The following is a 123,174-nucleotide window of genomic DNA, read 5'->3' as shown; positions in this document are numbered from 1 at the left end:
GGCTCCAACAGAAAGAGGCTTCCGAGGTACAACAACTCTTTGGTGAGTCACTATCCTAATAGCTTCATCTGTGTCACTGTGGGTCAATTTATGAAAGGGAAGCAAATCACATACTGTCCAAGTTTGGCAGAGACAGTCCTGGTTAATCCTCTGTCACCCCATTATTTCGGGGGCTTTTTAAATGTACTGGTTTCTCTCTATTCCTCCCACTTTCCCCTTTCTTCAGCTCATTTCAATTTCTGCATAAGGAGTGCCAAGGAGTTTGCACCCCATCAACTCAAAAGTGGAGAGAGAAGAAGAAAGAAAGGGGCAGAGACTTTCCTTTGCTAGGAGCCTGAGCCAAAAGCAAACTGCTGTGCCCTTTCCTGCTTGTATAATCTTCCTCATAAACAACTTTGCCCATGTGTCTTGTTTTTTTCCCATCTGTGAAATGTTGGGTGATATGGGATAATGTCTCTGGATATAAATTGGGGGTGGCCCCGTGGCCCCCTGAAACCCACAGTGTTCCCCAGAACAGCTTTTTAAAAATGACATTTACCTCTGAAATTTGGCAACAAATGGCTAAATGTACTATACATGTCAGGATAGTCAGTATCCTAATCTATTATCAGTATCCCAGTCATAGCCTAAATATATTGTTGATTATATTGTGAATAATAATAATAATAATAATAATAATAATTTATTTATAGCCCGCCCAATCACAAGGAATCCAGGCGGGTTACAACAGTAAAAATAAAGATAATAAAATAAAATACAATAAATAAATAAAATACAATAAAATTACAGAGAGCGAAGTGAGTACATTCACAGTTAGGCCTGATGGAAGTTGGGCCTCTCTTTTTCACTCCCTCCCAGGTCTGATGATGATGTCATGGAGGGAGGGCTCTTCTTCTTGAGGCAAGGATTTTATTTTAATTAATTTTAATTTAATTCTCCTCATTAAATTTAAGAGAAGAATTGGTGGACAGAGTGACATAAGTCACAGTAAATGGGGAGTAGAACTAGGTAGGGAAGGCCTGCCGGAAGAGATCCGTCTTAAGAGCCTTCTTAAAGGCTGTAAGAGTAGAAATGTCGCGGATCTCCTTCGGCAGGTCATTTCATTATATTGAAAGAATTTGAAACAAACTGGATCTCAAAGGCAGTAGCTTTTTTCTTGCTAACAGAATTTAAAGTTTATTTCTGAGGGTCTAAATTCTGAGGTTACCAAATAATTTTGGGATGCATCATGTTCTCCCCCCCCCTTTTTTTTTTTTTTTTTAAGTCATTCTCTGAATGAGGGCTATTTTCTATTGCGGGTGACCTTTGCGGATGTGGCAGTACATTTCACTGATGAAGAATGGAAACTGTTGACAAAGAAGCAAAGACTTATGTACAATTATGTGATGATGGAGAATTACAAGAATGTGGCCTATGTGGGTAAGGAAGCTGAATTCATTGCCCTTCCTATGAAGACTGAGGGCCCTTTCATACTACATTATCATGGCACTATGATTCCACTTTAGAATCATAGGCCTGTTACAGGTCGCCCAAAATGGGTGGTCTCGGGCCGCTGCCGGTTGCAGCATGGAGGAGTCGCAGCAGCCAAACCGCACGACTCCTCCACGCTGCAAAGAAGGAGCGTGAAAATCGTGCTCCTTTCGGCAACCTGGAAGAGACGCCGCAAGTGCCAAAGCGTGCACTCGTGCCATCTCTTTCGGGGTGCAACGTGCGGATGCAGAGCGTCCGCTACATCAAGATGGCGGCGGCCGTGTGGAATGGCCGTCGCCATCTTGTACGGACTTGGTCCGTAATAGGGGTAAGTGCGTGTGTAAGCCACGCACTTACCCTAAAGCTAGTACGTCCCCAGGACATACTAGCTGCCCGTGTGTAATGAGCCATAGAATCATAGAGGTGGAATAGACCACAAGAACCATCTGGTTCAGCCCCTTGCCATTCAGGAATACACACTGAAACAATCCCCGGCAGATGGCCACCAGCCTTTGTTTAAAAACCTTCAAAGACCATTAAAGCCTTTCAAAGAATGAACGCTTTAGAAATTAATAATAATAATAATAATGAGACGCTACTATGCTCTGTGGGAGTATATTCCACAGTTGAATAGTCCTTACTTTCAGGAAGTTCCTCCTAATGTTTAGGTGGAACCTCTTTTCCTGTGCCTTCCTTCCAATGTTCCGTGTCCTTTGCTCTAGAGCAGCAGAAAGCAAGCTTGCTCCATCCTCAGTATCTCTTCAAATATTTGAACAGGGCTATCATATCCAATTTTAACCTTCTCTTCTCCAGGCTAAACATTCCCAGCTCCCTAAACCACTCCTCATAGGGCTTCATGGTTTCCAGACCCTTCACCATTTTCATTGATCTCCTTTGGATACACTCCAGCGTCTCAACATCCATTTTGAATTGTGGTGACCAGAAGTAGACACAGTATTCTAAGTGAGGGACTGACCAAAGCAGAATAGAGTTATTCCCTTAATCTATAACAGAATAGAGTACGTCCCTTAATCTATAAAATGGAATCATAGAGTTGAAAGAAACTAGAAGAGCGATCCAGTCCAACCCCCTGCCATAACACTATACTCGCATTGATGTAGACTAGGATCACATTGGCCTTTTTAGCTGCCGCATCACACGGTTGGCCCATGTTCAACTTGTGGTCTACTAGGGGTCCTAGATCCTTTTCAAGCGTAGTTTAATTGCGATAGCAACATCCAGTAGAATATTTGAATTTGTAGTTTAGTGAGGCACTATTGCTCTCCACTTTCTAAGGATTTTAAATACCATATCTTAAAACTGTCTATTCTAGGATTTTGTGGGAAGGAACCATGGAGAAAAATGTTTTTGACTCCAAATGGTCCTCAGCCCATCCCTGACCAAGTTTGCTGCTTTTTTGGCCCTCCTTCATCGTTTTGATACTGTTGTGTAAAATGGCTCCCTTGTCCCTGCAATGTATCAGAAAACAGGGGCAAAAGGGATGCTGTCAGATATTGAGGGGCAAAATATTATTTATCCATCCTCAAGGGAATACAATGTGGAGGTGCCCTTGAGATCCCCGGGGGGGGCAATGTGACCCCTTCCCCACATCAACAACAGGCCACTCCTGTCTTAGAGACGTCTTAAGGCTCTTTTGAGGCTGCTCTCTGGCACTTGACCCTCACCAAAATTGGAGTCCAGGTCCCAATCCCCCTTGCTCTACCATTCCAAATGACTTATTTGTATATTGATTATCCTGCCTTTCTCAAGAAATGGGCCTCAAAGTGTCTCTTTTATGCATACACACACTCTGTGAGTGTGTTTCTGTCTGTGATAGAGAGATGGAAGGAATGTGAAAAATAGAAAGGGAGGGAAGAGATGCTGAAGGTGAAATGGTAAAGCAGTCCAGATGGGCAAGAGGGAAGGTTGGAGAGCGGAGGGAGAAAGGGAAGGGGACCAGGCCTGTGGGAGCCAGGAGGGGAAGGCAGGAGCAAAGCCAGGATCGCCTAGCTCTGTGCGGAGAGGAAGGGACCTCTGGGAAGGGCCAGGAGAAAGGCCTTGGGGATTGGGAGGCAGCCACCAACCTCACAGATTTTAAGAACTGGATTGAGTGAACTTCTGAGAACCAGCTCAAATTCTTGTTTTCAGACATATTTAGGGGTTCTATTTAGAAATTATGAGTAATATCTGTGAAGGTAGAAAAGGGAGACACAAAACCTGCTTGTTCTCTAATGTTTCTTTTCCTACCTGAGCTTGCTTAGTTCCATAGTTGATTCCAGAGGCCCTTTGTTATCCAAAATGCTGGCGTCTGGGGAGGACGCAAGTGCGATGCTTTTAGGGGAATTTAGTACTTAGCTGAAAAGACAGATATAGTTTGGTTGGGGCAAGAGCGACCTCGGGATTCAGCTCAACTATACCAGGCCCAGAAGCACACAGAACTCCAAAGGCATTTGAAATAGGTTTTATCTTTTATTTAGGGGAAAAGCAAAACACACACACAGACACATGTAAGGGTTCACACACATGCACAAGAACTAGATAAGAGGTGGGAGTGGTCAAGAGATGTAAGATTTTCATAATGGTAATACTTTACCTAGGCGGATCTTGATTCCAATTGCTGATGGTTCAAAAGGGGAAGAGAAGTCAGGAGCTCATGCAACAAGTGGGGTTGGCGAGTGCATTGAGGTGCTTAGCCATGTAAACCGACAGACTGTCTGTCTGTAATTGGACTGAAGTCAAAGAACAGCCAGTCAGGGCAGATATTTATACTGTAATTGTTGCTTGGAGGCACAAATCGAGTGTTCAAAAAGGTTTAAATCGCTTTAGAATGCTTCCTGGGGGGAAGAATTGTTTGAAACCCAACTGAATGCAATGGGTGCTTGGTGCAAATATCTCAGACAAAAAGGATTAGCATACGGGCTCTCAGGTCCTTGTTGGCTCTGAATTCCAATCGCGTTCACTATCTCAAGTTGTAAAATAATACAAATATTTGCAAGCTCTCCTCTCCAACTTCCATCAACTTCACCATCCCTTGTACACACAACTCCAATCCAACCCACATCAGTCTGCATGTGAGCTGTATATTGTATTGGTTGTGAGTCATCTCCTGGTGCCAAACAGCATGAAGTGACCTCTGCAGTTAGCTTCCATCATGCCTTGGGTTCTGACTCAGGACTCTATGGCAGTCTCACAGGATATGATGCCGCCTGTCAATCAAAGTTTTTTTGCACATGGTTAATGGAATATTTTTTTCAACAGTCCTTTGACTATCTGCTTCCACTGATTCCCTCAAGGCAGTCCCCATTCTTTGCAAGCTCCTATAAGTAAGGATACAATCGTTCCATGGACTTAGGGGCATAAGCAGCAGGGTCATGCTTGGGTTACTCACAGAATCTTTCTTAATTTAATAACTAATAAGGAGGAATGAATGAGGGCTAAATCATGGGATAACACCCTCCTCTCTTAACTCTGATTTTCAGTTTTATCTGTCATTGTCTTTCTTTACAGAAAACCATTTGAGTCATGAGAGAGTCCACACAGGAAAGAAGTCACATAAATGCCAGCATTGTGGGAAAGATTTTTCTCAGAGGTCACACCTAGTGAAACATCAGAGAGTCCACACAGGAGAGAAGCCATACAAATGCCAGCATTGTGGGAAAGGTTTTTCTTCTAAGTCAGCCCAAGTGAAACATGAGAGAGGCCACACAGGAGAGAAGCTACAGAAATCCCAGTAATGAACTAACATTATATCTGTCAAAAAGGAGTACAAAGAATATATTTTTAATCCTGTGGTAATAAGAAAAGGCCCTTATGATTTTATTTGTTTTGTCTGTCCATATGTCTGTTTATGTTTGAAAGTCATATTTTGTTAAGTTTAGGTTTTAATTGCTAATAGTATAGGTAATTGCTTTGGGTTGTATATTTGTCGTGGATTGTGGATTGTGGTATAGGTTAGGTAGATGAGGGGTGGGATTTGTTGCAGCTGGATAGAATAGTTATGGGAATGATATCTTTTGCAAAGTGTGAGATGTTGTCTGAAGAAAATTTTTGGGTATTAACAGAAAGGGCTAGTTTCTGGGAATGGCCAAGGGGGCCTTGTTACCTGTGGGGCATAGACTGTGGGAATTGGGGGTGAGGTTAGGTTTGGAAAAGGGTGATGTTGAACGTTTGTGGTTTTAATGTATTGTTTGGATTGGAGTGGGCAGTTCTGGCTTAAACACTGAATTTCTATGTGTTCTCAATAAAGTTCTTTGCTCTTTCAATACACTGGACTCTTTGATGCACAGAAGTTCTGCATTTGCGCAAACTGACCCTTTTTTCGCTCCTCAGTCCTCAGCTCCATTCCCAGCCATAAGAACAGAAGGGGCACACACACACATATGTGCACAGAAACACACACACACACAGAATGCACAAAGACAGCTATATTTCAAAACTAGAGCCTTCCTTTCCTGTCTTTCCCTCCTGAGTCCAGCTCTGCACCTTGGCCTCCATTGTGATCTCCTCAAAGGAAGAAATGAGGGAAGGAAGGGGAGGCTGCTGAACCCCTGGCGCATACCTTCCTTTCCTGCAAAGGCCGCCAGCAGAATAAGCAGCAGCAGCTAGGCCCTGGCAATCCCTGCGAATGCTGAGGAGGGGCCTTTGGGGGCATCTATGCATGCACAGTCTCAGCCCCTGAAGCCATGGCTTTCCTCACAGTCTGTTCTGAGGAGGGAGGAAAGTGGGGAGAGCCCTTGTTCATTCAGAGGAATGGCTGGAGGGTCTTCTGGGGGGCCTTTGGGGGGTTATAAGAAGGAAGGAAACCCCTCTTCTCCCAAAGAAAGGCAGGGGGCCTGCCAGGTCTTCTCTCCCTCTTTCGTTCCCTGCCCCCTACTAGGAGGATTCCTTGGGTCCCAGGTACTTGGGGGGTTATTATGAGAATAGACGCCGTGGGGACCATTGGAGAGAGGCATGGCCATGGAGGGGAGGGGGTTTTGGAATTCATCTCCCAGAAGCCTCAGCCAATCACCATCCACATGCAAATTTCCTTCCTACCTCAGTAGTCTACAGTCAATCTGAATAAACTTACAGAGCCCTACAAAGGCTCCTCCTTCCTCTTTGTCCCTCAGCCAATCACCATCCACATGCAAATTTCCTTCCTACCTCATAATGCCCTCCCTGACAGCTTGGCCAATGATCTGAGATTCTGGGAGCTGAAGTCCAAAACATCTGGAGGCCGGAGTTTGAGGACCCCTGCTTTAAATAAGACCTGACTTGGATGCCAGCATTATTGCAGAGGCCATGGGTCAGGTGCCCAGTGATTCTGTGAATGAGATCATACCGGAACAATTTGAATCTGTGAGTACTAAGGAGGTGGTCACGCTCCCTGGAAATGAGAAGAAGACAACTTTCCCTCTGGATCCTTGCCCTTCATGGCTGGTCATCCAAGGAGGAGATGCACTTAGGACTCACCTGAGATATATCATAGATGCATCTCTTAGGGAGGGCTATTTTCCATCTTGCTTAAAAGAAGCGGTGTTACGGCTGTTTATGGAAAAGTCCTCCCTAGATCCCTTGGAGATGAACAATTACAGACCGGTCTCCCATCTTATATTTCTAAACAAGGTGATTGAGAGGGCAGTTGCTCTTCATCTCCAAGTAGTCTTGGAAGAAACACATTATCTGGACCTGTTTCAAACTGGCTTCAGGGTGAGATACGGAGTCAAAACTGTTATGGTCGCCTTAGTAGATGATCTTTGCTTGAGCATCGACATGTGAAGTGTGACCCTGTTGATGCTTTTGGATCTCTCAGCAGCCTTCGATACCATCAACCATGGCATCTTTCTGGAAAGCCTCAGGGAATTGGGGATCGGGGGCAATGCGTTGCGGTGGTTCTGGTCCTATCTCTCAGGCAGATTCCAGATGGAGATGCTTGGGGACAGTTGCTCCTCTAAAAGGGGGCTTAAATCTGGCATTCCTCGGGGTGTTGTCCTGTCACTAATGCTGTTTTTTCTTAAACCTTAAAAACCAGCTTCAAAAATTCAAGGTCACATGGGATGTAAAAGGGCAATATTACATAAAAACAGGGATGGACTCAGAAGACAGAGATACCTTCTTTGCACCAGTTCAGTCATCGAAAGGGAATCCTATTACAAAGGAAGGCCCACTTTTGCTCCAATGTGGTTGAGATCAGATATAAGTGGGGTCATCGTTCTTCAAAAGGCAGAGGAAGAGTCCACCCCGCAACCTTCTAGATTGATCAGTGAGCTTTCCCATAAACCAAAAATCCCAAAATCGAGACCACCAATCAGTCATATTGACCTTTCCAGTTTTCCCAGCCCTGGCAATTTCAATCCTGGCCAATGCCAACAAAAATGCAACAATATCTTTATTGTGTAATGTCTTGTTTTCATTAATAAACACTGAAAGCAATAAAAGTTCTGGAGAAGGGACAATCTTTTGATCATTGATTTCTGAAACTAAGTTAACTACTGAATGCCAAAATGCAAATACACTTAGACAATCGTACCACCTGTGCAGGAAGGTACCTCTAGTATTACATCCTCTCCAACAGCATAGGTGGGACTCTTAGTAATGTGTGCAAGTTGTATGGTGTGAGGTACCATCTATGCACAACTTTAAGAATGCTTTCTTTCAATGCTGTTTAATATCTACATGAAACCGCTGAGAGATCATCCAGAGGCATGGGGCAGGGTGCTATCAGTATCCTCATGACACCCAGAGATATCTCAGCGTCAAATAAGGAAGGCATCTCCCCTCTGAATGAATGTCTTGGGGCAGTAATGGGCTGGATGAGGAAAAACAGACTGAAACTGAATCCAGATAAAACAGAGGAGCTGATTGTTGGAGGTTCTAATCCAGGTATGGAGGTTTGACAACCGGTCCTGGAAGCGGTCGCACTTCCCCTAAAGGACTATGTTTGCAGTTTGGGGGTGCTCCTGAATCTGTCACTCCAGATGTCATCTCAGATAGATGCGACAGCAAGGAGTGCCTGTTGTTAGCTTTGGTTGATACGCCAACTGCGCCTCTTCCTGGAACCTGAGGACATGAAAACTATGATGCATGTGCTGGTAACCTCATGTCTTGACTTCTGCAATGAGCTCTACATAGGGCTACCCTTGCACTTAGTCCGGAAACTTCAACTAATCCAAAATATAGCAGCCAGAGTGGTCAATGGAATATCTAGAGGTGTCCATATCACACCTATAATGGCTGCCCATTAATTTCCGGGGACAGTACAAGGTCTTGGTTATAACATTTAAAGCCTTTCATGGATTGGGTCTAGCTTACTTACGGGATCTCCTTCTCCCATGTAATCTGCTCCACACATTGAGGTCCTCTAGTAAAAACTTACTGCAGTCAGCAATAACAAGGCTCTCTGCAGTTACACAGAGGACCTTCTCCCAAGTTATGGAACAACATCCAGAAGAGTTCCGATATATCACCAGTTTTTAAGGCTTTAAAAAGGCCTTTAAGACATATCTCTTTCCAGATTAGCATTCCAGCAATCTCTTATTAATTGAATTGCTCAGCAACTGCTCTAACTGCTTCTGCTTTATTTTTAATAATTGTTTTAATAATTGTTTAAGAATTTAATTATATTTTATTGTGGATGGGAGGAATTGGGAGGGTTTGGGACACAACAATGACAAGTTGTTATTGTGTTTTACCAGTGCTTTTACTCTTAGTCGCTTTGATCTGTTTTTAGAAGCCTTTAGAAGCCTTTGAGGCACCCTCGTCATGTGTGAGGGTTGCCTGGTAGGCGGAGTGCCCACACAGCTGGCAACCCTCGCAAGTGACGAGGGCGCCGCAGCTGCAGCACACCCACCATACGTGGCGCATAATGGTGACATTGCAGGTGTGCCACCTCCAAACAGGGAGGTGCAACTGCAATGTACCCTCGCCATCGCTGGCGCTTCGAGGCGGCAGAAGTGCAGCACAAAAAGGAGCCACTTCCACGTGCTCCTTTTTTGCTCCGCAACAGCACTGCTCAATTTGTTTGTTGCGGCGCTTCTGCGGAGAAAAGAGTAGGGCCAGGGACGCGCCTCTTTCTGGCGGCCTGTACCCCACCTTAGTATGTTTCACAAGTTTTGTTGCTTGTGAATATTTGTATTTTGTCAGGTCTCTTAATTGTATCTGTGTTATTGTTGTTGGTCCTATATGTTTTTTTTCCTTTTAGCACCAAAGTTAAAAAAAATGTAGTATCCTAGAATCTAGAAAGCATATCCAGGAGAAGGTGTTTTGGCCACACTGTAAACAATAACATCCAAAATGCACAAAACAGTGGTGCCTTTCTTCTGTTTGATTTTTAACACTTTTGATCATAGAATTGTAGAGTTGGAAGAGACCGCAGGGGCCATCCAGTCCAACGCCATTCTGCCATGCAGGAACTTTCAATCAAAGCATCCCTGACAGATGGCCATCCAACCTCTGTTTAAAGACCTCCAAGGAGGAAAACTCCACCAAAATCTCTGAGGGGATTTGTTCCACTGTCGAACAGCCCTTACTGTCAGGAAGTCCCTCCTAATGTTGAACTGGAATCTCTTTTCCTTTGCATTCCTCCATTGCTCTGGGTCCTAGTCTCTGGAGCAGTAGAAAACAAGCTTGCTTTCTCCTCAATATGAGATCCCTTCAAGTATTTAAACAGGGCTGTCATATCACCTCTTAACTTTCTCTTCCCCAGGCTAAACATCCCCAGCTCCCTAAGGCGTTCCTCATAGGGTTTCATGGTTTCCAGACCCTTGACCATTTTAGTCGCCCTCCTGATAAAAATCTGATAAAGAAGACCCTCTATTTTTTCAGGATGATGATGATCAGGATGATGATGGACCTCTCTATCTACAGATTTCTTTACCCATGGATTGAACCATCCAAAGCTTGAAAACATAGAAACACAATGTAAATTCCAAGAGCAACTCTTGTTTTTGCCATTTTATATAATAGACATTGCTTTTGTTGCTGTTATTGCGTGTCTCCAAGTTGTTTTGAATTTATGGTGACCCTAAGGCAGACCTATCACAGGGTTTCCTTGGCAAATGTCTCCAGAATAGTTTTCCCATTGCCTTTCCCTGAGGCTGAGAGAGTGTGACTTGCCCAAAGTCCCCCAATGGGCTTCTGAACTCCAGAGTCGTAGTTCCACTATGCTCAAACCACTAGGCCACACTGGCTCCTACAACATGGACATGGTTTCACTGGGCCATTGTATGTCATGGACTTGGCCCAGCTTCTTCATTCATGGTATAGGGTTGCCATAATTGTCCACTTTTACCAGGGACAAAATGTGGAACAAATTCAAGACCAAACTGTAGGACAACTGCAGGACAAAACTCAGCCCAAAATGTAGGACATTGAAGAAAAATGGTGGACCTTAAATGTCCTACATTTTGAGCTGAGTTTTGTCCTGCAGTTGCCCTACAGTTTGGTCTTGAATTTGTCCTACATTTTGTCCCTGGTAAAAGTGGACAATTATGGCAGCCCTATTCATGGAGGCCATTTTATAAGCCCCCTTCTCCTCCTCCATTTCTAAGCCCAGCTCCTTCTGCATACCCTCCAACTCTCCCAGTTAGGCAGGGACCCTCCCCTGGTTCATCCTCTACCCTCCCACCTTTTCAGCTGCTCTTCAAAGGCCACAGTTTCCTCCTCCTGCTGCCATTTCTCCCCTTCTCTTCAGCTCACTGCCATTGTTGCAAACTGAGTCTAAAGGGAAAAAGGAGTCTGCCCTCCATGAAGACAGCCAAGGAGAAAGGAGAAGAGGGGACTTCCCAGAGGCTCAGGCAAAAGCAAACAGCTGCAGCCTCTCCTAGTTTGCCTCTCCTTCCTCAGAAAGAACCTTGTAATCTTGATCATATTCTGAGGTTCCATGGTTTCTCTGGGATTACCCCCCCCCCAAAAAAATCTCATGGCCCCACAGAGACTCCCAAGAGAGGAGAGGACTAGACACACAAAGAGACACACTTCCTTCCTTTTGGCCCAAGGAGCCTGGCCTCCTTCTCTCTCTGCAGCCTCAGGAGAGAAAGAGATACTTCTGTTCAACTGGGGCCTCGGAGAAGGTTCTGGAACATTCTCCATAGTCACAAACAGCACAAAATGGCCCCCAGAACACAAAATGGCCCCCAGAACACAAAATGGCTGCCTCTGTCTGAGCTCTTGGCAGTTGGCAGTTGGAGGCCTTCAGAGGAGAGAGAGAGACTGAGAGGAAGAGTGGAAGGGGGTCCTGGAGGGAGGGGGCCTTGGGAGATATTGTCAGAACCTGTTATTGAGATCAGTTATAATGCTGTATATATTCAGTTCATATATAATCACTTCATGTATGTTTTGAGATATCTGATCTATATTGTTCGGTTAGCTAAGATGTTGGGGGGGGGGTGTGTGGAGAGTATATGGGGAGAATATTAAAGTTGGTGTTAGTTTCTAAGTGGGGCTCCATAAACTGCTTTGGAGTGTTGTTTTAGACAATTAGCTGGCAATGTTGCAAATGTCTTGAGTGAGGCTGGGTTGTGATGGGGACCTGGCTAAGTGTGTGTGGGGTGGGAACTAGCAGGGGGCGTTTTTGTATGTACAACGCTGTGTAAATTTACAGCGCTTTATAAATAAAGGTTAATAATAATAATAATAATAATAATTTTAAAAGGGTACATTTTTCTCTGAAGCCTCAGACTCTGCAAAAAAGTGTTACAGATCACTACTGCAATGCTCTTACAATAGACTTTCTACTTTTGGTATACGTTTGGTTGTGGGCCATTGATCAGAGGATTCCAACCCTCACAGATATAGAGCCTTCCTGAGATATTCGGTGTTCGCTTCCTAACAAAGGGGTTTTTGGCCTCATAAAGGATTTGGGTCAAAGAGGAGGGGTCTCTAATAGGAGGGCCAGTAAGACAATGATTGTCTCCCAAACTACGCCAAAAGTAGCTCCTTTGGGAGGTTTTAAAATCAAGTGAATGTACATGAACTGAAAAGATATAACCATATAACTGATCTTAATAACACGTTCTGACACCTAGTGAGACATCAGAGAGTAGTAGTAGCCTTTCCTCTTGCCAATGGGATTTACAGTGCATTCCCTGGACTGGATCTCCCAGCATCCACAGGGCCAGAGAGAGGAGGGTCCTGCCCTGCATAGGGCTGCCATCTCATGGGTCTTAGGCTCTGGGAATGTGTGCCTTTGGCCAGTGTCCCTGTGGCTGGGGCTCCAGGGTCCCTCAGTCCCTGCTGCCTTGTTCCATATTAACTGCAGGAGGAGCCTGTGAGGGTGGGGCAGGGGGCGGGGCCTTCCAGCTCCTCTGTCCCCATTGGCCAGACTGAAGAAGGGGAGGAGCTTCTGCCTCTCTATTTAGCTCTGTGTGGGGGAAGAGAGAGTGAGGAGCAGAGAGTGAGAAAGGGACAGAGAGAGGAGAGAGAGAAAGAAAGAAAGGAAGAAAGGAAAGAGAGATAGACAGAAACAAGGAAGGAGGGAGAGAGAGAGAGAGAGAGGAGTGGAGAGGGATCAGAGGGACAAGGCCTGGAAGCCTTGGAAGAAGGAAGGAGCTTCTGCCTCTCTGTTTAGCTCTGCGCAAGGAAGAGTGAGCAATGAGCAGAGAGTGAGAAGGGGACAGAGAGAGATAAGGAGGAAGGAGAGACAAAGACAAGGAGGGAAGGAAGGAGGGGAGAGGAACAAGGCCTGGAAGAGGTAGGCTTCACTGCTGTGCTGAGGCCTCCAACTGCCAAGCGCTGAGGTGGTGGCCATTTTGTGTTCTGGCGGCCATTTTGTTCTGCTTGTGACTGTGGGGAATACTGTTCCAGAACCTTCTCTGAGGCTTCAGTTGAACAGAGGCCTCTCTTTCTCTCCTGAGGCTCCAGAGTTAGAAGGAGGCCAGGCTCCTTGGGCCAAAAGGGAGGAAGTCTGTCTCTTTGTGGGTCTTTTCTGAGAGGGTTTTCGTAATACACAGCTCTGCTCCTTCTGGGGAACAAGGGTTTTAAAAGGGATCAGAAATGGGAAGATAGTTTTCATACAAGCCTTATTCTTCTTCTTCACAAACATCGATCTTTGGCTTCTAAGAGGAGGCTAGTCTCACAAAAAGGCCAAAAGTGGCTCCTTTGGGAGGTTTTTAAAATCTCCCCAGTTTTCTTTTTAAGAGATTTTCAGGCAAGAAGTAAGGAGACAGACCAGAATAACCCATATTACCAAGAATGAAACAAACAAAGATACAAACAAACAACAAGAACAACAAAGATAAGGATTAGAAACTAAAACAAACTACTTATTTTTTAAAAGGAAATCCATTATTAGGAGGGTAAAAACAAGAATTGGATGCTTCTACCATTATAAAACCAGCTCACGCTGTATCTGCACTGCAGAAATAATCCAATTCGAAACCGCATTAACTCTTCTGGCTCCATCCTGTGGATTCCTGGGATTTGTAGTCCGTTGTGGCATAAGAGTTCTTTGGCAGAGAAGGCTAAGTGTCCCAAAGGTAAAATCCCAGGATTCCATAGCACTGAGTATTTAAAGCGGTTTGAGAGTGCCTTGTTTCTATAGCGCGGATGCAGCCTTCTTGGGAAAGGGGCTGATGCTGGAGAAAATCACTGGGCACCTCTGGAGGTTTCAGCAGATGATTTATTTGTTTGTTTGTTTGTTTATGATGCACTCATTTCACATCTATCTACAGGGGCATAACAAGGGCCCTCTCCAAGTCCTCATCCCCTATTCCCCCTTTACTCTAAGAAGGCATGGAGTATCTGGTGTGTTGGGGAGCTGCAGTGAATCTATGCTAGGTCCAGGGGGCTTTGGTTGGTACAGAGGGAGGAAGGGGATACACACCTCTGCATCAGCCCAAAGGAGGCATATGTCACCTGCGTGTGTCACCAGCAGGATGCTGTTCTCTGTGTCTTTGAGTGCTGCAGGGTTTCTTGCCAAGCCAATCCTAACCCTGGTCTCTTTTCTCAGGACCTACATCTTGGCCTCCTTGTACAAGGCTTTGGGGCCTCTCTTGCTGGAATTGACCCAGTGCAGGGCCACCAGGACCCCCTGCGCACCTGATGGCCGACACAGAGGCCAAGCTGAGGGAGTTGGGCTCCAACAGAAAGAGGCTGCTGAGATACAACAGCTCTTTGGTAAGTTGCCATCCTGACTATTCGTTTCATCTGTGTCACTGCTGGGCTGGCTCATGAAAGCAAGCGGAGAACCTACTGTCCCAGTTTAGCAGAGAGAGTCCGGGTCAATCCTCTGTCACCTTATTTTTTCAGGGGCTTTGAAAATGTCCTATTTCTCTCTCCTCCTCCCACTTTCCCCCTTGTCCTCAGGTCAAGTTCAAAAGATATGTGCACCCCATCAACTCAAAAGAGGGGAGAGGGGAGGAGAGAAGGGAGCAGGGTCTTGCCCTTGCCAGGAGTCGGAGGCACAAGCAAACTGCTGGACACACACCTTCCTCGCTTATGTGATCTGTATCATTAAGAGCTTTGGCCATCTTGATCCCCTTCTGGTGTTGCTTGTCCACATGTGTCTTCCTTTCCCAATCTGTGAAATGCTGGGGGATATGGAAAAATATCTCTGGACCTAAATTGAGTGTGGGCCCAGTGGCCCTGAAGCCCAGAGTACTCCCCAGAACTTCTTTTAAAAAATGAAATTTGCCTCTGAAATTAGGTGAGATATGGCTAAATGATTCATTGGTGACTAAATGTACTATACAATATTGGGATAGTCAATATCTTAATCAAACAATAATATTCCAGAAATGGCCTAAATTATATTGTTTATCATATTAAATATTATATTGAAAGGATTTGAGACAAACTGGATCTCAAAGGCTTTTTGCTTGTTTGCAGAATGTAAAGTTTATTTCCTGGACTGAATTCTAAAGTGTTGAAATAATATTTGCAATGCACCATGTGCTTTCCTCCCCTTTTGTTTAGTCATTTTCTGGATGAGGGCTATTTTCTGTTTCAGGTGACCTTTGCAGATGTGGCAGTATATTTCACTGAAGAGGAATGGAAACTGTTGACGAAGAAGCAGAAACTTATGTACAGTTCTGTAATGATGGAGAATTATGACAATGTGGCATCTGTGGGTAAGGAACCTGAATCCATTGCCCTTCCTGTGAAGAGTGAAGGCCCTTTCATAATTCACTGTCAGAGCCCTATGATTCCACTTTAGAACTGTAGAATCAAAGAGTTGAAACAAATCACAAGGACCATCTGGTTCAATCTTCTGCCATGCAGGAATAGACATTCAAAGCACCCCCGAGAGATGGCTATCCAGCCTCTGTTTAAAGACCTCCAAAGAAAGAGACTCCACCAAACTCTGAGGGAGTATATTCCACTTTTGAAGAGCTCTTACTATCAGGACGTTCCTCCTACAGTTTAAGTGGAATCTCTTGTCCCTGTGGCTTGCATCCATTGTTCCATGTCCTTTTCTCTGGAGTAGCAGAAAGCAAGCCTGATCCATCCAGAATATGACATCTTTTCAAATATTTGAACAGGGCTGTCATATCCACGCTTAACCTTCTCTTCTCCAAGCTAAACATATCCAGCTCCCTAAGTCATTCCTCAGAGAGCATGGTTTCCAGACCATTGACCATTTTGGTTTCCTTCCTCTGGACATGCTCCAGCTTCCCGACATCTGTTTGAATTGTGGTGCCTAGAACTGGGCACAGGATTATTGCAAGTGAGCCCTGAACAAAATAGAATAGAGTGGCACTATTACTTCCTTTGATCTTGACACTATACTCCTATTGATACAGGCTAGGATCAAATTGGCCTTTTTAGCTGCTGCATCACACTGTTGACACATGTTGAACTTGTGCTGTACTACGATTCCTAGTTCCCTTTCACACGTAATTTAATTGTCATAAGAACTTCCTGCGGAATCTTGGAATTTCTAGTTTTAGTGAGGCATTATTGTTCTCCACTTTGTTTTTTTTTTTTTTTTTTTTTTTTTTTTTTTTTATTATTAAAAAAAAAATTTATTACATATATACAGCATAGATGGGCCGGAATAGCCCTCTTACATTATTAACATACTTAATCAACTTTCGACTTCCTTGATCTTCCATTCTGGTCTTAGGTGCTCTTATATATCTGTTTTCACTTCTTCATCTTATACAGCAGTAACATTAATTTTTCCTCTATACCTGTATGTATAAATAAGTTCACCCATCTCACTATACCATCTAATTCTTTCCTTATTTAAATATACAGTCTGCGTTCCCATATTTTTCCTTATATCTTGCTTGTCTTTGTCATATATAAATAAAAGAAAAGAAATCGCCTTATAATCATCCTCCTATCTCTTAAATTGTCGTTACCCCCACTTCTATAATTACATTATGGGATATCTTTGGATTTACTCCGACCACCTTCTTTCACAGAACAACACTAATAACTTCCACAATTCCTCATTTGTATTTTCTTCATTCCCTCCCTCTTTTAACCACATAGTTAGTGTGTCCATTTCCATGGCCTCTAGTGCCTTCAATAACCACTCATCTATATCTATATCGCCCCCTTTTTTCCAATTCTTTGCCACAATAATCCTAGCTGTTGTTATTAAATATAATAGTAATTTTTTATATTTTCTTAATGCATCATCCTCAATCATGTTCAATAGTATCATTTCCGGTTCTAATCTTATATGTATTTGATATACCTCTTTTATTATTTCCTGGACCTTTTCCCAAAATTTCTTCACTACCGGGCATGTCCACCACATATGGTAATAAGAGCCATAATGGCTATTACATCTCCAACATACATCCGAGCTACCTTTTACCATCTTTGCCCATCTTGCGGGAGGGATATGCCATCTATGCATCATTTTTAAGAAGTTTTCTTTTAAATCAACACAACACGTAAAACTCAGATCCCTTCCCCACGCTCTCTCCCATCTTTCTAATTGGATATTTCTGTTTACATTCTTTGCCCATTCCACCATACAACCTTTTATCGTTTCTTCTGCACACTCTAATTTTATACACATTTTGTACAACCTTGATATTATCCCTTTGTTCCCCTTTTCCATAATCACGTCCATTTCATTTTTCTCCATGGCTATCCCTTCCTGGCTTCTGTCTTTTTGATATCTTGATTTTAATTGTAGGTATTGAAACCAACTTAACTTTATTCCCTGTTTAATTAACTCTTCTCGGCTTTTAATTTCCAATTCTCTATTCTCTATTTTAAGTAAATCCTTATATCTGAGCCAGTCCTTACCAATTAACTTTCCTTTATCCATAAAAGCTTCATGGGGAGATGTCCATAGGGGTAACCTGCTATATAGCTTATTCTTATATTTCTTCCATATTCTGAATAATGATCTTCGTAAAATGTGGTCATTAAATTGTTTATTCTGTTCTATCTTCCCATACCACATATATGCATGCCAGCCATATCTATTATTAAAGCCCTCCAGATTCAATAAATTTTCGTTTTCTAAATTCATCCATTCTCTCAGCCAATCTAAACAGTTGGCCTCATAATATATCTTAAAATCTGGTAGTGCAAAGCCTCCTCTCTCCTTTAAATCAATTAATACCTTCCATTTTATCCTAGGTTTCCGACCTGCCCATATAAATTTTACAATATCTTTCTTCCACTGATTAAAAATTTGATCCTTCAAAATTATAGGAAGGTTTTGGAAAAGGTACATTATTTTAGGTAAGATATTCATTTTTATTATAGATATTTTTCCCAGTAATGATACATGTAAGTCTTGCCATTTTGTTAGTTTAGTTTTAATTTCATTCCATGTCTTTTTATAATTGTTATCAAATAACTCTGAGGTTTTTTTGGTTAGGTATATTCCAAGATACTTTATTTTCTTTTGTATTTCAATTTTTGTTTCCTCCCTTAATGACTGTTTCCTTCTTTCTGTCATGTTTAGAACTAGCATAGATGATTTATCTCTATTTATTTTCATCCCAGCTAAGGAGCCGTATTCTTCAATAATTTTTAACACTCTAGGTACGCTAGTCGCTGGATTTTCCACAATAATCAATAAGTCATCCGCGTATGCACATAATTTTGTTTCCTTCCCTTTTATCTTATTTCCTCTAACCTGTGGGTCTTCTCTTATTCTTTTACATAGTACTTCCAAACAAAGTATAAATAGCAACGGAGATAGGGGACACCCCTGTCTTGTGCCTTTATTTATTTTCACACTGTTAGTTCTAGATCCGTTAATTACAATTCTGGCTTTTTGTTCTTGATATAGTTGTTTTATCCAATTTAAGTAATTTTTGCCTATCTCCAACTTATCTAATAATCCAAATATAAATTCCCATTTCAAATTATCGAAGGCTTTTTCAGCGTCTAAACTTACCATTGCTACTTCCTTTCCTGGATTTTTATCATAGTACTCAATTAAATTTACCACCTTTCTAATATGTTGTTTCACATGCCTTTTCGGGAGGAAGCCACATTGATCTTTGTTGATCCAATTAACCAGAAATTTCTTCAACCTTTCTGCCAAGATACTTGTAAAAATTTTATAATCACTATTTAGGAGTGAGATTGGCCTGTAATTCTGTGGGAGAAGTTTATCTTTACCTTCTTTTCCTATCAGAATGATATTTGCCTCCCTCCACGTTGGAGGTGCCCCTTCTTTTAGAATTGCATTGAATGTTTGTGCTAATGGGTCTAATAGAATATCCTGAAAAGTTTTGTAATATCCTATCGTGAACCCGTCAGGCCCTGGAGCCTTCCCACTTTTCCCTCTGGCTATTGCCTGTTGAATTTCTGTTTTTGTAATCACCCCGTTTAGTTTCTCTTTCTCTTCCTTCGTTAAATCCCATTTTTGGATTTTCTCTAAGTATTTATTTATTTCTTCTCTATGTTCTTTTGAATTCGTTATGTCTCTATATAATGAACTAAAAAATTTATGAAATACATCTTGAATTTTGTGATTTTCCATATATCTCTTTTCTCCCTCTTGGATTTCCATGATTACCTTTCTTTCTTTCTTCTTCCTGACTTTATACGCCAACATTTTCCCCACTTTGTTTCCCCCTTCAAAGAATTTCTGTTTAGTATATTTCATTTTTTTACTTACTTCCTCAGTTAATTTGCTATCTAATTCTTTTCTTAACAGGGCCAGTTCCTTAACTATTTTCTTTCTTTCTTTATAGTTATTTGCCATCAATTCTGTCTCTTTCTTCTGTATTTTATCAGATATCTCTTGCAATTCCTTCCTTTGTTTGTTTTTCCTCTCAAATCCTATCTTCATTAAGAGTCCTCGCAATACTGCCTTTGAGGCCTCCCATATCGTTATCATTTTTAAATCCGGATTCATGTTTTCTTTAAAATAATGTTTCATATGTTCTTTTACTCGTTCTTTTACTTGTATATTTTTAAACATGTTTTCATTCATTCTCCAATTAAATTCTTTCCTTATTGTTTTTATCTCAAGATAGATTGGATTATGATCTGATGCTTTAATTGTTTTTATCTTAACATCTTTTATATCTTTAATCATATCCTTTGATATAAAAAACATATCTATTCTAGATGCTGAGATATGTGGCATCGAAAAAAAGGTATAATCCTTTTTTTGAGGGAATTTATGTCTCCATGGGTCTATAATCGACAATGTATCCTGCATCTCAAAAAATTTTTGTGGGAGTTTCCCCTGTCTCTCTTGGATTTTTTTCTTCGATTGTCTATCCATCTGTGGGTTTAATACCCCATTCCAGTCTCCCATTAATATGAAATGTTCATAACTCAACATTTGTATTAGTTTAGACATTTTCTTATAAAACAAACTCTTTCCTTGTAAAGGGCCATATACTCCAAGCACTAAAGTTTTATTATTATTCACCATCATCTCAATTCCCACAAATCTTCCCTCTGGATCATTTATTATTTCCTTTGCAGGGATTTGACTTTTTACATAAATTGCTACTCCGTTTTTCTTTTTTTTCCCTGCACTAATGAAGAATTGTCCTAGTTTCGGATTTTTTAGATATTTTTCCTCATGTTTCCGGATTCTTGTTTCTTGAATACTAATTACTTCCGCCTTTTCTTTTTCTAGTATGTGGAATATTCTTCTTCTCTTATAAGCCGTGTTCATGCCCTTGATGTTCCATGAGAAGAATTTCATTTTGTTTGTTTTGGTTTTTTATTTTATTTACTCTAGTCTTCTTTCGTTCGGTCCTCGTCTTCTTCCTCTCCGTCACTCAATTCTTCTCGTTCTGTGTTTAGCTCAATTCCTCCCACAGCACCAAGGTCCGATTCCTCCTCATTTCTTCTACTTACTACTTCCTCTGTTTCCGTCCTTATTTCCTCTTTTCTTGTCTGCTTTTCCTCTCTTTTCCCTTGTGTTCCTTTCATCTCTTCCTCTTGTTCTCTTTTCTTTTCCTCTTCCTCCTTAAACCATCTGTTATAAAATCTTCTGGCCTTATCAATTGTGTCGATCTTATATTGTTTTTGTCTCCAGTTGAAGGACACCCCTTCAATTGGTTCCCACCGATATCTCACCTGCTTCATCTGTAACATTTTCGTCAATGTACCATATTCTCTTCTCCTTCTTAATATATCTGACGGTACATCTTTGAAGATTTTTAGCTCCTCCCCATCCACGCATATTTTCTTTTCATAACTTGCCTGTATTATATTGTCTTTTATTCTTTCCCTCGATAAATAGACCACTATGTCTCTTGGTAGGCTCCTGTTTCTGGCTATGCTTGAATTAATTCGAAATATTTTATCGATTTCCATGTCCATATAATCTTGTGACGTTTCAACCAACTCTGCTAGCACTGGAATGATTCTTCCATATAAGTCTTCCCCTACTTGTTCCTTTAGTCCTCTTATTTTAATACATTTTTTCCTTTCCCTTGCCTCTTTCAACCTATTCATTTCTCTTTCTTGTTCCTGGGCTTGTATTATTTTTTTCGTTGTCTTCTCCATCTCTGTTGTCCTAGTCTCCAATTCTTTAATTTTCCCTTTAGCTTCCTTCACTTCTTCACTAATTCCTCTCATTGTGCCTTTCAGTTCATCCATTTCCTTTTTAAAGTCCTTCCGTAATTCATTTCGGGATTCTTTAATTTCCTGCTTAATATTTCTTTCACTTTTCATCATATTTTCTTCCATTCTCTGTAACATCTCCATCACTTTAGCATTAGGGTCCATTTTTAATTCTATTGATGGTCTTCTTGATATACCTTGTTTTGACTCCGACATTTGCACCATCTTTCTTGTAGTCATTGTGGTAGTAGAGTACATAATTTTTTTTTCCTTTAATCTTATATGTCTAAAATGTTAAATCTCCTACAGTATTCTGTTTTTCACTTCTAATCCCTCCTTCTGTCTAATATTCCAACACTATGCAGGCTTTATCTTATTTTGCTTATACTCTTTAACACCTTCTATTTCCACTTCTCTTATTTTTCGGCTTCTCTATCTAATAGCTTCCCCCTGTCTTTTACTCTCTTTACTCCACTTACATAAACAAGGAAAAGTATAAAGAATTAAAGCACTGAAACAGTTAATTCACTTATTTGTAAATGCATTAACACCTCCTGCCACTGGGTGTCTCTCTAACACTCTAACACTCCTTTTCTCCACCCTTGTTCTTCTTGCTGCCTCTTGTCTACTTTTTACCCTTGCGTCATTTCCCTTTACTCATTCCCTATATTCTCTAGAGCATTTCCGCCCTGCCATGTGCGAGTTGGCCTTGAAAACGCCAAGGGGCTTCACTCTCAGTAAGTAAATATCTCAGCAGCCCTTTTAACTTTTTAGGCCTTACTTATTTACTGCTTCTCTCCCAAAGTGCCTTTTTCCCCAAAACGCTTCTCCTCTCCCTCTCTTCCGTATTCTTCCTCTCGGACGTCTTCTTCTTCTTTCTTTTCACTCCGCTGACTCTTGGTCCTTCCCGTCTCTTCTCTAGTCGCCCTCCTCTCTTTCCGGACTTTAATCTGCTTTCCGTCTGCTTCTCCTCCTGGATCACCGCCTTCTTTCCGTCTGCTTCTCTTCCTGGTCCGTAGCCCTCCTCCCGTCTGCTTCTCCTCCTGGTCCGCAGCCCTTTTGTCGTCTACTTCTCCTCCTGGTCCGCCGCCTCCCTCCGTTTATTTTTCCTCCTGATCCGCGATCCTCTTTCTTAAGCTTCGCCCGTCACGGTTCCTTCGTACTCCTCCTGCTAACCCTCCATCAGCTTTCCGTCTCCCCTTCTCTTTACAGCAGTCTATTTTCTCCTTCCCTCTTCACTCTTGGGGGGGGTGCTTTTCTATCGTCTCCTCACTCCTTCCTTTTTATTTCCCCTTTAACATGCAATTTCTCACTTGACTGCTGCTTCTCCTCGCAGCTCTGCCTCCGTTTTAACTCCTTCTTCCTTTCCCTTTTCTCCTCCCTATTTACTCTCTTCCTCCGATGGGTTATTCAAGTAAGGAACTTTCTTCTTCTCCCCTTTCCCAATCTCTTCAGTCACAATTCTGAGAGCAAATTTGGCTGTCCGGCGGGGTTTACTACCTTGGTAGCCCTTTATCTTGCAGCCGCGGTCGTCCTCGTCCCCAGGGTTTCCACACCGCCCTTCTCCTGTAAGAGGGAATCGGTTGGAATCTCCTCTTCGGGGGACCCCTTTGGACCCGTCCGGATTCCCGTACCTCGGGTTGATCTCTAGCTCCCCTTATCTTCTGTTATTTTTCGTTTTTGGAGCTAATCAGCTTGCAAGTGGGGTCGTTTGTAACCCGCTACTTGTGGTGCCTAGAACTGGGCACAGGATTATTGCAAGTGAGCCCTGAACAAAATAGAATAGAGTGGCACTATTACTTCCTTTGATCTTGACACTATACTCCTATTGATACAGGCTAGGATCAAATTGGCCTTTTTAGCTGCTGCATCACACTGTTGACACATGTTGAACTTGTGCTGTACTACGATTCCTAGTTCCCTTTCACACGTAATTTAATTGTCATAAGAACTTCCTGCGGAATCTTGGAATTTCTAGTTTTAGTGAGGCATTATTGTTCTCCACTTTGTAAGGTTTCAAAATATCAAATCCTAAACTGCCAATTCTGGAATGTTGTGGGACGCAAGCTTTTAGGGGAGTTTGGTACTTAGCTCAATAGAGTGAAATAGTTTTACTGGGGCAATAGTGACCTCTGGACTCAGCCAATCTATAGCAGTTCCTGAATCAAACAGATCTTCAGTGGGATTTGAAATAGGTTTTTGTGTTTTATTTAGGGGGAAAGCAAAACACACAGACACATACATATAAGTGTTCATGCACACACACAAGAACTAGGTAACAAAGGTGGGTGTGGTGAATAGATGTAAGGCTTTGATAATGGTGATACGTTATCTATCCAGATCTTTATTCCAATTGTTGAGGATTTGAAATAAGGAGAGGTCAGTAGTTCCTGCGACAATTGGGGTTGGTGAGTGCATTGAGGTGTTTAGCCATGAAAACAAACAAGAGTGTCTATCTGTAACTGGACTGACACCGAAGAACAGCAAGTCGGGGCTGATATTTATACTGAAATTGAAGGGACCTCTGCATTTAGCTTCCATCATGCCTTGGGCTCTGACTCAGGACTCTATGGCAGTCTCACAGGATATGATGCCACCTGTCAATCAAAGTATTTTTGTACATGTTTAATTGAATTTTTTTTTCAATAGTCCTTTGACTATCTTTTTCTACTGATTCCCTCAAGGCAGTTCCCATATGGTCTCTTCTTTGCTAGCTCCTAGGAGTAAGAATGCAACTGTTCAATGGATTTAGGGGCATAAGCAGCAGGGTCAGGCTTGGCTTACTCACAGCAACTTTATTAATTTAATCTCTAAGAAGGAGGGGTTAATGAGGGCTAAATCATGTGGTAACACCCTCCTCTGTTAAGTCTGATTTTCAGTCTCATCTGTAATTGTCCTTCTTTACAGAAAAACATTTGAGTCATGAGAGAGTCCACACAGGAAAGAGGTCACAAAAATGCCAGCATTGTGGGAAAATTTTTGCTTACAAGTCAATCCTAGTCATGCATCAGAGGGTCCACACCAGGCAGAAGCCATACAAATGCCAGCATTGTGGGAAACGTTTTTCTTGGAAGTCAAACCTATTGATGCATCACAGATTCCACACTGGAGAGAAGCCATACAAATGCCAGCATTGTGGGAAACGTTTTTCTTGGAAGTCAAACCTAGTGATGCATCACAGATTCCACACTGGAGAGAAGCCATACAAATGCCAGCATTGTGGGAAATGTTTTTTTACGAAGTCATACCTAGTGACACATCTGAGAATCCACACAGGAGAGAAGCCATACAAATGCCAGCATTGTGAGAAAGGTTTTTCTCAGAAGTCAATCCTAATGATACATCAGAGAGTCCACACAGGAGAGAAGCCATACAAATGCCAGCGTTGTGGGAAAGGTTTTTCTTGGAAGTCAAACCTAGTGATACATCAGAGAGTCCACACAGGAGAGAAGCCATACAAATGCCAGCATTGTGGGAAAAGTTATGCCTACAAATCAGTCCTTGTCATGCATCTGAGAATCCACACAGGAGAGAAGCCATACAAATGCCAGCATTGTGGGAAAGGTTTTTCTCAGAAGTCAGACCTAGTGAAACATCAGAGAGTCCACACAGGAGAGAAGCCATACAAATGCCAGCATTGTGGACAGTGTTTTGCTCAGAAGTCAAGCCTAGTGACACATCAGAGAGTCCACACTGGAGACAAGCTATACAAATGCCAGCGTTGTGGGAAAGGTTTTTCTCAGAAGTCAAGCCTAGTGACACATCAGAGAGTCCACACTGGAGACAAGCCATACAAATGCCAGCGTTGTGGGAAATGTTTTTCTCAGAGGTCAGTCCTAGTGAAACATCAGAGAGTCCACAGAGGAGAGAGGCCACACAAATCCTAACATTATATTTGTCAATAACGAATACAAAAAATATATTTTCAATCCAGCAGTGCAAAGAAAAGGCCTTTGTGATCTTATTTGTAAAAGTTGTCTGTCAATATGTCTCTATGTTTTCAAGTTGGATTTTGTTAAGTTTAGGTTTTAATTGCCAATAGTATAAATAATTGCTTTTGGTTGTCAATTTGGCTGGGGATTGTGGGTTGTGGTATAGGTTAGGTAGATGGGAAGTTGGGATTTATTGCAGCTGGTTAGAATAGTTATGGGAATTATAGCTTTTGCAATGTGTGGGATTTTGGCTTAAGAAAGTTGGGGGCAGGTATTAACAGAAAGGGCTAGTTTCTGGGAATGGCAAAAGGGGGCCTTGTTACCTGTGGGGCATAGACTGTGGAAATTGAAGGTGGGGGTTAAGTTTGGAAGAGGGTCATGTTTTAGGTTTTAGGGGTTTTAATGTATTGTTTGGATTGGAGTGGTCAGTTCTGGCTTAAACACTGAATTTCTATGTGTTCTCAATAAAGTTCTTTACTGTTTCAACACACTGGACTTTGATGCACAGAATTTCTGAATTTGCCCAAAACTGACCCTTTCTTCTCTCCTCAGTTCTCATCTCCATTCCCAGCCATAAGAACAGCACAGACACACAGACACAAACATACAGGATACACAGAGATAGCTATATTTCCAAAGCAGAGCCTTCCTTTCCTGCCTTTCCCTCCTGAGTCCAGCACTGCACCTTGGCCTCCATCACGGTCTCCTCAAAGGAATAAAGGAGCGAAGGAAGGGGAGGCCACTGAACCCCGGCGCATACCTTCCTTTCCTGCAAAGGCCACCAGCGAAATAAGCAGCAGCATCTAGGCCCTGGCAATCCCTGTGCATGCAGAGGAGGGGCCTTTGGGACTATATGCACCTGCACAGTCTCAGCCCCAGAAGCCATTTTTGCCCTCACAGTCTCTTCTTAGGGAGGGAGGGAAGTGGGGAGAGCCCTTTTCATTCAGAGGAATGGCTGGAGGGGAGAGGCCCCTCTTCTCCCCCCAAAGAAAGGCAGGGGTCCTGCAAGGCCTCCTATCCCTCTTTCCTTCCCTGCCCCCTCCTTGGGGGATTCCTTGGGTCCCGGGTACTTGGGGAGTTATTATGAGAAATGAAGGCCGGTGGGACCCTTGGAGAGAGGCATGGCCATGGAGGGGAGGGGGATCCAAGGGTAAAAAGGTCTTTGAGGAGCCCCCTCCCTCGTGGAAAGTGGGGCCGAGGAGAACCCCTCTCTTCTGATGACTCATTTATGGAAGAGTTTTGTGCCAAATAGAAAGCACCGCACAGGATAGGATTCAATGACATTTTTCTTGGGGGGGGGGGAGTTTTCTCTGGAGTCCTGGGGGAGGGGGCTCTGGGGGGGGAGAGAAGAGTTTTGAGGGACCTCAAAACTCTGGCAATCCCCTGTCAACCTGGGAACTAGGCTTAGAGACCCACAGGATCCAGATTGGGTACCCTCCCTCACATACTTATCTTTTCCTTCACAACAACCCTGCAGAGGAGGACCAACAGAGAGACCCACAGCTCCAGAAACATCCCCCCCAGTTCTGGGAGCATACTGAAAGGGCTTTTGACCCCCTTGAAGAGATGTTGTTATTCTTATTCTTCTTATTATTTATATTCCACCTTTTTTCAATGGAATCAAAGAGGATTACAGTAATAAAATAACATACAATTTAAGAAATACAATTAAAATTCCAAACCCCCAACCCTTCTCCCAATTATAAAAACATTAATCAACCCTTAAAAATCCTATTAAACAGCAAGAAAATTTAAAACTTTCATAACACAATACAGTAAAAAAGTTTTTTGGGGCAAGAAATGGGTCGTTTTCTGAAGGAGAGGTGGGAGGGCAGGAACGATATACATCAATATCAATTTCCATCACACTAACGATGGCAAGGGTAAGGGTCAGGAGGAGGGGGAGGCAAGTCAATAGATCTAATCTAGTCTGGAAAGAGGTCCGTCTTAATAGCTTTCCTAAAGGCTTCCAAGGTGTTAATAGGACAGATCTCATCCAGAGGTCGTTCCAGAGTGAACCAACACCTTGTATCTTGCCCAGAAACTAATGGGCATCCAGTGGAGGGATTTAAGAACCGGTGTAATGTGGGCAGTTCTAGAAGAGCCCGTAACCAACCTGGCTGCCATATTCTGTACCAATTGAAGTTTCTGAACTTGGCACAAGGGTAGCCCCATGTAGAGTGCGTTACAGAAGTCGAGCCGAGAGGTGACCAGCGCATGTACTACTGTTTCAAGGTCTCCCTGCTCCCCGCCCCATGTCTCCGAATGATCTCACCCAGCAGCTTCATGTAAATGTTGAATAGCATTGGGGACAGAATCACGCTTTGAGGGACGCCCGACTTGAGCTCCCTCTTGGACGAAGAACTGCCTCAAGTGACAGGAATCTGCCCGAGATGTAGGACCTGAACCACTGGAAAGCAGTGCCCCAATTCCCAACTCTCCCATATGTTCCAGAAGGATACTGTGGTCAATGGTATTGAAGGCCGCTGAGAGGCCTTCAATAGCACCAGCAGGGTCACACTTCCCCTTTTCAAAGAGCTGTCGATGCTCAGACAGAGGTCATCGACTAATGTGACCATGGCTGTCTCAACTCTGTAACCCGTCCTAAATTCAGTTTGAAATGGATGTAGAAAAATCCATTTCTTCCAAGACTGCTTGGAGTTGAATGGCGACTGCCCTCTCAATTGCCTTGCCTAAGAATATTAAGATCCAAACTGGCCTGTAATTGTTTCTGTCCAGAGGGTCAAGGGAAGGCTTTTTGTAGAAGTGGTTTAACCACCGCCTCTTTGAAGCAAGATGGAAGACAGCCTTCCCTGAAAGATGCATTAGTTATATGTTTAGCAGCATCTTGATGGTATCTCCCCCTGGACAGCCAGCCAAGACGCACAAGGATCAAGAGAGCAAGTCCTCTTTTCATACTCCCAAGGAGCTTCTCCACATCCTCTGTACTAACTGACTCAAATTGATCCAGAATAACAGTATGGGCAGAGGCTCTGGATACCTCTCCTGTCACTTCTGTCGTAAGGCCAGCATCCAATTCGGCTCTTATCTGAGAGATTTTGTCTGCGAACTAGTTATTAAAAGCATCACAACAGGCTTTTGTAGGTTCTAATAAAGAGTTCAGGGTTCTGGAAGCTATATATTAAATGGACAGTGTTGAAAAATATGTAGTTTGGCAAATGGGTGATATAACCCAAGAAAAGGGTTTAGTTCACAGAGACTGGAAGAATCTTAAAGTAAAAATTGAAAGAATAGATGTGTATATGCAGAACATGTTCACATCTATAAACTTCGCTGTCAAACATACTGGTGGCGACCAGATGACAGACAAGCGTCGGTGGGACCCCAAAAGCCATCCACCAACTGGAAAAGGAGATTCAACAGAGGGAAAAAGCCCAAAGATTGTGATGAACTATCTAGAGAACGGGATGATTTTGATAAGGGACACTTTACGGTCTCCAGAAGAAGATGTAAAGATTGCTCAGCGCACTCAAGGAATGTGGTCCAGTGAAACAGGAGGAAGCAAAGACTTTTTACTAGATGAGGTGTTAAGTCCACAGCCGGTAAAAAGAAACACGTGGTCAGTTACAAGGACTGATCCAGAGAAGACTCCTAAATAGGACAAGGATATAATTGAGTTGATAGACTAGAAAACCAATATATTGTAGTTTGCCATTAGTATAATGGAAGATGAAGTGTTTTCAAAACCATACTGGGAACGGGACAAAGTGGTTGGAGATGATGCTCCATCAATAAGAGAAAAGGGTTAAAGATTAAATATGTTTGATAAAAACATTTAAATGGAACATATAAAGATCTAAAGTTGGGGAAAAGGTTATTTAAGTGTTATTAAAATATCAAAACCCAACAAGTGATAAGGGATATGGTTATAATATGCTAAACTTACAAGAAAATGATGGTAAGTTGTTATAACAGGTAGAACTGATATTAGACATATGTTTAAAAGGGGAACATACAGGAAAATACCAAAGATATTTAAGTTGGAAATGGTTTTTGATAAGTATATGAAATATATCACATGTGTCACCTGATGTGTGTATAATGTTATATATAATGGGTAAGTATAATTGATAACTGGGAGTTCCTTGGACCATAGAACTGTTTGGTTCTGTGTCTCAATGAACCTATTAAAGGGGGGAGGCGTGTGACGGACTGACTTCCAAACCAGCCAATCAGAAGCCAGAGACTCTAAGCCAATCAGGTGCTGGCTGAGGAGTTTGAAGATTCCGCTTGGCAGTTGGGTGGAGTCAGTTAGGGTTTGCAATCCTGAGGGATGAAGCGGGAGTTCAGTGGGAGATAGTGATAGAGAGGATGGGAACAGTAGAGTCCAAGAGAGGACTGGGTTCCCATAGTTCCTGAGGGATGGTTACTTAAGGAACTGCTTTGTCCAGAGAGGGACAGGATTAGTTCTGGAGAGTCTGGAGAAGAGAGACTCAGTGGAACCAGACTCAGGAAGAGGGCTTTGGCTTACATCATTTCTTGAGTGATAGTATAGCCTGTGTGGCGGAGTTGTTGTTGTTGTTGTTGTTGTTGTTGTTGTTGTTATTGTTGTTGTTATTATTATTGAGTTAAAACCAGCCCTGTATATATGTAACAAAAGGAAGACATAGTAACAACTCCATCTCAAAGATACCTTTGCCTATTCTGTTTTTAAAAGTAAACTTATATCCTTGTTTAACCAGCCGCTTGGTCTGTGTTTTAAAATCCATCCACACGACTGTCCTTCAAACACCCAAAGAGGTGTCAGGTCAAAATAGAAGAGAGGATTGTGAATCGTTACTTCATCTATTAGAGATTTAAATCTGGATCTAGATCTTTTCCTGCCCAGATGAACTTTTGCAGGTCCTTCTGCCGTTCTAAAAATGGTTTGTCATTAAGAAGGATAGTATAGTCTGAAATGAAAATAGTAATTTAAGCCCTACATTAATTTTAACTGCCGCGATCCTTCCCAAGAGGGACAGGTTGAGTTTAGCCCATCTATTGAGACCTTGTTTGATATCACCCCATATTTTCTCGTAGTTGTTTTTAAAGAGGTCTCGGTTTTTAGAGGTGAACTCAACACCTAGATATTTGACCTTTTTTCTACTTTAAAGCCAGTCACTTCTTGTAGATTTTCCTGATCATTCTTTTGTTAAATTCATTGGTAAAATGTTTGTCTTATCCCTGTTAATCCGGAAACTTGAGTGCTGTCCATATTCCTTTAATTTATAAAGCAGGGGATTAACACTTTCTATTGGGTCAGATAAGTATATCACCACATCATCCGTGTATAGTTTAAGTCTGTACTCTTCCTGTTTTATTTTCAGGCCTTTGGTCTTCTTATCTTCTTTAATGCTAGGACTCAGAGTATCTAAAGTGGCTATAAATAACAAAGGTGAGAGGGGTATCTCTCATTACAGGTAACGCCTTCGCTTTTCCCCCATCAATAATAAGCCTCGCTGTTTGTTTTCTATAGATTGCATCTATCCAGCTGATAAAGTTATTTCCTAGAACCATTTTTCTTAAGGTTTCCAGCATGAAGGTCCAATTAATTTCATCAAATGCCTTTTTGGCATTAAGAAAAATTGTAGCTGCTTTTTAATCTATTTTCTACTCATAGATTTCTCTAATATCTAGTAAATTCCTCGTGTTGTTTCTAAGGTGCCTTTTTTGGAGGAAGCCCATTTGGTCTCCGTTTAAGATATTTTGTAGGGTTTTAAAAAATCTTTCTGCTAAGACCATTGCAAAGATTTTATAATCGTTGTTAAGGAGAGAAATCCTTAACAGCTCCTTACTTTCTTTAGGAATCAGTGCAATATCAGCTCTCTTCCAAGAGTCAGGCGTTCTTCTTTGTGAGAGTCTATCCGTGATTTCTACTAGGGGTTTAAGTAGCTCTTTCTGTAAGCTCTTCTAATACATTGCGCTTAGGCCATCTGGCCCTGGCGCTTTGGGTGCCTTGGTTTTACTGATTGCTTCTAGCACCTCAGGAGCCATTATTGGATTATTAAGTTCGATTCTCTGTTCTTCATCAATATTTACTATGTCTTCTCTGTCCAAAGATTCTTGTATCCTCTCCTGGGAAATATATTCTTCTTTGTATAGATTTGTGAAATATTTATATAAACATTCTTTCATATGTTTTTGGTTGGAATAAATCTTGTCCTCTTCTTTAACATTTGAAAAGATCCGTTTCTCCTTTTCCTTTTTCAGTTTCCTTGCTAACCATTTGCCAGGTTTATTAGCATTCTCAAAGTGTTTCTCTTTGATGTATCTTGATTATTTCTCCTGGTCTTCAATTAGCCACATGGATATTTCCTTTTGAATCTTCTTAATCTGTTGTTGAATCATTTTGTTTTGGGGTTTTTCTTTAAGTAATCGTTCCTTATCCTTTAACTTTTCCCGTAGTTCTTTCCAATTCTTTTCTCTATTTGTTTTCCTTGCGTAAGATTGCTTCAAAGAGAAACCCCTCATTACCGCTTTCCTTGTGTCCCAGACGATCTCTGGGCTGACTTCCTCATTCAGATTTTATTCAAAGAAGGATTTAAGTGGGGTTTTTTCTTTATCTAGAATTTTTCCGTCTTTGAACAAAGTCTCATCTAGTCTCCATATCAGTTCCTTAGGTTTATTCTTCAAAGACAATAAAATTGGATTGTGACCCGATAGGATTTTTGGTAGGGTTTCTACTGCTTCCACCATTGTGCTAATAGTCGGGGGAAGTAAAGAACATATCTATTCTCAGCCAGGATTGATGGGTGTTTGAAAAGAACGTGAATCCTTAGACAGACCATACTTGATTCTCCAGTATCTTCTAATATGAAGGCTTATTTTAATTCAAAGAAAGATTTTGGCAGTTTCCCTTGCTTTGAGTATATTTTGTTGTCTGCTTTTCTATCTATCTGGGGACCTATCACTCCTTTCCAATCTCCCATCATTAAGGGCCTATCGCTCATACGGTCTGGCATTTGTCTTTTCCATTTTCCAAACAACGGGCCTTTATTGTCTAAGAGTACATAAATTCCCACCATTAGGATCCTTTTGTCTTGTAAAGTAACTTCTCCACCAACCAAGTATCCATTGGGGTCTGAGAATACCTCTTTAGATTCTCATTTATCCTTTACATAAATCACTACACCTTTTTTCCTCTTTTTTGAGGCTGCTATGTATTATTTCCCCAATTTGGTGTTTTTCTGCAATCTTATATCCTCTTTCTTTATATGGGTTTCCTGAAGGCAAATTACATCAAGTCTCTGTTTCCCTTAATAATGGAAAAGTTTACCTCGTTCTTGGGGTCTGTTAATTCCTTTAACATTCAATGATAGGATGTCTGCCTTTTCCCGTTTCATCGTCACATTCTCCATCTATATCGTCCTCTCTTGTGTTTGGATCTGGTTTCCCAAGCAATTCTCCTTCTTCTGTTTCTTCTTCTAAGCTCTCTTCCTCCTTATCCTCTTCTCCTTTCCCCGGGTTTTTTCTTTCTTCTTTCTGACTGCCCCCTTTATTAAGTTCTTTTTCATTCTCATGTAGAACATTTCTTTCTTTTTGTACCATTGATTTGGTATCTTTTTTGCTTGAATTAAAAGATAGGCCCTGAGTTAGTTCCCATTTGTAGTAGATCCCATTGCTGCGCAAAACCTTAGTCAGTGGTCCATATTCCTTCCTCTTCCTTAACACTTTCCCAGAGATACCTTTAAACAATAAAATTTCATTTTCTTCCTTTCTGAATCTTGTATGAAAGTGTTGTTGGTGAATTGCTTCTTTCATTTGAGTCCTAACAAAATAAATCACGATATCTCTGGGCAGTCTCTTCTGTTTTACAACCCAGGAGCTTACTCTAAACATCTTGTCCACCTCAAGGAGAAAGGTTTCATTATCTAGGTCCATAAATTCAGCCAAGGCCGGTATTATCCTTTTATATAGATCTTCTTCTATTTGGGAAGACCTCTTATTCTAAGACATTGCTTCCTAAATCTTTGCTCTAATTTATTTTTTTCTGCTGTATCTTCAGTATGTTCTTCTGTTAATCTCTCTATCTATTTTCCCAATTTTTAATATTCTTCCTCCAGGAATGTCACTCTTTCCCTGGTTTGTGTTAATTCTGATGTTATCTTTTCCAGAGAGTATTTATGTTAAGCAACAGGGTGGATGGACATTAAACCAACAGAATCCCCAGACTTTCCCTAGTCTTTAAGCTGAGGCAAATACATTCGATGTGGTCCATCTTATGGATAGGTATCCTGGCCAAAGCAAGATTGTATGCATGGACCAAAGGGACGTCCCCTTACCTGCTCACTGACAGAGAACCCGACTGGTAAGGCCTGAGCCCAGGAGGCTGAGCTATCATCACCCAGCCAGGTCTCTGTGAAACAAGACAGGTCAGCCTCTTTGTCCAGTAGGCGATCTTGGACCATTTGCATTGTATTTTTGACTGACCTGGCATTACACAAGAGCAGGGAAAGGTTCTGTGGTTGGTTTGGTATGCTCTCCAGCCCTTTTGGGACAGCAGGGTGAATGGAAGGGGAGAGAGATATCTGTCAGGGTCCTAATTGCAGCCCCTCTTGCAACACAAAAGGCAGTACTTTGAAAAAGGAACAGCTTGTAATGAAGAAGATACATGCAACAGAAGTGACTTTTATGTCAGGAATGAAAGAGAGTATAAACTTATCACTTTTATATCCATATCAATTAACTCCACTCCATTAACCAATAAAGCTGATTAATTGGATAGCCCTTTCCCGCACAGCGTTCTCCCACCCTTTTCTGCTCAGTGTCCTCCCATCTGGGATTCTGGCAGCTTTTCTAAAAACAATTAAGCTCTCATGTGCCTTATCTCAACCACTGCATCTGTGGCCTTGGACCACAGAACTCAGCCACACAACAGTTTTAATTAACATTATGGCTTAACGATGTGTGTGTGTGTGTGTGTGTGTGTGTGTGTGTGTATAATGAAATCTCATCCATCCCAATCTAATATGATACCATATGAAAATATAATAAGGATAAATCCATAACAACATAATACAATATAAAAATACCAATAATTCTCTATGTTCCCCCTCCTTTTACAGAGACCAGTCTTTTAAACTCAAGCCTCTGTTGGGATGATTCCCACACATTCCAATCCCAGCAAACAATCACATTCTTTAGTCATGATCTCCTTACCTCTTTCTAGTATCTTTTATTAAAGCACATATTAAGTCATATTATTTTAACCCACTATAAATCCTGTCTATCTTGACTCTAATTTAAACCTAAACCTATAACACTTATGGCATGAATCCCTAAATGCATGAATGAAGGGATTCATGACATATTGTGACTTCAGGCTGGTGCTCCATACCTGAATGGGACTGGCCCATTGTGATCTCAGACCAATGCTCCTTGTCTGCTGCCATGAGATGGAACCATTGTGAATTTAGGCTAATGCTGATTACCTGAAGGATTGAGATGTGACCATTTTGACTTCAGTCTGATGCTCCTTGGATGAAGGATTGAGACAGTACTATTGTGACTTCAGGGTGGTGCTCTTTACCTGAAGGATTGAGACTGGCCCTTTGCAACCTCAGGCTCATGCTTCTTGCCTGAAAGATTGAGATGGGAGAATTGTGACTTCAGACTGGTGCTGTATACCTGAAGGATTGGGACTGGCCCATTGTGTGTCAGAAACAGGGTATAAGGGTTCTGTCATAAAGGGTAAAATATTAGAGTTTGATTATTAGAGTTAAAGTAGGAGTTATAGTTGTAGTTCATAGTAGGTAATGTAGAGTGATGGGTCATAGAAAGCATATAGTGGGAAATGTTACAAAGACAGATGGAGTGGCTTTTAGATGAAGGAGGGCGTTTGGAGAGGGGCTGGGGCTGCAGTTGGAGAATGGTTATCAAGGAGGAGTGAAGCTGGCTTGGGAACACTGCTCTTCAAGCTAAGGCTGTCTGGGAAAAGGGAAGGGAAGTAAGAGAACCTTGGTATCTATGTAACCTCCCCTTGTGTTGCTTTAGCTTGGGAACTGGGGGCTGGCTTAGGGAAGGGTTGAGCAAGTTTCTTTGGACCCCAGACTTGTCTTGGGAACACCGCTCTTCAAGGTGAGGCTGTCTGGGAGAAGGAAGGAATCTCAGGAAGAGTTAAAAGTTGAAGGAATTGGTTTCAATTGTTTTGAATATTGACAAATTTAAGAGAGAACATGATGTGATTTAAAAGAATGGGGACGGATTAAAAAAATCTGAATGAGAAGAAATATTAGAAATTAGAGAAAACAAAAAGGTATGATGGGCAAAATTTATAAAGTATTATTATTGTGGGACACAAGGCAAGAAACAGTTAAAGAGGTAATGCTCAGTTGGGCAAAGGACACAGGAGACGCGATTGATTACAATAAATGGGAAAGCATATGGAAGAAAGATATCAAATTTACATTGGCACAAAGCTTGAGAGAAAACTGGTTGAAAATGTACTTGAGATGGAATCTAACCCCAATAAAAATAGCCAAAATGTATAAGAAAAGGAAGAATTTATGTTGGAAATGTGAAAAAACATCAGGCTCCTATTTTCATTGTTGGTGGAAATGTGGAAAAGTGAAAGAATACTGGAGGCAGATAATAGATGCAATAAATACGATACTAGAAATTACACCAGAAGAAACCCCAGGATGAATGTTATTAAGGATGTTGGAGGAGAATACAGATAAGAAGCATGGGAGGATATGGATGTCTATGTGAGCTAGCGCCAGGGTTTATACGCCAGGAAATGGGAGACAAAAGGAATACCAAAAACAGAAGGATGGATTAACTATCTCTATGATTTATTGCAGATGGACAAACTATCACTCATATTGAGAGAAAATTCGGGAGAAAGTATATCAGAAGAGTGGGGGAAAGTATTAGGTTTCATTAGGAAGGAATGGGGAAATGATTTGATTATCTATTGACGATCCTTCTTGTTGCACTTTAATTTACTAACTATGTTATTCTACTGTGTATTTTTAATTTCATGATATAGGAAAATAATGTGTATTTTTGTTAGAGGGAGAAAGAGATAAACTAAGGAAGCAGTATAGAAACAAACAAACAAATAACAAAAAAGCGATATAGCTTATTATAGAATCTCGACGATGATGATTATAGAGAAAGAAAAAGAAGACTGGAAAACCTAGTGGTTATTATCTGTGTCAAAGATATCCGTATCAGATACAATATAGTAGTTGGAACATTTGGAAAGTATAGTATTGTTAAGACATTGAAGGAGGAGGGTATAAGCGAGAGAACAAGGTATAAGAGAGTATTTAATTGGTTCATTCTCATAAAGCGGAGGAAGTCACAGATAAGTAGTAATGTGTGTGTTATGAATGTAAGAGTAGAGAGAAAGTGTTAGTGTTTAAGAAGAAAGGGGCAAAAGGCAAAGTAAGTGACTGAGTTACAAACAAGAATACGACAAGAAGAATCAAGGAAAGCAAAGGTTCAGGTTAAAGAATGAGAGATTACAGAAGAAAGAAAGAGAAAGAAGAGGATCAAGATAGAGTGAGAGAAATTTATAAAAACCAGTCAGCTTGTCTAAAAATTAATAGAGAACTAACAAAAGAATTTAATATAAGAAGAGGAAGGAGACAAGGATGTCCGCTCTCGCCATTATTATTCATAACTGTATTGGAATTTTTGTTAAATAAGATTAGAAATAATTCAAGGATAAAATGACTTAAAATAAAGGGAGAAGAAACAAAGGTGAGAGCCTTTGCGGACGACCTAGTTGTGATTCTTGAAGACCCAATAAATAATACCGAACATTTAATGTGTGAAATAAATTGGTTCGGAAGATTTAAGATCAACAAGGGAAAATCTATGATAATACCAAAAAAATTGAATTAAGCAAGAAAAAGAATTATTGAAACAAAAAACGGGATTTCAAGTCACAAATAAAGTAAAATATTTAGGAGTCTGGTTATCCAATAACAACATGAATCTTTTTGATAATAATTATAAAACAATGTGGAATAAGATATGTAAATAATTGTATAGATGGTCAAACCTAAATTTATCTTTCCTTGGCAGAATAAATGCAATAGAAATGGCCACACTCCCTAAGTTTCTATTCCTTTTTATGAATTTACCAATCAGTATAACCCCAAGAATCATAGATCAATGGAATAAAGAACTTAAACAAATTATTTGGAAAGGGGGTAAAGCAAGAATTAAGTGGAACAATTTAAAAGAGAAGAAAGAGGATGTGCCATGCCAGATATAAACATCTTTAGATGGGCATTTAACATGATATGGCTACAGGAGTGGATTAAATTAAATGATATAACAACATTAAATGTGGAAAGACCAGACATACGATTTGGGTGGCACGCGTTCCTATGGTACAATAAAGCTTTGGTGAATAAAGACTTCAATAACAACCCAATTCGAAGAGCACTGTCGGAAACATGGAAATTTGTAAAAGAAAATTTTTATTACAAAATACTGGGTTGGGGATCAAGACAGGAGGCTTTCGCTAATAGATGGGACTCAAAAAAAAGATTGGTTAAGATATAATGATATAATTAAAATAAATAAAAAACAAGAAATTTGTATGAAATCTAGGGAGGAATTGATTCTGGATAAAAAGAAATAAATTGGTATAGTTACTATCGAATGAAATATAGATTTAATGAGGACATAAAGACGGTGGGAATTGAGATACAACAGAATTTGACGAATTAATAATAAAAGAAGAAGATAAAAAATAGCTAAATATTATAAATTATTCAGAGATAGAGAGTGAGAAAAAGAAGCAATAAAGCAATACATGATAGACTGGGCAAAGGATATTGGACATGAAATCCCGTTAGAAGCATGGGAGAAAGCTTGGGAAAAACAAACTCTTTCACCAAATGTCAGGAATTAAGGGAAACATTTTAATAATCAGCAATAGGTGATATTATACCCCAGCCAGAATGAAAAAGATGTTTAAAATAGAAACAGATAGTTGTTGGAACTGCCAAAAAGAAAAAGGAACGATGATCCACATCTGGTGGAAATGTGAAAAGGTAAAAGGGTTTTGGGAAGATATACACAGAATAATACAGCAAATTTATGGTATAAAATACAAGAAAAGACCGGAATTGTACCTTCTGAATATGACACATTTCATGAAGGCAGAGATGAGAACAAGCGATGGTGAATTATACTATATATGATAACACTGGCCAGGATATTGATAGCAAAATACTGGAAATCAAAAGAAAAGTTACAGGTAGATGAGTGGCTGTTAAAACTTAATGAGATTAGAGAGTTGTATAGACTTTCATGTACTCTGGAGGATAAGAAGAGAGACAGAATAGAAAAGGATTGGATGCAGATAGTGACGTATTGGGAGAAAAGATGGGCTGTGAATAAAAATTTGATCTGATATTATGCATAAATATCAGCAAAATAAAATATGTGAAGAGAGCAGGAGAAGAAATATTTTTCAAGGAAATCAAAGTTATAAGGATTATTGGATAAAATTAGGAGAATACGTATGGACATACAACCCTTTGTATATGAAAACAAAGGGGGAAATGTGATAATTCAATGGGGGGATTGTATAACTTCATTGCAAGAAACAAAAAGAAGTGTGATAGGCAACACAGATAAGCTCTTTTAAAGCAAGAAGTGAAGAAAAAGAAGAGAAAGAAGATCAAATGTCTTCTGTGTTATTGAAGTTTGCATTTATGTGACTTGCATTGATGAACATATTATTGGAAAATTTAATAAAGATATAATGTAAAAAACAACAACAACAAAACCCAGCCCTTTCTGTCAGGAAGTTCCTCCTAATGTTCAGCTGGAATCTCATTTCCTGGAGCTTGTATCCATTGCTCCAGGTTCAAGTCTCTGGAGCAGCAGAAAACAAGCTTGCTCCCTCCTTAATATGACACCCCTCTAAGTATTTAAACAGGGCTATCATATCACCTCTTAACCTTCTTTTCTCCAGGCTAAACATCCCCAGCTCCCTGAGTCGTTCCTCGTAGGGCAGGGTTTCCAGATCCTTCACCATTTTAGTCACCCTCCTTTGGACACACTCCAATTTCTCAATGTCTTTTTTGAATTGTAGGGCCCAGAACTGGACACAATATTCCAGGTGGGGCCTGACCAGAGCAGAATAGAGTGGCACTATTACTTCCCTTGTTCTAGACACTATACTTCTATTGATGCAGCTAAAATCGCATTGGCCTTGTTAGCTGACGCATCACATTGTGGACTCATGTTCAACTTGTGTTCTACCTGGACTCCTAGATCCCATTCAGCCATTTGTCACCCATCCTATATCTGTGCACTTCATTTTTCCGCCCTAAGTGCAGTACCTTACATTTCTCTGTGTCGAATTTCTTTTTGTTCGCTTGGACCCAGCTTTCTTGTCTGTTCAGGTCATTTTGAATTTTGATCCTGTCCTCTGGGGTATTATCTACTCCTCCTAATTAGGTGCCATCTGCAAATTTGATAAGTATTCCTCCATTTCTGTCATCCAAGTCATTGATAAAGATGTTGAATAGCACTGGGCCCAGGACAGAGCCCCACTGGACACTCCACTGGTCACTTCTCTCCAGGATGAAAAGGAGCCATTACTGAGCATCCTTTGGGTTCGTCCGGTCAACCAATTACAAATCCATGTAACAGTTTCCTTGTCCAGCTTGTTTTCATGTTTTTGTTTTATATACTGTTTAATTCTGTTAACTGCTATTAAGGGACATAGCTATGACATTCTATGATATGGGGTGCACTATAAACCTTTTAATAAAAGAACAGGTATTTCAATCCTATATATACATATTATCAGACATAACTCCAGGGAATGTTAGCCTTTTGGATGCCATAAGGTTCCTCTCATTCTTCAAGAAGCAACCCCTCAGCTTCCTTCTAGAAGATAAAGCAAAAAGGCTTCCAAAAGAACTGAAGCCTTGGACAAGTCTCACTCTCTCAGCCTCAGAGGATGGCCATGGGAAACCCACTCTGAAGGAACCTGCCAAGAAAACCCCTTCAGAGACTCCCATAAGGTCACCATAAGACCTGGAAACAACTGGAAGGCAGACACCAAGAACAACATTGGGAAATAGGTGCAAGCCTTGCCTTGGGAAAGTGCAATGACTGGGCTCCAGTCAATGGAGGTCTTCTTCAGGCAGAAAAGGGAGGTTTATGCAAATGCAGAATGACATCACTGCTATGGAAGGCTCTCTTGACCAATCAGAGAGCAAGATAAAGGTTCTTCTGGAAGCTTCCGTGAGAAGGAGATATAAGGCCAAAGAGACCAAGAGACAGTTGGGGGAATTGTGTCGGTTGGAGATCCAGAGAGAGAGTTAAAGAGCGGATCTTGGAAGTTAGTCTCAGAATTGGACGCTTAGGTTTATTTATTATTTAATAGCTTATATGAATTGAATATTATATACTTACAAATTTTGTACCTGCAAGATTCTTATTCTTATTCTTATTCTTATTAACCTTTATTTATATAGCACTGTAAATTTAATATCTTGTATGACTTATATTTCAGTTATATTTTGTTATTTATAGTAAATATCTCCTTGGAGTATCTACTACTCGACGCTCCTTTTACACGTGTCTTGGATTGGTTGATGCTTGGGAAGATCAGTAAAGAAGTAGAAATAAGGTTCCTTAACTGATCCCAGTGTAGGTTAAGGGAAACCCTTTTATAATTCACTGGATGATGGCAGCGAGATTTAAGGAAGTTAAGGGTCTGCTGGGCTAAGAGCCATAATGTCTAAATATCTAATTAACAATTTGTAATCCACTCTGATTGCCTTTTGGCTGAAGAGAGGCGTATAAAAACATTATTATTATTATTATTATTATTATTATTATTATTATTACAGGGCCGCGGTTTGGCTGCTTGGGCCACCGGAGATCATCACAGTGAGTCAGTTGGAAAAGCACATCTCACTCCAGAAAACAAAGGTACTTGAGGAGTTTGCACTCTACGTCTTTCTGTAATAATAGCTACAAAACTGATAATAGCATTTGGGACATTTAGTCTTTTAAAAACAAATATGGCAGATTTAAATGCTGCTTTAAAACCTCTTTCCATCTGCCAGCTTTGTGCTGGTTTTGGGGGGAAATGAGAAAGTGTTGGGAGGGAGGGACTGCCAACAGAATTAGGAGATGCATTGCAGGCTATGGACAGTTTGCGGCCAAGTAAGGTCCAAAACACATGGCAGCAATAGTCCAGTTTGAGAACGTTTTAACTGCCCTTGCCCAGTGCTAGGGAATCCTGGGAACTGAAGTTTATTGTGGCACCAGAGCTCTCTGACAGAGAAGGCTCGATGTCTCACAAAACTACATTTCCCAGAATTCCTTAGCACTGAGCCAGCGCAGTTAAAGCGGTCTCAGATTGGTTTATTACTGCAGTGTGTTTTGGACTTGGCAAGTCACACTCTCTCAGCCTCAAAGGATGGCAATGGCAACCCATCTCTGAAGAAACCTGCCAAGGAAACCCCATGATAAAGTTGCCTTAGTGTTGCCATAAGTTGGAAACGACTTGAAGTCACACATGAAGAACAGAAAAAAGTGTGCACTTATTTCTCAGGTTGTACATGGGAATGGGAGGCAGTCTGGTGCAGTGGTTTGAGTGTTGGGTTACAACTCTGGAGGCCAGGGTCCAGTGCCCCACTCCTCCATGAAACCAGCTGGGTCCCTTGGACAAGAGGTCACACTCTCTCAGCCTCTCTCAGCCTCAGGGAAGGCAATGCCAAACCTCCTCTGAACAACTATTGCCAAGAAAACCCCAGGAGAGGCCCCCCAGAAGTCGGCAATGACTTGGAGCACTCCACAAAACACTACAAAGCCTCAAGAAAGAGCCAGCGTGGTTCAGTGGCTGGAGCACTGGACTATGACCCTGGAGACCAGGGTTCGAATGCCCTCTTGGCCACGGAAACCCACTGAGTGACCTTAGGCAAGAAGTAGCACTCTCTCAGCCTCAGAGGGAGGCACTTGCAGAACCTCTTCTGGACAAATCTTGCCAAGAAAAGCCTGAGAAGGGCTTCCCTTAGGGTCGCCATACGTTAGAAACAACTTGGAGGCACACAATGACAACAAGAGCAGTAACACCACTAACACAAGGCAGCTAGGGAGAAAAGAAGGAAGGAAGAAGGAAAATAACAAAGAAAGAAAGAAAGAAGATGTGGGAGTTGTAGTCCTTGGTTCAGAGGGATTGGAGGGGCCTTACTGCAGGGCAGGACTAGTGTTGCTAACAATCCTCGAAAATATTTCCCGGCATGTTTTACCAAAATCCACGGAATCCCCCCCCCCCCAAATATTACACGGAATATTCAGTCAAAATCCCTGTAACGTTCCCGTAATGTTAATAATAATAATCATAATAATAATAGGATGTATTTATATATTTATTAATATGGCGGATCTTTTGCAAATAAACGTAACCCTAATTGAATAAAAATAATTGTAACTTATTTCAACTCTCAAAATTACCATTGGACCAAACAAAGAATCTTTCAGTCCTTCTAATACCTTTAAGTTATTTATTTTGACATGAAGGGGGTCCAGGAAGCTTTGTGCCAAATAGAAACGTGTTCGGCTGCAACCACACTGCATAAATAATCCAGTTTGACACCCCTTTAGCTGCCCTGGCTCAGTGCTAGGGAGCCCTGGGAATTGTAGTTTTGTGAGACATTGAGCCTTCTCTATCAGAAAGAGCTCTGGTGCCACAATAAACTACATTTCCCAGAATTCCTTAGCACGGAGCCAGGGCAGTTAAAGCGGTCTCAAACTGGATTATTTCTGCAGTGTGTTTTGGACCTTTGTTATTATAAATGCTCAAGATCCAATCCATACTGCAGAAATAATCCAGTTTGAGACTGCTTTAACTGCCCTGGCTCAGTGCTAGGGAACCCTGGGAATTGTAGTTTTCTGAGAAAGAGCTCTGGTGCCACAATAAACTACAATTCCCATGCATCTGAGGAAGTACGCTTAAGTCTAGGAAAGCTCATGCTGCCAACTTTTCTACAAGATCTATCTCTCTATCATCATCACCATTATTATTATCATTATTAAATCCTAATGCAGCTGAAGAAGTGGACTTAAATTGGCAACACTGATGTACTGTAGACTCTTTCTCTGGGGCTGTGATCTGTAAGCGTGGAGGCAATTCCCTTGTCAAACCAGGGGATCCTGGGAATTGTAGTTTGTTGTGACATATATGTGTATATATATGTGTGTGTGTGTTGTGTATATATATTTGTGTGTGTATATAAGAGCCTTGTCTCCCGCACGTCTGCCCTGGCTGAGCTTTTCCTGAGGGCGGGGGGGGGGGGGCGGACGACCACTCTCCTCTCTCTGATTGCCTGAAAACTCTCCGTGTGACTCCCAACAGGACTGGTTGCTCTGTAGCCTCGCTCTCAGAGTCAGGGCCACTGGTGCCAATTTCGGGGGTTTGTCCCGGAAATTGGGTTGTTTTTTTTCAGGGCTGGAGCTGAAATGTGCAAAAGTCCCTGAATCTCCACAGAATAGAGCCAGGCACAGAAATCACACGGAAAGCACTCAAAAATCCCAATTTCCGTGTGAAAGTCACAAAATTGGCAACAGTGTACCTCTGTTCAACTGAGGCTTCAGAGAAGGTTTTGGAACATTCTCCACACTCACAAACAGCACACAAAATGGCCTCCAGAACAAAAAATGGCCACCGGAAAACAAAATGGCTGCCAGAAAACAAAATGGCCACTGGAACACAAAATGGCTTCCAAAACACAAAATGTGCCACCGGAAAACAAAATGGCTGCCAGAACACAAAATGGCTGTCTCTGCCTGAGTGCTTGGCAGTTGACATTTGAGGCCTTCAGGGGAGAGAGAGAGACTCAGGGAAAGAGAGGAAGGAGGCCCTGGAGGGAGGGGGCCTTGGGAGATATAGGGCCTTCCTGAGATATTCGAGGTTCGCTTCCTAACAAAGAGGTTTCTGGCCCCATAAAGAATTTGGGGCAAACTGGATCTGAAAGGCAGTAGTAACCTTTTATCTTTCCAATGGGATTTACAGTGTATTTGCTTGACTGGATCTCCCAGCATCCACATGCCCAGAAAGAGGAGGGTCCTGCCCTGCATAGGGCTGCCATTTCATGGGTCTTAGGCTCTGGGAATGTGTGCCTTTGGCCAGTGTCTGTGTGGCTGGGGCTCCAGGGTCCCTCAGTCCCTCCTGCCTTCTTCCATATTAACTGCAGGAGGAGCCTGTGAGGGTGGGGCAGGGGGCGGGGTCTTCCACCTCCTCCGCCCCCATTGGCCAGACTGAAGAAGGGGAGGAGCTTCTGCCTCTCTATTTAGCTCTGTGTGCGGACGAGTGAGCGAGAAGCAGAGAGTGAGAAAGGGACAGAGAGAGACAAGGAGGAAGGAGAGGGACAAGGCTTGGAAGTGGTAGGCTTTACTGCTGTGCTGAGGCCTCCAACTGCCAAGCGCTGAGGTGGAGGTGGCCATTCTGTGTTCCAGCAGCCATTTTGTGCCTCTTGTGACTGTGGGGAATAATGTTCTGGAACCTTCTCTGAGGCCTCAGTTGAACAGAGTCCTCTCTTTCTCTCCTGAGGCTCCAGAGTCAGAAGGAGGCCAGGCTCCTTGGGCCAAAAGGAAGGAAGTGTGTCTCTTTGTGGGTCTTTTCTTATACACAGCTCTGCTCCTTCTGGGGAACATTGGTTTTAAAAGGGATCAGAAATGGGAAGATAGTTTTAATACAAGCTTTATCCTTCTTCTTCACAAACATTTGGCTTTGGCTTCTAAGAGGAGGCTAGTCCCCCAAAAAAGGCCAAAAGTAGCTCCTTTGGGAGGTTTTAAAAGTCTCCCCAGTTTCCTTATTAAGAGACTTTCAGACAAGAAGGAAGGAGGCAGACCAGAATAACTCATATTACCAAGAATGAAACAAACAAACATACAAACAACAACAAGAAGAATATGGATTAGACTGAAATACAAACTACTTTTTTAAAAAAAGGAAAACTATTATTAGGAGGGTAAAAACAAGACATGGGTGCTTCTCCCCTTTTAAAACCGACTCAGGTTGTATCTGCACTGCAGAAATAATCTAGTTCTAAAGTGTGTTAACTCTCCTGGTTCGTTCCTATGGAATCCTGGGATTTGTAGTTTGTTGTGGCATGAGAGCTCTCTGGCAGAGAAGGCTAAGTGTCCAAATGTAAAATCCCAATATTCCATAGTGGTTAAAGCAGTGTCAAAGTGACTTATTTCTATAGTGCGGATGCAACCTTCTTGGGAAAGGGCCTGATGCTGGGGAAAAGCACTGGTGAACACTGGGATGCCCACCTCTGCATCGGCCCAAAAGAGGCTTATGTCACCTGTGTATGTCACCAGCAGGATGCTGTTCTCTGTGTCTTTGAGTGCTGCAAGGCTTCTTGCCAAGCGGATCCTAACCCTGGTCCCTTTTCTCAGGAACTTCATCTCGGCCTCCTTGTACACGGCTGTGGGGCCTCTCTTTCTGGAAGTGACCCAAGTGCAGGACTACTAGGAACCCCCTGCCCACCTGATGGCCGACACAGAGGCCAAGCGGAGGGAGTTGCGCTCCAACAGAAAGGGGCCACAGAGGTACAACAACTCTTCGGTGAGTCCCCATCCTGGTTATTAGTGTCATGTGTTTCACTGCTGGGCCAGTTCATGAAAGCAAGTGGAGAACATACTCTCCCAATTTGGCAGAGACAGTCCTGGTAAATCCTCTGCCACCCCACTTTTTCAGGGGCTTTCAAAAATGTCCCGGTTTTGTTCTCCTCCTCCCACTTTCCCCTTTGTCCTCAGCTCACTTCAGTTCCTACAAAATGAGTGCCAAGGATTTTGAACCCCATCAACTCAAAAGTGGGGAGAGAAGAGGAAAGAAGGGAGCAGGGAGTCCTTGCTAGGAGTCTGAGGCAAAAGCAAACTGCTGTGTCCTTCCCTGCTTTTGTGACCTTCCTCATAAACATCTTTGGCCATCTTGACCACCTTCTGGTGTTGTTTGTCCACATGTGTCTTTCTTTTCCCATCTGTGAAATGTTGGGGGATATAGGGGAACATCTCTGGATCTAAGCTGTGGCCCTGAAGCCCACAGCGTTCTCCAGAACTGTTTTTTAAATATGACATTTGCCACTGAAATTTGGCAACAAATGGATAAATGCACTATAATTCTTTGGTGGCTAAATATAGTATATGTTTTGTTATAGTCAATATCTTAATCTATCCTCAATATCCCAGCCATAGCCTAAATTATTTTGTTTATATCTTATCTTTGGTTTATATATTATATATTGTGTATATCGAGCTAGAATAGACCCATTCAATCAACTACTAAATGATTCTTCAACAGTTAGGTAAATTCGGCTGATTCAGTGGGTCTACTCTGGTGAGGACCAGAGGCAGTTTTGCTTATGTGAAATTGCAATACTTGTGAAGCTCAGCTTATTCCACACATGGTTGTAAATCCTATGGGATCAATAGGTCTTCTTGCGCTGAGACTAACAGTATGATTCAGGCCCTTATCATGGTAATGAAAATCATTTGATGGTTCAGACTGAAAAATAGTGAATCAAATATGATTGGGTGAGTTATACTTCTAAGATGTAGTGGTTGTGTGCAGAGGGATTTTGCAGCACCCTTGAGACCAACTGTGTGAAAGATATTGCAGCATTGAACCTGGTCTGTGCCCCTTCCTCTGGCAACAGCCCCCTGACCCTCTCTTCTCACCCCCTCAGAGCTCAGCCCCAGTGGTCAGTGGGACGGAAACGGGTCTTCCCAGCCACAACACATTGCTATGGGCTACATTCCTCTGGCCATGCAAGCAACTGCAATAGACCATTCCTGGGAGGAACAAGAAGGGATAGGAAATGTCTGAGACCCAGGTAGCCCCCTGTCCTTTTGGACTCTCACTCTGTGGGGCTCTTGCTACTGAGATGGCCTCAGGGAAGGCAGAGCACCTGACTTCTAACCTCTGGTGATGGTGGGGCTGGGGTGTCTTTTCCAGGCATTCCTCACCCTCCTCAAGGGCTGCCCCACCTTCGACCAGAGCCAGTAATGCAGCCACCATGGTTCTCCAGCTCTGGCAGAGTTTGTCCTTCAGCCCTCCCTGTTAGCTCACCATTTCCTCCAAAGGAGGCCATACTTGAAGGCCACAGACCCGGTCAGTCCCTTGGAGGGGAGAGAGAGCTGGGGGGCTCTGGAAGAAAATGGAGTGGGGTGAACCCAGGAGGAAATGGATGGGAAACAGGATGATGTGAAAAGACCTTCCTATTGACACCCAGAGAATGTCAGAAATTCAGAGCTTTGCTTCCCAGATTTTATCCTACACAAACACACACACAATTGACATATCCAGCGGGAGCCATGTTGGCCATATAGCAGTAGCATCCCAAATCCACAAAACTATGATATCTGATATGTTATATGGATGTGAATATACCACATTTTAGGCTTCACGGGAGAATGATAAAGAGAAGGCCAATGGATGGGACCTGTACTATTGGAGGTTGCTACCTTCAACAAAGGTTTTAAAATATCTTTTAAATTGGGACAGCATTGGCATGTTTTACCTTATCAACACCTACAAGTTTTCCTGTGTAAAAGCATGGAGCCTGCCTGAGAAATTCAGTTTTCTCTTCCAAACAGAGGGGCTTGTAGCCTCACAAAGGATTCGAGACAAACTGGATTTCAAAGGCAGTAGCTTTTTGCTTGCTAACATTATTTAAAGTTTGTTTCCTGGGATAAATTCTGAAGTAATGAAATAATATTTGGGATGCACCATGTGCTTTCCTTCCCTTTTATTAGTCACTCTCTGGATCAGGGCTATTTTCTATTGCAGGTGACTTTTGCGGATGTGGCGATATATTTCACCGAGGATGAATGGAAACTCTTGACAAAGAAGCAGAGACTTCTGTACAGCGATGTTATGATGGCGAATTATGAGAATGTGGCCTCTGTGGGTAAGGAACTTGACTCCACTGCCCTTCCTGTGAAGACTGAGGGTCCTTTCATACTACATTGTTATGGTGTTATGTTTCTACTTTAGAATTATGGAATCATAGAGTTGGAATAGGCAACAAGGGCCATCCAGTTAAACCCCTGGCCATGCAGGAATACACATTCAAAGCACCCCCAACAGATAGTCATCCAGCCTTTGTTTAAAGATCTCCAAAGAAGGAACGCTTTAGAAATAAATCTTAATAATAATAACAATGGCTCAGTACAGATTAGAAGAAAGGGGTGGCCACAGGCTATCCCTTTCTCCTCCGGATCATTGCCGCAGCAACCTCATGGCTGCAAGAACGATCTGCAGCCAAAAGGAGCTCAGAAATGGAACTCCTTCCTGTGATGCCACCAAGGCACCATTTGCACCTTGGAGCGTCACGGTGATATGTCTTATGCGCCGTGCTGTTTGGACGCGTCACACAAGACACGTCATGGATGCATGCGCCGTATGGATGGCGCTGCGTCAAGATTGTGCTGCCCATAAGTATTAGGCTTTGGGAGTGTGCAGTTACTGCATGCTCCCAAACCCTAAAATCACCGCCGGCATGCCACAAAGTGCCCATTTGTACCAGGCCAATAATAACAATAATGATACTCCACCACGTTCAGAGGAAGTATATTGCACTCTCGAACAGGCCTTACTGTCAGCAAGTTCCTCCTAATCTTTAGGTGGCATCTCTTTTCCTGTGGCTTGCATCCACTGTTCCTCTCCTTTTCTCTGGAATAGGAGAAAGCAAGCTTGAGCCATCAAGGTGACATCTCTTCAAATATTTGAACAGGGCTATTATATCCACTCTTAACCTTCTCTTCTCCTGGATAAATATAGCCAGCTCCTAAGCCACTTCTCATAGGGCTTGATGGTTTTCAGTTCCTTCACCTTTTTGGTTGCCCTCCTTTGGATACTCTCCAGATTCTCAACATCCTTTTTGAATTGTGGTGCCAAGAACTAGACACAGGGTTATTTCAAGTGAGGCCTGACCAAAGCAGAATAGAGTGGCACTATTACTTCTCTTGATCTAGACACTATACTTTTATTGATAAAGCCTAGGATCATATTGACCTTTTTAGCTGCCTCATGTTCAACTTCTGGTCTACTATGAGTCCTAAGCTACTTTCACACGTAGTTTAATTGTCATAACAATATCCTGTGTAATCTTGGAATTTGTAGTTTGGTGAGGCACTATTGCTCTCCACTTTCTAAGGATTCTAAATATCCCATTCTAAACTGCCAATTCTAGGATTCTGTGGGAAGGAACTATGGAGATAAATGCTTTTCACCCCCAAATGCTCCTCAGCACATCCCTCAGTAGGGCGGTTTACAGACTGCCCCTTTGGGGTGGCCTGTACCTGCCCCTTTCATCAACAGATCGGGGCCTCAGCTGCCACAGCGGCAGCCCTGAGGCCCCAATCCACCGCTTTTCCACGCCGTGGCCTGGAAAAAGTGTCCTTGGGGCTTCAAGCCCCAAAGACACCCCAACAGCGGCGTGGAAAGGAGAAAGGGGCCACTCTGCACCTTTCTCTTTTGTATCGCTGGCGCAGCTCTCTAAAGGCTGCACCAGCGACACAAATGAACGAAGGAGCTCCAAAATGGAGTTCCTTCCTGCACCGTGGAAAGGGCGCCACAAGCGCCCTTTCATGACACCAGGACGTCACGTCCATGCCGCTCCGTTTGAATGCGGCGCAGTCGTGACATCCTAATGGGCATCACCATCTGCATGTAGAATGGGCGCCACCATTTTGTACCTACTGTGTGTGTACTAGGGTTGGGGGCGTCTGAAAAAGATGCCCCTGGGCAACCCTAGTACGTACACAGTACGTACTAGGGTGCCCTTCTGGAAAGGTCCTAAGTTTCCTGGCTTTTTTGGCCCTTCTTCCAGGCTTTTCAGGCTCAGGAGAGTCTTCTTGGGGAAAAGGCCTCCCTTGGCCCTACAATGGCTCAGAGAGAGCCCAATAGTGGCAAAATGGCCTCTGGTTCCCCAAAGGGATGCTGTGGGATACTGAGGAGAAAATAGTATTTCATTTCACCCCCAGACAATACAATGTTAGGTTGCTCCTGAGATCCCCTGAGGGCCAGTGTGACCCCCCCATCCCCAACATTAGGCCATCCCTGTCTTATAGATGCCTTAAGGCTGGCACTTGACCCTCACCAAAATTGGAGTCCAGGTCCCAGCCCCCTTGCTCTTGCTTTCCCAATGACTTATTTGTATATTGATTATCCTGCCTTTCTCAACAAATGGGACTCAGAATGTCCCTTTTGTGCATCACATGCTGTGGATGTGTGTCTGTGATAGAGAGATGGAGGGAATGGGAAAAACAGAAAGGCAGGAAAGAGATGCTGAAGGTGAAAGCTGAAGCAGTGCGGATAGGCAAGAGGGAAGGTTGGAGAGTGGTGGGAGAAACGGAAGGGGATCAGGTCTCTGGGAGCCAGGAAAGGAAAGCAGGAGCAAAGCCAGGATTGCCTAGCTCTGTGTTGTTGTTGTTGTTATTATTATTATTATTAACCTTTATTTATAAAGCGCTGTAAATTTACACAGTGCTGTACATACAATCTTTTTAATTGGACGGTTCCCTGCCCTCTGTCTTACAATCTAAAAAGACATGACACAGAAGGAGAAGGGAGTGGTGGTGGCTAAGGGGCCTGTCTACTAAGATAATACATATAAAATACATAGCAATACTGGAAATGATTCAATAAAACAGACAAGAAAAGAACATCAAATAGCAAGTGACAATTATGCAATGCCTGGGAACGCTTCTCTGAACAGGATGGTCTTCAGCTCCGTTTTGAAGCTGGTTAATGAAGTGATGGCTCTTGCTCGCGGGGGAAGAAGGTTCCAGGAGTGAGGGGCAGCGAGTGAGAAGGGGCGAATCCTAGATGGGGCAGAGGAAATCCTGGGCTGGGACAGCAGACCTTGACTACCAGAACGGAGGGCCCTAGTGGGAAGGTGAGGGGAAATAAGGTGAGGTATGTGGACAGGAAAGGACCTCTGGGAAGGGTCAAGAGAGGGGCCTTGGGGATTGGGAGGCAGCCACCAACCTGACAGGTTTTAAGAACTGAACTGGTGAGAATCGGTTCAGGCCCTGGTTTTCAGACATATTAAGGGCTTCCATTTAGCAATTATGAACAATGTCTATGAAGAAAGGAAAGGCAACACAAAAATTCCTTTTTCTCTAATGTTTCTTTTTCCTACCTGAGCTTGCTTAGGGTCTTTTACCTGAAATGCTGGAGTTTGGGGAAGACACCTGCAAGTGCTATGCTTTTAGGGGAATTAGATACTTAGCTCAAAGGGGAGATATAGTTTGATTGAGGCAACAGTGACCTCAGGATCCAGCAAAGCTATAGCAGGTCTGCAATCACACAGACCTCCAAAGGCATTTGAAAGGCAAAATGAACACACATGCACAGAGAGAATTAGGTAACAAAGGTGGGAGTGGTGAATAAATGTAAGCCTTTGCTAATGGTAATATGTTGCCTGGATGGATCTCAATCCCAGTTGCTGAGAATCCGGAATGGGGAGAGAAGTCAGTAGCTCCCATGGCAAGTGGGGTTGGAGAGTGTATTGAGGTGCTTAGCCATGTAAACCAACAGAGGATCCTATCGCATGGGATAAAAAAGCCAGCTTAACTTTTCTGAACTGAATTCTGATTCGGGCTGCATCCGGGTCCTATCATATGTAAATCTCCGCTGAATCCACCAGCCAAATCCATCCTGGATTCAGCCAAAATCCCCACAGCACTTCAGGGCCATTTTTTAATGTTGGAAGCTTCCGCTTAAAAAAGAGGGGGATGGCTGAGCATGCCTCGGACCCAGGCTACATCTGGGATGGATTTGGCCAATAGATTCAGCAGTGATTTACATAAGATTGGACCCGGACATAGCCCAAATTAAAATTCTCTTTGGGAAGGTAACCTGGCTTTCTTACCCCATGCAATAGGTGCAGAGTGTCTGCCTGCAACTGGACTGAGGCTGAAGAACAGCCACTAGGAGCAGATATTTATGCTGTAATTGTTGCTTAGTGGCAGAAACTGAGGGTATGAAAAGGTTTAAATTGCTTTAGAATGTTTCCTGGGTGAGGAAAGAATGGTCTGAAACCAAATTTAATGCAACGAGGGCTTGGTTTAACCTCTCTCCATTTACTGTGACTTCCTTCACTCTGTCCATCACTTCTTCTCTTAAATTAATGAGGAGAATTAAATTAAATTAAATTAAAATTATATTCTGGCCTCAAAAAGAAGAGCCCTCCCTCCACCCCAACTGTCATCATCAGACCTAGGAGGGAGTGAAAAAGACAGGCCCAATTTCCATCAGGCCTAACTGTGAATTTTACTGTAACTCACGTCGCTCTGTTTTATTTTACTGTATTGTATTTATTTTTGTATTTTATTTTATTCTCTTTATTTTTATTGTTGTAACCCACCCGGATTCCTTGTGATTGGGCAGGCTATAAAGAAATCATCATCATCATCGTTATTATTGGTGCAAGTACCTCAGACAAAAGGGATTAGCACACTGATTCTCAGAGCCTTTTTCTGACTATTTCCTTCCAGTCCCATTCCTTAGCCATAATCCCTTCAACCTCTACAGACATAAATGGATCATGCAGCTAAATCCACTCATTTTCTCAAGGCAGGTTCTCCTACAATCTCTTCTTTGCTACCTCCTATGAGTAGGGATCCATACCTGCAAAAATGCTAAATTCAGGGCACCCACTCCAACTTTATTAATTTTATATCAAATAGGGAAGGGTTAACAGGTGGCTAAATCTTGGGGTAACACATTCCTCTCTTGATTCAGAGAGTCAGTCTTGTGTGTCATTGTTCTTTTTTTTTTTTTCAGAAGAACATGTCAGTCTTGAGAGAGTCCATACATGTGAGAGGCCACATAAATGCCAGCACTGTGGTAAATGTTTTCCTTCAAAGTCAGACCTTGTGAGACATCAGAGAGGCCACACAGGAGAGAAGCCATTCAAATGCCAGCATTGTGGGAAATGTTTTTCTTGGAAGTCAAACCTAGTGACACATTTGAGAATCCACACAGGAGAGAAGCGATTCAAATGCCAGCATTGTGGGAAAGGTTTTTCTCAGACATCAAGCCTCCTGATTCATCTGAGAATCCACACAGGAGAGAAGCCACACAAATGCCAGCATTGTGGGAAATGTTTTGCCTATAAGCCAGTCCTTGTCATGCATCGAAGAGTCCACACAGGAGAGAAGTCATACAAATGCCAGCATTGTGGGAAAGGTTTTCCTTTAAAGTCAAACCTAGTGACACATCTGAGACTCCACACAGGAGTGAAGCCATTCAAATGCCAGCATTGTGGGAAAGGTTTCTCTCAGAAGTCAAACCTCCTGATACATCAGAGAGTCCACACAGGAGAGAAGCCATTCAAATGCCAGCATTGTAGGAAAGGTTTTTCTCAGAAGCCCAACCTAGTGAGACATCAGAGAGTCCACACAGGAGAGAAGCCACACAAATGCCAGCATTGTGGGAAAGGTTTCTCTCAGAAGTCAGACCTAGTGAAACATCAGAGAGTACACACAGGAGAGAAGCCATACAAATGCCAGCATTGTGGGAAAGGTTTCTCTCAGAAGTCAGACCTAGTGAAACATCAGAGAGTCCACACAGGAGAGAAGCCACACAAATGCCAGCATTGTGGGAAAGGTTTCTCTCAGAAGTCAGACCTAGTGAAACATCATAGAGTCCACACAGGAGAGAAGCCACACAAATGCCAGCATTGTGGGAAAGGTTTCTCTCAGAAGTCACACCTAGTGTCACATCAGAGAGTCCACACGGGCGAGAAGCCATACAAATGCCAGCATTGTGGGAAATGTTTTCCTTTAAAGTCAAACCTAGTGACACATCTGAGACTCCACACAGGAGTGAAGCCATTCAAATGCCAGCATTGTGGGAAAGGTTTCTCTCAGAAGTCAAACCTCCTGATACATCAGAGAGTCCACACAGGAGAGAAGCCATTCAAATGCCAGCATTGTAGGAAAGGTTTTTCTCAGAAGCCCAACCTAGTGACACATCAGAGAGTCCACACAGGAGAGAAGCCACACAAATGCCAGCATTGTGGGAAAGGTTTCTCTCAGAAGTCAGACCTAGTGACACATCAGAGAGTCCACACAGGAGAGAAGCCACATAAATGCCAACATTGTGGGAAATGTTTTTCATTAAAGTCAAACCGAGTGATACATCAGAGAGTCCACACAGGAGAGAAGCCACACAAATGCCAGCATTGTGGGAAATGTTTTTCTCAGCAGGCACACCTAGTGATACATCAGAGAGGCCACACAGGAGAGAAGCCATACAAATGCCAGCATTGTGAGAAATGTTTTTCTTCAAAGTCATACATAATGATACATCAGAGAGTCCACACAGGAGAGAAGCCATACAAATGCCAGCATTGTGGGAAATGTTTCTCTTCGAAGTCATACATAATGATACATCAGAGAGTCCATGCAGGAGAGAAACCACATAAATGCCAGCAGTGAACTAACACTGTTTTTGTTAAGAAGTATTACAAGAAAAATATTTTCAATGCATTGGTGATAAGAGAAAGCCCTTGTGATTTTGTTTTTAAGGGTTGTCTGTTCATAAAGTTATTGATTTTTGTATGTTGTTGTGTTGTGTTGGGTTGTTGTTGTAGTTGTTTTTATTTTTTTTATAGAATTCTAGAATAAGAATGGACCACAAGACCCATGTATTCCAACCTCCAACACACAGGATGACAAAGCATGGATTTATAGGATTCTGGCTTTGTAAGGCACCACAAGCACCTTCTAGTCCAACCCCCTGCCATATAGGAAGATGTAGCATGGTGGGTAGGTGTGTTATGTGTGAATATGACAGAATTAGAAGATGAAGGATGAGATGAAGGATCTGGCACAGAGAAGCAAGAAAAGCTCAAACTGAATGTGCAAAAGATAAAGACACCGTAATGCAAGGACATGAAAGCGAATGTACTAAAAGAAGAATGGACTGTGTATAACACAACTTGAAGTAAAGAGCACCAGAACAAGAACGGAATGGGAACAAGACGTCACTCATCAGGAAAAATGATGCACATATAAAAAACATAAAGGAATATTCAAAACCATGGTGATAGTGTGCCAAAATCAGCTGGAACTGGCACCCATCGCTCTTTCAGAAAACTGATGGACCTCTGGGAAGATTTGTGTGCATGAGCATTGTATGAATGTGTGCATGATTTGAGGCCTCTTGATATGTAATATATTGGAATGAGTGTCCCTAATGTTAGAATAAATGTTACATACAAAGTGTTTGAACCCAGATCTGGTCTCTTATGTGTCTGATTAAAAGTTTTATAGTCCAATTCTGTATTTACTCACCACTCTAGATGTAAAGAAGAACACCTAGATTGGTGACAGTTGTCTGATCTCTCATTTCACCTTCTGGAGCTCCTGCACTGATCCCTGAAAGCTGAAAGAGAACTAACCAAGCAGTGGGGACACACTTCCTTTGTTAACCCATTACGATTCCACTATAAGAGACAGGCCTTGGAGTTCTTATCCACTGCCAGCCGTAAGGTTTGGGTTAAAATATGGGGGCTGGGTCATCTCCTGCAGCCTCTGGTTCCGTTGGAGGCAGGGCTTCTTCTCCAGCATCACCTGGAACAACGGACCAGAACAATGGACAACAACAGATGGATGTGGCATGTGTGTTTGTGCATATACATCTGTACATCTGTATGTGTGTATGTGTGTGTATATATATATAAATATGGAGGCATCTCTATCTAAGTGCACTCAGACTTATACTTTTAAGAGCTTACACACACACACATCTATATATATATGGAATGTTTCAAGTCTATACATCTTGCATACGATACCCATAGATACATCTATACATACCCATAGATACCTGTCTGAATGTGTGCATGTGTACGTGTGTGTGTGTGTATACATATATATATATATATATATAGAGAGAGAGAGAGAGAGAGAGAGAGATGCAAACACATGTACACATATATGTTGGATCATATATATATGATTTATATATTTATATATGCTCTTCTACTTGCATACAATTTAAACATAAGGAAATGCATAGAGAAATATGTAAGTACATATGAATGCACATGTATACACCCCCCAGGTTCTGGTCAACATCAGCGTGTATATATAATTATAACTGTATATATGTTTACTTCCGGTCATAACAGCATAACTGCCCTGCAATTGCTGTAATTGGAATTTATACTTTGTGATGTTTTTATGATATGTATTTTACACATGATTGCCTCCTGAGGACACTCTGAGGGCTGCCATTGGCTGGAGTCCGCACACTCCCACCATCCCTGGCCCTGATTGGCTGGAATCCCAGTCCTTCCCACCATCCCTGGCCCTGATTTGCTAGAATCTCAGCCCCTGCCTCCTTTTTTTCTGGCAGCCATTTTGTGCTGCTTGTGACTGTAGGGAATAAAGTTCCAGAACCTTGTCTGAGGTCTCAGTTGAACAGAGGCATCTCTTTCTCTCCTGAGGCTCCAGAGTCAGAAGGAGGCCAGGCTCCTTGGGCCAAAAGGAAGTGTGTCCCTTTGTGTGTGTTTTTGTGTGTCTTTTCTGAGAGAGTTTTCTTATTACACAGCTCTGCTCCTTCTGGGGAACATGGGTTTTAACAGGGATCAGAAATAGGAAGATAGTTTTAACACAATCCTTCTTCTTCTTCTTCACAAACATTGGGCTTTGGCTCCTAAGAGGAAGCTAGTCCCCCCAAAAAGCCAAAAGTGGCTCCACTGGGAGGTTTTAAGAGTCTCCCCAGTTTCCTTATTAAGAGATTTTCAGGGGAGAAGGAAGGAGACAGACCAGATTAACTCAGATTACCAAGAATGAAACAAACAAACATACAAACAACAAGAACAAGAAGAATAAGGATTAGACAGAAAAACAAACTGCTTATATTTTAAAAAAGCAAAACCATTTTTAACAGGATCATAATTAGACTTTTACATCCGACCCAGGCTTTCTCTGCAATATAGAAATAATCCAGTTCTAAAGTGTGTTAACTCTCCTGTTTCCATCCTGTGGAATCCTGGGATTTGTAGTTTGTTGTGGCATCAGAGATCTCTGGCAGAGAAGGCTAAGTGTCCAAAGGTAAAATCCCAGGATTCCATAGCACTGAGCGGTTAAAGTGGTGTCAAAGTGCCTTATTTCTATAGTGCGGATGAAGCCTTCTTGGGAAAGGGGCTGATGCTAGGAAAAAGAGGAGGAATGAAGAGGGAAAGGAGGATGGACAGATGGAGGGCCACCTGCTGCTGGACTGGCCTCCCTGAGCGGTCAAGACCTGAGCTGGGTTGTGGATGATGGGCACTCTTGATATTAATATTAATATATTTCACTATTGATTGTAATTAATGAGGGGATCAGGTTCCTCCTTTCAATAGCATCAGGAAAATATTTAGCTGTTGTTAAGGTTTGGAAATCCTGTTTGGGGACTTTTTGTGTTCTCACAGCCATCGGGTGCCATCAGGAAAACATTTCTGTGTTGTTTAGGGTCAGAGATCCTGTTTGGAGTCCCTTCCGACTTTGGGGCCATTTCATTCTCCATTTTGGGTTCCCTGAAGGCCTCAAACTGCCAGGTGCTGAGGCAGAGGCAACCATTTTGTGTTCTGGAAGAAACTTTGTGTTGCTTGTGACTGTGAGGGTCCACCGGTCCTTGCCTCCCTCTTTGGGAAAGGAGACCCCCTCAGCCCCCTGGACTCACTCCTGACACTCATTCCTAGAATGGCTGGGACTCAGAGGAGTTTCCTAGGCATTGTCACCTTCTTCCCTCCATGGCCATTGGCACTGACCTTTTCCCACTGCCTTCCCTCCCTCAGCCCTTGGACCTCCTCCTCCTCCGCACTCAGAGCAACCCTTCTCTACGGCTGAGGAGACGGACTCTGACCCAGGGAAGCTCGGGCCATAAAGGACTGCGGAAGAGGCCTTCCTGGGGCTGCACGGTCTCTGTGCAAATCATAGAATCATAGAGGGCGACTAAAATGGTGAAGGGTCTGGAAACCATGCCTTATGAGGAATGACTTAGAGAGGTGGAGATGTTCAGCCTAGAGAAGAGAAGGTTAAGAGGTGATATGATAGATCTGTTTAAATTTTTGAAGGGATGTCATATTGAGGAGGGGGCAAGCTTGTTTTCTGCTGCTCCAGAGACTAGAACCCAGAACAATGGATGCAAGCTCCAGGAATAGAGATTCCACGTCCGCAGCTTAGGGGTGCTCCTTGACTCGTCGCTTCACCTGACAGCTCAGGTAGATGCGACAGTCAGGAGCACTTGTTATCAGCTTCGGCTGATATGCCAGCTGCGCCCCTTCCTGGAGCAGGGAGACCTTGAAACAGTTGTACATGCGCTGGTCACCTCTCGATTGGACTTCTGTAATGCGCTGTATATGGGGCTACCCTTGTGCCAAGTTCAGAAACTTCAACTTGTACAAAATATGGCAGCCAGGTTAATTACAGGTACTCGTCGTACCGACCACATAACACCGGTTTTGAAATCCCTTCACTGGCTGCCAATTAGTTTCCGGGCAAGGTACAAGGTGTTGGTGATTACCTTCAAAGCCCTACATGGCTTGGGTCCAGAATACTTAAGAGACCGCCTACTTCCATACTGTCCGTCCCGCACTCTAAGGTCCTCGGGGAGAAATCTACTTCAGCCAATAAAATCTAGGCTAACTTCAGTCACCCAGAGGGCCTTTTCCATCGCAGCTCCGAAGCTACGGAATGACCTGCCGAAGGCGATCCGTGACATTTCTACTCTTACAGCCTTTAAGAAGGCTCTTAAAACGGATCTCTTCCGGCAAGCCTTCCCTACCTAGTTCTACTCCCCATTTACTGTGACTTATGTCACTCTGTCCACCAATTCTTCTCTTAAATTTAATGAGAAGAATTAAATTAAAATTAATTAAAATAAAATCCTTGCCTCAAGAAGAAGAGCCCTCCCTCCATGACATCATCATCAGACCTGGGAGGGAGTGAAAAAGAGAGGCCCAACTTCCATCAGGCCTAACTGTGAATGTACTCACTTCGCTCTCTTTAATTTTATTGTATTTTATTTATTTATTGTATTTTATTTTATTATCTTTATTTTTACTGTTGTAACCCGCCTGGATTCCTTGTGATTGGGCGGGCTATAAATAAATCATTATTATTATTATTATTATTATTATTATTATTTGTACTGAAGGTAGGATTTTATTCCTGGAGCTGGAAGAGGACCTCTGTTTAAATGCTTCAGTCCAGGATTGTATGGAAGGGTTGCAGCTGAGAGAGTGAGACCTTGCTTTGGAGGAATAAAGCCCCAAATTCAGTCTGTGGCAGCATTGTCTTCCCAGAAGTTTGAAGTGAGATTTCCAGACCCCAGACACACAATGCACCAGTGAGTCCTTTGTGTGGGGACTGTGTGTACGTGTTGTTTACTAGGGCTTTGTGAGGTATTTGTTTCACTGGGTTTATATAATGAATTTACATAGGTCTTCACTTCCCCAAAATGAGCATAATCCAGGATGCAATCTTTACTCATAAACCTATACATTTATAGATTTTTTTTGTATAAGTGCAACATATTCAGCAGTGTGCTTCTTTTTTAAAAATATACAAGGAAAAGTGAAGAAATTGTGATTTTGACAATAGATCTGTTCAGAAACAATGCACACAAATGTACATACCTCAATTTCTGTGTAGCTTTAGCAAGCAGAGGGAGGAGGTACATACCTCATGCTCCTGCTATGACTGACACACACAAACACACAAATTTTATAATTGTCAATTTTTAAACTGCTTTGATGTTTTTGGAAAGGCGGTATATAAATAAATGTATTATTATTATATTATTATATTACAAACACAGCAGTTAAGCTCAGAGATTTGTCTCATTTGTAAAAATGAAATGATTATTTTCACCAGTGTCTAAATGGGGGCCTAATGAGGGGAAGCCATTGATCAGATCATTGAAGAAATACAGGTCTTATTCAGCCCAGGGGCTGTAATTTCTCCACCTGGGATACAAATCATAGAATCATAGAGGGCGACTAAAATGGTGAAGGGTCTGGAAACCATGCCTTATGAGGAATGACTTAGAGAGGTGGAGATGTTCAGCCTAGAGAAGAGAAGGTTAAGAGGTGATATGATAGATCTGTTTAAATTTTTGAAGGGATGTCATATTGAGGAGGGAGCAAGCTTGTTTTCTGCTGCTCCAGAGACTAGAACCCGGAACAATGGATGCAAGCTCCAGGAATAGAGATTCCACCTCAACATTTGGAGAAACTTCCTGACAGTAAGGGCTGTTCGACAGTGGAACAGACTCCTTCCTCGGAGTGCAGTTGAGTCTCTTTCCTTGGTCTTCAAGCAGAGGCTGGATGGCCATTTGTCGGGGATGCTTTGATTGAGAGTTCCTGCATGGCACAATGGGGTTAGACTGGATGGCCCTTGGGGTCTCTTCCGACTCTACGATTCTATGATTCTATGAATCTATGTGGCTAGAACAGGACATTCCCAAGCCAACATGGCCAGGCAATAGTGTGGAAAATAGGCAATCTCTACATGGGCAAAGACACTCTCTGAATTGTGACTTCTCTGCATGCAGAAGGCTGCCATGGGAATTGGGGAGGAGGTCTGGATCCCATGGAAGGGGGGCAACCAGAGAAGAGAGAGCTCCTTTCCTGCCCTGCCTGACCGGGGGCCTCTCTGGGGGATGGACGGCAACTAGTTTGGCCACTGGGAGAATGAGGGGCCACCAGGCCAGACATGCCTGACCCAGCAGAACCTTCTATGCTCCAGTGTTGCTCCAGGTGGAATCAGGCTGCAACTGGCCATTCAATGACCCAGGTATTACCATAGAGTTGTGGAAGCCATGCCGCATGACCATTCCATGCCTGGTGGGAGTGTTGGGTGCAAGGTATTGGAGATGCATCCAGCTGTGTTTCTGTAGCCAGAAGCAAAACGAAGACATTTTCCTGTGAGGGCCACTGGGGACCTCTGCAGGTTTCAGCAGGTGATGCCCTCATTTCACATCTAGCTATGGGGACATAACCAGGGCCTTTTCCAATTTCCCATCCCCTGATCCCCAGCTAATCTAACAAGGTATGGAGTAACTGTTGTGTAGGGGAGCTGCTGTGAGTCTATGCTAGGTCCAAGGGGCTTTGTTTGGTGCAGAGGGAGGAAGTGATGCCCACCTGTCAATTGGGCCAAAGGAGGCATATGTCACCTGCGTATATCACCAGCAGGATGCCGATCTTTGTGACTTTGAGTGCTGCAGGGTTTCTTTCCAAACCAAGCCTAACCCTGGTCTCTTTTCTCAGGAACTTCATCTTGGCCCCCTTGTACACTGCTTTGCAGTATCTTTTGCTGGAAGTGACCAAAGCACAGGCCCACCAGGAACCCCCTGCCCACCTGATGGCTGACATAGAGGCCAAGCGGAGGGAGTTGAGCTCCAAGAAGAAGAGGCTGCCGAGGTGCAACAACTCTTTGGTAAATTGCCATCCTGTCTATTAGTTTCATCTGGGTCACTGCTGGGCCGGCTCATGAAAGCAAGCGGAGAACAACTGTCCCAGTTTGGCAGAGGGAATCCTGCTTAATCCTCTGTCACCTCATTTTTTTAGGGGCTTTGAAAATGACCCATTTCTCTCTCCTGCTCCCACTTTCCCTCTTCTCTTCAGTTCACTTCAGTTACTGCAAAATGTGTTCCAAGTTCAAAAGACGTGTGCAGCCCATCAACTCAAAAGAGGGAGAGGGGAGGAGAGAAAGGGGCAGGGTCTTACCCTTGCTAGGAGTCGGAAGCAAAAGCAATCTACTGTGCCCTTCCTCGCTTGTGCGATCTTCGTCATTAACAACATTGGCCATCTTGAACCCCTTCTGGTGTTGCTTGTCCACATATGTCTTGCTTTCCCCATCTGTGAAATGCTGAGGGATATGGAAGAATTTCTCTGAAAATAAATTGGGGATGGGCCCAGTGGCCCTGAAGCCCAGAGTACTCCCCAGAACTGTTTTTGAAATTAGGAGAGATATGGCTAAATTCACTATAATTCCTTGGTGACTAAATGTACTTTACATGTTGGGCTAATCAGTATCCCAATCAATCAATAATATCTCAGAAATGGTCTAAATTATATTGTTTATTATATTGTTTATTATATTGTATATTATATTGAAAGGATTCGAGACAAACTGGATCTCAAAGGCTGTAGCTTTTTGCTTTCTTGCAGAATCTAAAGTTTATTTCCTGGACTGATTTCTGAAGTGTTGAAATAATATTTGCGATGCACCATGTGCTTTCCTCCCCTTTTGCTTAGTTACTCTCTGGATAAGGCTATTTTCTATTGCAGGTGACCTTTGCGGATGTAGCAGTATATTTCACCGAGGAGGAATGGAAACTGTTGACAAAGAAGCAGAAACTTGCATACAGTTCTGTTATGATGGAGAATTATGAGAATGTGGCCTTTGTGGGTAAGGAACCTGAATCCATTGCCCTTCCTGTGAAGACTGAGGGCCCTTTCTTCATTCACTGTCAGAGCACTTTGTTTCCACTTTAAAATTATAGAATTAAAGCAACTTCCTGACAGTAAGGGCTGTTTGATAGTGGAACACAATCCTTCCTCGGAGTGTAGAGGACTCTCCCTTCTTGGAGGTCTTTAAACAGAGACTGGATCACCATCTTTCGGGGATGCTTTGATTGAGAGTTCCTGAATGGCAAGGGGTTGGACTGAATGGCCCTTGTGGTCTCTTCCAACTCTATGATCAGTTATGAGTAATATCTATGAAGGGAAGAAAGGGGGACACAAAACCTGCTTTTTCTCTAATGTTTCTTTTCCATCCTGAGCTTGCTTAGCTCCATGGTTGATTCCAGAGGCCCTTTGTTACCCAAAATGCTGGAGTCTGGGGAGGACACCCGCAAGCGCTATGCTTTTAGGGGAATTTGGTACATAGCTCAATAGATCGAGATAGTTTTACTGGGGCAACAGTGACCTCTGGATCCCGCCCAGCTATAGCAGGTCCTGAATCAAACAGTACGTCAGAGGCATTTGAAATAGGTTTTTGTGTTTTATTTAGGGGATACACAAAGAAGTATTAAAGCTCTATGTTCTTTCTATTATAATAAGGGAGGCCAGTACATTCCAGCAGCTCTCCAAGTCTTTGTTATTAATATCTTAGCACAACTATTATACGGTTCTGAGATTTGTACTTTCAGTAGCTTTACAACCTTCGAGGCAGTTCAAGCAAAAATTTTAAGAACAATTTTACGTGCCCCAAATTGTGTTTCGAATCCCATTCTCCGTCTAGAAACAGGGATGCTATCTGTTGAGTCGCGTGTATGGATATGCAAGTTAAATTTATGGCTCAAAATGTTTTTTGTTCTGATCGGTTTAGTGCCATTAATTCTAACAGACTCCTTTTTGTCTTTGGAAGGAGACACTGACCTTGAAACTCTTATCTCTTGGACTCTCACTATCTGAAATAACTCTACTAGGCTATGATAAAGCAAAATCTGTGATTTCTCAACGCATCAAGGATATTGATTTCCAGACTCATATAAGCCAACTAACTTTACATCCTGTTAGGGAATCCAGTAGACCTGGCAAATATGCGAAATATTTTGAGAATTTGAATGTCCCGAAATTCAGAAGAGCTTTCATGTCAGCAAGGTTTAACATCTTACCATCAGCAGTCCTGGAGGGCAGATTTAAAAAGATCCCTTACGAACACAGATACTGTCCTTGTGGCTCTGAGGAAATCGAAAATATTAATCATGTTCTCTTTGGCTGTTCTTTGTATACAGAAATACGTGCTTTATATATAACACCAATTGTGTTGCAGTTTCCAGGCAGACAAGAGCAATTTTATACCAATTTTCTACTTGCAGATCAGAAGGAAGTTATAACGCAAGCAGTTGCACAATTCTTTGCAGCTGCCATTGCAAATCGTAAACAGTTGGTTAAACAGATGTAATATAATATAATCTCAAAATCTGTATAGATGGCTTGATTTAACAGTAAAATTTGTAAAGGAGGAGGTATGGCCGTATTTTACCATACCATCAAACTAACCTAGTTGGGGACTAAAGTCTAATGAAGTTACCCCAATCAGTTGCATCTGATTAATGTCACTTTGTAGTTTAGCTCTTGCTTGGACAGGGGATATGACTGTGGTTTTGAACTAATATGTCTTGAATGTGGTACTCTATTACACAATATGATAGAGCTGTTTGTGAGGTGATGGCAGCCTACTCGTTGTCTGTTTACCTGATCGTGCAGCCCTATCCTTACTTTTTAGCCTTACTTTTTAGCCTTACTGTTTATAAACTATCATTTGGTTATACTCTCCAATCTGCCTGTACATGAACCTATGTTGTGTTTTAAATTGGAATTTTGTAATTGTGCTGGCCAAATGGCTGTAATAAAGTTATATTATTTATTTAGGGGGAAAGCAAAATACACAGACACACATACTATATATATATAAGTGTTCATGCGCACACACAAGATCTAGGTAGCAAAGGTGGGAGTAGTGAATAGATGTAAGGCTTTGTTAAAGGTATTTATTACCTATCCAGAGCTTTATTCCAATTGTTGGAATCGGGAGAGGTCAGTAGTTCCTGCGACAATTGGGGTTGGTGAGTGCATTGAGGTGCTTAGCCAAGAAAACAAACAGAGTGTCTGTAACTGGAGTGACACTGAAGCACAGCAAGTTGGGCCTGATATTTATACTGAAATTGGTGCTTAGGGCAGAAACTGAGGGTTCGGAAAGGTTTATAGCTCTTTAGAATATTTCCTGTGAGGGCAAAGCATGGCATGAACACGAATTGAATGCAGTGTGTGTTTGATGCAAATACCTCAGACAAAGACCACACTGCCTCTCAGGTCCTTGTTGGCTCTGAATTTCGATTGCGTTCACAATCCAATGTACACTACAATCTGAGGGTGACGCTCCCAGATGCAGCTCAACAATAACATGGCAGAGTATGGAAGCAAATATCTAGATATAGGTATTGGCAATACACAGACCACTGTCCACACTTAAAAATAAGTCACACAGTAGATTTCATTCAAGTCCTTGGAGGTTCTTTATCTTGAGTTACAAAATAATACAAATGAATAAATGAATGATTTATTATGGCACATGGCCAGCTTAAAAAAAAAAAAGAAGTAAAAACAAGTATTACAAAGAATCACAATAAGTAAACTGCATCCTAGCAATAAGGGTAAAATCAGTTCATAAAATGAAATCCTAAACCTTGCAAGTAAAAATTGTCCCAAATAACTTTAAGAAATATAGACTTAAAACAGTAGACTGACTCTATGTCATAATTATTTCAAGATAGAATTATAGAATAATAAAGTTGAAAGAGACCGCAAGAGTCTAACCCCCTGCCATGCAGGAAATCCAAATCAAAGCATGCCCAGCAGATGGCCATCCAGCCTCTGCTTGAAGACCTCCAAGGAGGGAGACTCCACTACACTCCAGGGGAGTTTGTTCCACTGTCGAACAGCCCTTACTCTCAGGAAGTTCTTCCTAATGGTGAGTTGGAATCTCTTTTCCTGTAGCTTGCATCCATTGTTCCGGGTCCCTGTCTCTGGAGCAGCAGAAAACAAGCTTGCTCCCTCCTCAACATGACATCCCTTCAAATATTTAAACAGGGCTATCATATCACCACTTAACCTTCGCTTCTCTAGGCTAAACATCCCCAGCTCCCTAAGTCATTCCTCGTAGGGCATGGCTTCCAGAACCTTCACCATTTTAGTCGCTCTCCTTTGGACATGCTCTAGTTTCTCCACATCCTTTTTAAACTGTGGTGCCCAGAACTGGACACAATAGTCCAGGTCGGTCCTGACCAAAGCAGAATAGAGTGTCACTATTACTTCCCTTGATCTAGACACTATACTTTTCTTGATGCAGCCTAAAATTGCATTGGCCTTTTTAGCTGCTGCGTCACACTGTTGACTCATTTTCAACTTGTGGTCTATTTGGATTCCTAGATCTCTTTCACTCATAATTTCATTCAGCCAGGTGTCGCCCATCCCATATCTGTGCATTTCATTTTTCCACCCTAAGTGCAATACCTTACATTTCTCCATGTTGAATTTCATTTTATTAGCTTTGGCCCAGCTTTCTAGTCTATTCAGGTCATCTTGAATTTTCATCTTGTCCTCTGAAGTATTAGCTACTCCTCCTAATTTGGTGTCATCTGCAAATTTGATAAGTATGCTCCCAATTTTGTCATCCAAGTCCTTGATAAAGATGTTGAATAGCGCTGGGCCCTGGACAGAACCCCACTGGATACCCCACTAGTCACTTCTCTCCAGGATGAAAAGGAGCCATTGTTGAGCACCCTTTTGGTTCGGCCGGTCAACCAATTACAAATCCATGTAACAGTTGCTTTGTCTAGCCCACATTTTACAAGCTTCTTTGCAAGAATATCATGGGGAACTTTGTCAAAGGCCTTACTGCAATCAAGATATACTATATCCACAGCATTCCCTTCATCTAACAAGCTGTTAATTTTATAAAAAAAAGAGATCAGGTTTGTCTTGCATGACTTCTTTCTCTGAAACCTGTGTTGACTTTTTGTGATTATGGCATTGCTTTCTAGATGTTCACAGACTCTCTGTTTAATGATCTGCTCTAGAATCTTTCCTGGTATTGATGTCAGACTAACTGGACGATATTTCATGGTTGTTTCTGCATCAGTTTCAAAAAATTTCTGCGACAAATAATCACAGTTACACAATATCTGGCAACTTCAACAGTTACCTGCTCCTAATAATGCAAATATTTGCAAGCTCTCCTCTCCAACTTCCATCAACTTCACCATCTCCTGTTCACACCAGTCCAATCCACTCCGATTCGCATGTGAGCTGTATACTGTATTGGCTGTGAGTCATCTCCTGGAGCCAAACAGCATGAAGTGACCTCTGCAGTTGGTTTGCATCATGCCTTGGGCTCCGACTCTGTACTTTATGGCAGTCTCACAGGATATGATGCCAACTGTCAATCAAAGTATTTTTGCACATATTTCATGGAATATTGTTTCAACAGTCCCTTGACTATCTGCTTCCATTGATTCCCTCAAGGCAGTCCCCATCCAGTCTCTTCTTTGCTAGCTGCTATGAGTAAGGATACAATCGTTCCATGGATTTAGGGTATCTGCAACAGGATCATGCTCGGGTCACTCACACCAACTTTATTAATTTACTGTCAAATAGGGAAGGGTAAATGGGGGCTAAATCTGGGGGTAACGCCCTCCTCTCTTAACTCTGATTTTCACTTATCTGTCATTGTCCTTCTTTACAGAAGAACTTGTGAGTCAAGAGAGAGTCCACACAGGAAAGAAGTCACATAAATGCCAGCATTGTGGAAAATGTTTTTCTACAAAGTCACTCTTAGTGAGACATCAGAGAGTCCACACAGCAGAGAAGCCATTCAAATGCCAGCATTGTGGGAAAAGTTTTTCTACGAAGTCACACTTAGTGACACATCTGAGAGTTCACATAGGAGAGAAGCCATTCAAATGCCAGCATTGTGGGAAATGTTTTTCTTTGAAGTCAGTCCTAATGACACATCAGAGAGTCCACACAGGAGAGAAGCCATATAAATGCCAGCATTGTGGGAAATGTTTTTCTTGGAAGTCATACCTAGTGATACACCAGAGAGTCCACACAGGAGAGAAGCCATTCAAATGCCAGCGTTGTGGGAAAGGTTTTTCTCAGAAGTCAGTCCTAATGACACATCAGAGAGTCCACACAGGAGAGAAGCCATACAAATGCCAGCGTTGTGGGAAATGTTTTTCTTGTAAGTCACACGTAGTGTCACATCAGAGAGTCCACACAGGAGAGAAGCCATACAAATGCCAGCATTGTGGGAAATGTTATTCTCAGAGGTCAAACCTAGTGAGACACAAGAGCATCCACACAGGAGAGAAGCCATACAAATGCCAGCACTGTGGGAAATGTTTTTCTTGGAAGTCAAATCTAGTAACACATCAGAGAGGCCACACAGGAGAGAAGCCATACAAATGCCAGTATTGTGGGAAATGTTTTTCTCGGAAGTCAAACCTAGTGAGACACAAGAGAGTCCACACAGGAGAGAAGCCACACAAATCCCAGAAGTGAATTAACATTATTTTTCTCAATAATGAATACAAAAAATATATTTTCAATCCAGTGGTGCTAAGAAAAGGCCCTTGTGATTTTGTTTGTAAGCTTTGTGTGTCGATATATCTGTTCGTGTTCTAAAGTTGTATTTTGTTATTTTAAGGTTTTAATTGCTAATAGTATAGATAATTACTTTGGGATGTAAATTTGGCTGGAGATTGTGGGTCGTGGTATAGGTTAGGTAGTTCGGGGGCTGGGATTTGTTATAGATGTGTAGAATAGTTATGGGAATGATAAACTTTTGCAATGTGTGGGATGTTGGCTGAAGAAAGTTGGGGGCAGGTATTGACAGAAAGGGCTAGTTTGTGGGAATGGCAATGGTGGCCTTGTTACCTGTGGGGCAGAGACTGTGGGAATTGGAGGTGGGGGCTACGGTTTGAAGAGGGTGGTGTTTTAGGTTTTGACGTTTTAATGTATTGTTTGGATTGGAGTGGGCAGTTCTGGCTTAAACACTGGATTTCTATGTGTTCTCAATAAAGTTCTTTGCTGTTTCAACACACTGGACTCTTGAATGCACAGAAGTTCTGAATCTGCCCAAAACTGACCCTTTCTTCTCTCCTCAGTCCTCAGCTCCATTCCCAGCCATAAGAACAGCAGAGGCAAACACACACAGTCACACACACACACACACACACACACACAGGATACACAGAGAGAGCCTTCCTTTCCTGCCTTTCCCTCCTGAGTCCAGCTCTGCACCTTGGGCTCCATTGTGGTTTCTTCATAGGAAGGAAGGAAGGGGAGGCCGCTGAACCCCCAAAGCATACCTTCCTTTCCCGCAAAGGCTCCCAGCGGAATAAGCAGCAGCAGCATCTAGGCCCTGGCAATCCCTGCGCATGCTGAGAAGTGGCATCGAGGGGGATGTTGCGGTCTGCCAGGACTAAAAGCCTAGGCGAATCCAGCAGCAGCTCAAAGACCAGTTGTGTCAGCTTCGCTAGGGAGTCTGTTAAGGAACGGGGCGGAAGTAGGCCAAGAGAATCACCAGTCTTTCCCTAGTCTTTAAGCTGAGGTAAATACATTCAATGTGGTCCATCATATGGATAGGTATCCTGCTCAAGGCAAGATTGTCTTCATGGACCAAAGGCAATCCCCTTACCTGCTCACTGAGGGAGAACCCAGCTGGTAAGGCCTGATCCCAGGTGGCTGAGCTCTCATCACCCAGCCAGGTCTCCGTGAAACAAGCCAGGTCAGCCTCTTGGTCCAGTAGGAGATCATGGACTATGTGTGTTTTATTTTTGACTGACCTGGCATTACACAAGAGCAGGGAAAGGTTCTGTGGTTGGTTTGGTATGCTCTCCAGCCCTTTTGGGATAGCAGGGAGAATGGAAAGGGAGAGAGATATCCTAATTGCAGCCCATCTTGCAACACAAAAGGCAGTACTTTGGAAAAGGAATAGCTTTTATTGAAGAAGAAGATACATGTAATAGAAGTCACTTTTTTGTCAGGAATTAAAGAAGATATAAACATATCCCTTTTACAACCATATGAATCCACCCCATTCCATTTACCAATCAAGCTAATTAATTGGATATCCCTTTCCCGCACAGTGTTCTCCCGCCCTTTTCTGCGCAGTGTCCTCCCATCCGGGATTCTGGCAGCTTTCCTAAAAGCAATTAAGCTCTCATGTGCCTTTTCTCAACCACTGCACCTGTGGCCTTGGACCACAGAACTCAGCCACACAACAGTTTAATTAATATTATGGCTTAACTATATATATAGTTAATAAATATATATCCCCATCAATCCCAATCTAGTATGATACCATGTGAAAAGATAATAAGCATAAACCTGTAACAACATAATGCAATATAAAATACCAATAACTCTCTATGTTCCCCCTCCTTTTACAGAGACAGTCTTTTAAACGCAAGCCTCTGTTAGAAGGATGATTCCCACATATTCCAACCCTAGCAAAGAAGCACATTCTTTAGCCATGATCTCCCTACCTCTTTCTACCATCTTCTATTAAAGCACATATTAAAACATTATTTTAACCCACCATAAATCCCATCTATCTTAACTCTAATCTAAACCTAAACCTATAACCTTTATGGCATGAATCCCAAATGAATAAATGCATGAATAAAGGTATTCGTGACATATTGTGATTTCAGGCTGGTGCTCCTTCCCTGAATGAGACTGGCCCATTGCAACCTGAGGCTGATGCTTCTTGCCTGAAACATTGAGACTGGCCCATTGTGACTTCAGTCTGATGCTCCTTGGATGAAGGACTGAGACAGTACTATTGTGACTTCAGGGTGGTGTTATTTACCTGAAGGATTGGGACTGGCCCATTATGTGTCAGAAACAGTGTATAAGGGTTCTGTCATAAAGAGTAAAATATTAGGGTTTGGTTATTAAAGTAGGAGTTATAGTTGTAGTTCATAGTAGGTAGTGTAGAGTGATGTGTTGTAGAAAGCATGTAGTGGGAAATGTTAGGAAGACAGAGTGGCTTTTACATGGCCTCAGAAGGAGCGATCAGGCAGACCCAGCAACATCAGGGACTGCCTGAAGGACGAGACTTCTCCCTCCTTTAATTGTCACCTTGCATCTGTATTGTATTCAATTTTTACTGTACACCGCTATGATCATTGCGGAATAGCGGTCTATAAATAAAACCTTTTATTATTATTAAGGAGGGCATTTGGAGAGGGGCTGGGGTTACAGCTGGAGGCTGGTTGACAAGGAGGAGTCAAGCTGGCTTCGGAACAATGCTCTTCAAGGTGAGGCTGTCTGGGAGAAGGGAAGGGAAGTATAGACGACCTTGGCTTAGGGAGGGGTTGAACAAGGTCCTTTGGACTTCAGACTTTGCAAAAACATGTTAATGGATGTTTCTGCCTAGATTCATCAATAAAGCTGCTCTTGTTTCAAATGGGTTTTATTTTTTGAGCACAGGACTAACTCTAGATCTCGCAGTTTGCAAAGTCTCACTTTTTTACCTCCAATGGAGACCCAGGAAGAAGAAGAGTTCTTGGGGAACCCGGTGGTTCTGGAGATCCCGGTGGTGGAGGAGCATGTGCCTTCTTCAGAGGAACTAGGGCCAAGCCCAAGACTGGGAAACCTCCTGAAGCTCACACCATCCAGGCCACCACTGGAGGATTTGGGTTTCCGGCCCCAGACTGGGGAAAGGAAGGCCGTCGGGGGGGCAGAGTGACAGCCTGGGACCTGGCAGTGGGGGAGTCGCTTGATAGCTGCCCCAGGATAGAAGAACCCCAGGTAGACGTTTATCGAATGGAGGAAGACATAAAGGAAATAAAGGACTGTATGAAGGGGATGGTGTCCAAGTTAAAGATGTGAGACAAATGTGTGAAGTCTGACTTAAACCCAAAACTGAAGAACCAAAGAACCAAGGAATGGTGTTTTAAAACAAGCTAAAGAACTAAACAAGATGGTTCCACGCAGAGCATTGATGTGAAGGAGGGATTTGGCATCTGAGACGAGGAAAGGCTGAGGAATTTGGAAGCTGAAGCGGGGAGATGTTCGGGTGTGTCGAACTATGACTGTGAAGGTGCTTTTTCTCCTGAGTGGCAATAAAGAGGAACTGACAAGACAACGGACTAATTTGAACAGAACGACCTGCCTTTGAACATTGTGGACTGTTTGAACAGCTGTCTCCTCCCGAAAAGAAGAAGTTGAGTAATGGGCTGCAATATTGCAAGATTTCAACAGCCAAAAGCCAGAAAGAATAAAAGTATAAGGATCCTTGGCTTTCACCCTAATTTTGTTGGCACCAGCCGTGAGGCAACAATGTCATCCCCAGCCTTCGAGGACAACTGATCAATGTCCGGAGGAAGGAAAGTGTGTGTGAGTATTGTATGAATGTGTGAGTGAATGAAAGAGCTCTTTATAATCAATGTTTGTATTATTTTTGTGATTTAATAAATTTTTGCATGTAAAGTGTTTAAACCCAAATTTGGTGTCTCACTATCTGTGTTAGCCCTCCTCTGAATAAGTCCACAGAAAGAGAAATTTTCATTACATGCTCTCAAGTTAAACAGGTTGCCCTTACAAACTTGGGCATAACAAAGATGTGGAGGAGGAAGATGTCAGAGGCAAACTGAGGGCAGCTGATGCTCCTTGCCTGAAGTATTGAGACTGTCCCATTGTGACTTCAGTCTGATGCTCCTTGCCTGAAGCATTGAGACTGCCCCATTGTGACTTCATTCTGATGCTCCTTTCCTGAATCATTGATAGTGTCCCATTGTGACTTCAGTCTGATGCTCCTTGCCTGAAGCATTGAGACTGTCCCATTGTGACTTCAGTCTGATGCTTCTTGCTTGAAGCACTGAGACTGTCCCATTGTGACTTCATTCTGATGCTCTTTGCCTGAAGCTTTGAGACTGTCCCATTGCGGTTTCCAAATCCTTCACCATTTTAGTCGCCCTCCTTTGGACTGGACACAATATTCCAGGTGGGGCCTGACCAGACCAGAATAGAGTGGCACTATTACTTCCCTTGATCTAGACACTATACCTCTATTGATGCAGCCTTTAATCGCATTGGCCTTTTTAGCTGCTGCATCACACTGTTGAGTCATGTTCAACTTGTGTCTACTTGATTCGTAGATCCCTTTCACACGTAGTTTCATTCATCCAGGTGTCCCCCATCCTATATCTGTGCATTTCATTTTTCCGCCCTTAATGCAGTACCTTACATTTCTCCATGTTGAATTTCATTTTGTTAGCTTTGGACCAGCTTTCTAGTCTATTCAGGTCCTTTTGAATTTTGATCCTGTTCTCTGGGGTATTAGCTACTCATCTTAATTTGGTGTCATCTGCAAATTTGATAAGTATGGCCCCAATTCTGTCCTCCAAGTCATTGATAGAGATGTTGAATAGCACTGGGCCCCGGACAGAGCGCCACTGGACACCCCACTGGTCACTTCTCTCCAGGATGAAAAGGAGTCATTCTTGAGCACCCTTTCGGTTTGGCCGGTCAACCAATTATAAATCCATGTAACAGTTACCTTGTCTAGCTTGTTTCATGTTTTTGTTTTATATTCTTTTTTTTAATTTTATTTTTATTTGGTTTTTCTTTTCTTTACATCCTTATTTTCAGTAATCATCAATAAAAGATCATACATATCGTCTATACCTTCCCTTATCCCATTCCCTTCTCTCCCTTTCCCCCCTTAAACCCCCCACCCTCTTACCCTTCCCCTCCTTCCCCTCCCCCCTGTACACATCCTAGTACATTCCAACCTATATAGTCCTTTATAGATTACATATTACTCTTTCAATTTTCCTTTACAATCATCATCCTTCCTTTACATATATCTATATACAAGTCATTTCTTTCGCTCTTTACCTCTTTACTTCCTAATCTTCCTTTTCTTTTCTTTTCCTCTCCTTTATTTTCCTTTTACTAGTTTTCTTTTCTTCTTTCCACATAACGTATTACTATGTTCCATTCATCTTTATCCTTATCCTCTTCCTCTTTCTTTCCTTTTAACCTTTTAGACAATCTGTCTGAATCTCTCATATCTAACAACTTATTAGTCCATTCTTTTAATGTAGGGGTCTGTGTAGATCTCCATTTTTGGGCGTATAACAACCTTGCTGCTGTCACCATGTATAACACAATTTTCCAATATGTTCTTTCAGTCTCTCTTCCTATCACGCCTGTCATATTTAACAAAAATAACTCCAGGTTTTTTGGGAAATTCCTTTCCAACATTTCTTTCATTGCTTCATATATTTCCCCCCAAAACTGCTTTGCTTTGTTACAGACCCACCACATGTGGTAAAACATTCCTTCTGTTTTTCCACACTTCCAACACATTTTGTTTACCTTTTTGTACATTTTGGATAGCTTAACCGGTGTCAAATACCAAAAATAAAACATTTTAAAGAAATTTTCTTTCAGGTGCTGTGCCATGGTGAACTTATAGGTTTTCCTCCATGACAACTCCCAGTTTTCTAAGAATATATTTTGTTGTATTATTTGACTCCACTTTGTCATGTTTTCTTTAATCACTTCCTGTTCCAAATCTCTTTTTAGTAGTTCCCTATAATATTTTGTTATCTTTTTCTTTTTCTGTTTTTCTAATATTATTATGTCCAATTCATTGTTTTTTTCTCTATTCCTTCTTGCTTCATGTCTTTCTTAAATCTTTCTTCTAATTGTTTATATGCAAACCATTCTATTTCTATATTTTCTTGTTCTAATTTTTCTCTAGATTTAAGTTTTAATACCGCTTTTTCCCCTTCTTCCACAATATGCTCATATGTTATCCATTTTTCTTGTACTTTTCTAAATTGTTTTATATTCTGTTTAATTTGGTTAATTGCTATTAGTGAATTGCCAAGAGTGGCCACCAGATGGCGCTCCAGGATAGAAGTTGGTGAGAAGCCAAAGGAGGCTGCAGTGCCCTGAGGATCCACAAGAGGGCGATGTTGTATTAGGAATGTTCTTTTTTTTAAATACATTTTTATTAAATTAAAAAACATATATACATACATGCATATTCACTGCATACAAAGTCAAACATAAAACATTCTTAATTACTTACTTAACATTGACATTCTTACCTACCAACTTACAATTACACACACTTAGAAAATTAGTTCTATAATTCTTTCTTCTTCTTTCTCCGCTCTCCTCGCATCCAAATCTAATTTCTGAGACATCCCAATCATTCTTCTACCTATCATTCTGACATTCACACGACTTCCATTTCCTCCTTCTGCTGTTTGTACAAATAATAACAAATAGTGACTTTCTTTCCTTTATAATCCTGTTGTAACTACACTCGATTTCATAATATTAAAAAAAAACAAACAGGTAAAGCTAATGAGGTCATCCAAACTTAATCTGTTATTATTGCGGCTTCACAGATTAAACACTTTCTCTCAGCAATCTTTTACTCTCTACAATGTTTCTACTAATTATTACATTCCCTTCGATATAATATATTTACTACCTTCTCATTAAAAGCTAATTGACAGAATGTTCCATCCCATCATTAATTGTCATTAAATGTCCAGATCTTCTTTAGATACGCCGTTACAGGCGCCCAAGTATCATCTACTGAGTTTGTCGTTTTCCCTCTTAAAATTTGAGTAAGCTTATCCATCTCTATTGCTTCATAGAGGTTACTTAACCAATCTTCTTTGTCAGGAATCTCCTCATTCTTCCATTTCTGTGCCAGCGAGATCCTAGCTGTGGTAACTGCATAAAACAGAGTTTTACCAAAAAATTTTTCCGGGGTTTCATCAATCACATTTAGTAGATACATTTCAGGTTTCCTCTGCAATGGTGTTCCTAATATTTCCGATAATGTATCATTGACGATATCCCAATATTTCCCCACCTTCATACAGGACCACCAAGAATGGAAGAAAGTGCCAGGATCCCTTTTACACTTCCAACATAAATTACAACTTTTAAAATACATTTTTGAGATTTTTTCTGGTATTCAGATACCAGCGGTAATAAAGTTTGTAACAGTTTTCTCTGATTCGCTGAGATACTGTCTGCTTTTTAACATTCTGCCATACTTTTTCCCAGTTTACTAAATCTAGATTGTGTCCGATGTTTTGTGCCCATTTTACGATCACTTCTTTAATGGTTTCAGTCTCCATACTTTCTCTCAGTAAGATGTTATAAAGTTTCCCAATCAATCCTTTTTTCCCTGCGATAATAATCTTAAATATTTCAAGTCCTTCGTTTTTCCCCACAAAGCCCATACTCTTTTTATCCCATTGAAACCTCTCAAAAATCTGCCTGTAGGGGAACCAGCCAATCCTAAATCCTTCCAACTCTAACTCTTCTCGGGTTTTTAACTTCACTCCTCCAGCGTGAGATTTTAATAATATCTTATATGTGAGCCAATTTTCATTCTGGATGGTGTCCCTCCTCTGTAACGATTCCCTGGGAGAAACCCAGTCGGGCAGTTTTTGAACCCAGCGCCTTTTATATCTTTTCCAGACATCCAGTAGAGACCTTCTAATACAGTGATTATTAACATCGGGGTTAACTTTCTCTTTATCATATATAAGGTAAGCGTGCCATCCGAATTGGAGGCTCGCCCCCTCAATCACCAAAAGGTTGGCATTCTCCAATGTAATCCACTCCCTCAACCATGACAAACAACATGAATCGTAATATAATTCTAAATTTGGTATCGCTAATCCACTTCTTAGTTTAGTGTCCTGTAAAATTTTTAGTCTAGATCTAGGTTTTTTCCCTTGCCAAATAAAAGATGAAATTTCTTTATGCCAATTTTTAAATGTTTTTTCCTTTATCGAGATTGGAATCATTTGAAAATAAAATATCAACCTTGGTAATATTGAGAGTTTTATTGCCTCCATCCTGCCAAAAAATGATAACTTGGTTCTACTCCATCTTCTCATATCTTTCTTAATTGCTTCCCATATTATCTTGTAATTTTTATCAAGTTTATGTTGCTATTGGTCAAATTTATTCCCAGGTATTTAGCTGTTTTTTGAATCTGTATGCCCGTCTGGGGATATGTCTGTTTAAGTTTTAAAGTTATATTTTGTTAAGTTTTGGTTTTAATTGCTATTAGTATATTTCTTTTCTTTAGTTTATAAATTTGGCTGGGGATTATGGGTTGTGGAGTAGATTAGCTAGATAGAGGGGTGGGATTTGTTGCAGCTGGCTAGAATAGTTAAGGGAATGATAGCTTTTGGAATTTGTGGGATGTTGGATGAAGAAAGTTGGTAGTCGGTAGTAACATAAAGAGGGCTAGTTTCTGGGCATGGCAAAGGGGGCTTTTTTACCTATGAGGCGTAGACTGTGGGAATTGGAGGTGGGGGCTAGGTTTGGAAGAGGTTGGAGTTTTTGGTTTTAGGGATTTAATGTATTCTTTGGTTTGGGGAGGGCAGCTCTGATTTAAAAGCTGAATTTCTCACTATGTGTTCTTAATAAAGTTCTTTGCTGTTTCAACACACTGGACTCACTGATGGACAGAAGTTGTGAATTTGCACAAAATTGACACTTTCTTTTCTCCTCAGTCCTCAGCTCCATTCCCAGCCATAAGAACAGAGGCAAACAGACAAACACACACACAAACACACACTCACACTCAGAGAAACAGAGCTATATGTACAAAGCAGAGCCTTCCCAGCCTTTCTCTCCTGAGTCCAGCTCCGCTGGTTGGGCTCCATTCTGGAAGGAAGGAAGGAAGGAAGGAAGGAGGAAGGAAGGAAGGAAGGGCATACTACTTCCTTTCTTCCAAAGGCCAAGAGTGGAATAAGCAGCAGCAGCAGCAGCAGCAGCAGCAAGGGCCATGCAATCCCTGCGCATACTCAGGAGGGGCCTATGGCTGCTAATGTGCATGCAGAGTGTCAGCCTCTGAAGCCATTGCTGCCCTCACAGCCTGCTCTGAGGGAGGGAAGTGGAGGAGAGCGCTTGTTCGTTTGAAGGATTGGCTGGAGGGTCTTCTGGGGGAGGTGTTGGGGTGTTGTAAGAAGGAATGAAACCCCGATCTCCCCCCAAAGAAAGGCAGGGGACCTGCTAGTCCGCCTCTCCCTCTTTCTTTCCCTGCCCCCTCCTTCAGGGGGTCCTTGGGGCCCAGGTACTTGGGAGGTTATTATGTGAAAAGAGGGCAGGGGGACCCTTGGAGAGAGGCATGGCCATGGAGGGGAGGGGAATCTGAAGGTAAAAAGGGGTTTGAGAAGCCCCCTTCCTCCTGGAAAGTGGGGCAGAGGAGAGACTCTCCCTTCTGATGCCTCATTTGGGGGAGATTTTTGTGCCAAATAAAGAACCTCACACAGCATAGGCTTCAATAGCATTAGGAACAACAACATTTGGCAGGGAGTTTTCTCTGGGGGGAGGGGGCTCTGTCTGGGGGGAGAGAAGAGCCCAAATATAGGCCAAAGCCAAGAGGAGGGAGATGGACAGACCCCAAAGCCCCTTCTGGGGAGACAGACACCCTCCTAGCATGAATTTCCTAAATTGCCCCCAACAAGCTGGCTACTCATTTGACTAACCTACGAAAGGATGGAAGGCCAAGTGGATCTTGGAGCCTTGCCTGGGATCGAACTCACAACCGTGGCTGCAGCGCTGACATTTAACCACTGCGCCACCAGTGCCCCAGGTTCTCCACGATCCTCTAGTCTAGACAATTCAACATCCCCCTTACTTTCTTCTCTGCGTGGCTAATGTAGTATTTCATTGTTGTATGACCTTTAAGCCAAATAACCAGAGTACAATATTGCTGCAAACTTCACTTAATTCCAAAATATAACACAGTTGGAATATTCTGAAGAAGCTGAATAAGGAAATCAGATTAGATTGTACTGTTTACATATTCGAGTCTGTCATTTTCACATCATATACACGTTGTTAACTGCCCTTGAACTGGTCCCGAGGCCCCCGACTCATGCTGACCCTGTGGATGAGACATCTCCAAGACCCCTGTCCTCCATTGCTCTGCTTAGGTCCTGCAGATTCAGGTCCGATTATTGACTCTACCCATTGGGCATGCGGTTTCCTCTACCTTCTATATTTCCTAGCATCATTGTCCTGCCTAATGAGTCATGCCTTCTTGTGATGTGTCCAAATACGACAGGCTCAATTTAGTCATCTTGGCTTCCAGAGAGAGATCAGTCTTGATCTGCTTTAGGACCCATTTGTTTGGCTTTTGGGCTGTCCATGGGATCCTTAGCACTTTTCCCCACCATCGCATCTCGAATGAGTTGATTTTCTTCCTCTTGGCTTTAACTGTCCAGTTCTCACATGTGTATAAAATGATGAGGAATCCCATGACTTTGACAATTCTAGTTTTAGTTCTCACTTGTTTATCTTCAGGATCTCGTCTAGTTCTTTCTTCGCTGCCCTCCCCATTCCTAGTCTTCCTCTGATTTCTTGACTGCAGTCTCCATTCTGATCAATGCTTGATCCAAGGTACAAGAACTCTTTAATTGTTGCGATTTACTCACAGTCTAAGTTGAATTTATGCAGCTTCTCCATGCTTGTTATTTTTGTTTTCTTTATGTTCAGCAGTAATCCTGCCTTTACACTTTCACATCAGCCCTTTTCACATCATATACAAACAGTTACTTGAACATCTAAACAAAGGCCTGACTTTCAGTGTCACACCACTGATCACAACACACATAGTGGTTTTATGGGCACATACCTGTCATCACACACCTCATCCCTTTGCTGTTTTGCTTCTTTGTGTGTGAGGATCTGTTTCTCTCACAATTTTTCTTCCTCACTGATTTTTCTCTTTCTATCCCCACAGCTTTTCTCTCTATTAATCTCCCACTTCACTTTCTCTCTTTCTTTCTCTCCTCTCCCTCCATATTTTCCTTCTGTATGAGAAAAAAAGAAACTACGTTTCTGACTCTCTAAGACTTATCCCTCCCTCACAGACACACAAGGCATTAAGTGCATGTCTGCATCCATTGGAAAGATGGTCAATATGCCCACTGCCCCCTCCAAACATGGGAGATTTCAGGCATATGTAATGAGAAGTAACATCCTCGATAAGGACATCACACATTATGACTTTTGTAGATCAGAGAGTGAGCTGGTTTACACAGAATTCAACCCCATTACATGATGAGCCACATTTTCTTTCTTTAATGTGTTTATTGCACTTACATTCCTGCTTTTCTCCCAAAATGGGATACAAGGTGGCTTACAATAATCTTTAAAACATTCAACTAATACATTAATTTACAAAAGCTATAAAGAAATTAAGCGTCAGCATTGAAAACATGACTAAAACACTAAAAACAAAAACGTATTTAAAACAGTTTATATATATATACAATATATGTCTAGAGAGAGAGAGCATACCATGTCACACGCTGCAACTCCATAGTTAAAACCCCAAAGCCTGCCCAAATAGAAATGCCTCCATCTGCCACAGAAAGACAGGAGGGAAGGAGCCAACTGGACTTTCTGTGGAGCCAAGTCCTACCTATTGAGAGCAGCCACGGATAAGGCTCTCTCCCGAATCCTTACTAACCATGTCTGTGAGGATGGTGGGACTGTGAGGAAGCCCTCCCTTTAGATGTCAATGCACACCTTGGTTTATATCAAGAGATACGACCTTTCCAGTATTAAGAACAAAAGCTTTATGCTCACACACGCAGTTTCCCATCTCCACTCCTGCTTTTTCATACCTTCGAAGAAGAGATGGGTCATTCCTTCTATGGACTTAAACAGACCTCTGTGACATCCAAACATGAACAATGTGATTTCCCTAAATGCAACTTGACAAAAACCAACCAAATATGAACTAAGGTATCAGATCTTGGTTTCTCTTAACCAGAATTTACCCATAAAAAGCAACGCTGTGGCTTCTCCAAAGGATTCTTTAAAATTGAGTAGCTGGAGCTAATTAGTTTGAGTCTTAATACTTTCGTGGGGAGGAGGGCAGCCTCAGATCTGACCTAAATGCATTGCTGGTCACTTCTATCCTGACGGTCTTCAATAAAGTTCTTTTGTTTATTCAATTAAAAAAGAACTGGAAGCAAATGCTTTCAAACCCTTCTCCAGCGAGCAAAAAGAGGAGGGCAGAGTATGAGAGCTCAAGGCTCATATACTATTCATGTCACAAGAAACCACGGTTCCTCATTGCAATAATACCATGGCAGTATGTACATTAGATAGGGCTTTAAGTACCAAATGCTGAAAAACACACTCAGTAGCACACAGAAGATATAAGGAAAACTGTCGCATGGAGCAGGTCAGTGTCACCAAGTGAAGAAGAAGAAGGAAAAGTGTTTTATATACTGCCTCATATGGAGATCTCTGGTCAGCTCTATCAGTAACAGACCTCCCTCGGGTGATATTCTCCTGGCATTTTTGGACTACAAATCCCTATCAGTTCCTAAAGTGGAATGATATACACAAGTTACTGTTCAAAATATCTAGAAGATTGGGGAAAGCTCTGGCTGACTTTTCAGGGACAGGGATAGATCTTTCTTAGCTTCCTTTCTACATAAGATCCTACACAAAAACTGAACACAGAACCTCCTACATGCAAAGCATGAACGCTGTCAGTGCATTATAGCACCTTTCTTGCAATATGGTAAAAACACATACCAGGACCTATAACTGTAGAACATGAGATACATGATTTGGAGGTGAAGAAGGGACACCCCTTTCTCAGCATGAGATTAGCCCACATGGGCAGTAAGAAAGTGCTTAAGCAAAGAGGTTACAGTTTTTTTTTAAATAGGGTACTGAAGATGTCACAAGCTTTAGAGGGAAATCCTTTGTGACCACTGATGACATGGGCAATGTCCAGCAGATGACTGCCACATGAACAGCCACATCCCACCAAATACTTTAAAGGAAGCACCAGGGGATGGGGTGGAAAATCACTCTGTCTACCATTTATTACTCTTCTGAGAATACAGTCATTCATTCGCTGTCACCCACTGACCACAGTTCTCTGCATGGAATAGAAGTGGCTGGAAATACAAAACGCAGAACAACAGTGATTCAACAAAACAGTGGTGAAAAACAGCAAAGAGAAAACCAGCAGCAGGGAATAAACCTATGGCCAACTTCTGGCAGAATTGTGCCAGAGATTCCTAGAGAGAACATATCAATCGGAACCTCAAATAATCAAAGCCGCAAAAGTCAAAGCTGCAAAGGTAGAAGGCCAACTCTGCTCCATAAAGCTAAAAAGCAGCTTCATATCTTTTTGTGCTAGAAAAGGGAAAAGTGTAGGACTATGTATCTTGCAGGTATTAAATTGGCATAGAATTTGGAGGAGAAGGCGAATTTCACTGGATTACATCCAAACTGATGTGTCTGTGAGTGTGTGTGTGCACCATCTTCAAGTTGCCTGTCAACTTATGGTGACCCCATGAATTTCATGCGTCTTCACAGGCAAGGAAAGACTCAGCCATGGTTTTGCTAATCCCTTCCTCTGAAATATAGCCTGCAGCACCTGACCTTTGTTGACAGTCTCCCACTCCATTACTATCCAGGGCTGACTCTGCTTAGCTCCTAAGATCAAATGGGCATTGGTGCCTTTAGAGTTTTTAGGCCAAATACACCTACACTACAAGCGAATTCCCACAACTCTTGTGCAGCTGCTGGGTCTTCCCAGATACAGACACATCTTGGAAATCCTTGAGAGAAAGGGCAATGGATGGCATTAAGGAGAGCATCACTTTCATCAGACCCAACATGGACCCCTAAGCCTCTTCCTCATGTACTGAAGATAGACAAAATAGAATGGAAAATGGCCATAGTATAGCCATAGTTCAGCCTGTTTCCATTTCATTAACTTCAAAAGGAATCATGAATGATGCATTTGGGGCCTATAATTCTATGTGTACTAATCTTGGAGAAGGAAAATAAACCATAGGATTGGACCACAGATGTGTGCCAAAGGAATCAATAGGATCCTTAACTGGATCATACAAAATAAATTTCTCTTACAATGTCACCATTTTCATTTCCTAGCAGCCACTCAGGCATCTTACAAATTCAACATGTTTCATTTAAAAACAGCATCAAAGAGGAAGAGTGGGGCAAACCTGACTTCGAAAGACCCATTTAGGATTAGGACAATTAAGGGAGCTCTTATATATCACCTATAATAGTATTATAATAGCTATTGCCTCAATTGTTTGTTCATTCTGATCTCAATCCACAATCATTTAATTGTGTGTGCGTTTGTATGTATATGTCTATACGCATGTGTGTGTGTGTGTGTGTGCATATGATCTTAGAATACTGTACTCCAAGCATCTGAGAAAGGCTGTATCTGCACTGCAGAAATAATCCAGTTTGGCACCACTTCGACTTCCATGGCTCAATGCTATGGAATCCTGGGAACTGTAGTTTGTTGTGGCACCAGGGCTCTCTGACAGAGAAGGCTAACACAAAACTCACAAAACTATAATTCCCAGAATCCCATAGCACTGAGCCAGGGCAGTTAAAGTGGTGTCAGATGAGATGATTTCTGCAGTGCAGATGCAGCCGAAATGAATCACAACCCACAGAAGCTGATGCTGAAATAAAACCCTTAAGTCTTTACTTGCTTTGTTGTTATTAGCTGCCTTCAACTCACAGCAACGCTGTGGATGAACCACCTCCAAACCCCTCTATCCTCCATTGCTCTACTCAGGTTCCCTTGATTCAGCCCTGTAACCTCCCGAATTATGTCTAGCCATTTGGCATGCAGCCTTCCTCTCTTTCTTCTCCCTTCTACCTTTCCTAGCATTACTCTCCTTTTTAATGGTTCATGCCTCCTCATGATGTGGCCAAAATACAACAGACTCAGTTTAGTCATTTTGGCTTCCGGGGAAATTTGAGGCTTGGTCTGTTCTCGGACCCATTTGTCTTTTTGACTCAGCCTTCTTCTCCAGCACCACATCTCAAATGAATTCATGTTCTTCTCATCCAGTTTCATTACTGCCCAGCTCTCACAGCCGTACATGGCAACAGGGGACACAATGGACTGGACATTAGTGCTCAGTTGTATATCTTTAGACTTTAGGACCTTGCCCAGTCCCTTCATGGCTACCCTTCCCATTCATAGTCTTGTTTCGATTTCTTGACTGCAGTTTCCCATTCTAATCAATGTTTGCTCCAAGATACAAGAAACCTTTTAATTTCCTCATTATTTAGGTTGGATTTATGTAGATCTTCCCTAGACATTATTTTTGTTTTCTTTATGTTCAGTAACAAGCCTGCCTTTGCCATTTCTTCCTTGACCTTCCTTAGTAATTGTTCCAAGTCTGTGGTGTTTTCCAATAATAGTATTGTATCATCCATGTATCTTAAGATTGCTGATGTTCCTTCCTCTTATCTTCCCTCCTCCTTTTCAAACCAGCTCTTCGTTTATTTTCTGCATGTAAATTGAACAGTTGGGGTGATAAGATTCAGGCTTTTTCCAATTGAGAACTATTCTGTTTCTCCATGTTCTGTTCTGACAGTAGCCTCTTGTCCTGAGTACAGATTCCTCATCAGGACTATCAGAGGTCTTGGCACTCCCATGGCTTTAAGGGCTTTCCATAGCCTTTCATGATCTATGCAGTCAAAGGCTTTGCTATAGTGACCAGTGTTTCACAAACTCTGCTCTTCCAAGTGGTTTGGACTTTACTGGTCAGTAAACAGGAAAGCTGTAATCCTGGGAACAAGTTTAGGAAACACTGCTATAGTCTATTAAGCACACAGTGATTCTTCCCCCTGGAATGCCTTTGTACAGGCACACAACTACAAATCCCAGAATTCCATATCACTCAGAGCCATGGCAGTTAAAGGTGGACTATTTCTGCAGTGTAGATGCAACCAAAATGAATTACAACTCATAGAGTTGGGAGAGACCCCAAGGGCCATCCAGTCCAACCCCATTCTGCCATGCAGGAACTCCCAATCAAAGCATCCCTGACAGATGGCCATCCAACCTCTGCTTAAAGACCTCCATGGAAGGAGACTCCACCAAAACCTCTGAGGGAGTTTGTTCCACTTTCAAACAGCCCTTTCTGTCAGGAGGTTCCTCCTAATGTTGAGGTGGAATCTCTTTTCCTGCACTTTGCATCCATAGTCCCTGGAGCAGCAGAAAAGAAGCTTTCTCCCTTCTCAATACGACATTCCTTCTAATATTTAAACAGGGATATCATACCACCTCTTAAATATCTCTTCTCCAAGCTAAACATCCCTAGTTCCCTAAGTCCTTCCTCATAGGGCTTCCTTTAACTGCCATGGCTCTCAGAGATATGGAATTGTTAGATTTGTAGTTGTGTGACTATATAAGCATTCGGGGGGGGGGGGGGGAATCACTCTGTGCTTAATAGACTATAGCACCGTTTCCTAAACTTGGTTTCCAAATCCTGTATAAAGATTTCTGCTTCAGACTCAAGAATGGCCTTTCCTCCTCTTCTGTGAAGAACAATGCGGCATCTCAGAAGGTGATCTGTAATAGAAAATGGCCCTCATCCAGAGAGTGATTCAGGAGAGAAGCACAGGGTGAATCCCAAATATGATTTGATCCCTTCAGGATATCAATAGAGTGGGACATATTGGAACATCCTCCCTTCTCTTTTCCTTAGCTCCCTGGATCTTCAAGAAAGGGATAAGAGGGAAAAGACAAGGCCGCAATTTTTGTTCCTGGTCTTCTAGATTTCTTGTGTGATGGGAGACTTTTTTTAGCACATGAAAAGTTTTCCATGTAGGTCCTGACAATCTGCTTTCCTAAACTGATATAAGTCTAGGGCAGCCTCTCCCAATCATCCAAGTTTTATTATTTATGTATTTGATTTCCAGTCTGTTTGGTCAAGTTCTTTTATCACAAAAGGCAGAGAACAAGACAGGGCCCTCTTCCCATACTTGACAATACAAATAGGAAACCCACACATTCAGTCATTAGGAATGGCTTCCTTTCATGATGGCTCCAAACCAACTGCCTGCACCAGGAGCCTCACTGCATCAAAATGGAGGACCAGCCCTGTCTCAAAGCCATGGGTTCAATGCTCTTTTAGGAACAGAAGAAGTCCTCCTGAGGACACTCTGAGGGCTGCCATTGGCTGGAATCCCAGTCCCTCCCACATCCCACAGAGAATGACATCACTGCTACGGAAGGCTCTCTTGACCAATCAGAGAGCAAGATGAAGGTTCTTCTGGAAGCTTCCATGAGAAGGAGATATAAGGCCTGAGAGTCCAAGAGACAGTTGGGGGAATTGTGTCGGTTGGAGATCGAGAGAGAGAGTTAAAGAGCGGATCTTGGAAGTTAGTCTCAGAATTGGACGCTTAGGTCTATTTATTTCTTTAATAGCTTATATGAATATGAATATTATATACTTACAAATATTGTACCTGCAAAACTCTTAATATCTTGTATGGCTTATATTTCAGTTATATTTTGTTATCTATAGTAAATACCTCCTTGGAGTATCTACTCACACTCCTTTTACACGTGTCTTGGATCAGTTGATGCTTGGGAAGATCAGTAAAGAAGTAGAAATAAGGTTCCTTATCCGGTCCCAGTGTAGATTAAGGGAAACCCTTTTATAATTCACTGGATGATGGCAGTGTGATTTGAGGAAGTGAAGGGTCTGCTGGGCTAAGAGCCATAATGTCTAAATGTCTAATTAACAATCTGTAATCCACTCTGATAGCCTTTTGGCTGAAGAGAGAGGTATAAAATATTATTATTATTATTATTATTATTATTATTATTATTATTATTATTCCAGGGCCGCAGTTTGGCTGCTTGGACCACCGGAGATCATCACAGAGAGTCAGTTGGAAAAGCCCATCTCACTCCAGAAAATAAAGGTACTTGAGGAGTTTGCATTCTACGTCTTTCTGTAATAATAGCTACAAAACTGATAATAGCATTTGGGACATTTAGTCTTTTAAAAACAAATGTGGCAGATTTAAATGCTGCTTTAAAACCTCTTTCCATCTGCCAGCTTTGTGCTGGTTTTGGGGGGAAATGAGAAAGTGTTGGGAGGGAGGGACTGCCAACAGAATCAGGAGATGCATTGCAGGCTATAGACAGTTTGCGGCCAAGAAAGGTCCAAAACACACGGCAGCAATAGTCCAGTCTGAGAGCGCTTTAACTTCCCTGGCCCAGTGCTAGGGAATCCTGGGAAATGGAGTTTATTGTGGCACCAGAGCTCTCCGACAGAGTAGGCTCAATGTCTCACAAAACTACATTTCCCAGAATTCCATTTTGTGTTCTTATGGCCATTTTGTGCTGATTGTGACTGTGGCGAAGAATTTTCCAGAACCTTCTCTGAGTCTCAGTTGAACAGAGGCCTCTCTTTCTCTCCTGAGGCTCCAGAGTCAGAAGGAGGCCAGGCTCCTTGGGCCAAAAGGAAGGAAGTGTGTCTCTTTGTGTGTCTTTTGTGTCTCTTTTCTGAGAGGGTTTTCTTATTACACAGCTCTGCTCCTTCTGGGGAACATGGGTTTTAAAAGGGATCAGAAATGGGGAGGATAGTTTTAATACAAGCCTTATTCTTATTCTTCACAAACATTGGGCTTTGGCTTCTAAGAGGAGGCTAGTCCCCCCAAAAAGGCCAAAAGTGGCTTCTTTGGGAGGTTTTAAAAGTCTCCCCAGTTTCCTAATTAATAGATTTTCAGACAAGAAGGAAGGAGACAGACCAGAATAACTCATATTACCAAGAATGAAACAAATAAACATACAAACAAACAACAACAACAAGAATAAGGATTAGACAGAAAAACAAATTGCTTATATTTTTAAAAAGCAAAACCATTTTTAACAGGATAAAAAATCAACTTTGATGCTTTTATACCAACTCAGGCTGTATCTGCACTACAGAAATAATCCAGTTCTAAAGTGTATTAACTCTTCTGACTCCATCCTATGGAATCCTGGGATTTGTAGTTTGTTGTGGCATGAGATCTCTCTGGCAGAGAAGGCTAAGTGTCCAAAGGTAAAATCCCAGGATTCCATAGCACTGAGCGGTTAAAGTGGTGTCAAAGTGCCTTATTTCTGTTGTGTGGATGACACCTTCTTGGGAAATGGGCCGATGATGAGGAAAAGCACTGGGGACGTCTGGAGGTTTCTGCAGATTATTTGTTTATTTATTTATTTATGATGCACTCATTTCTCTTCCAGCTATAGGGACATAACCAGGGTCCTCTCCAATTCCCCATCCCCTAATCCCCCACCACTCTAAGAAGGCATGGAGTATCTGTTGTGTAGGGGAGCTGCTTCTCAGAGGGGGACAGGAAAAGTCTTAGAGCCCCCATTTCCCATTGCCAGGAGAGGAAAGGTGATTGTGGGGGGCAGGCCTAGAAGGAGGAGGGAAAGGTGGCCATGGGGGGGGGGGAAGGAGGAAAGGCTTCAAAGAATACTCTCTTTTGGGGGAGGTATTGGTCTATGGCATGAAGGCAATTGCCTACCCCCCTACACACAAAGCAATGGCTGCCAAGGCCTTCCCTCCATCCCCCTCCTCTGACCCAGAAGGAGACCATGGAGGGACTGGTCTCTATTGCCTGGCAGAACAACCTCACAGGGTTGTTGTTGTGATTGTGGTTGTGAGGATAAGAGAGAGGGACATTGGGGGGGAGGAGAAGGGGCTCTCCACAAAAAGAAGAAGTGAGAGGGAGGAGCTCCTTTCAGGGGTGCATTAGAGTTTTTTTGTGGTGGAAGAGGCCTGTAGCCTTGTTAAGCCAAAGGTCTTGGTTTCCAGACGCTTCACCATTTTAGTCGCCCTCCTGGTACAAATTTGATAAAGAAGACCCTCTACTTTTTCATGATGATGATGATTATGATGATGACGATAGCCCTCTGTATCTACAGATTTCTTTACCTGTGGATTGAGCCATTCAAGGCTCGAAAATATAGAAAATAATGTAAATTCCAAGAGCAATTCTTGGTTTTGCCATTTTATATAATAGAAGTTGCTTTTGTTGTTGTTATTATTGTGTGTCTCCAAGTCGTTTTGAATTTATGGTGACCCTAAGGCAGACCTATCACAGGGTTTCCTTGGCAAATATCTTCAGAATAGCTTTCCTATTGCCTTTCCCTGAGGCTGAGAGAGTGTGACTTGCTCAAGGTCACCCAATGGTTTTCCATGGCAGAGCTGGGATTCCAAATCTGACATAGTTCAGCTATGCTCAAACCAATATGCCACACTGGCTCCTATATTATGGACACCATTTCACTGGGCCATTTCATTTCATGGACTTGGCCCAGCTTTCTCATCCATGGAGGTCATTTTGCAAGCCCCCTTCTCCTCCTCCATTTCCAGGCCCAGCTCCTTCTGTATGCCCTCCAACTCTCCCAGTTTGGAAGGGACATTCCCCCTGATTCATCCTCTGCCCTCCCACCTTCTCAGCTGCTTTCTTCTTTCTCCTCCTGCCATTTCTCCCTTCTCTTCAGCTCATTGCCATTGCTGCAAACTGAGTCCAAAGCGTAAAGGCAGTCTGCCCTCCAAGAAGACAGCTGAGGAGAAAGGAGAAGAGGGGCCCTTCCCAGAGGCTCAGGCAAAAGTAAAGAGCTGCAGCCTCTCCTAGTTTGCTTCTCCTTCCTCAGAAAGAACCTTGCAATCTAGATCATATTCTGAGGTTCCTTGGTCACAGACTCCCTTTGGGATTCCTCTCCAAAATATCATGGCCCCACAGAAACTCCCAAGAGAGGAGAGGAGGCCTGGCAGCCGGAAGAGCCTTGAGGCCTTTTTCAGAGGGAGGAGGAGGAGGAGGCTTCTTTGCTTCCAGCTCCCAAGGCTGCCTCCCTACAGAAGACCCTCCAGCCCCCCAGCATTGACTCCAACTTGGGGGGGCCTTTCACTCTCATTCATCATTATCACATAAGAACCAAATTTGGGAGCTCCTCATTGAGGCACCCATCTTTCCTTCACTGCCAGGGAAATCCAGATGAGCCCTTCTTCCGAAGCAGCCAACAGTCAAAGCCACCAGCCTTCTAGAACCTTATTCAGGCTCCAAGCCAACTGCCAGCCTTTCCCAGAATTCCACACGCTCCCTTCCTCCCAACGGAGGAGACTGGGAGACGGAGCAATGGGTGCAAACGCCAGGACATGAGAGACCCCCCCCCTCAGCATCTCCCCCCTTTTCCTTCCTTCCCATTTCATGTCCCTTCCAGGTCTCTTCCATTTTCCAGAGGGGGAGCTGAATTAGTTTAATTCTTTTTACTTTTAATGTATACTTTTGTATGTTATAATTCAATTTTATTAAAGTTGTAATGTCAGTTGTGTCCCTTTATGAGGGGGAATGGGATATTATTATTATTATCATCAGCATCAACAACAATTATGATAATTAGTTTCTGGTTCCCAAAACCACAGAACCTTGTGAAAACTTAAGGACCAAAAGAGATCCAAAATGCACTGCATAAATCGTCCAGTTTGAGACTGCTTTAACTGCCCTGGCTCAATGCTAGGAATTCTGGGAACTGTAGTTTTGTGAGACATTTAGCCTTCTCTGTCAGAGAGCTGAGGTGCCAGAATAAGCTACAATCCCCAGGATTCCCTAGCACTGAGCAAAGGCAGTTAAAGCTGTCTGAAAGAGGGTTATTTCTGCCTTGTGATTTGGACCTCTGTTAGCCTTTGAGCTTCCACAAGCTTTGTGCTTCTGAAGGAAGAGACTCATCATCATCATCATCATCATCATCATCATCATCATCATTCCTCCAGTGTGTTTTGAACCAGAAATCACTGGGACTTAACTCCCAGAAAGTGGGGCCAGGATTGCAGTCCTAGGAGGAGGAGGAAGTCATAGAGGAAGGGCCTGAGGAGGAGGAGGAGCAGAGAGGCCTATGAGGATTCTTCAGGGGAAGAAGGAGAAGGGGGCTCCTGGGGGGAAAGCCACAGGGAGAACTAGCTCCTGGTTGTAACTTCTTCTTCTTGTTGTTATTATTAAATTTTATTTATTTATAAAGACATAAAAATATTCATAAACAGTATCTCAGTGATAGTTTTTTGTGGGTTTTTCAGGCTATGTGGTCATGTTCTAGTATCTCAGTCAGTCTCTGTATTATAGTATCAGCAAAGATTTTAGCTGTTGTTAAGGTTTGGAGATCCTATTTGGGGTCCCTTCCGACTTTGGGGCCCTTTCAACCTCCATTTTGGGGTCCCTGAAGGCCTTGAACTGCCAACTGCCAAGTGCTGAGCCAGAGGCAACCATTTTGTCTCCCGGTGGCGATTTTTTTTGTTCTGCTTGTGACTGTGAGGAATAATATTCCGGAACTTTCTCTGAGGCCTCAGTTGAACAGAGGCGTCTCTTTCTCTCTGGGGCTCCAGAGTCAGAAGGAGGCCAGGCTCCTTGGGCCAAAAGGAAGGAAGTGTGTCTTTTGTGTCTCTTTTCTGAGAGGGTTTTCGTATTACAAAGCTCTGCTCCTTCTGGGGAACATGGGTTTTAAAAGCGATCAGAAATGGGGGGGGGGGGGGATAGTTTTAATACAAGCCTTATTCTTATTCTTCACAAACATTGGGCTTTGGTTCCTAAGAGGAGGATTGCCCCCCCAAAAAGGCCAAAAGTAGCTCCTTTGGGAGGTTTTAAAGGTCTCCCCAGTTTCTTATTAAGAGATTTTCACTCAAGAAGGAAGCCATCTCAAATGACCAAATAAAAATAGAAACAAACAAGAACAACAAAAATAAGGATTACAGACTAAAACAAACTACTTATTTTTTTAAAGGAAAACCATTATTTGGAGGGTAAAAACAAGACTTGGGTGCTTCTATCCTTTTACAACCGATTTAGGCTGTATCTGCTCTACAGAAATAATCTGGTTCGAAACCACTTTAACTCTCCTGGCTCCGTCCTGTGGAATCCTGGGAATTTTAGTTGTGGCATGAGAGCTCTCTGGCAGAGAAGGCTAAGTGTCCCAAAGGTAGAATCCCAGGATTCCATAGCACTGAGTGGTTAAAGCAGTTTCAAAGTGACTTATTTCTATAGTGCAGATGCAGCCTTCAGGGGAAAGGGGCTGATGATGGAGATAAGCACTGGGGAACTCTGGAGGTTTCAGCAGATGATTTATTTATTTATTTATTTATTTATTTATGATGCACTCATTTCACATCTAGCTATGGGGACATAACCAGGGCCCTCTCCAATTCCCCATCCCCTAATCCCCCATCACTCTACTAAGACATGGAGTATCTGTTGTGTAGGGGAGCTGCAGTGAATCTATACTAGGTCCAGTGGGCTTTGTTTGGTGCAGAGGGAGGAAGGGGATACCCACCTCTGCATTGGCCCAAAGGAGGCATGTGTCACCTGCGTATGTCACCAGCAGGATGCTGTTCTCTGTCTCTTTGAGTGCTGCAATGTTTCTTGCCAAGTTAATCCTAACCCTGCTCCCTTTTCTCAGGACCTTCATCTCTGCTTCCTTCTACACGGCTTTGGGGCCTCTCTTGCTGGAAGTGACCCAAGTGCAAGACCACCAGGGCCCCTGCCCACCTGATGGCCGACACAGAGGCCAAGCGGAGGGAGTTGGGCTCCAAAACAAACAGTCTGTGGAGGTACAAGAATTCTTTGGTGAGTTGAAGTTCTTGACTATTAATTTTCATCTGTGTCACTGCTGGGCCAGTTCATGAAAGCAAGCGGAGAACATATTCTCCCAATATGGCAGAGACAGTCCTGGTTAACCCTCTGTCACCCCACTTTTTCAGGGGCTTTTAAAAATGTCCCGGTTGCTCTCTCATCCTCCCATTTTCCCCCTTCTCAGCTCACTTCAGTTCCTGAGTGCAATTCAGTTTGCACCCCATCAACTCAAAAGTGGGGAGAAGAGAGGAAAGAAGGAGGCAGGATATTGCCCTTCCCAGGAGGCTGAAGCTACAGCAAACTGCTGTGCCCTACCCCATTTTGTGACCTTCCTCATAAACAACTTTGGCCAAAATAATATTTGGGATGCACCATGCGATTTCCTCCTCTTTTCCTTAGTCACTCTCTGGATGAAGGCTGTTTTCTGTTGCAGGTGACCTTCGCAGATATGGCGGTATATTTCACTGAGGATGAATGGAATCTGTTGACGAAGAAGCAGAGACTTATGTACAATTGTGTAATGATGGAGAATTATGAGAATGTGGCTTCTGTGGGTAAGGAACCTGAATCCATTGTCCTTTCTATGAGACTGAGGTCCCTTTTGTGCTAAATTATCATGGTGCTATGATTCCACTAGAATTATAGAATCATTTCCAAACACCATCCACCCTCTGTTTAAACACATCTAAGGAAGAAGACTCCACGAAACTAAGGGAGTTGCACTGTCAAAGAGCTCTAACTGTCGCTTCTCAAAGGGCTTGATGGTTTCAAGATCCTTCACCACTTTGGCTGCCTTCCTCTGGGCATGTTCCAACTTGACAACATCCTTTTTAAATTGTGGGGCCCTCAACTGGACACAGGATTACTCTGACTAAAGCAGAATAGAATAGCACTATTGCATCCCTTGATCTAGAAACTTTACTTGTATTGATGCAACCTAGAATGACATTGGCTTTTTTAGCTGTATACTGTATTGGTTGTGAGTCATCTCCTGGTGCCACACAGCATGAAGCATCCTCTGCAGTTAGCTTGCTTTATGCCATGAGCTCTGACTCAACACTCAATGGCAGTCTCACAGGAAATGATGCCACTTTTCAATCAAAGTATTTTTACACATATTTATTGGAATATTTTTCAACTGCCTGATTATCTGCTTCCACTGATTTCCTCATGGAAGTTCCCCTACAATCTCTTCTTTGCTAGCTCCTATGAGTAAGGATACAATCGTTATATGGATTTGGGGGCATCCAAAACAGCGTCATGCTCAGATCACTCACACCAACTTTATTAATTTAATCTGAAATAGGGAGGCGTGAACGTAGAGCTAAATCTTGGGGTAACACCTTCCTCGCTTAACGCTGAGATTCAGTCTTGTCTGTCATTGTCCTTGTTTACAGAAGAACTTGTCAGTCATGAGAGAGTCCACACAGGAAAGAAGTCACATAAATGTCTGCATTGTGGAAAAAGATTTGCCTACAAGTCAGTCCTTGTCAAGCATCAGAGACTCCACACAGGAGAGAAGCCATACGAATGCCAGCATTGTGGGAAATGTTTTTCTTGGAAGTCAATCCTAGTGAAACATCAGAGAGTCCACACAGGAGAGAAGCCATACAAATGCCAGCAATGTGGGAAATGTTTTTCTTCAAAGTCATACCTAGTGATACATCAGAGATCTCACACAGGAGCAAAGCCAAACAAATGCCAGCATTGTGGGAAATGTTTTTCTTCAAAGTCATACCTAGTGATACATCAGAGATCTCACACAGGAGCAAAGCCATACAAATGCCAGCATTGTGGGAACTGTTTTTCTTCAAAGTCATACCTAGTGATACATCAGAGATCTCACACAGGAGCAAAGCCAAACAAATGCCAGCATTGTGGGAAATGTTTTTCTTTCAAGTCAAACCTAGTGACACATCAGAGAGTCCACACTGGAGAGAAGCCATACAAATGCCAGCATTGTGGGAAAGGTTTTTCATCAAAGTCATACCTAGTGATACATCAGAGAGGCCACACAGTAGAGAAGCCACACAAATCCCAGAAGTGAACTAACATTATTTTTGTCAAGAATGAATACACAAATATATATTTTCAATCCAGCAGTGAAAAGGCCCTTATGCTTTTGTTTGTAAGGGTTGTCTATCCATATGTCTGTGGTTTGTCTGCGGATAAGTCTGTTCATGTTTTAAAGTTATATTGTGTTAAGCTTAGGTTGTCATTGCTGTTAGTATGGATCATAGTTTATAAATTTGACTGGAGATTGTAGTATAGGTTAGCGAAATAGAGGGGTGGGATTTGTTGCAGCTGGCTCGAATAGTTATGGGAATAATATTAACAGGAAGGGGGTTAGTTTCTGGGGGGTGGCAAAGGGGTCTTGTTACCTGTGGGGCATAGACTGAAGGAATTGGAGGTGGGGGCTAGGTTGGGAAGAGGGTGGTGTTTTAGGTTTTGGGGTTTTAATGTATAGTTTGGCTTGGAGTGGGAAGTTCTGGGTTAAACACTGAATTCCTTCTATGTGTTCTCAATAAAGTTATTTGCTATTTCAACACAATGGACTCTTTGATGCACAGAAGTTCTGCATTTGCACAAAATTGACACTTTCTTCTCTCCGCAGCCCTCATCTCCTTTCACAGCCATAAGAACAGCAGAGGCAAACGCATACACATACACACATATATACTGAGAGAGAAATAGCTATATGTACAAAGCAGAGTCTTCCCAGCCTTTCTCTCCTGAGTCCAGTTCTGCAGCTTGGGCTCCATTCCGGAAGGAAAGATGGAAGGAAGGATGTACTCCTTCCCTTCTTCCAGAGGCAGACATTATTGTAGAGAATAGGTGAGGTGTCCAGTAACTCAGTGAATAAGATCATACTGGATCAATTTGAATCTGTGAGTACTGAGGATGTGGACAAGCTCCTTGGAAGTGTGAAGAAGATAACTTGCCCTCTCAACCCTTGCCCTTCATGGCTAGTCCTCCAAGGAGGAGATGCACTTAGGACTCACCTGAGATGTATCATAGATGCATCTCTTAGGGAGGGCTATTTTCCATCTTGCTTAAAAGAAGCGGTGGTTCAGCGTCTTCTGAAAAAGCCCTCCCTAGATCCCTTGGACATGAACAATTGCAGATCCATCTTCCATTTCTAAGGAAGGTGATTGAGAAGGAAGTTGCTCTTCAACTCCAAGCATTCTTGGAAGAATCAGATTATCTAGACCCATTTCAAACTGGCTTCAAGACGGGATACGGAGTCGAGAATGCTATAGTCGCCTTAGTAGATGATCTTTGCCTGAACACCGACAGATGAAGTGTGACCCTGTTGAAGCTTTTGGATATCTCAGTGGCTTTCAATACCATCGACCATGGTATCGTTCCGGAAAGCCTCAGAGGATTGGGGATCAGTGGCAATGCATTACAGTGAGTCCGGTCCTATCTCTCAAGCAGATTCCAGACAGAGATTGGAGACAGTTGTTCCTTTAAAAGGGAGTTTAAATTTGGCATTCCTCAGGGATTCATCCTGTCACTAATGCTGTTTAACATCTACATGAAACCGCTGGGAGAGATCACCTGGAGACATGGAGTGGAGTGCTATCAGTACGCTGATGACACCCAACTATATCTCTTCATGCCCCAGACCTCTGCATCAACTAAGGAAGGCATCTCCCCTCTGAATGAATGTCTTGGGGCAGTAATGTGCTAGATGAGGAGAAACAGATTAAAACTGAATCCAGATAAGACCGAGGTACTTGATGGAGATCCTAATCCTGGTATGGAGGTTTGTCAACCGTTCCTGGATGGGGTCACACTTCCCCTAAAGGACTGTGTTTGCAGTTTGGGGGTGCTCCTGAATCCGTTGCTCCAGATGTGAGTTCAGATAGATGCGATGGCCAGGAGTGCCTGTTATCAGCTTTGGTTGATATGGCAACTGCGCCCCTTCCTGGAACCTGTAGAACCGAAAACTATCATGCATGCTCTGGCAACCTCACGTCTTGACTTCTGTAATGCACTCTACCTAAGTTACCCTTGTACCAAGTCTGGAAAATTCAACTAATCCAAAATATGGCTGCCAGAGTGGTCACTGGAAGATCTAGAGGTGACCATATCACACCTATATTAAAATCTCTTAATTGGCTGCCTATTAATTTCAGGGCACAGTACAAGGTCTTGGTTGTATACTTACTTACAGGATTGCCTTCTCCCATACAATCCGCCCCACACATTGAGGTCCTCTGGTAAAAACCTTGCTACCATTGCCTTCTTCTGAGACTGAGAAAGTGTAACTTGCCCAAGGGCAGCCAGTGAGTTTCTATGGCCGAGTGGGGATTTAAACTTTGGTTTCTCAGAGTACTAGGCCAATACTCAAACCATTGTATAATACTTAGTCGTAGGGGTCTCTTTTATGTCCATATTTATTCAGCAGAGCCTTCCTTTGAGGCTGAGAGAGTGTGATATATGCAAGCTCACCTATGGATTTCCAAGGCTGAGTGAGGATCCAAATCCTGGTCTCCCGGTCCTAGTCCAGCCCTCAGTCCATGGCACCATGCTGTTTCTCTTTCAGACCTTTCTTGCTGGCTAGACGTGGCTCCAGCTTAATCCCAGAAGATGGACTAGTCTGCCTTTCTGCTTAGATAACATAAAATTAGACTGTTTCTGGACCAGCTGTGGAGGGAATTTCTAGAGGTCTGCTTGCAATCTGGGACTGCTTTGTTTCCCAGCTAATTTCCACGGATGTTTGTCCATGGATTCAAGCATCCAGACCTTGAAAATATTTTCAAAATGTATCAGTTCCAAAAAGTAACTCCTTTTATTTTATTTAAGGGACACTATTTTAGTATGCCCTTGTATTTAAGGTACAGTTGGCCCTTCTTATACAGGGATTATTTTATACACAGATTCAAGAATACACGGTTTGAAAATGTTAAAAAAAGTATAAATTTCAAATATCAGACCTTGATTTTCCATTTTTTATAAGGGACACCATTTTGCTATGTCGTTGTATTGAATGACACTTGAGCATACACAGATTTTGTAATACACAGGGGATCCTGGAACCAAACCCCAGCATATAACAAGGGTCCACTGTAACTTGAGCGTGCGTGGGTTTTGGCATCCACCGTGGGTCCTGGAACCAAACCCCAGCGTATACCGAGGACTAACAGTACTTTTATTTGAATAAGATTATTGAAGCCAGAGATTCCCATTCCACGCAAAGGCAAGCATTTCCTCCAGCACTGTCCAGAGAACCTCAGTCAGGGCACCGATTATAACTTGGTGTGAGAGATCAGGAAGGGAGACGGCCCAGGGCCTGACTGGCCCAGCACAGAAAGTTGGCCAAGGGCATTGCCAGGAGGGTGCGGGGGTGTCACCTGATACGCTGTTGAGAAGGGGTGCTGAAGTTATGGGTCTGGCAGGAGAAAGCGAGCCTTGCCCTCTTCTGCTTGTCCAGCAGCTCCGCTGGACCCGAAAAGGCTGTGGAAGAGGGATGATTAATGAATTATTTGCACAAATATACTAGGAATGCCTCTGAGTGTGGCAGCTCTTCCCTGGTTCAGGCGAGGTCAAGCGTGAGGGTGGCAGGAACATCATCCTGGCAGAGATGCCAGTCCTGATTGCCCAACAAATTTGGGGGCAAGCCACCCCCCACAAACTCCTTAATAGCAACCCAACCTTTCCAACAGGGATGGGAATTTCAGATGTTGAAAATCTGATGTTGGCCATGCTTGCTAGAAGCTGCTGGGAGCTGCAATCCAGTTCTATCCAGAGGAGCAGGTGATTCCGGTTCCTGTTCTCCGCTGCACCTCCCTCTCTCTTCCTCTTCCCCAAATGGGTGCCTTCCAAATGTGTTGCCCTACAACTGCATCTCACCAGAGGCACCTCAAACCTCACAGCCAATTGGCCCTACAAGACTCTGCAGGGAAGGTCTCTGGGAACTTTCCCCCTTTGGGGTTTGAAATGAAGGTGGCGCTCCAGGAGAGGGCTTGCCATGCCCTGCCGCCAGGAGCCAGGCCTGTCCTCTGAGTCTGAGGTGGAGGCTGAGATCCCAGGGACAAGCCAGGGCTGCAGCCACTGTCCAGATCCTCCGGAGGTAAGCCTGCAGCCAGTCCCAGGGTCAGGTTCCCAGCAGCAAGGTTTCCCTCCTCCTGAGCCAGATTGACTGGGGCCTACTCCCACAGAGAGACCCCAGGAAAAAGAGAGACAAGGGCATTCTCTATGGCTAAGTAGGAAGCCAACAGCTAGAACATGCGAGACCCAGATGGGTTAGAAACATCCCAGCACCTCCCTCGGTCCAGCATGGTTGAGAACCATCCGTGGTGCTTGGGAGACACCTTGCTCTTGCCTTGAATGTTGGCTGAATGCCTGTTACCTGGAATTCTGCTGGGACCTGGAGGACTCTCAGATTTCCCCTTTGAACCTGATGGACTGGAATGACTGAAGCCTCGTGATGAACATGGACCGGATTATACCACCACTGCTTTTGCTACACAGGACTTGGTGAGACAACCATCCCTTCTCCCTTTCACTCAGTGCTTGAAACACTGAGATTCTGGACTGAGGGTTGGCTAGCCTTGCAAGGGCAAAAGAGGACAGAGCTGGAGGAGGCTCTGGGAAGAGTGGATCCTTCTCCTCCTCTGCTTTCACCATTGTTCTTCCACCCACCCACCTTCTGTCTTTTCCCCAGCCCTGGGACTGCAGGAGTGGCTAACAAGAATTAAAACCAATGCTGACCAAAGAATATGCAAAAACATAAGTAAAGACCTCAAAAGGTTATTCCTAAAACCCAATTAAACAAACTCTCCACAGAATTAAAACCACTAAAAACAAATCAACAGAAAGGGGAAAGATACCCCAACAATAACCTTCCCTTATAGTTCATTGCATTTGTCATCTTTTTCTCCCTTAATCAATTTTCCACAGAAGGACAAAGGCAGGAACAGAAGAAGTCCTCCTGAGGACACTCTGAGGGGCCATCATTGGCTGGAATCCCAGTCCCTTCCTCCATCCCTGGCTCTGGTTGGCTGGAATCCCAATCCCTCAATCCATCCCTGGCCCTGATTGGCTGGGAGGGGAAGCAAGGGCAAGATGGCAGGAACCATGGATCAACTAATCACTGAAAACATAGGATTATACATAACTGACCCCCATTGCATCCCAGTCTCTCAAATTCCCAATGGCTCCACTTCAAAAAAGGAGGGCTGAACATTTACTGTCCCAAGGTCTTCTTTCCTCCATTTTCTTCCTCGAAGGAGGAACTGAGGATAGTTTCTCCTCTCTTCCTTCCTTTGGAGGCCATCTTGGTTCTTTGCACACCTGCAGAAAGTACAAATGGAGGTGTGTTACATGTGCAACACTTATGCAGTCTTCCATGGACCACAAAAGATAGAGTTCAATGGCTCTCAGAGGAAAGCAAGCCTCAACCTTTCCTCGAAGATCAAACAAATCATTGAAGCTATTGTACTTTGGGCAGATAGTTAGATGACATGACATGGTCAGTAAAGTGGAAGGCATCAGGAAAGAGAAAGAGTGGCTGGAGGTGGACTGAGTCAAGGAAAGGAAGACTTTCAGCTTGCAAGACCTTGTTCAGTCAGTTAATAACAAGGTCTTTGGAGGTCCCTCATTCTTAGGGTTGCTCCAGAGTGAAGCCAACTGAACAGAGGAAGGAACAGGAAAAGGCTCTTGTCTTGGGTTCCTTCTTTCTTCATTAAGAAAACCAACCCCAAACCCCTCTAGCTGGGATTACGCACAAGGCTTAGTCCTAAACTAGGGATGGGATTTCTTTTGGCCTCCAGGTGTCAGTGTACTACAACTCCCAGCATCCTTCTTTTATTTGTTATGCTGTCCAAGGGGATGATGGGAGCTGTAGTCTGTCAACATCTGGTGGGCGATAGGATGTCCATCCCAGTTGAAAGAAGACCAACAGTTTGCAATGAAGGAAACAGAGCCAGAGCCCTCTCCCTCCAGGATCCAGCCTTTGGAGAGGAGTCTGGAAAGAGCTTCAACACCAGAGATGGTCCCCTTTTGCCTGAACAGAAGCAGATGTATATATTCACACAGAGACACCCTTTGATTCCCCTCTGAAACCTCATAGACCCCCCAGAGACCCCCAAGAAGGAAGAGGAGGCCTGGCAGCCAGAGGAGCCTTTGGAGGAGGAGGAGGAGAAGGGGCCTTCCTTGCTTCCAGCCCCAAAGCTGCCTCCCTACAGAAGGCCCTCCATCCCACCATCTCTGGCTCCAAAATGGGGCTCTTCCCCTCCAGTCCTCATTCTCACAGAGGAACTAAACTGGGGAGTCCCCCATGGAGGCCCCACCTTCCCTTCCCTGCCAAGGAGACCCAGAAGGAGCCCTTCTTCTTCCTAAGCAGCCAATGGTCAAAGCCACAGCCTCCTAGGACCCCATTCAGGCCTCTGTAGTCTCAGCAGCCACCTTCTAGAAGCTTCTTCCCCAACAGCTGCCCTCTGATTGGACGGTTGCCCACCAGTGATGTCATCCCCTAGAGGAGTGTCTTTGTGCCTCTGAGAACGGCCTCCTTCACTGTTGCCAGGCAGAGTCTGTTGTCGCCATGGAAACACCAAGGGAGGGAGGGAGAGTACTGAGCATGGTCCTCAAGAGATCTGGGCATGCTCAGTAGCAGCCACTGAAGCCCCTCTGCCCTGAAGGAAGATGGCTGCCCTGTCTGCCACTGAGCATGCTCAGTCCCTCCAGAGGAGAAAATGGAGGAGGAGGAAGGGGGCTGAGCCTTTAAGGGCTTGAGCCATTCCCAGAAAGAAGGACTTATTAATAGTTAATAGTAATTATAAGTGAGTCAGTTGGAAAAGCCCATCTCACTCCAGAAAATAAAATCAAGATACTTGAAGAGTTTGCTCTCTACCTCTTTTCTAATGTAAGGGGAAAATACAGGAAAGGGCAAAATATCAGTACAGAATATATAGGTTGTGCCAAGATAATAAATAGAACATGTATTGGAAGGTATTGGAAGTTGTAAATAGGATCAATCTGTAAATATTGTGTATGTTCAGGAGATGCTGATGGAAGTGATAAATAACTGGAAAGTACAATCTCAAATGTATAACTGTATGTGAATTTATAAATAAAGCTCACCTGAACCTAAATAAATAAATAAATAAATTGTCACAGTGAGCTGCCATATTTTGAATTAGTTTAAGTTTCCAGACTTACTGCAAGCGTAGCCCTACGTAGAGCGCATTGCAGAAGTCAAGATGTGAGCTTACCAGCGCATGAACCATAGTTTTGGGGTCTTCAGGTTCCAGGAAAGGGCGCAGCTGGCATATCATCCGAAGCTGATAACAGGCACTCTTGGCCGTCGCATCTATCTGAGCTGACATCTGGAGCAAAGGAACCAGGAGCACCCCCAAACTGCAAACATAGTCTTTTAGGGGAACTGTGACCCCATCCAGGAGCGGTAGACAAACCTCCATACCTGGGTTAGAGGCTCAAACAACAAGTACTTCTGTCTTCAATGGATTCACTTTCAATCTGATTTCCTCATCTTGCCCATTACTCCCTCAAGACATTCATTCAGAGGGGAGATGTCTTCCTTAGTTGACGCTTAGGTCTGGGGCATGGAGAGATATTGGATGTCATAAGCGTACTGATAAAACCCCATCCCATACCTCCTGATGATCTCTCCAGGCGGTTTCATGTAGATGTTAAATAGCATTCGGAACAGGATGATGCGACGAAGGATGCCAAATTTAAGAACCCTTTTGGAGGAGCAACTGTCCCCAAGCATCACCATCTGGAATCTGCTTCTGAGATAGGACCAAAACCACTGCAACGTAGTGCCCCCGATCCCCAATTCCCTCAGGCTTTCCAGAGGGATACCATGGTGGACGGTATCGAAAGCCACTGAGAGGTCCAAAAGCACTGACAGGGTCATACTTCCCCTGTCAATGTTCAAGCGGAGATCATCTAAGGAGACCATAGCAATCTTGACTCTGTATCCCGTCCTGAAGCCAATTTGAAAAGGGTCTAGATAATCTGTTTCATCCAAGACCACTTGGACTTGAAGAGCAACTGCCCTCTCAATCACCTTGCTTACAAATGGAAGAGGGGGGACCGGTCTGTAATTGTTCATGTCCAAGGGATCTAGGGAGGGCTTTTGCAGAAGCGGCCATTCCACCGCTTCATTTAAGCAAGATGGGAAAAAGCCTTCCCTAAGAGATGCATCTATGATATAGCTCAGGTGAGTCCTAAGTGCATCTCCTCCTTGGAGGACCAGCCATGAAGGGCAAGGGTCGAAGGGGCAAGTTGTCTTCTTTACACATCTAAGGAGCTTGCCTACGTCCTCAGTACTCACAGATTCAATTTGATCCGGTATGATCTTATTCACAGTCACTGGACACCTCACCTATAGCCTCTGCAATAATTCTGGCATCCAAGTCAGCTCTTATCTGAGAGATGTTATTTGTGAAATAGTCATTTAAAGCATCACAGTGATCTGTGGTAGGCTCTAATGATGGGTTCTGGGGGGCAGGTGCCTGAAACCGGTTCCAGATCCCTCCCCCTTAAGCTGTCCCTTTATGCTTCTCTTCCCTTGGCATTTTCACTCTTTTATTCCTTCCTTCTACTCCTTTTACCTACATCCTTTAAAGGGGGTCCAAGGCCTGTTCAGCATGTTCCCAAAACCGGGAGGAGGGTGTTCTTTTTGGGGCTGGGGGTCTCTCTGTTGGTCCTCCTCCTCAGGGTTGTTGTGAAGGGAAAGGTATGTATGTGTGTGGGGTGCCTAATTTGGATCCTGTGGGCCTTTAAGCCTAGTTCCCAGGTTGCCAGGGAAGTGTCAGTCTCCCCAGATGGGGCTTTGGGGTCCCTCCATCTCCCTCCTCTTGGATTTGGCCTAGATTTTTGGCTCTTTCCCCCCACCCAGACAGAGCTCCCTCCCCCCAGGACCCCAGAGAAAACGTCTCCCCCACAAAAAAAAATGTTGTTTCCAATGCTATTGAAACCTATCCTGTGTGATGCTTTGTATTTGGCACAAAACTCTTACCTAAATGAGTCCTCAGAAGGGAGGGTCTCTCCTCTGCCCCACTTTCCAGGAGGGAGGGGCTCCTCAAAGTCCTTTTTACCTTTGAATCCCCCTCCCCTCCATGGCCACGTCTCTCTCCAAGGGTCCCCCCTTTCCTCTTTTCTCAAAATAACCCCCCCAAGTACCTGGGCCCCAAGGAATCCCCAGAGGAGGGGCAGGGAAGGGAGAGGAGGGAGAGGAGGCCTGGGAGGCTCCCTTCCTTTTTTTGCAGGGAGGAGATCGGGGTTTCTGTCCTTCTTACATCACCCCTCCCCAGCCATTCTGAATGAATGAGGGCTCTCCCCACTTCCCTCCCTCAGAGCAGGCTGTGAGGGCGGCAGATTCAGGGGCTGAGACTGTGCGTGCACATTTGCCACCAAAGGCCCCTCTTGAGCATGCGCAGGGATCGCAAAGCCCTAGCTGCTGCTGCTTATTCCATTGTCGGCATTTGGAAGAAGGGAAGGACTACACCCTTCCTTCCTTTTTCCTTCCTTCCTTCCGGAATGGAGCCCAAGCTGCGGAGCTGACCTCAGGAGGGAAAGGCTGTGAAGAATCTGCTTTGTACATACAGATCTGTCTCTCTGAGTCTGTGTGTGTGTGTGTGTGTGTGTTTGCCTCTGCTGCTCATATGGCTGGGAATGGAGCTGAGGACTGAGAAGAGGAGAAAGGGTCAGTTTTGTGCAAATTCAGAACTTATATGCATCAATGAGTCCATTGTGTTGAAATAACAAATAACTTTATTAAGAACACAATGGCGGGATACAGACCGCCCAAAAATGGCAGTCTCTCGCCACCCTGGTTTGCTCCGCAAGGGAGCCAAAGTGAACAAACTGTGCGGCTCCATTGCTAAACAAAAAGAACCCACAAAAAGCATGTTCTTGTTGTGGTGCCTTTGTGACGCCGCAAGGCACCAATGGCGCACTTGCGGTGTCACAAAGGGGCCGGGACGTGCATACACTACACATCCGTCGCATCAAAATGGCAGCGCCTGTATGTACAGGGCGCCGCCATTTTGACACCCCCATCACGTGTTAGGAGTGAGGTCGGTATGGACACTACGTTCTCGGCCAACCCCTATCATGTGACGGGGGCTGCGCAAAGGCCCATTTAAATCAGGCCAGCATTTAAGTTAGCATTTAAGTCAGAACTGCCCACCTCAAGCCAAATAATACATTAAAACCCCAAACCCTAAAACTCCACCCTCTTCCAAACCTAGCCCCCACCTCCAATTCCCACAGTCAATGGCCCACAGGTTACAAGGCTACCTTTGTCATTCCCAGAAAATAGTCCCCTTTATGTTAATACCTTCCCCCCAAATTTCTTCAGCCAACATCCCACACAATGCAAAGGCTATCAATCAAACAACTATTCTAGCCAGCTGCAACAAATCCCACCCTCTATCTAGCTAACCATTCCACAACCCATAATCCCCAGTCAAATTTATAAACTAAAGCAATGATCTACTCTAATAACAATTAATAGCTAAAATTCAGAAAATATAACTTTAAAACATAAAGACATATGGACAGACAAACCTAACACACAAATCACAAGGGCATTTTCTTATCACCAAAGGAAGAAAAATATATTCTTTGTATTCCTTCTCCACAAAAATAATGTTAGTTCATTTCTGGGATTTTTGTGGCTTCTTTCCTGTGTGGCCTTTCTGATGTATAATTAGGTGTGACATAAAAGAAAAACATTTCGCACAATGCTGGCATTTGTATGGCTTCTCTCCCGTGTGGACTCTCTGATGTGTCACTAGGTTTGAGTTCTGAGCAAAACATTGTCCACAATGCTGGCATTTGTGTGGCTTCTCTCCGGTGTGGACTCTCTGATGTAACACTAGGTATGACTTTGAAGAAAGACTTTTCCCACAGTGCTGGCATTTGTATGGCTTCTCTCCCGTGTGGACTCTCTGATGTGTCACTAGGTTTGACTTCCGAGGAAAACATTTCCCACAATGCTGGCATTTGTATGGTTTCTCTCCCGTGTGGACTCTCTGATGTGTCACTAGGTCTGACTTCCGAGGAAAACATTTCCCACAATGCTGGCATTTGTATGGTTTCTGTCCTGTGTGGACTCTCTGATGTTTCTCTAGGTCTGACTTCCAAGAAAAACATTTCCCACAATGCTGGCATTTGTATGGCTTCTCTCCTGTGTGGACGATCTGATGTGTTACTAGGTTTGACTTCTGAGGAAAACCTTTCCCACAATGCTGGCATTTGTATGGCTTCTCTCCTGTGTGGACTCTCTGATGTTTCACTAGGTCAGACTTCCAAGAAAAACATTTCCCACAATGCTGGCATTTGTATGGTTTCTCTCCTGTGTGAACTCTCTGATGTAACACTAGGTATGACTTTGAAGAAAAACCTTTCCCACAATGCTGGCATTTGTATGGCTTCTCTCCTGTGTGAACTCTCTGATGTAACACTAGGTATGACTTTGAAGAAAAACCTTTCCCACAATGCTGGCATTTGTATGGCTTCTCTCCTGTGTGGACGATCTGATGTGTTACTAGGTTTGACTTCTGAGGAAAACCTTTCCCACAATGCTGGCATTTGTATGGCTTCTCTCCTGTGTGGACTCTCTGATGTTTCACTAGGTTTGACTTCAAAGAAAAACCTTTCCCACAATGCTGGCATTTGTATGGCTTTGCTCCTGTGTGGATTCTGTGATGTTGCACAAGCAGTGACTTCAAAGAAAAACATTTCCCACAATGCTGGCATTTGTATGGCTTTGCTCCTGTGTGGATTTTGTGATGTTGCACAAGCAGTGACTTCAAAGAAAAACATTTCCCACAATGCTGGCATTTGTATGGCTTCTCTCCTGTGTGGACTCTCAGATGCTTGACAAGGACTGACTTGTAAGCAAAATGTTTCCCACAGTGCTTGCATTTATGTGACTTCTTTCTTTTATGGACTCTCTCATGACTGACGTGTTCTTCTGTAAACAATGGCAATGACAGACAAGACTGAATCTCAGCATTAAGAGAAGAAGGTGTTACCCCAAGATTTAGCCCCACGTTAACCCCTCCCTATGTGAGATTAAATTAATTTGGGCGCGTTACACATGCGCCAAAAGTACAAGCTCCGCACATACTAGGGTTAGGAAGGGGCATACTAGGGTTAGAAAGGGGCATCTATTCTAGACACTCCTGAACTCTAGTATGCGCAGAGAGCGTACAAATTGACACCCTTCCACACAGGCGCCACCATTTTGATGTCACGGATGCATAGCGTCCAGATGTTGCCCGGCAGAAGTGACTCTGCAAGTGTGCGACTAGCGCCTCTCGGCGCCACTTCTGAGGTGCAGAAAAGAAGCGCCATTCTCAAGCTTCTTTTTTGCTGTGTCTGGAAACTACGCGGTTTGACCACTGCGGTTCCTGGACACAGCAACAGGCAGCACCGGCAAACCACCGCTTTCAGGCCGTCTGTAACGCGCTATAGTTAGTGTGAGTGACCCGAGCATAACCCTGTTCTGGATGCCCCAAATCCATATAATGATTGTATCCTTTCTCCTAGGAGCTAGCAAAGAAGAGATTGTAGGTGAACTGCCATAAGGAAATCAGTGGAAGAAGATAGTCAGACAGTTGGAAAATATTCCAATAAATATATGTAAAAATACTTTGACTGAAAAGTGGTATCATTTCCTGTGAGACTGCCATAGAGTGTTGAGTCAGAGCACATGGCATGATGCAAGTTAACTGCAGAGTATGCTTCATATTGTGAGGCACCAGGAGATGACTCCCAACCAATACAGTATACAGCTCACATGCGGACTGATGTGGGTTGGAGTTGTGTGTACAAGAGATTGTGAAGTTGATGGAAGTCAGAGAGGAGAGCTGGTACATATTTGTTTTCTATTGCAACTCAGGCTAAAGAACTTCCAAGGGCTTGGAGGAAATCAGCTGTGTCTGTGAGTTATTTTTAAGAGTGGAAAGTGGTTAGTGCATTGACAATACCTATATCTGGAGATTTGCTTCTGTTCTTGCTGTGTTATTATTGAGCTCTGGGAGTGTCGCCGTCAGACTGTGCTATACATTGGCTTTGAATGGGACCAGAATTCAGAGCCAAGAAGGACCTGAGAGCCGGTGTGATCATCCTTTTTGGCTGAAGTATTTCCACCAAGCACCCATTTCATTTAATTCAGTTTCAGACAATTCTTTCCCCACAAAAAAAAAAAAAAAAACTTTCTAAAGCAATTTAAACTTTTTTGAATGCTCGCTTTCTGTCCCCAAGTAACAATTTCAGTACAAATATCAACCCCAAGGGGCTGTTCTTCAGCGTCAGTCCAGTTGCATACAGACCCTCTGTTGATTTACATTGCTAAACACCTCTCTACACTCACCAGCCCCCCTTGCCACTGAAGTTACTGTCTTCTCTCCTCATTCTGGACCCACAGCAATTGGATTCGAGATCCATCTAGGTCACTGATGGTGAAACTATGGCACGCGTGCCAGAGGTGGCACTCAGAGCCCTCTCTGCCGGCACATATGCCATCACCCCAGCACAGATTTTGCCAGAGTTTGTTACTAGAAATCTAGAGGGACACGGCAATTTGCAATAAATAAGTGGCTTTTGGGTTGCAGTTTGGGCACTCGGCCTCTAAAAGGTTCACCATCACTGATCTAGGTGATGTATTACCATTAGCAAAGCCTCACACTATTCACCACTCCCACCTTTGTTACCTAGTTTGTGTGTTTGTGTGCGTGCGTGCGCATGAACACGTATATGAATACATATATGTATGTGTGTGTGTGTTTTACTTTCCCCCTAAAAAACCCACAAAAACCTATTTGAAATGCCTCTGGAGTTCTGTGTGTACCTCTTGCCTTCTTCTTCCACTGTTCTCATACGCCTCTCCCCCTGGGGCATGCCTGCCACCCAAATCTCACAAACCAGTCAGTTAATAGCCTCCGCAACTGATTCCCTTCCTCCAAGCCGTTCTAGGCCCCATTATACTTACCAACGACTTAAAACTACTAACATTTAAACTACTAACAACTCCCCCCTAAACCCCAAGACCATTCTGGATGAACTACAGAAACTGGTTCTGACAATTGGCAGTTTATGATGGGGTATTTAGTATCCTTATAAAGTGGAGATCATAGTGCCTCACTAAACCACAGATTCAAATATTCTACAGGATGTTGCTATCTCAATTAAACTACACTTGAAAGGGATCTAGGACTCCCAGTAGACCACAAGTTGAACATGGGCCAACAGTGTGATGTGGCAGCTAAAAAGGCCAATGTCATTCTAGGCTGCATCAATATGAGTATAGTTTCTTGATCAAGGGAAGTAATAGTGCCACTCTCTTCTGCTTTGGTCAGGCCTCCCTTGGAATAATCCTGTGTCCAGTTCTGAGCCCCACAATTCAAAAGGATGTTGAAAAGTTTGAACATGCTCAGAGGAAGGCATCCAAAGTGGTGAAGGATTTGGAGACCATGAAGCCCTAAGAGGAATGGCTTAGAGAGCTAGGTATGTTTAGCCTGGAGAAAAGAAAGTTAAGAGTGGATACGATATCCATGTTTAAATATTGGAAAGGGTCGTATTTATGATGGAGCAACCTTGCTTTCTGCTGCTACAGAGAAAAGGAGACACCACAATGGATGCAAGCCACATAGAAAGAGGTTCCACCTAAACATTACTAGGGACTTTGGGACAGTAAGAGCTCTTCAACAGTGCAATATACTCCCTTAGAGCTTGGTGGAGTCCTCTTCTCTGGAGGTCTTTAAACAGAAGATGGATGGTGCTTGGAATGTGTATTCCTGCATGGCAGAAGAGGGTTGAACTGGATGGCCCTTGTGCTCTATTCCAACTCTATGATTCTATAATTCTAGGGGAATAATAGCACAATGATAATTTAGCATAAAAGGGACCTCAGTCTTCATAGAAAGGAGAATGAATTACGGTTCCTTACCCACAGAGGCCACATTCTGATAATTCTCCATCATCACATAACTATACATCAGTCTCTGTTTCTTCGTCAACAGTTTCCATTCATCCTCAGTGAAATATACTGCCACATCTGCAAAGGTCACCTGCAACAGAAAATAGCCCTCATCCAGAGAGTGACTAAACAAAAGGGGAGGAAAGCACATGGTTCATCCCAAATATTATTTCATCACTTCACAATTCAGTCCAGGAAATAAACTTTAAATTCTGTCAGGAGGGGGGGGGAAACTACTGCCTTCGAGATCCAGTTTGTCTCGAATCCTTTCAATATAATATACAATATAATAAACAATATAATGTAGGCCATGGCTGGGATATAGAGGATGGATTATGATACTCACTATCCCAACACATACAGTATATTTAGCCCCCATAGTGCATTTAGATATTTCTTGCCACATTTCAGAGGCAAAAGTTAATTTTAAAAAACTGTTCTGGGGAGCACTGTGGGCTTGAGGGCCACTGGGTCCACCCCATATTTAGATCCAGAGATGTTCTCCCATATCCTCCAACATTTCACAGATGGGAAAAGGAAGACACATGTGGACAAGCAACACCAAAAGGTGGTCAAGATGGCCAAAGTTGTTTATGAGGAAGATCACACAATCTAGGAAGTGCACAACAGTTTGCTTTTACTTCAGCCTCCTGGGAAGGGCAATATCCTGCCTCTTTCTTTCCTCTCCTCTCCCCAGTTTTTAGTTGATGGGGTGCAAACTGAATGGCACTCAGAAACTGAAGTAAGCTGAGAAGGGGGAAAGTGGGAGGAGGAGAGAGCAACCGGTACATTTTTAAAAGCCCCTGAAAAAGTGGGTTGACAGAGGATTAACCAGGACTGTCTTTGCCAAACTCAGACAGTATGTGATTTGCATCCTTTCATAAATTGGCCCAGCAGTAACACAGATGAAGCTAATAGGATAGTGACTTACCGAAGGACTGTCTCTGGTAAATTGGGAGAGTATGTTCTCTGTTTGCTTTCATGAACCGGCCCATCACTGACACAGATGAAACTAATATTCAAGAACCTCGACTCACCAAAGAGTTCTTGTATCTCTGCATCCTCTTTCTGTTGGAGCCCAACTCCCTGCGCTTGGCCTCTGTGTCGGCCATCAGGTGGGCAGGGGTCCTGGTGGTCTTGCACTTGGGTCACTTCCAGCAAAGGGTGCCCCAAAGCTGTGTCCAAGGGGGCCGAGATGAAGTTCCTGCGAAAGGAAACCAGAGATTCAAAAAAGGATGCAAATTGGATCTCCTATAAAGAATGAAAGCAAATAGATAGAACTGGTTATAGAATAAAGACATGAGAAGATCCTAATGATCAGGGTTATGCTCTTTCATGGTTCTTTTACAGACAATTAAGGGAGCTCTTCCTAATGGATAAAAAACAATACGGTATTTGCAAATCAGACTCTGATCTAGAACAGGAAATAATGTTGAATAAAGATGCCTTGTTAGCAAGACTTTATAATTGTATTCTTAAAAAATCTGTACAGAAGAGGAAGTTATTAAAGAAAATATGGTTAGATGGTCTCAAAACTTTGGTTTTGCAGTTGAATTAGACCCTTGGGAGTACACTTGGAAACAAAGATTGAACTATACTTGCAGCCAAAACATCAAAGAGAGTTATTATAAAACATTTTTGGTGGTATTTAACACCAGAGAGAATAAGTAAGATGTATAAGAATTGCAGTAATTTGATACAGTTAAATACCTGGGGGTTTGGCTCTCCACTAAAAATTCGGAACTGTATAAGAATAATTACTGTAAAACTTGGCTTAAAATTAAAGCAGATTTATCCCGTTGGAATAAAATCGGCTTATCCTGGTTGGGTAAAGTGGCTGCTATTAAAATGTTAGTTTTACCTAGAATGATTTTCTTGTTTTAAACTATCCCAATCTTAACTAATGAAGCACCATTTGTAACGTGGAATCGAGATATTAGCAAGTTTTTGTGGGGAGGCAAGAAACCTAGAGTCCGCTTTCGGATAATGCAGGATGATGTAAAAACGGGGGCTTGGGACTTCCTGATTTAAAGACATACTTCTTCGCATGTTGTTTTGATTGGTTAATACAATGGTTTAATTTGGAAGAGAAATCTCTTTTGAATTTGGAAATGTCTGGAAATGTGTTTGGGACACACGCATATCTTTCCTATGATAAGATCAAGGCTAATAATGCATTTACATTACATTTTGTTAGAAAAGCTCTCTTTAAAACTTGGACTAAGTTTAAAAAATTATTATATCCAAAGCTCCCACTCTGGACTTCAGTCAATGAGGCTTTCCGTAGAAACGATACTATTATTCCGGGTCGTTGGTTAACATATGATGACTTACTTGTAAGAGATAAAAGGACAAATGTATTGTTTATTAAAACCATGAACGAATTGGATAAAGAAGGAATAACACTGAACTGGTTTCTTTATAGACAAATCAAGGAAAGATTTGTATTGGATAATAAGACCATTGGTATTAATCCTGCTTTATCTGAATTTGACAAAATAATTTTTGGAAAAAATGTAGGTAGAATCTCTAAGCTTTATAAGTATTTGTTAAACCTTCAAATGCATGACGAGCGAATTAAGCCGTCAATGATAAAATGGGCACAAGATTTGGGTGAAAATTTACCCTTAGAACAGTGGGGGGGAAACTGGCGGGTCCAAATGAAATATACTGCTTGTATAGCAATCAGAGAAAATTATTACAAGATGCAGAATAGGTGGCATCTAACTCCTTTAAAGCTCTCCAAAATTTACAAAAACCAAAATTTGGACTGCTGGAAGTGTGGTAACTCCCCAGGATCCCTGGTACATATGTGGTGGCAATGTCAGCATGCCAAGAAATACTGGAAAGTGATTCATCAGAAGATGCAAATGATTCTTAATTATAAATCCCCATTTGACCCGAAAATGTTTTTGTTGAATATGGTTATGGATGTTAAACTTGAGAATATGCATGGAAAATTACTGTTTTATGATTTCAGCGGCCAGATTGATGTATGCTTCTTGTTGGAAAGGGTCAAGGGCAGCCCTTGTGGAAGGACTGGACTATGAAACTATTGGATTATATGGAATTGGAGAAACTCACTTGCTACATGAAAAACCTTGACTGAGAAATAACAAAGAAGTATGGCATCCTTTTATGTTGTTTATTAAGAAGGAAGGCCTAGCCCCTAATTTTATATGGTAGCTATGATTTTTTATTTATCTTATCGGGAAGGATATGACATTAGGCACAGAAGCAAAAACATAAGTATAATATATGATATATGACTTTTTTTTACTATATTTAAATTGTGCATGGATTAATTCTATTCGTTTAGATCTGATTGCATTAAGGGCTATAATTTGGCATAATTGTGTCCCCTCTTTCTCTTGGAAGTCTTACTTAATCTTGCTTTATTTTTAGATTAGAATACTGTATATTGTGTATAGTTTATAACTAATACATTTATTTAAGATGTAATGCTGTATATGTTGTTCATCTTATATATTGTTATGTGTATCTTTATGTGTTTTTAATGCCTAATAAAGATTATACTAAAAAAAAAAGAATTGCAGTAATTTGAATTGGAAATGTGAAAAAGAGAAGGGCTCAGTCTGTCATTTGTGGTGGACTTTGGGAAAGCGATACAATATTGGAAGTTGATTTATTTTGAAATTAAGAAAGTTGTAACTTTATCTTTTAAATTCGTGCCTGAATTTTTTTGCTTAATATAATAGAACAATCCATAGGGGGAAAATGGTTTATTATTATTTTATATGTTGTCATCTGCAAGAATAGTGTTTGCTCAGAGATAGAAAAGTAAAGAAATTCCTTCAAAAGAAGATTGGATATTTAAGCTTCTGGACATGATGGAAATGGACAAACTCTCAAGAGGAATTAGAAATTAACCGTCAAATTTATATAAAGGAGACTGGAATAATATAACTGAATATCTCCAGAAGCATGGAGGGAAAATGTTACTTTAGAGACAAGACTAATTTAATTTGAAGTGTTTTAATTTATTCAAAGAAATATAACATCGGTAAAACAGAAGTATGTTGGGAGGTTAAAAGCCCAATGATGTTGAGTTTAATCTAATGAGAGCGATTTTGTATCAACTGTTTTACAATTTAAATGAGGCCTGAAAGAGAAAAGAAATGATTTGTAAGGATAAAGATAAGTAGAACAATATATATTTACTTTTTACTTATTAACAGATAATTAAAAACGAATGAGATAGAAATAAAAGTTAGTGTGGTAGTTTGGAAGCAGCGGATGGTAAATGTAATAGGTTTGTCTTTAACCCTCAGTGCTATGGACTCCTGGGATTTTGCCTTTGGATACTTAGCCTTCTCTGCCAGAGAGCTCTGGTGCCACAACGAACTACAAATCCCAGGATTCCACAGGATGGAGCCAGGAGAGTTAAAGTGGTTTTGAACTGGATTATTTCTGCAGTGCAGATACAGCCTGAGTCGGTTGTAAAAGGGCAGAAGCACCAAAGTCTTGCTTTTACCTTCCTAATAATGGGTTTCCTTTAAAAGAAAGAAGCAGTTTGTTTTTCTGTCTAATTCTTATTTTTGTTGTTATTGTTTGTTTCTATGTTTATTTGGTCATAATATGAGATTGTCTGGTCTGCCTCCTTCCTTCTTCCCTTAAAGTCTCTTAATAAGGAAACTGGGGAGACTTTTAAAACCTTCCAAAGGAGCTACTTTTGGCCTTGTTTGGGGGGCAGTCCTCCTCTTAGAAGCCAAAGCCCAATGTTTGTGAAGAATAACAATAAGGCTTGTATTAAAACTATCCTCCCCATTTCTGATCCCTTTTAAAACCCATGTTCCCCAGAAGGAGCAGAGCTTTGTAATAAGAAAACCCTCTCTGAAAAGACACACAAAAGACACACAAAGAGACACACTTCCTTCCTTTTGGCCCAAGGAGCCTGGCCTCCTTCTGACTCTGGAGCCTCAGGAGAGAAAGAGATGCCTCTGTTCAACTGAGGCCTCAGAGAAGGTTCTGGAACATTATTCCCAACAGTCAGAAGCAGCACAAAATGGCTGCCAGAAAAATAAATGGCCACCGGAACACAAAATGGCTGCTTGAAAACAAAATGGCTGCTGGAACACAAACTGGATGCCTCTGCCTTATGATTATTAAGGTCTGGCGGCAGCTCCATCCTCTCCCCCGCAGGCCTGATAATATCATCATCATCACCACAAGCACCATTGCTACAGCATGAGAGCCACCATTACAAGCATTGAAATCCCTTTGGGGAGTCCCAGTCTCCCACCTTCAGAGAGAGTGGGCCTTGCCTAGAAGGACTGCTGGGCCTCCTTCCTCCCCTCCTTAATGGCAGTGGCCAAAGGAAAGCAGCAGCAGTAGAACCAAGCCAGGCCCAGCCAGACTTCAGTGCAGCAGTGAAGCCTAGTGGTTCCAGGCCTTGTCTCTCTGCTCTCACTCCACTCCTTCCTCTCTGTCTGTTCTCCCTCTAAAACTCTGCTCCTTTCTCCTCACTCTCTCTCTTCCACGCGCAGAGCTATATAGAGAAGCAGAAGCTCCGCCTATTTTTGAGGCTGGCCAATGGGGGCAGAGCAGCTGGAAGACCCCGCCCCCTGCCCCAGACTCATATTTTGTGTTCCGGCGTCCATTCTGTGTTCTGGCAGCCATTTTGTGCTGCTTGTGACTGTGGGGAATAATGTTCCAGAACCTTCTCTGAGGCCTCAGTTGAACAGACCATTGGCTTCTCTTTCTCTCCCTGAGGCTTTAGAGTGAGAAGGAGGCCCAGCTCCTTGGGCCAAAAGGAAGGAAGTGTGTTTCTTTGTGTGACTTTTGTGTGTCTTTTCAGAGTTCAATCCTATATATACATATTATCAGACATAACTCCAGAGAGTGTTAGCCTTTTGGATGCCAGAAGGTTCCTCTCCTTCTTCAGAGCAAGAAGCAACACCTCAGCTGCCTTCTAGAAGATAAAGCAAAAAGGCTTCCAAAAGAACTGAAGCCTTGGGCAAGTCACACTCTCTCAGCCTCAGAGGATGGCCATGGGAAACCCACTCTGAAGAAACCTGCCAAGAAAACCCCTTCAGAGACTCCCATAAGGTCACCATAAGACCTGGAAACAACTGGAAGGCACACACACACCAGTCACAATAATGGGAAATAGGTGCAAGTCTTGCCCTGTGCAAGTCACACTCTCTCAGCCTCAGAGCACAGTAGTGACAGGAATCGCTCAGCCAAGGGTGCCCCCAACCTTTCACACTGCAGCAGCCATGGAGCACTTAATGGTGGAAAGGTCAACAGTGCCCTGGCCACCGGCCACTGCCTTCTTGGCTGAGGCAATGGTTGGGCAGAGGCTCAAGCCCATGGCAGCTCCCTTGATCCCAGCCATTAAGCCCCGAAGCAGACGGGAAGGTTAGGATTCCTTTCTTCCCTGGAGAAGTCACACTCTCTCAGCCTCAGAGGAGGGCAGGGACAGACCTCCTCCCCGGCCTAAATCTTGGAATTTAGGAACCAGTCCAAAGACAGGATGGGCAGGTGACATCTGCCCCTTTTCTGGAGGGACTATTTCGGATCTAGGATCCATTTTAAGGCCACCAGGCTCAAACGTAAACACTGATCTCAATCAGAATCCTTGGTGAGATAGGTTTGATCCTGCTATACATCTGTAGATATAAGGATCCAATAGTACCAGCGGATCCATATATGCACACGTTCAGAACAAGACTGCACCTGTCTATTCACAAGCAAGTCTCACTGAGGTCAGGACAAGCATGTTGTTGTTGCTGTTGCTGTTGTTGCAGTGTGCCTTGGCAAGATTTCTTCAGAGTGGTTTTGCCAACATATCCATTCACTGACGGCTGAGAGAGTGTGGCTTATTGCCCCAGTTCATCCAGTGGGTTTATACAGCCAAGCCTGGACTCGAACCCTGGGCTCCAGAGACACCCAGGACATGATTTGGTTTCCTGGAAATACAGTGCTCAGAGGAAGCCTTTTGGTGCTGGACTAGGACTCTGGAGACCAGAGTTTGGATCTTGTTTGCTCAGCTTCAGAGGGTGGCAAAGGCAAAAAACCAAGGAATCTTTAACAACGTGATTTCCAGAACTATATCTCCCAATCCTCCCTCCTTCTAAGGATCTCTTTTCACTGCCCTCCCTGCCAGGATCTACCCCCAACTCTAGGATTCTGTGCATTCTTGCATGGCAGAAGGAGTCTGGACTGGATGGCCCTTGGGGGTCTAGGAGTCTGTGTATTCCTGCATGGCAGAAGGAGGCTGGACTGGATGGCCCTTGGAAGTCTGGGAGTCTATGTATTCCTGCATAGCAGAAGGAGGCTGGACTGGATGGCCCTTCGTGGTCTAGGATTTTGGGTATTCCTGCATGGCAGAAGGAGGCTGGACTTAGGGTTGCCATAAGTGAGGACCTCCAAACCGGGACAAATGTAGGACAAATGCAGGACAACGTTTTCAAATGTAGGACACATTTTATAAAAATGGAGGACACTCAAAAATTGAGGCTTTTTTAAGAAATGTTAATATAAATGCATGTTTCTTAGGCATGATCAAAATGGAGGACATTTTGACATTATTCCTAGACAGATCACGGAAATGGACTTCCCTTTCTGGCCACCCCCCTCTCCCCATTCCAAACAGCACATTTGAGCATTGAACCTGGCTTTATTTTAACATTGCCTCTTGCATATTTCAGAGGCTTATTCCACAACCAAACCCTTTGGTCAAGGGACTTTGGTTTTTCTTCATTTTGGCTTGTTTTGTCTGTATTCCTCCCCACTAAATAAAGGAGACATGAAATGGAGTTAATGGGTACAAGTTGTTCAACAAAAAAGTCTTGTGAGACTCTGTAGGCAAGAGGTGCACCATCTTAAGAACTGCATTAAGCACACTTAGGCTGCTGCCACACTGCTTTCACTCTCATCACTCCATCCTATGGAATCCTGGGATTTGTAGTTTGTTGTGGTGCCAGGGCTGGGCTTTGAAATCTCAGGCATAAGAGAGGCAAAAGGCTTGGGCTGCATCTACACTGGAGAAATAATCTGGTTTGAGACCACATTAACTGTCTTGCCTGAATGCTATGGAATTCTGGGAATGGTGGTTTGTTCCAGCACCACAGCAGAATGGCAGTTAACCCCTGGAAAGCTCTCTGACCAAGGTGACCAATGCCCTCACCCCAAAATGTAGGGCACCCAAGCAAAAATATGTAGGACATGGCCAAAAATAAAAGCTAAAAACACCCATGTAATTATAAATCCATGCTTCTTAGCCATGATCCAAATGGAGGACATTTTGAAATGTGACAGAAGAGGACATGTCCTGGAAAAGGAGGAGGATGCCTGGTCACCTTGTCTCTGGTCCAAAACACACTGCAGAAATAAAACAGTGCTGGACTGAAATGCCCAGAGTTCCTCACCAAAGCTGCATCCACACTGAGGAAATAATCCAGTTTGAGAGTGACTTAACTGTCCTGGGTTAGTGCTGGGGAATGCTGGGAATTGTGGTACATTGTGGCCCCAGAGCTATCTCTGACAGGGAGTCCCATAACCCTCCAAACGTAGTTGAACTGCAGTGCCCAGAATGCCTCCCCAGGTGCATCCACACTGAGGAAATGGTCCAGTTTGAGACTGCTCAGTGCTGGGGAATCCTGGGAATTGTAGCCTCAGAGCCATGACTGACAGAGAAGTCTCAATGTCTCCCAAACACTCGCATTCCCAGGATTCCCTAGCACTGAGTTAAAGCAGTCTCAAAGTGGGTTATTATTCCTGCAGTGTGTGTGAGAGATATAAAAGCTAGGGACTGGATTCATTTGGAGGATCTCTGTGTCCAAAACACACTGCTTGGACTGCCAGGGCTCAGTGCTATGGATTCCTGGGAATTGTAGTTTATTGTGGCATTGAGCTTTGGCAGTTAAAGGGGTCTCAAAGTGCAGAGGGGGGGGGGGAGAGAAAAGCCAGGGAGTGTGAATGAGCTCTGAGAGGAGGAGGAGGAGGAGGAGGGAGGGAGCCAAGGGAAGTGGCCAGGACCACCAGAGGAGCCCCTGCTTTTCCTCATCATGGCAGCCTTCTCACTGCTGGCAAGAGGCTCTGCCCCCAGCCAGGCAACGCCTCCATTCAGTCTCCTTTTGTCAAAAGAGCTCTGGTGCCACAAGAAACTACAATTCCCAGAATCCCATAGCACTGAGCCATGGATGTTTAAGGGGGGGGGGGTTCAAACTATTTCTGCAGCCTTTGCTACCCCAAAGCCTTCTATTATTTACCAGCAACTTGCAAGGCAAAATCTCTTCCTTCCAAGCCATTGAAAACCAACCCAAGGGGAGGGGGGCTGATTGCTTCTTTCCCATTGGTCAGCTTCGGGAGAAATTTGCATATTCCAAGGAAAGGTGTTTAGGGCCTCAAAAACGACCCTGTGATAAAGAATTACAACAATACTGAGTGCTATACATTTAAAAGATGAGGCATTTAGACTCCCAGGGAAACAGGAACGATTGATGGCCTTTTTTTCTTTGCTCACTGTAACCTGAAAGTAATGCCTCTTGCAGGGTATATATACCAAGTGGGCTGGCAATAGCTCTGAGTGGCAGATGTCTTGAAGACCTGCTCTCTAGGCTTAAGTCAGGCAGGGAGGCGGGGAGGGTGGCACACAGCCTCCAGGGCCTTGCTGGGGGGGGAGGTCCCAGGGGAGGGGCCAAACCAGGGTGGGACCATGTGGCCCCGCCCCAAACTGGGAAAATCCCGCCCCCAGGCGGGATATGTCAAGCTTATTCTTGCCTGAAAATCTCTTAATAAGAAAACTGAGGAGACTTTTAAAACTTCTCAAAGGAGCCACTTTTGGCCTTTTTGGGGGACTAGCCTCATTTTAGAAGCCAAAGCCTGATGTTTGTGGAGAATAAGAATAAGGCTTGTATTAAAACTATCCTCCCCATTTCTGATCCCTTTTAAAATCCATGATCCCCAGAAGGAGCAGAACTGTGTCAGAAAACCCTCTCAGAAAAGAGACACAAAAGACACACAAAGAGACACTCTTCCTCCCTTTTGGCCAAAGGACCGTATCCTCCTTCTGACTCTGGAGCCTCAGGAGAGAAAGAGAAGCCTCTGTTCAACTGAGGCTCAGAGAAGGTTCTGGAACATTGTTCCCCACAGTCACAAGCAGCACAAAATGGCCACCAGAACACAAAATTGGATTCCATCCAATCAGGGCCAGGGATGATGGGGGTACTGGGATTTCATCCGATCAGGGCCAGGGATGGAGGGACGGAGGGGATTCCAGCCAATGGCAGCCCTCAGAGTTTCCTCAGGAGCCAATCATGTGTAAAATACATATCATAAAAACATCACAAAGTATAAATTTCCAATTACAGTAATCGCAGGGCAGTTATGCTGTTATGACCGGAAGTAAATGTATACACAGTTATGGTTATATATACATGCTGATGTTGACCAGAATGTGAGATGTGTGCATCCATGTGCATTCATATGTACCTCCATATTTCTCCATGCATTTGCTTATGTTTAAATTGTATGCAAGTAGAAGAGTATATATAAATGTGTGTGTTTATTCTAGCCAGCTGCAACAAATCCCAATCCCCATCTACCTAACCCATACCATGACCCACAATCCCTAGCCAAATTTACAGCCCAAAGCAATTATCTTTACTATTAGCAATTAAAACCTAATCTTAATGAAATACAACCTTAAAACATAAACAGACATATGGACAGAGAAACCTAACAAGCCAAATCACAAGGGCCTTTTCTTAGCAACACTGGATTGGAAATATAATTTTTGCATTCCTTACTGACAAAAATAATGCTAGTTCACTACTGGGGTTTGTGTGGCTTCTCTCCTGTCTGGACTCTCTGATGTCTCAATAATAATAATAATAATAATAATTGTTATTTATAACCCACTTTTCCAAAAATAGATCAAAGCGGGGTACAGCAAAGGAAAAAAATGTAGCACAATATGCAATATAAAAACATACAGTATAAAAACATCATAAAAATAACCCAATACTTTAAAACACTATAAAATCTACAACAAGCGTTAAAACCAAAGAAGACAAACTTGCATATCAGGGGAGAACAGCATGTAATCAGGGCACATGGGAAAAGCTTGTCGGAAGAGAAAGGTCTTTAATTCCTTCCTAAAAAGATCAAGGGAGGTGACGGAGCTTGACTTCATAGAAAAACATTCCCCACAATGCTGGCATTTGTATGGCTTCTCTCCTGTGTGGACTCTCTGATGTGTCACTAGGTTTGATTTCAATGAAACACATTTCCCACAATGCTCACATTTGTATGGCTTCTCTCCCGTGTGACTCTCTGATGCCTAACTAGGACTGACTTTGATAATATTATATGTACTTATATATTCTTCTATATATTATACTTATACAGTCTGCCCTTCTTAAACATGGATTTTTTATAGCATCCATGGCCAGAAAAAGTTCCACAACAGAATAAATATAAAATATCAAACCTTGATTTTCCAGTTTTTATTACGGACTCCATTTTGCTCTCTCATTATAGTCAATGGGACTTGAGCATCCACGTATTTTGTTATACAATGGGGATCTTGGAACCAAATCCCAGCCTACAACAAGGGTCCACTCTGTGTGTGTGTGTGTATGTGTGTGTATATATATTATCATCATATATAATCCACATATCTATATCTATATCTATATTTCACGTTAAAACCCATCAATAGTGGCTTTTTTTCCAGCAAGCCTGGAGTTTTTGGCGCATGCGCAAAAGCCTCCTACAGCGCCATCTGCTGTCCAGCAAAAAGTTTGCGTGGGAAGGCCCTGTGGCGAATAGAGCCTCAAGCTGACCAATGAAAAAGCAGCTAGAGCTCAGCCAATCAGGTGCTGGATGAGAAGAGGGAAAACCCAACCGGTGGCTGTCAGTTGGAGAAGAGTCCAGTTGGGACTTTGGACTCTGAGGGGAAGGCTCTAGCCAAGGCAGTGTGAGGGCTTGGGTTGTTAGCAGTCCTCCCGAGGGACTGGAAACGGGGTTTTCCTTGAGTCCAAAGGGAAGGACTAGGGTTGCAAACAGGTTCTAGGAAAGAGAGGGATGAGTTGTGTATCTTAACTGTGACAATAGCCTGTGGGGCTTGGGCCCTAGAAGGGAATTTGGTAGCACTAATTATTTATTCATATTGAACAAGCTTTGAAACGAGTTATATTTATTCCATCCTGTATTACAATAAGCCATTGTTTTTATTTTAAACCTCACTTGGCTCGTGGTGAGGTTAAAAACAGCAACGCTACCTATAGCTTAAAATCTTTGGTGTGCCTCACACATATTTTGGTGGCAGTGGTGGGGTAACAAAAGTCCCAAGCACCTGCCACAATAGAAAGGTTGACCCTCACAGGCCCAAACTCCTGAGGTGAGTTTTGGGTCCTAAGGCTGGGAGTATTGGTAGTGTGCTTTGCTTTACTCTGCCCAGAGACAATGCCCAGAGAGTGGAATCGCTGGACAGATATGGAGGTCCAGTACCTCTATCACTGTCTGGAGAGGAATGTGGACCTGGACCTCATAATCTACTCAAAGATTGCCAGAAAGATGAGGAGAAGGGGTTTGAGAGGTCACAGATGCAGGTGGCCTCCAAGGTGAAGGTGATGAGGACGGCCTTCTATCTTGCCATGCAGGGCAGCCATGCGGAGTCCACCTCGCCCGGAGGAGGAAGACAATGGGGGTACACCCCATCACCCTGAAGGTTGGCTTATGAAAATATATATGTATATAGGTATATCTTTTCTTCTTGGCTTTACTTCACAAATGAAGATTCAGGAAGGACTCATCCGTGCTTTCTACAAGCGCGTTGATGACGTTGAATGTATCCTTCAAGCCTGTGCAATGGATTTTTCTGGTGCAGCACAGCGTGCACAGAACTGGCCTCACCCTTTAAACCAGAGGTTTGACTGCTCATGCCTTGACAAGCATGGACGGTGGCAGCGAGATCCTCGGGTCGTAGGTTTGAATAGAGTTTCCTTCATTTAGATGGTTGACCTTACAGGTTTAGATGAGCACCATCTGCCTGGGTTTGGGATTAGAGTTTTCCTTCTCCTAGGATGGTTGCCATAACGCTAGAGATAGCTATATAGACAATTAATAATATATATATACATATATGATACACACACACACACATATATTTTTACACACACAGGTAAAATTATATATACATATGTATATAACTACGTGTGTGTGAAGATGCACATGTTTAGACAGATATCTATGGTTATGTATGCAAAGACATGTTCTATGCAAGATTTATGTTTAGAGACTTGAAACGGTTATGAGTTGCCTTCAGACATTGGAGCTCATTTCTGCAGCCAGTACGTGTTCAGATTAAGGTATAAGTCTGAGTGCATTTAGATAGACATACCTCTGCATATATACATATATCGACACATCCATCTGTTGTTGTCCATTGTTCTGGTCCGTTGTTCCAGGTGATGCTGGAGAAGAGGCCCTGCCTCCAGCAGAACCAGAGGCTGCAGGCGATGAGGAGAGGGACTCCTTGCCCAATGCATCGCTCACCCGGAGGCCCAGCACCAGGAAGGCCAGTCCCCCCACCTTCACAAAGGCCCCATTCCCACTCCCTCATTTGCCCTGGACAGAACTGGGCAGATCCAGGTGCCCCCATATCGAATCTCCCCGGAAACAAGTTCCTACTACCCTTTACCTCAATTGGGGCAATCTACCCCCTGAACTTGATCTGATCATGACCGGGGCTGAGTTCATATTTGCCGGCAGCAGGGAAGAGCCGGTTGTTTCCAAAAAGAAAGGGTCAATAGTCCGCTTTCAGAAAAGCCGCGCTAAGGGGGATTTGCCC

General features: G+C 42.9%; 3 protein-coding genes across 3 annotated transcripts; all 3 read left to right on the top strand.

Annotated features, from left to right (window-relative positions):
- The first annotated feature begins 24,362 nt into the window (after nucleotides 1-24,362).
- On the top strand, nucleotides 24,363-55,637 carry LOC149285028 (uncharacterized). Its single transcript, XM_089495950.1, has 3 exons — nucleotides 24,363-25,244; nucleotides 28,670-28,674; nucleotides 53,735-55,637. Exons 1-3 carry the CDS (start codon nucleotides 24,408-24,410, stop codon nucleotides 54,789-54,791), a joined length of 1,899 nt encoding a protein of 632 aa, XP_089352076.1. The 5' UTR covers nucleotides 24,363-24,407; the 3' UTR covers nucleotides 54,792-55,637.
- LOC149285029 (zinc finger protein 480-like) lies at nucleotides 45,645-53,397 on the top strand. The gene is made up of 4 exons (XM_089495882.1): nucleotides 45,645-45,906; nucleotides 48,130-48,250; nucleotides 53,134-53,277; nucleotides 53,390-53,397. The coding sequence occupies exons 1-4, from the start codon at nucleotides 45,832-45,834 to the stop codon at nucleotides 53,395-53,397; spliced, it is 348 nt and encodes a 115-aa protein (XP_089352008.1). The 5' UTR covers nucleotides 45,645-45,831.
- A 7,575-nt stretch (nucleotides 55,638-63,212) lies between the features above and the next one.
- Nucleotides 63,213-94,701, top strand: LOC149285027 (uncharacterized). Its single transcript, XM_089495930.1, has 3 exons — nucleotides 63,213-63,231; nucleotides 67,602-68,380; nucleotides 93,885-94,701. Exons 1-3 carry the CDS (start codon nucleotides 63,213-63,215, stop codon nucleotides 94,428-94,430), a joined length of 1,344 nt encoding a protein of 447 aa, XP_089352056.1. The 3' UTR covers nucleotides 94,431-94,701.
- The last annotated feature ends 28,473 nt before the right edge of the window (nucleotides 94,702-123,174 follow it).

This window comes from Sceloporus occidentalis, unplaced genomic scaffold, assembly GCF_023333645.1.
Source record: "Sceloporus occidentalis isolate IW3139 unplaced genomic scaffold, rSceOcc1.0.p SCAF_86, whole genome shotgun sequence".
NCBI lineage: Eukaryota > Metazoa > Chordata > Lepidosauria > Squamata > Phrynosomatidae > Sceloporus > Sceloporus occidentalis.
This window is presented reverse-complemented; position numbering and strand designations above follow the sequence as displayed.

Bases quoted from the DNA above. Each gene is read 5' to 3' on its own strand.
- LOC149285028 (XM_089495950.1), top strand. From the start codon at position 24,408: ATGCATCAGAGGGTCCACACCAGGCAGAAGCCATACAAATGCCAGCAT.
- LOC149285029 (XM_089495882.1), top strand. From the start codon at position 45,832: ATGGCCGACACAGAGGCCAAGCGGAGGGAGTTGCGCTCCAACAGAAAG. The intron at 45,907-48,129 runs GTGAGTCCCCAT...TTTCTATTGCAG, and splicing joins AGAGGTACAACAACTCTTCG to GTGACTTTTGCGGATGTGGC. The intron at 48,251-53,133 runs GTAAGGAACTTG...TTTTTTTTTCAG, and splicing joins TGAGAATGTGGCCTCTGTGG to AAGAACATGTCAGTCTTGAG.
- LOC149285027 (XM_089495930.1), top strand. The intron at 68,381-93,884 runs GTCCACACAGGA...GTCAAGCATCAG, and splicing joins ACCTAGTGAGACACAAGAGA to AGACTCCACACAGGAGAGAA.